Raw genomic sequence first — 117,926 nt, 5'->3', positions numbered from 1 at the left:
AGCCCGACTCACCTAAACATTATATCAAAAATTTTATCAATATATATTCAAACAAAACTTCAAAGAGTCAAAGGACAAATCCTAAGTTTTGCTAAAAATCCCGCAGAGTTTCTCCTATACCTAGGACCTACCCAACCTGCAAAATGATCTAAACAATACTTCTAATACACAAATCCCACATCCACATCTCATCATTATCATATGTTCCCTCCTGGACCCTTCAAAACAGTCAATACCCATAATTTTGGAAAATTACATTTTTAGTCCCTATAATCATCATTTTATTATAAATCATTTAAACGAGCTCTAAAATTTTTAAAGTTCTGCCCCGCAGTCCTTAACAATATTATAAAATTAATACAAAAGGATTTATAATTTTTTAGTTACCCACGAATATTTTATAGATTTTAATTCTAAATTTGGCACTAGGTAATTGAAAAATCTTAGAGTTCGGGTTTACCTATGCCAATTCTGACACTTGGAACGTGTTTGGGGCATCTGAAAATGGTGGGGCAGGCTATAATTTTGGCTCGAATTGAAAGTTGTTTCAACAGCCTGTTTGTTTGGCTCTAAAATGCAACGATCGAATTTTCATGAAATGAAAGTACCTACGTGAAGCCCATAGCACTAGGGGTTAGAATAAAATTATTAGAAAATTAAATAAGCTCATTTGGAGCTCAAAAAAACACCCAAAAATTTTGTTGTCAGAAAATTTTGAAATTTATATGGTTGCGAAGCTCTTGTCGAGTAAAGCACGCCGGTACTCTCCGAATTTTTGTGGGATTTTCAGTTTTGGAGAAATTTAGCCAAAATGTCAAAATGGGCTAAAATTTTTTAGGCAAAAATTGGACAAACCACTCAATAGAATTGAGTGTTCTTGGTGTCTATAGAAAGCTCTCAAGGAGTAAAAGGGGTTTGAGATAAGACTCGATCTGATTGGTGGCCGGATTGGCCTAATTTTGGCCGGGAAAGTGAAGAGACACATCACACGAAGGAGGAAGTTTTGGAGCATTTTCCAGTGTCCTGTGGCAGCGGCCGGTGAGAGAAAGGGGTGGTGCACCAGCGATTGGGGAAGGGAGCGGAGGTGCTCAGCCGGCCAGGGGAGGAGGGAGGAGAGAGAATCGAAGGGGAGAAGAGAGGGTGTTGGGAGAGAGAAGAGGGAGGAACACAAACAAGAGAACCGGTGCGATTTAGAATACCTAAAATTGAATTTTTACTCTGCACTGGGATAAAAAACGAGGCCCAAAAATTTTGAAAAAATTTTAGAAAACTCGAAAAAATTTTTGGAGTCTAAATATATTTTTATTTTTGTCACGTAGTCTTTAAATTAATTTTTATAAATCAATGAATTTTATTAGTTTAAGAAAATCGAACTCGATTTTTAAAATTCAAAAAAATTACAAATAATTCCCTTAATTTTAATACAATAAATATTAATATTTACATATAAAATAATTATTTAATAATTAAGGGTGTTACATTCTTCATCCCTTATAGAAAATTCGTCCTCGAATTTTACACAAGATAGAATAAAATTACAAGGTTGCACATTGAACAAATACAGGTACTTATTGCGTATGTCCCGCTCTGACTTCCAAGTGCATTCTTCCACTGACTGGCTCCTCTACAAGACCTTAATCATAGGGATCTGCTTTGACCTTAACTATCTCATCTGATAGTCCACTATGGCTACTGGTTGCTCCTCGAAAGTCAAGTTTTCATTCAACTCCATTGTATCAGGTTGCAGCACATGAGAAGGATCAGGTATGTACTTTCTAAGCATGGAGATGTGGAACATTGGGTGGATATGTGAAAGGCTTGGGGGTAACTCCAGTCGATAGGCAACTGCTCCAACTCTATTAATAACCTCAAACAGCCCTATGTACTGAGGTGCTAGTTTGCCTTTCTTTCCGAATTTCATAACTTCTTTCATAGGAGAGACCTTCAGAAATACATAGTCACCTACTGCAAACTCTACATCCTTTCGCCTGGGATCTACATAACTTTTCTGCCTGCTAAAAACTATTTTCAGACATTCTTTGATCAAATGAATCATTTTTTAGGTATACTACACCAGATTTACATCATGTATCTTTGCTTCTCCAACTTCTGTCCAACACAGAGGGGACCTTTACTTCTTGCCATATAGCACCTCATAAGGTGCCATCCCAATGCTGGAGTGATAGTTGTTATTATAGGCAAACTCTACTAAAGGCAACTGATCATCCCATTGTCCCCCAAAGTCCAAGACACACATACGAAGCATATCTCTGAGTGTCTGAATTGTTCTCTCTGACTGTCCATCTGTCTGAGAATAGAAGGCTGTATTAAAGTTCAACTGTCTGCTAAGTGCCTCCTGCAGCTTTCTCCAAAACCAAGAAGTAAACTGGGGCCCCCTATGAGATATTATGGAAGCCAAAACTCTATGTAATCTGACTATCTCACAAATATAGAGCTTGGCATATTGAGCAACAGAGTAGGTGGTCCGTACATGTAAGAAATGAGCCGACTTGGTCAAACAATCCATTATCACCTATATTGAGTCATATCCATGTGTGGTACGAGGTAACCCAGTCATGAAATCTATAGTAATCATTTCCCACTTCCACTCTGGAATGGGGATCTCTTGCAACTTCCCTGATGGTCTTTGATATTCAAACTTTACTTTCTGATAAATCAAGCACTTGGAAATGAAATCTGCTATGTCTCTCTTTATGCCATTCCAGCAATACCTATCTTTCACATCATGGTATATCTTGGTGGAGCCCAGGTGGACATTATAGGGTGTGTAGTGTGCCTCTTGCATGATCTCAACTCTAAGGTTATTTACATCTGGCACACATATCCGGGAACCTTGCACAAGAGCACCATTTGCAGCAAATCCAAATTAACAATCTTCCCCTTGTTGTACCCTTTCTACAATTCTCATTAATTGCCGATCTCTATGCTAGGATACTCTGATTCTGTCCCACAAGTCTGGCTTCACTCTAAAGTGGGCTAGCAATGCACCTTCATCTGAAATATCCAAAATCAAACCTTAGTCCATTAACTCCTGTATCTCTCAAATCAATGGTCTCCTTTCCACTGATTATGGGCTAAACTGCCAGAAGACTTTTGGCTCAAGGCATCTGCCGCTACATTCACCTTTCCAAGATGGTACTGAATGGTGCAGTCATAATCCTTTAGAAGTTCCATCTATCTCCTCTGCCTTAGATTTAAGTCCCTCTGCTGAAAAATATACTTCAAGCTTTTATAGTCGGTGTATATCTCGCACACCTCACCATACAAATAGTGTCTCTAGATCTTTAATGCAAAGACCACAGCTGCCATCTCCAAATCATGGGTGGGGTAGTTCTGCTCGTGCCTCTTTAGCTGTCTTAAAGCATAGGTCACTACCTTTACATGCTGTATTAAGACACACCCCAGCCCAACCCTAAAAGCATCATAGTTGTGACACCCCTTACCCGTCTACAGTATATCCGAGTAAGCTATGTCACACGGTGTACCGAAACACTCCATTTTTATCTTAATTATTTTTATTCTTCCTTAATTAATTTTTATCATAGTTTTGAATATAACTTGTGAAATATAATTCATTTAAGTCATTTATTGAAATTATAATTTATTTGAGGTTCCGAAAATTTTATAGAAAATCCGGCAGAGTACCGGCTAAAAATGGAGAAAACAATTCTTCGGAACCTGTGAAAAACATTTCCAATAATCATATTCAATCATTCTCAAACTCCAATATCAAAATCTCAATATAATTTTTATTTTCAACAACATCTCAATTTCTCAATCATTCATTTCTCATGGTACTCATATATAAGCAATAAGTAAATACTCAAATTTTTCCATTCATAATCATAATTTTCATTATTTACATGAACATCAAAATGCATTACATAAGTTTCATTTACACAAAAGAAAATAAAAGTTAGTTACAAAATACCAAAATGAAACCTAGTGTCCTACCAATGCACTAAAGATGGTGAGGTGACATGGACACTATGCAGAGCTGCAGGAGGTCTCACCCAGTCTGTGGTCTACCGGGCTCTCGGTCAGGATCTTCAGAACCTACGCGTGGCAAAAGCAACGCGCTAAGCAATAATGCTTAGTGGTGCCAATAATATAATAAAAAGAAATAACAGAAAATAAATATGTAGTGAATGTATTAATGTCTCATTGTAACTAAATTTTCTTTGAGTATTTGTAGTCGTACTTATTTTGTACTGGTTATATTTGTTATTTCATTACATTTATCCACTTTCATTTTTTGTTGCCCAAGTAACCTATACTGGACAACTGGACTGGATAAATGGGTAAACTGGCACTGGGTATCAAGTACCTCGGGCCGTCACACCATCGGTCACATATGTATCTCCCGGTGTGCAACAGAACAGCTAATAAGCTGTAATAACATCAGCCACAAGGCCAAATCTCAATACAAGGTCAGAATGGCTAAAAGCCATGAAATCACAGAATGGCATAATACCATGTGCAGTACTGCTAACTGAACCCTATTGGCATGCCAAACTATCCAAACCAATCTTGTTAGGTATACTAGGGCATTTGATACTTTTGAATTTTACAATTTTTGAAATTCAAGTGTTGGTGTTACTATTCCCTTCATTAGTCAACAAAAATGTTGACTTTTGCATAGAAAATAGGTACATTGGTTTTAACACTCCCAACATACCACATTTTGCATTTAAAATTTGTTGGTATTGGTTAACAATACCATTTCTAAGCTTAAAATTTATGGAGCAGAATTTTCAGTTTTTATACCCAATTTTTACTGTTCTATTATTTGCTGTTGCAGTGGGAATTTGGGAAAATGACAAACATGAAAGTTGTTCCTTATTTTGTCTAGTTGAATTTCTTTTTTTGAATCACTCCATTTGGAGTTTTGTAGCTCAAGTTATGGTCTAAAAACCACAACTGGCCAGATTGAAAATTTTCAAAACTGACCATATCTACAGTGCAGTAAATAGTAACTTCCACTCTCTTGTTGGATAGGTTCTGGTCATAATTTGGGGTAGGTTCCTTCATGAAAGTTGTTGGTCTATATCTCAGCTTGTTGCTGGTAAAATTTCAGGTCAATTGGACCATTCTACACTGAGTTATGACCAAATGAACAATCACTGTTCATTTGGTCATTCTGCAGAAACTGGTTGCAGGACACCCGGGTTGAGGCAAGTTTTTGGTCTACTTGGTTTGGTCTTTTGGGTAGGGTTTCTTCACCAAAGTTGTGCCATTATGTGTCTAGTTTCATGTTCAATTGGCCAAATACCAATTGAATCTACACAGCCCAAGTTGTGGCTGTCCAAACAGGCTGGACTTACATCCAAACCTGCTGCTCTCACTAGGCAGCATACCAAATCAGTTTTCTAATGCTATAATTCACTCCAAGTTATGGTCAATTTCCCTCAAATGGTCACTATTTGACTATTAGAATGTTCATTCAACATTACATAAACAAAGTCCAACTTTCTCTCCAAAACCCTAATTCCCCATTCCAATTCACACAACATGCATTAGTTAAACACACTAAATCATTATCAATATGTATATACACTTCAACCACCATCTCTAATCCATTCTAAGCCCATCAAAACAATCAAACCCCCACTCCCAATAGGCTGCCGAAATTTACCTCTACCCTAGCATGCATAATTCCCTTCAAATCCCACAATTTCTTAGCCTAATTTAGTGCCTTAACATAATTATCCAAAGAAAGAAAAAGAAAGATGGCACTAACCTTGTTGGAGCTAACTTCCAAGCTTGCAAAAACTTTCTTTTCCTTCTTCTTTTTGCTGGTTAGAGAGAGTTTAAGGTGCAAGGAAGAATTTTTGTGAAGTAATTAAGTGGGTTTATAGTGAAACTTAGTGGGATGTGAAGCTTGATGAAGTTTTAATGGAGGTTTGGGTTAAGGGCAAGAATTCGGTTGGTTTGAGGGAGAAGAAGGCAGATGGTGTTTTGATTTTTTTTTTGTCTCAATTCTCTCTTTTTATTAGTTAATTAAGTGGTTGTTTAAATGTAATTGGTGGGAATTTTTAAATGACATCATAATGATGTCATAATTTACAATATATTTCATTTTCTTTTCTTTTCTTTTCTACTAACTTCAAATTGATTTTTCATCAACATTACTTCATATTTTATGTCATATAATTTATGTACTTAATTGGACAAGTTGGTCAAAAATTACCTCTGAAGGCGAAATGACCAAAATGCCCTCCGTTTGGCTTAACGGGCTAAAATTGTCTGTACCGATTGAAAAATTTTTCTATGTATTTTCTTGGCATTCTAATGCCATAGGAACCTCAATGACCCTTCTCTGGAGTCCCAAAAATTATTTTATGATTTTTCCCCTGGGTCTAGGGCTCCTAGTTGCGAGAACCGCAACTTCTCGTTAGGTTACCCATCGCTAGGGCACCGGCTCATTTAACTTGGTTGTATTTTATTTCTAAAATTTTTTCTAAGTTTTTCTTATTAATATTTGAGTTAATTTTAGTTTCTCACTTTAGTTTAAATATTTTTTTCCGGACGTTCTAGCTGTCCGGACCGACACTAGTCACCGGAACAGTAGAATGTACGGAGTTGCTACCGGGAGGGTGTTACAATAGTACACCGTATATCCTTCATCATTTATCGGCAATGTCAACATAGAGGCTGTAGATAGACATTCCTTAAGTTTCTGAAAGCTTTTCTCACACTCATCTGACAAAAAGAATGGGATATTCTTTCGAGTTAACTTAGTTAGGGGAGCTGCTATCCTAAAGAAATTCTACATGAAGCGCTGGTAATAGCCTACCAAGCCTAGAAAACTCCACACTTTAGTGATTGTTATAGGTTTAAGCCAATCAGTTACTGCCTCAATCTTCTTGGGATCCACTTGAATACCTTCCCAAGAATGAGATGTTCTCCAGCCAAAATTCACATTTTGAAAATTTAGCATACAACTAGTGCTCCCTTAATGTCTGTAACACCATCCTCAGATGCCAAACATGCTCTTCTTCGATGCGGAAATATACTAAAATGTCATCTATAAATACAATGATAAAGCGATCCAGGAACAACCTAAACTCCCTGTTCATTAAGTCTATGAAGGCCGCTGGTGCATTAGTGAGTCCAAAAAACATCACCAGGAACTCGTAATGATCATATCTTGTCCTGAATACTATCTTTGGTACATCCTCACTTCGAATGCTCAGCTGGTGATAACCCGATCGCAAGTCTATTTTTGAAAAATACCTTGCTCCTTGTAGCTGGTCAAATAAGTCATCAATTCAAGGGAGTGGATACTTGTTCTTAATTGTCATCTTCTTTAACTGCCTGTAATCTATGCACAATCTTAAGGATCCATCATTCTTCCTTACAAATAGAACAGGCGCACCCTAGGGTGAAGTAATTAGACGAATGAAACCCTTGTCCAAAAGCTCTTGTAATTACTCCTTCAGTTCCTTCAACTCTGCTAGTGCCATCCTGTAAGGTGGCATAGAGATGGGGTTGGCACCTGGCATAATGTCTATATAGAACTCTATTTCCCTCTCTAGTAGTAACCCTAGAAGCTCCTAAGGAAATACATCTATGAATTCTCTGACAACAGGAATATTTTCCATATTTATACCTTCAGCAGACATGTCCCTTACTAGTGCTAAATATTCTTGACATTTGTGCCTCTACATCTTCCTAGCATTGATAGCTGACACTAGGTTGTACGGTGCCACACTTCTGTCACCATTGAAGCTGAACTCTTCTATTCCAGGCATATGGAAATACACCTTTTTATTTCTGCAATCTAGGGTGGAATAATAAGTTGACAGCCAATCCATTTCCAAGATTACACCAAAGTCCATCACTGGCAAAGAAACCAAGTCTGTCGAAAGGATCTTTTCATCTACTACCACTGGGCTACCCGGAAAAAGCATATCTATATTTATGTTATCACTAAGAGCGGTAGCTACAGACAAGGGACACTCTAGAGCTGTAGGATTCCTACCCAACTTTAGGGCAAAATAGGAGAAATAAACGTAGCACCTGAGTCTATTAAAACACATGCCTCATAGGAACATATTAGAACAATACCTACCACTACGATATTTAAAGCTTGGGCATCCTAATGAGTCAAAATGAAAACTTGGGCTTGACCCTTACCTTGAGCTGTAGAGCCCTGAAGTTAACTTCTACCCCCTGATCTGTCTCCAAATCCACATCCTCCAAGTCCATGGCCCTGCTGGCCACTGTACTGGCTACCTGCCATACTAGAAGTGCTCAGATGCATCTAACGAGGCATATTACCCATATAACCTTGTGAACCCATCATCTGTTCGTTGAACATGAGACATTCCCTGGCAAAAACATCTGTTGGCCACATCTGAAGCATCCACCAGAGCTCACCAAATAAGGCCCTGAATAAATTCTGCCACATTGTGTGCATGGCGCCAAGGAGATCCCTGAATCAGAACTCGAACTACTATAGCCTGAACTTTGACCACTGCTAGAACCATATCCTGACCTGAATCCTCTGGCTCTATGTCTAAGGGCTGCTTTCTTATTGCCTCTGACCTTTCCACGGTGGTGGCTTTGGCTGCCACCCATAATGCTCATCTGTGGCATACTAGATGACCCTTCAGCTTAGTTTTTCTTTGCTCTGCTTCCCTCATCTCCCATATAGCTAATTTCAATCTGTCTGGCTCTATCCACCACTATATCAAAGGGTTGATCTGACAACATAGCCAGGCTTGCATACTTCTTGTCTAGCCCCTTTAGAAATCTCTTTACTTTCATGCTTTCTGTAGCCACTGCTGTAGGGGCATACCTACTCAACTCCAAGAAATTCTGAAGTATACTCATCTATAGATCTGCCATTCTGTCTTAAAGCCTTAAAGGTCCATTGGTTTTAGTCTCTAACACTTTTTGGCAATAGTTCCACAAACTGCATCCATGATAACCCTTTAATACGAGGTAGTAAGTAGTCTATCATCCACTGTCTTAGCACGGGCTGTAATACATACTGCACACACTCTATTAATCTTTTGTCAGTTAACTATAGCTCCATCTCTGCCTATTTGAGGGAGTCCAAAAAATGACAGGCATCATCTGAAGTGTCATAAATGCCTGGCACTAACTTCTTAAAATTGATTATCTGTTTGTGGGGTTCTACTCTCTTTGCTGTGGGCTGCTCCTGTTGTGGAGGGCAGATCATATACTATGCTATCATGTCAATGGTCCTCTGTAGACAAGCTAGGGTAGCTACCATGGGATCCATAGGACCCTGAGTAATGAAAGACTGCTCTTACATTGGTGGCTGCTGCTTTTCCTCTTGAGTAGCTCTACGTCTCTTGCCCCGCCTTCTTGGGGCAAATGTCTCATCCTATGCCGACACTTCGTCTAGCACTTCCTATTCTGGCGTTGTGGCAACTCTTCTACTCCTAGGCATTTTCCTGAGATTCAACAGCATTAGCCCATAAAAATCCAAAATAGTATGCTACACGGCTCTACAAACTCATTATCACACATAGGTATATAAGGCAGAAACTAGATGCAAGGATGACAGTGCAAAGATGAATATGGACCCTATACTTCACATGTGACCTATCAACAAGACTCTCTCTAAAGTCGTAGACACATACTACCTAAGAATCTAGAGCTTAAGCTCTGATACCAATATTGTCATGACCCGATCCCACGGGCCAGACTGGCACTAGGACTCAAGTCAGTATAAGGCCCTCAAAGCCCGTAGTAAGCCCAATTAATCTATAACCCATCTATGCAGCCCATATTTGAGACCAATTCCAAGAAATCAACTAGACTGAGTTCAGCCATAACATGAACCATTCAACGAGGAGTTCTCAACTCACCCAACCTGTAATCTCAAAATAAAACTATTTAGGGAGCTCAGCTCACCCTTACAATCATCCACAGATCAATATAAAATCAAATGGGAGTACAACTCCCTCATTTAATAAGTCATCCATCCACACATTTACACATTCATAGATTTATAAGTTTAAAACCCAAAATAATTAATTTTACAGTCCAAGCTAAATAAAATGGATCTACACATGCAGAAATCTAGAATTCAAATTTAACATTACAAAATACGAGAACAACAGCTAGTAGACCTGAAAGGTAGGAAGCAGGTTAGATACACAAAAATAAGCTCTCCTATAACCTAGAAAAATGGGTGAACAGGAGTGAGCGTTTGACTCATAGAGTAAGATATTGATTTTAAAAATAATTTCTATAACTATCTGGTTCTAATGCATCCCTAAGGATAAAATGCAACACCAATCAACAATTTCATCAGTTTCAAGCAATATCTGCACAAAGAATAATTTGGAGCACTCACACACACTAATACATCACAACGGATATAAATATATGGGAGTTGATCCCCTATATAGCTCTCTCAATCCAAGGCCTGCCAGCGAGATCAACTCGAGCCGGATTTTCTCTTAATAATCTAAATGTGGGGGTCAACAAGATCAACTCAAAGCTGTACTCACTCTGACTTTCTCAAAAAGGATCGGGTCCCAAGTGAGACTAGCTTAAGCCGATTTGCCCGTCCTACCCATATCCATTACATTACACCACACGCACGCCAACACACGCACACAGCTCCAAATTACCCTAAGGTGACATCCACATCCATTTTCAAATAAGAAAATGCAACATAGAGTGTGCCTAGTACTTAACTACATACATATATTTATATGTGATATATGAGTATGCTTTGAAAATAAAATAATATTGAAATTATAAGTAAAATCAATATCCACTCACAAATTAACCGTTGATCACTGAAGCAGCTGGGCGGAGGAGGAAGGTTGGCCCGACTCACCTAAATATTATATCAAAAATTTTATCAATATATATTCAAACAAAACTTCAAAGAGTCAAAGGACAAATCATAAGTTTTGCCGAAAATTCGGCAGAGTTTTCCATATACCTAGGACCAACTCAATCTGCAAAATAATCTAAATAACACTTCTAATACACAAATCTCACATCCACATCTCATCATCATCATATGGCCCCTCCTGGGCCCTCCAAAACAGTCAATACCCATAATCTTGGAAAATTATATTTTTAGTCCCTATAACTATCATTTTATTATAAATCATTTAAACGAGCTCTAAAATTTCTAAAGTTCTGCCCCGGAGTCCTTAACAATATTATAGAGCTAATACAAAAGGATTTATAATTTTTTAGCTACCCACGAATATTTTATAGATTTTTATTCTAAATTTAGCATTAGGTAATTAGAGAATCTTAGGGTTCGGGTTTATCTATGTCAATTCTGATACTTGGAATGCGTCCGGAGCTTCTAAAAATGGTGGGATAAACTATAACTTTGATCCGAATTGAAAGTCGTTTTGGCAGCCTGTCTGTCCGGTCCGAAAATATAGACCCAAGCAACGGTCAAATTTCCTCGAAACAAAAGTACCTACGCGAAGTCCATAGTACTACGGGTTAGAATAAATTTGTTAGAAAATTAAATGAGCTCATTTGGAGCTTGGAAAAACACTACAAAATTTGAGGGACCCACTAAAATTTTGATGTCGAAAAATTTTGAAATTTATATGGTTGCGAAGCTCTCGTCGAGTAGAGCATGCCGGTACTCTCGAAAATTTTGTGGGGTTTCTGATTTGAGAGAAATTTAGCCCAAAAATCAAAATGGGTTAAAAATTTCCAGACAAAAATTGGACAAACCACTCAATGAAATTGGGTGTTCTTGGTGTCTATGGAAAGCTCTTGAAGAGTAGAAGGGGTTTGGGACAAGATCCAGTCTGATTAGTGGCCGGATCAATAGGATTTTGGCCAGGAAAATGAAGAGACGCATTGCGCGAAGGAGGAAGTTTGAGGGCATTTTCCGACGTCCTGGGGCTGCTGCCGGTGAGGGGAAGGCGTGGAGGTGGTGCGCTGATGACTGGGGAAAGGAGGAGAGGTGGTCGGCCAGCCGAAGGAGGAGGGAGGAGAGAGAATCGAAGGTGAGAAGAGAGGGTGTCGGGAGAGAGAAGAGGGAGGAAGAAAAAGAAGAGAACCGGTCTGATTCGATTCAGTCGGTCCGATTCAGAATACCAAAAATTAAATTTTTACTCTTCCTTGAGATAAAAAATGAGGCCTAAACATTTCAAAAAAATTTCAGAAAACTCGAAAAAATTTTTGAAGTCCAAATATATTTTTATTTTTGCCATTTGATCTTTAAATTAATTTTTATAAATCAATGAAATTTATTAGTTTAAGAAAATCAATTCTGATTTTTAAAATTCAGAAAAATTCTAAATGATTTTCATAATTTTAATATAATAAAATATTAATATTTACATATAAAATAATTATTTAAAAATTAAGGGTGTTATAATAAAAGTTCCATTTTTGAGCTTCTTTTCGTGGCTTAGCAGGCAAGTTCCCTTGATATTGGCAACGGCACCTTTGGATCTTTGTGTCGGCTTAGACTTTCGGCGTCAGATCTATCAATTATACAAGATTGAGAAGCTGTAGAGCCATCCCCCTTCCTCATTTGGCCTGGATTGACCTTCAAAGGTTCCTTTCCATGGTTGTTGGCTCTTACTTTTGATTAGGTCTCTTGCTTGATTGTATCTCAATGGTTTCACATGAAAATTTCTAGTTATGGCCGAGGATGGGCGCTCTAAGCCTGCATGCTTGTCATTGAGTTATTGTCGCTATTAGGCGTAGAAGGTGAAAGGCGGCTGCTGTTGAAGATTTGTTGATACCCAACCTAACCTAGGGTTCCTTGTTTGGGTTCTGGGCTTATATAGTTAGGATGATTTGGAATGTTTGTAAGGTATCTTTTTAATGGGTCATGGTATGGAACTATTATTTCATGTATTTAGTTTTACCCTGTGGGTCTTGTAATGCAAAAGCTTGCAATTCAAAAAAGAAAAAAAAAAAAATCTCCATGTAGCAATAAATTACACACATAGCGAATTAAAACTATCTTAGCCTTTATTTCTATATATCTGTGAGAGATCTTCAGCATAAACCGCCTTGAGACAATCTCTGATTTTTCATTAAAAGCCATCATATATACTACAGAAAACCTACAGTTGGTATTCGGTTGAGCAGGCCCTAACGGCTGTACAACACCGGCCAGCAACTAATTTTATTGAATTTAGACAGAGAACTACAAATTGTTGGAGACAGAAGTCAGCCTAACATAACTATGTGATATCAGTTTCTTCAGAGCTAAACAATTCCTTTTCATCGATGTGAATTCTCATCGATTCTGTATACAACAAAAAGGTTGATATATTTTTCAGCTGTTCTGCAATGTTCAAGTATACATCCATGAGACATCTATTTAACAGCAGAAACTCATCTGATGCTGTGCAGAATACCATTTGATGTCTCTGTTACCAAAAACCCAAGCTCCTGCAGCGATTTCAGAATATGAAAAGAAATAAGGGATAAAATATAGTAGGCTAGTAGCAACCAAGTTGAGTTCCATTGGCATACCTAATGCTCAATTGGTTTCCAACTTCACCGCATTGAGGTTGCTTTCCACCAAAAATTGGTGGCTTTCCTCTCGCTGAATGTGCTATCTACAAAAAATGACATTGAATTCCAGCCTTACAAGTGAATTTAAAAGCTAATAGAAAAAAGGAAACTAAAAGGAAACTACAAAGAACTCCTGAAAGGTGCCATGCTTACCTTATGTTCTGTTTGCAAATGATTCAGCCTATTTTCTTTTGGGCCCTTGATATCAATGAAACAATTATGAATATTGAGCAAATGAAAATTGAAATCAACGATATATCTTCTGTGAACTAAGATTAAGAAATTAGGAGCAAGGAGAAGTGGAGAACCTTCATGGATATACAACTTGGTCGAGGCAATTGCAGTCGAGATCCATTATTTGGCTGGAGCTCAGATGTCAGAGATAGCTTCATTCAACAAGAAGAAAAATATGAGAATGTAGGAATATATAAGCAAAAGCTAAAAACAAAGAAGAAGAAGAAGAAGAAGAAGAAGAAAACAAGGCCTGATGAAATAACTGCATAATGCAAATAATACATCCGTATACAAAAATCTCATGAATGTTTTTTAACATAGATTTTATCAAAATTTTCAGAATCCAGGTTACCTTACTAAAAAGCTCTATAGGTGGATTATGCTGAATCCTCTTCTCCGTATGGAAATTAAATTCCTGCAGAAGTTAAAATATTTTATTGGCTCAGATAATTATGCAAACAATTAAATAACTAGTACACAGCAATTGGACAATCAATGAATTACCATTGGCACTGTGGTTTCTCGCTTGCTATTTCGAAAAACACCAATATCTCCTTTGCTTGCAAATATCTGCAGTCAGACATGAGGTAGGTGCACATATGATAATTGTAAAAACAAGCGTTTGAGCATGGGATTCACAAAAAATTGTCTATTACCTTCTTATTCAGAGGACGAGCTGTAAATATATGTGCTGTATTACATTCGTCCAGCTTTTGAGAGTCCATGGTTCTTGGTCTGGGCAAAAACAGGAGTAATTGAAGTAAGCACCTTCCTCTTTCTCCTTTCTCTATATTCTAATGGTCAAAGCATTTTTCTCTATTTATAACATCATTAAATGCAAATTCAGTATTTCCTTTTCCTAATTCAGGATTAGACAACACTATTACCTTCTGGATTCTCTCGTTCCATTTTCTGCAACTGTAGTTGTACCAGGTTTGTCCAACCCCTGCAATGAGATCACTTCAGTGTCCCTACCTTTAATTAGAGTAATCACTGCCAGAGGCAATTGATGCATCATGATAATAATGCAGTGCACCAGTAAGAACAGTTCAAATCATACTCTTTTTTTTTTTTTTTTTTTAAGTAAACTAAGTGTGTGCAAATGAGAGTTGAACAGAAGACCAGCCAATATTCAGGATTTGAACCAGCAATAACAGTGTTTTGAGTAAGAATATAATAATGCCAGCATTCAAAGATTTTTTAGCAACCTTTTCAGGATCACTGTGCTGAAGCAAGGAAGATGAAACTGTAGATGTATGCTGCATTGCCCTCTCTAATGTCTTCAGGTGAAATTCCTGAGAAGCAGTGCAGTAAGAATCTCTGAATTCAAACAATGAACAAAATGACTTGGAAGTTTTTTTTAACTTTTCCTTGCTTCTTTAAAGCAGGAATAGAAACCATATCTGCTGAATTATGGAACATAAAAGTATTATACCAAAAATAAGCAGGAAACAAGTTCAAGCACTTACTTGAAACTCTGGCAACTTAGGAGTGCTCTTCTTCGGGAGAGGTAATGAAGGAGCCTCAAGAATCTGCAAAATGAGAACATAGATTTTATGAAGCACAATAAATGGAATCTCTACACAAAACCCTGCACTGGCAATTTTAGGTACCAACTTTTCTGTTCAATGGACGTGCTCTGAATCTTCGTACAGCCATCTTCACATTTTCGACTTCTGTGCTATTTTTAGGCCTGGATTATTAGAAAATTTTCAGTGTATCTGCATGAAATTAAGGAAAACACCAGTTCCTCAGGGCATTAGAACAGAAGCAACAAACCTAATCCTTTGTGCCCTATGTGCTGTTTCAAGGTCAGGCTCTCTTGGAATAGTAAGCCTGAGCTTTGAATGAGCAGAGCTTTTATCGACAGTTCCATCCTGCAAGACCACATAGAACTATTTGGTATGCCATATTATGGACAAAATATAACTCATCCTTTGCATTTTGTGACCTTTTACCTGTCCCTTCTAGCATAAGACGACAGCTGAGCCAAAAACACTCTTTTCCCCAAAACTTAAAAATTATCCTTTCATGCAAAAAGGTTTTTATTAAAAAAAAAGAAGTTAGTTCCAAGGGTATAATTGTCCAGAAGTTGCAAGTTTTGAAAGTTTAACTTCTGGGTTCAAGACATTACTATAACATATGGTTGATGACAACATAAATTAGGCCAGGTCTTCTAAAAACATTGGTTTTAATAGCATAGAGTAGTAAAAGAAGAAAAAAAATTTATCAAATATACAATGGAAATCAAATTGTACCTTGAGGAGAAAACTCAAGCATCAAGCACATACCTTTTTAGGTGCCTTGTGGATGAAATAAGTTTGCTGCTTTGCATCACCAACCTATTATACAAAATGGGTAAATCAACATGGAAAAGCATGTTTAAAAAGGTGAAAAAAGAAAAGAAAAATTAAATAACAATATAAAGCACAGTGTAGAAAACTAGCTTAAGTTTTGCGCTCAGTTTGGCAGATGAGTCATAATTCAGCCATTTGCACTGAACCCATACCCTTTGTAGTTTAAATCATCTTTTAATTTGCCAACAGGATATGTGCACGCACCAAAATATCATAAGACCAAAATGCATTTAACATGTATTCATATAGTAATTACTGCTCTTCCTCCAAGTACTACAACCAGCACATCCATCAGATAAGGGTTTCTTTTTATAAGCAAAAGAACAAAAATATATATTAACATGACCTGTGTACCTTATGGGAGTGACCTCCCTCTAGCTTCTGCCTCTTTGCAGCTTGACTTTCCACCGCAGAAGAATTATGTAAGCTTTTCTCCTTTTGAACCAGTAACATCTGAAATCTAATGAACAGGAAATGTACTATTAACAAGCCACGCCAATAAATCACACAAAAGGCTTTAGCCCCCCATATATTAGTATATGGGGCACTGCCACCTTAAGCACATACTATGTCATATTAATTATAGTAGGTAAACAAACAAATAAACTTTCCAGGGAAAATTGTGCTTTTTAAGGAAATAATTCACCTATCAAAATTTACGGGACATATAAACCATTGTGCATAAGAAAATACCAAAAACAAGTAGCTGATTTACCAAAGGTGTGAAAGTTTCACAATGTAAAAGAGAAGGACCATCACATGTTCCAAAGTTATATTCATTCTATAAATGGAGTCCAAAACATTATCCATAATCATTACAAAGATAGTAAATTTTAATGGCCCCAAAATAAATAAGAAAGAAGAAAATGCTTTTCAAGAATCACCTGGAACCATCAATTTGAGGGGGCTGATTTTGCTTTGCCAACATGCTTGCCGTAGGTTTCATCAAAGTTGAAATCCTAGGAAGATTTGGCTTTGCATTAGACTTAACCTTTGCTCTTGATTTATAAGAAGATGTATGATTATAATAAGCCAATCCTGCAGGCACAAAAGCAGCAACATAAGATGCATTGGAATTAGAAACATAATATATTGGTCAAATTATGGCAAAGGAACCCGTCACTATCTAAAAAGGTTATTAATTTCAGCTGAAGTGAATGTGATGGATAGAGCAAGATAACTGCATGCTTTGGATGGTATACTGGCATAAACTTGAAACAACCAAGAAATTGAAGTGCGAGTAAAACTCAAAAATATAAATCATGAAGGACATCCAAATTAACAATCATCATCTGAAACAAACTATCAAGCGACACATTCACAGTCATCAATAGAAAACTGATAACCTGTCCCCATTTCCAGTGGTCTATGTGAAAGTTTTTGAAGATTGCCACTTTGCAAGTTGGCGAAGATCCCCCTATACATTCCTTCCCGTTCTGGATAAAGAATATGAAAGTATTACGTCAAATCAATTAGGGAGCTAAGAATTAAAAAATTTTACACCCAATCATGCTAATATTTATATGTTTACAGAATCTGCAACACATTAACTTTTCAGCAACTTGGAACACAACTTCAGACAAGCTTGTCTAATGCTCAAATAAGCTTAAGTTCTTAGCCTCTTACAACTACGTCCCAAGCACTGTATAATTGCTTACAAAATACACCAGCTCAAATATAAGCAAAGATAACTATTTTTAATTAAGTCAAGTGCCCAATAAATAAATAAAAAAAAGACAAGAACAAGAAGAAGAATATCAACGTTGAGGTTGATTTAGAGAGGTCTATTTCCAGACTAAGTGTGAGCAAAGTTAAAGAAAAGATTAGGGGTATATACATTGTTTCTAAATGCGCTCAATCATTACCTTTGTTGTCAACCTCTATTGCGGGAACTTCTGGGCCCAGACCATCACTGCATTCATCACTGAGCAAAGTGGTTGTATCGTCCACATCTTTAGATTTCGGAGAGGTACCAACGTCCTCCAGCAAACTGTCCTCTCTCAACACCAACTTTGCCACAAAAGCTGGAAAAAAAAAAAAAGGAGAACGACATACAATAATTAAACAAGATAAACTCTTAATTGATAAAGAAATCGCAGATGATCAATAAAAAAGGAGATATTTTTCAAGTAATGTAAGCTATCTAAAGCTCAAATCAGATAAACGACAAAGCAAAGTAACTATAGAATTAATAAATAATGCTCTGCAAATCAGCAGTTGAGAGCTCACATTTCCGCAATCAATTAAAAACTTGAATAAGGGAGAGAGAGAATCGACATTAGCGATGATGAACTTACGGGACGGAGGATAGCTCTTCGCCGCCTCGAACCACCGTTCAGCCTCACGCGCCTCCGCGGGAGACTCCTCACGAGTGAAATCAAAGAACATTGCAGCATCAAACTCGTAATCAAGATCAATTTCTCGTGCCTCGAACACCAACTCCCCATCCCCATTCACATCCACATCCACATCCACGTCCACATCCATTTCCATTTCCATCTCCAAAACCTCTCCTTCAATAGGTTCACACGATGCACTAAAACTCAACACCATAGAACCATGTATCTATATCTATTATGTAATATGTATCTTATCTGATTTGACTGGCTAAAAACCCTAGTCTGGAAATGCGAGCTGCAAGTTTTCTAGCAGCAGAGAAGAGAAACCGCACTGTAGCATCCAAGGAAATAAATAGTGCGATTTTTATTAATTTACTTTCCAAAATTAAAAATAAAACTTGTACAACATAATAAAGCGTAATGTACAAGTAGATTGTTTTACTTTTTTGGATTTATTTAGGTCTTGACCTTCGTTTTGTAACGATCCGAAATTTGAATATGTAGAACCGAAACTATTAACTTAATTCCTCGGACATCGTGGGTTAAATTAGTAAGACGGTTTTGCCCCTTGATATTTGGGAGAACGGTGGAGGTTGGGGCTTCATTAGATTGTGAAATTTGAATGGAGAGGGAGGGGCAATATTGTCAGTGAGAGATATATTTTGAGAATTTTGATTTTTGTCTTTGAATACAGGGGCAAAGGATTTATTGGGGTTTGAGGATGGTATCGGGCAGGGAGAAACTGTCGAGGGAGTCTGAAATTTCGGCGGGAGGTGAATTTGCCCTTGAGGTTTGGAATGAATTGCGAAATTGCCACTAACGGTTTTGTTCCTTTGTCAGGTAATGGGAGTGGGAAGTGTGGGGTCCCGCTATTGCAAATTCAAAAATGAGAGGGAGACTATGGAAGGATAAATGTGGAATTAAAATAAAGACAACGGTCTGATCTTCGATGTACCGATCTAACCAATTTCCGACGATAATGCTTGAGTGTATGCAAATTTTTTTTAGAAGATTTGATTAAATTGAGGTAAAAATTATTATAAATTAAAAAAAATTAAAAAATATAGAAATGAAATATCAATATTTTTTAAAACACATAAGATTATAGATTAATTTTTATTAATTTGATATTAATATTTTTATTTATTTATAAATATGATATAAATTATTAATTATTATAAAATAATATTAATGTAATAAATATATAATATTGACATAGTAATACATTAATGCTCGTACTTGATATATATGATAATTTTTTATGTTAATCACGTTAATATTATTTAATGATAATTAATGATTTAAATTATATTTATTAATTAATGAAAATAAGATAATAATTTAATAAAAATTAAATTATAATAGTTTATATATTAAAGTGTAAAAATACATGTATTCTTTTGCATTTTTTTTTTTTTTTACAGCGTGTTGCATTTGCATGGGAATTGCCTAACTGGACACGTACCAAGTTGAAACATCAAACATGATCAGTGGGTAGATGAAGATTTTAAGTGTGTCAAGTCGACTGCAGTTGTACAAACAGATCCTCATTGGATACAAATTCTCTTTTTTTTTTTTTTTAGTGAAAATAAATCAGTTGATATCTATTTTAATTCAATGAGATAACAGATCCACATTGGATACCTTCATCGATCTCTGCTTGTTAATAATATCAGTGCAGAGTGCCAGTTATGAATTGACCCAACCAAAAAAATGTGCCACCTATTAGATCATTTAAGCATTTTTTTCCTTTTCATTTTATTATTTTTTTAATTGCAAAGGTTGCATCACAAAACCTAGAGGTATAAGTATATCAAATCTTGAAGATAATAAAGAAATATTAAGTATTTTTAATAGTTATTTTTAATATTAACAGTAATAACTAGTGATTAGATGTTGATTATTAATAATTAATTATTTATATAATAATTTAAAATAAAAATATTATTAAATTAATTATTAAATATAAAAATAAATATAACATCTTTTTAACTTTAATAAAAATATCCTTTTAATTTTTAAAAATTATAAGGAGAAACATTTTATAGATTATTATTTTAAATTTTAAATATTAATATTAAATAATATATTATAAAATAATATAAATAAAAGAAATAATATATGCAATGAGCCTTCCATATAGACATTGACCACCACTCTTTGGCAATTGACTCAACTTGAGCATAAAATCAAAGCAAAGCCATAACATAGGTCTATAAAAGTTACCCTCTCTAGTTTTTCTAAACCTACAAAAAATAAATACAATTCAAAATCTATTCACAAGGCTAACCAGCAGGTCATAAAAAAAAAAAATCAAACGTCTAATTAGTAAAGAAAATGATAAATTTGTGAGAAAATTCTCTCTCCATAAAAGAGAGAGAGATTTTATGGAGAGAGATTTTCAATACTTGTATATATTGAAAAAATAACATTGATATATGTTTTTTATTTATGTTCATTATTGAAATGATTTATCATAGTTCTTGATTATTATATTTTTAACTTGAGATTCACAATATATTAAAAAAAAAAACATGGAATGGTGAGTGGGTAATTTAGGACATTTTGTTGAGCGACTAGTCCATCATAGGCCCAATAACGAAATAGAAAAAGCTCTCCTTCGTGAGTGGGTGGCCAAGCTACTGGGTTGTAATTATGTATTGGTCCAATTGGTTTCTTAGATTTATTAAATATGGGCACAAAGCCCTACTACAACAAGTGCAAACGTTCGTGTCAAGAGAAGAGAAAAACAGGAATACAATAACATGCAACCCGAGGAGTCTCGCGAGACGACAAAAATGAAGCAGACAAGTGTAACTAATGTTAGCTGGAATTTTCTAACGTTAGAGCCAATCAGGTAGCCATCAATCTCCAGCCATCGCACCTCAAGTTATCAAAACTTAGACGCAAGTGCTTCGTTTGGCAGCTGATTTTCTCTGCGCAGCCAACCCTTTGCATCCCTATCTAATTTGCGTATATATTTGCAACTCATACGTATACTATTTTGTTTGCTGCAAATCATTCATTGTATATGTCTTCTGCCCACTAACAAACACCAATTCCAATCTTTTGTGGTCTCTATTTTAGCAGTATATATTAAAGATATAAAATCTTGGTCCTAAAAGGGAGCTAAGCAGCCTTCTCCACACCAGCCTTCCATATAGATTTAGTTTAAATTTTATAAAAAAAAATAAATGAAATAAATTATACTATAAGTATAAAAAATAATGATGATCCTATTATTAAGCAAACTTTTCTCGAGATTTAAAAGAAAAAACAAAAAGGCTTATAACCCAATCAGAGCTCAATGATGTGAAGAAACAGTAATGTGTTGTCTGAAATTGGATCACTAACTGATGCACATAAAATAAGCAAATCTTGTGGCCCATGTAAACAAATGTACCTTTAGGTGACATATGGACCCTATAGTTCTAACCTAAAAGAGATTGAAAATTGACCATGCATGGATAAATTTCATGAATCCGCTAAAGTTTCTGGGCTGATACTTGTATGAAATTCAGGCCATGGCCATGGGTTTGCTAGGCCATGCCTTTCTGGAGTTATAGGTTTTGTTGTAGTTGTGTTGGACAGAATAAAGGACGAATCTTGGGGGTTTTGTCTTCAAGCGGCGAGGGTGAGTGACTTCTGAAGCCAATTGTGGACAGATTCTGCTCTTCTATCTATCTTCTGCTTGTGGGTGGAGAATCCTATGGATCTCAAATGAACAAGATTAAAACAAAGTCATTTTGTAAAATTTATACGGTATAATTAATGTGGTTAAAATTACAATAAAACCACATCCAACAATGAAAAATGTATAGATAACTCCACCCACCCACAAATAAGAATAGTCAAATGCATTAGGACGCTGTCTCTCTCATGTTCATTTTGCTTGAAATTATTATTATTATTAATCAAATATTAATATTTGCATGTAAGCTAAAGTGAATATTAATATTTCCACTTATAAGTTTGAGTATTTATATTAAATATTATTTATACTAAAATTAATGGGCTTGTACATAAACACCTTCAATATTATAATTAGGTTCATAAATCAAATTTAAAAAATTGTTAGATAATTAATATGATTTTTAAACAATAATTAATTAATTAATATGATTTTAATGACATATACGCACAAGAAAAACAGGGAAAGATAAGAAGAGTGTGACATTTAGGTAAGTAGCCATTTATAATTGCCTTTTTTTTCTCTACCAAATTTTGACCAACGAAATTTAAGAAAATAAAAGGTGTTTGTCTATTGTTTTAAGAAATAAAAAGTGTATGGATTTTAATTTAAATATTTATATTTAAATTTATATAAAATTAATTAAATTATACACATAATTAAAATAATAAATTAAAAACAAATCCCTGGACCCTGTTTATTTAGGTAGGAATAAAAATTAAAAAAAAATGTTCGTAGATTCTGATTGGCGCCAAGTTGTCAAAAATGAAGGCGTAATAATTAAATGAAGAAAGGGTAATTTAGTAAAAGCGAACATACCCAAGCTCTCAAAAAATCGCAACGACAAGATCCAAGGCCAATCCCTCCCTCAAGCAAGGAACGGCGTACAATATCACACTTCAAAAAATACAAAAATAATAAATTTATAAAACATAAATATTCCCAAAATTAAAAAAAAAAAAAAAATCTCAACGCCAAGAGCTTCACGCTAGCTCTTTCCCCTCCTCCGCCACCATCGCCGAGAGCTTCTTTAACCCATAAAGTAGCCAACTGCATGTCCATGACTCTTATGTTTCAGAAATGACCCGAACCCGGTTCTTTCGGAGCCGGACCGCCGAACCCGACGAGGACACTATACCAACCACTAATCGCAGTGGTGGAGGAGGAACCGCCATGAGAATTATAGTACCGCTACAAGGCGTGGTTCAAGGCAGAGGTGGCCTTTTCTTAGGCTCAGTGATACCTTGTGCTCTTTTCTACTTCTTTCAGCTTTATTTAAAACGCAACCGTAATGACCAGGCTGACTCAGATGATTCGAATTCCCAGAATCAGGCGCCACCATCTCGGTCGGGATCAGAGGGGCAGTTGAACGAACTTTCTGTGTTTACTCGGTCTACTTCTCGGAATCTCGTCTCACCAAGAGGTCCTAGTGGAAGGGCTTATGTGTCGAGTAGGGCCAATGGGATAGTGAAGAGTGGCGATTCGCCTTACTTCGTTGGATTGAGGAAGGTTATCGAGGACCCTTATGACGAGTCGGGTAACCCGAATGGGGTTATTCAACTTGGTCTGGCCGAGAACAAGGTGTTTTTAGCTTATCTTTTGGCCTTGAGTGTGTGTTGTTTTATTCGTTTTGTTTGTGTTTTGATGGTGGGTTTATGCCCTTTTTCTTTACTTTCTTTGGTGGGTTTATGCCCCTTTTCTTTACTTTCTTTCGGGATGCGTGTAGTTAACATTGGATTTGGTGGAGGAGTGGCTTGTTGAGAATGCAAAGCCAGCAATACTGGGTGGTGGAGGGGAGGAGTTGAATATCAGTGGGATTGCTACTTACCAGCCTGTTGATGGATTAATTGAGTTAAAAGTGGTAATTACTATTTCATTTCACAATTTTTTTTATTAACGGTAATGTGTTTTTAGGATTGTCTGTTTCAGTTGATTTATAACAGGATGAATTTTCCTGTGAAAAATGTTCCATGTATATTCACCGGAATTTAGTATAGAATTGTTTTTCTTTAGTTGATATATACTTTGTCAGGAGGGAATTTGATAGGTGTTGGAAATTGGAATGCATTGAATTGTTTCAGAGTCATATTTAGCTTGCAACTGATCTTGTAGAAGATCAATTGAAGATTTAACTGTTTACATAGTTTCTCTTTGTATTTTCTTAATAACTATAGTTTGTGATACTTTTTATGCCTTCATAGTTAATCAAATTGTTTATGGTGGTATGGCACAATAGGACGCTAAATCCTAACCAGTTATCCTGTCCTGTGCAAGCTCTCTATCTGTAAACATCATTCTTCAGTTATGACAATTGGGATGAATCTTTGCATAAATGGTTAATGGCACTACATGGAGCAATGAGAAGTCGACAATTGAAGGCCATATGAAACTTAAAGGAATTCTGCATTCAAAATTCATGAACAATGGAAACCACCCATTGTTTATGACTTGGGTAACTTGCTGCACGTTGTTAAAAAGATGAATCTTTGCTGAATGAAATGTGATTTCGGGGGTAAATCTGTCCAGAAGAATAATGCTCTCCATAATTTAGTTGACCATTTAGCCCAAGATGAATTATCCATTGAATTGGATATATGTGTTAAGCTTACCTTCTTGTAGACTACTCGTGTAACTTGACTTCTAAATATTCATTGCTTTATTTATTGCTAATAATTTGCTTTGTTTACAGTTTATGTGAAATTGGATGTTTCTCCCTCTCTCTCTCTTGTGCATCTACTGGATCACACAAACTGTGCAGTCAAACTACAAGTCTTGTGACTTCTAGTCTGCTACAGTTGGGATCGTTGCTTTAATATCAATTATAAGTGTTGGTTGGGCATTAATCAAATGATTTAGGCATTTATGTATAGATAAAGCATTAAGTTTTTAAATTATGGTTCTTTCACTTTAATGGGCTTGGAATGTTGCTTTCTTGCATATGATCAGCATCTGTTTGTAGTCTTTTCTAATTGCTCTTGCCCTGCAGGCTGTGGCAGGATTTATGTCTCAAATCATGGAAAATGCAGTTTCCTTCAATCCCTCACAGATAGTGTTGACAGCAGGTGCAACTCCTGCAATTGAGACGCTTATCTTCTGTTTAGCAGATGCTGGAAATGCATTTCTTGTTCCAACACCATATTACCCAGGGTAATTATTAATTTATCTATTTCTAAAGTATGTTCAAGTAGCCTGCTATCTTGTGAGAGAATTGAACTTCAAACACAATATGCAGGTTTGATAGGGATGTAAAATGGCGAACCGGTGTGGAGATAGTTCCTGTTCCCTGTCGTAGTGCTGACAACTTCAGTTTAAGTATAACAGCACTTGATCGAGCATTCAACCAAGCAAAGAAACGTGGTCTTAAAGTTCGTGGGGTAATAATTTCAAACCCCTCAAATCCTGTGGGCAATCTGCTTGACCGGGAAACACTCTATAGCCTTCTGGACTTTGCCAGGGAGAAGAACATCCATATAGTGTGTAATGAAATATTTGCTGGGTCCACTCATGGAAGTGAAGAGTTTGTTAGCATGGCAGAACTCATTGATTTAGAAGATTCAGACAGGGACAGAGTGCATATAGTATATGGTCTATCAAATGATCTGTCTCTGCCAGGTTTCAGGGTGGGCGTTTTGTACTCCTCCAATGAGAATGTTCTGGCTGCTGCTAAGAAGTTGACAAGGTTCTCATCCATTTCAGCTCCAACCCAGCGTCTACTTATCTCCATGCTTTCAGATACGAAATTTGTTCAAATTTTCATTCGGATTAATAGGGAGAGGCTGCAAAAAATGTATGTTAAATTTGCATTGGGATTTAAGCAACTGGGCATAAAGTGCACGAAAGGCAGTGGAGGTTTCTACTGTTGGGCTGATATGAGTGAGTTAATCAGCTCTTACAGTGAGAAGGGGGAGCTTGAGCTATGGGAAAAATTGTTGAATACAGCTAAGCTCAATTCAACTCCTGGATCTTCCTGTCATTGTATTGAACCTGGATGGTTCAGATTCTGTTTTACCACATTAACTGAAAGAGACATTCCTGTAGTTATGGACAGAATTCAGAAAATTGCTGAAACCTGTAAATCTTGCAGCTGAAACGTTCAGTTATTTGACAGTTAAATTGCATATAGATTTTTTGGATGTAGATAAATTTGGTGCAGTAGCTTGTTTAATAATGGCAGTGGACAATGTTAGTATATAGAAGATTCCTTAACAACGACATAGAGTGGTATTGCTTTTGCAAATGATTGATGCTGAAAATATGAGCAATGTTCATATTTCTTTCTCCTCTTAATTTTGAATGATTCTTTCAATGTGTCATATAAAATATTTGCAAATATCAGACAAATATTTATGAATTCTTTTAGTATTCCTGTCCCCAAGTATTTTTGGATTGGAGGCTCTAGCTTAACATTGACTGGAGAAAATGTTCTGTAAGACGTATATTAGAAAGATTGTTGAATACTAATATTGGGATGCAGATCCCTTGATGTTGCATCAAGCTTTCTCCAAAGGATCCTGCTAACTGCTAAGAACAAACTAACAGTAGTCAGAATGAACGAGGCCGGAGGTGGTTTAGTGGAAAGCACCTGCCTCTCTCTAAGAGAACTCTTCTCCTATTTATACTCTCCTCGAAGCTTTAGGTAAGCTGGCTTACCATTTCCGGCAGGGTAACTTTTTTACCATTTTTGGGAGGAAATGTGGAAGGATGGAAAAGAGCGGAGGAACCTTCCTTTTTTCTTTTTTTTTTCCCCTTTTGGCAAAGATAAACCTGTATTGCTGCCCTATAAGGGCAATTCAGAAGACACAAAACGTGACTGCATCAAGGGATCACAATAAAAGGAGGCATCCCTGATGGTTTTCTTTGCAAGGCTATGTGCAGCCTGATTGCATATTCTCTTTACAAAAGAAAAAAATATCTCTGTGAAGCTCTCTGCCAGCCTGTTGATGTCATGAACTACCTCTGAAATCTCTATTGGGCTTGTACAGTGCCACTATTGATGGCGGAGACTGTAAGTTTGGTTGGATGGAAACAGTGGAGGGAAATAATGTTTAATCCTTTCCTCTTAGCCCTCAAAGCTCTATTTGACTTTATTCTGTCAACTTCCTTTTCCCTTTAACATATCTCCGTTGCTGCGCCACCAGCCACCTTACCAGAACCCTTTCACCATCTACATTATCTGCCTTGATGTGTTCATTATCGGCTCTAATTTTATATATCCAACAAACGCAGCACGTTGATGCCTCATCCCTGGCAGCAGGTCCCATATCGCAGCAGCCAACGTTCACGGCAACAAAAATCTAATGGTACTTGCTTGGTTACTCAAATCTTCAAGGGAATGCCTAATTCATTACACAGTTTATCAACAAAATCCCCTGCATATACTTCTTTGAAACTATTTAAGTCTGAAAATGGAACATACTCCATAGTTACTAGCAGAGAAAGCAATTAATGGAGGCAAATGTGAAAGCTCTCATCAGATTGTTACTTTTGGCTGTGTGTTGAATTGAACCCAACTATCTTTATTCTGTAGAGAATTTGAAGAACGTCTCCTCTTTAATCTGCGTATTGCAATGAAATCGCTTAATCTTAAGTTCAAAAGAGGGGCAAAAATAAATAAATAAATAAAAACAGAAAGAAAAAGAGAATCCTGTGTCATATGCCAACTTCATTAATGACAATCACAAGTGGAATATGTGCCAATGCCGGTAGAAGGGTGCAGCGGCATGTTGACTCCATACGCGTCTACTCTTTCTCTTCATATATTCTTGATAAGCTAACAATACCACTAGCATTGGATTTGAGGATAGGAAAGGAGATGTTCAGCTAGGCCTTTTCTTTCTCTTTAAAAGGAGTTTGAGCAGAGTACTCATCATTGGTCAAATGGAGTCACTGCAGTTCCTTAAACCTTCCACTAATAGCTGTTCATGCTATCCAAATTTAGCTACCCTATAGATTTCACCTTATATTAGATGAAGAAACTACAAAAACTTCAGTTAATTTAGTTATTTTGTACTAGTCAGCATGTGAAATACATTAAATGAATGATTTTATTGAAAAATGTTACAAATGTCATGACCAATTTAATAATATTAATTCCAAAAAATGAATAGAAAAGAATGATTTTCTATTTTTCCCCCTAATATGCAACAACATTGTCTCTGCACAGCTAACTCACACAACCTTCCCACTAGGCTAATTTGACATGGTTAATTGAACCCCAAGATGGCCCAAGAAAACCCTCAAAAGCACTTTGATGCTGACTATGATGATTCCACTCCGGATCTTATGGACTCAAGGACTTGAACAGCCTCAGCCATGCTTGGTCTTCTTGAAGGAACCTCAGATGTACAAATCAATCCTAATTTCATAACCTGAATCAACTCATTCTCTGAAAAACCTCGTAAATTTCTATCAAAGCAATCTGAAGCTGAGCCAGTCCCCAACAAACTACGAACATATTCACACAAAACAACTACCTCATTTGCTGATGGACTCTCTACTGGTTTCCTCCCAGTAACCAGCTCCAAAAGAATAACTCCAAAGCTGTACACGTCACATTTCTCACTCAATCTTAGACTTTGAGCTAACTCTGGTGCAACATACCCTACAGCATTATGGAATTTGGTTAAACCATAGTTGTCCAAAATGGGTAGCAGCTTCCCCAACCCATAATCAGACAACTTGGCTTCATAATTTTCATCTAAGAGTATGTTAGTAGATTTGATGTTGAGATGGAGTATTGGAGGCCTACAATCATGGTGAAGGAAAGAAAGCGCTCTGGCTGTTCCAAGAGCAATCTGAAACCTCCTAGACCAGTACAATTCCCTATTACCAACACCAGTACTGGTGCCTGGATAATCAAGTCCATGTAGATTATCATATAGGTTACCATTTGGAAAAAATTCATATAAAATTAGCTGCATTGTTGAAGACCAGTAATAACCTTGAAAAGCAACCAAATTCGGATGTGGAAGGTTACCTAATCGTCCAATCTCTTGCTCAAATTCATCCTGGCTTCTGATTCTACCTAGAGTCTCAAGCTTCTTCACTGCAATTGAGATCCCACCTTCAAAGTTAGTTCTATAGACTGTTCCAATTGACCCACTACCAATCAAGCATTCCTTGTCAAGCAAAGCTTTGGTACCAGCTTCCCAATCTTCATATTTCGAGGGTAAAGTCTTGCTGAACAGAACTAACTTCCCAATTATAACAGTGGAATCTGTCGAACCCATTGGTGTGCTCTCAACAACCATTGTTTCATCCTCCGTTTTCCTACCTCGTGCTCTAATGTTCATGATTGATACCACACAGACACCAGTAAGGATCAATGCAGCAGCAACAATTGCCACAATTACAGAGTTGCTAAGCACATTTTTTTTCTTGGATGTTGGATTTGTGCCATTGCCGAGGCAAGAAATGTCCAAAGGGGGACCACAAAGCCCAGAATTATTAAGGAATGCAGATGGACCAAACGCCTGGATCTTTGGTATCGAAGGAATGGGACCAGAAAGGCTGTTGGAGGACAGATTAAAATTTGTTAAGTTTGTCAAATTTTCAAGGGAAGATGGGATTGACCCAGAAAAGTTATTTTGTGAGAGGTCAAGAGCTAGGAGGTTTGACAGGTTTCCTACAGTCTCAGGTATGCTACCATTGAGTTGGTTACGATGCAGGTCAAGAACTTCCAAGAAAGTCATATTGTAAAGTGTATTGGGAATTTCTCCATCTAAATCATTACCAGATAGATCCCTGCATCAACACAGCATAAATATAAGTTTGGATCAAAAGAATGCTGATAAAATCTGAAACATAACGAGATGGTTACTAGACTCACAGCTCACGAAGATACTTGCAATTGCTTATATCTCTAGGAATTTCGCCTGTAAGGTGAAGATTGTGCAAATCCAAGACCAGAAGCAGCTCAATGCCTCCAAAACCTGCAGGGATTGTTCCATCAATCGAATTATTGCCCAAATTAAGCACCCAAAGCATCTTCAGATCAGCAATCCCAACTGGAATAGTCCCATTTAGCCTGTTAAATCCCAAGTTGAGAACTTTAAGGATTTTGCATTTCGAAATACTCAATGGGATCTCTCCATCCAAATGATTACCCGAAGCATCGAAGATTTCCAGTCTTTCGCTACAGGTTCCAATCTCAGGAATCTCTCCATGAAATCCATTATTCGATACATTGAAATAACTCATGTTTTGGAATCCAAGAACCCCAAATGGCGTCAATCCGGCAAACATATTGCTGCTAAGATCCAAAAAACTCAATCCCTGGCATCTTGAAATCTCCTCCTGCACACTCCCTGTTAACATATTGCTACTCAAAGACACATATTTCAACACAGGAATATCACAAATTTGAGAAGGCAATTCACCACTGAGACTGTTGAAAGAGAAATCAAACCCTTCAAGCTTAGTACAATTCACGATCGAAACCGGAATTGGACCAGAAAGACTGTTATGAGAAAGAGAAACAAACTTGGTCTTGTAACAAAACTTGAACAAAGCCGGTGGAATCTCTCCACTATAACCATTCCTTGACAAATCAAGAAACCTAATACTTGGCAAATCACCGATGAATTCTGGGATTGACCCAGACAAGGCATTAGAACTCAAATTTATCTTCCACAATGTGCTTAACTCAGCATATTCTTGTGGGATATCACCCGTAAATCGATTGCCAAACAATGTCAAAATTCTCAAAGATCTCAAACCTGATAATGAAGGTGACAAAGTCCCAGATAGGTTGGTCTTCCATAAAACAATTCTCTCTACAAATCCCAGCGAATTGCAGAACACACCACTGTAGTCGCAAGGATTGCCATTTGGAACCCATGTAGCCAAGCTATTGTAGGGGTCAATGGTGATGTTTGCCTTGAATTGCAGCAAGATCTCCCCCTCCGTAGCCGGTGCAACAGTATAAATTAATCCAAGAAAGCAAGAAATCAAGAGCAAAAGAGCATGAGAGACACAAAGTTGATAAAATCTTCTCATGCTCACTGTACAAAATGTTGATTAATGGATCTATCCGTTTGGCATTATCGATGCTAGATCGAATTGAAAGAGACTTTAGGCGGCCGCCTTGCTGCTTTACTAGAACCGATTCTTGGAATTTTCATGGTAAGAAACACAAAATCACAATCATCACCAAGAAGCAGCATTTTTCAACTGGCTTCAGGTATCACTGAATTTGAAGAAAGGTCGTCAATTGTGAAAACATTAGCACACAAAAACATGGAAAAATAAAAGTAAAACCCTTTAGTTTAGGTGATGGCGGAGGTGGGGGTTTTACTTTTCTGGGGCTGAGTAAAGAAATGAAATTTAGGAGAGCAGGGAGAGAAGCATGGGAAGTGATGCAATGAGAATGGTGATGGTGGAGGTGGAGGAGGAATTGAAGTGGTGACAGACAGTACGTTGGCTGGAAAGGAAGCAGGTGAGCCAATTTAATAACCTGCTTTAAAAGGTCCCTCTATATATGTAAGGATGGACGCCAAGAAGGCCAACAGAAGATAAGCCACGTGCACGTCCATGTCTCTCTCTGGCTCTCTGCATAAAAAAACCGATGTTAATGCAGTCATTATGAAATAAGAAAGCAAACCTCTAATCTGTCATGTTCACTGACCAGCATGAGCCTGTGTGTACAGTAGTATATTTATTCCCTCTCACCAACCTGGCCACATTGGTCTCCACCTCAGCATAATTGAGAGAGAGAAAAAGGGTGAGAGTAAAGAGAAAGAAGGAGAAGAGGTCTTTTGTGGGCTGGTTTTTGTCTCTCTTGTTGACGGGTTCTTGAGGTCCTTTTTGTTTGAAGTTGCTTTGCATCCATTCTGGGAAGGACTTTGAGAGGACATCCGTTGTTTTCTTTATTAATAATAATAATAATAATATTATTATTATTATTATTATTATGATTATTAGTCGAATGGGACTTCAAGTCTATTATCCCTTTTTTTTTGTTTTTATTAAAAAAAAAGGAAAAAAAGTCATAAATTTCTAACAAAAATGGAGTGGTTCCATACACAGTGATTCCAGCTGGAGATGGGAATGCTCCCCACTTCGGAAAAGAAGACCACTCTCTCAGTTCATGCCATTTGGATATGTCTTCTCTTGTGGAAGAGTAGAACAAATGCTCCCCTGAGTCAGAAATAAGAGAGTGAATCACTAATAAAATTATCACAATTTTAGTAAAATTTTTATTTATATATATATATAATTTTATAATTAATGTGAGGTCTGAAGAATCAATCCACTAGACACACTATACATGAAACCTCAATCATAGGCCTATTCTTGTATAATAAAATTTTAAAATTTAATAAAATTTAATTATGTATATTTTTAATTTCTATCAGTTGTACCAAATGGACTTAAATAGAAAGCAAGTGGTCCTACACAAAGCATTAATGGCCGTTCATCATTGAATAATTACTGGTGAGCTTGATTATTGAATCTTGACCTTCTACGGCGGTCCCACTTGTTCCTTGTGTATGCCGTGTTTGATCGGGTCCATAAATAAAGAAACGAAAACTCTTTAATTTGTGCAGGTGGCAAAGGATGTTAGTGGTCCCTACAAAAATCCAATCACAACCTTCTGTTTCTTTCCCTTTTTTTTTTTTGGTTTCTTTTCCTTTAATTTGCTATATCAACGATATTGCTGCTGCTGCAGCACACATAATTTTGGCTACAGAGACAGCCCATTTCTCAACCGAGCTTAATGAGCGCGTAATTAACCAAATCTGATGGGTGAATGCGCGTGTAGCTTACGGGAATGGATGTGCGAGTGGATTACGAGTTAAAGCAATTTTAATTTTTTTAAAATGACAGATTTAATTAATTGACTGGCCAGCACCTCACCCAATGAATTTTGAGCCTTCCCTTTTCTCAAGATTTGCTCATGCACATATCCTTTCACTAGTATCTCCTCATATTCTGAGATCTTGAAATCAAGCTGCTTATGTTTTAGCGATAGAGATAATAAATGTGAATCTATTTTTATGTATTACTCACTTGAGTCTCGTTGGCTCACAATGGCTTATTTTATAGAAAGTTTACTTTCTAAAAAATATGATTTAAATATATTTTATTGGCATTTGATGCTTACTAAACTATAGAGAAAAATAAAAAGAGTGAAGTTGGAAGAAAGAGAATTTGATGCTTACTAACTTAAAATTCCTTAGATTAAACAGAGTAATTTACTTGCTAAACTTTAAGGAAACGGAACCCACCAAGTTTCTGAAAGTTAAACAATTATAATAATCAAGTTAACGCAAACTCTCCACCCAATTTTGTCCCATTCCCCCTGCCTATGTAACCAAATAGGGACTACCATTAAAAAAATGAAAAAGAGCGTTAAAACTTAAAAGTACATGGTTGGTTAACCTTTTAACACTCCGCCAAACCTATCCTAAATTGACATTTTTGCTTTTGTGTTACCTGACTAATGCTATGCATGCTTTGGATTTTAAAAGCTTCATTTTAGTCAAGATGTCAGGAGGAGGAAAAAAAAAAAAAAAAGCTTTTCCAATGATCAATTCCATGTATTTCTTGCATGAGAATACCATTGCAATTAATTTCTATCATTATTTTTACAAACATCAAAGGCAACAATGATTTATTCCATGTATCTCTTGCACGAGGATATCATTGCAATAATAATAATTGAATTATTTTTGATATTTGTGGAAAAGCGAATGAAGAAGCACAGACACGTTCACTCCGTGTTAATATTTGAAAATAAACACACAAAATGGTGACTTATCATGTAAGTTCGGGGTCTCAGCAGTTACACGTCGGGTGTCAGCCAAGGTCTAGAAAAGGTTTGACAATGGCAAGAGTACAAGAGGAATGATGATCATATTATGATTACCATATTTCAACGATTGCAACAGTGCAGGGCAGTCATGATACAGCAGAGATTTGCCTTTACTAATTGCATACGTGAGAATAACAAGACATGTTTCACTACACAAGTCAACAACAACACTATATATAGTTCATTTACAAGCGACAACTTCACCCAAGTCCAATTTAACCTTTTCAAGGCAGATACTTCAATCATATACAGATAACAATTGAAAGAAATGGAGACCTAAAGAAGTGAAAGTTGATAAATGTGAACCCAAAATAGAAAAAAGAATAAGCAAGATGGCTCTACAGTCTATACGATGTTAGACGTTTGTCCTCTTCCACGACGTCTGTATAGCACCACTGAAATTGTCATGCAATAACTCCTTCGATGGATGAAGTTGTTCAATAAAATAAAACCTCATCCGCCCTAATCATGCTTAAATACGCAATCCTGAAAAGTCCAGGGTAGCAGATAGCTTTCCCTTGACTCTTAACTATATTTCAGAACCTATGCCAGAAGTGGTTCGTCTTGCAATACTTTGAGCTGCCTCTTTGCAAATACTGTAAAGATAATAGTAGTGGCTACTGTTGCACAGAAACCAATGACATTGAAAACAATTTGTGGAGCTGAAAGGGAATGCCCGTCATTTGAAGCATCTGCCAAGGTCTCTATAAGGATTCCACTGCAATAAATCAAAAGTATGAGTTCAGGAACAAGTATCATATGCATACGTTTTGTTTAAGAACCATATTTAACAACCAATGTCAGGAGAAAAATGGACTGCCAACCAGTGATTGACACAAGAAGAAAAGAAAGAGGCAAGCAAACATGGCCTAGCTGCTTTTGAATAACTTTATGCATTCAGAAGAAGATGAGAGAGAATCTGACAATTGAAATGTTCCATGTGTCACCCAAACCTTGCTCTCAAAAATATTGTTAAAAACATTGTTACCATTGGAAGTGCCTGTGATTACCAAGCCTAAGTTATCTGGGCTAAAGGGGCATTACACGCAAATGGAATTGAAGCAAATAATCTCAGTGAAGAAAAAGTTAAAGAGAGTGGCAAGAAACATACTGAGAGCCGTGATCTAGTTGAATCTGCTAGAATGAGGCAATTGTTCCTTGTATGGATGATTCTACATGTTAAAGCCTAGAACAAGCTTAAAGTCAGCCACAGACCCCACAAATTGGTTTGTGGTCACCAGATGAAAACCTATGACATGATGACTACAGGGCAAGAACCTCACACCTATAAGAAGTCGATTAATGAAGAGCACTCATCAGCTGAGGAAGATTAGAATGGCATGCAAAGCTCCAAAGCATAAACTCAAACGTCAGCACATACCTCCTTATACTATCCATTGAGCACTCTCAAGCATAGTTGTATCCTACATCAACAAGTACCAAGCTCATCTAAAATTCACCAGGTTTAGCCCCAAGCTGACTACTCCCAAAGTTTAACACCCTGCTAGCGCTCTAGTCATCTTTTGAGCTCAATGCTATGCAATGCTGGTATCTGCTATGATCAAGACATCTGATTGGTGGGCAACAAAAAGATTGTTTCAGGAGAGAGAGATATGCAGCATGAAGCTTAAGAAACAACTCACACTCTCACACACACAAGAGAAAATTGAGAGAAATTCTCTGCAGGATTTTTTTTATTAACTGAAATACATGTAAATAAAGGGTATTTACAGAGCTTTTAGACTCCCAAACCTAATAGGAATATGAAACTATTAATTAGGAAGTTTAGCTAAAGCTAAATACAATAAGACGATATAAATAAAATAGGAATTAAACTAATCCTAGATAGAATAGGAAAACATAAATAAATCCCAAATAGAGTTGGAATGCCCCTAAATTAATTCTAAGCTAATTTCCACTGCTGTTGCTTGATAAAATAAGAAGTCCAAGGTGAATTAGGACTGCTGGAAACAAGTTTTGGACATAAAGAACACTGCTGCTGCCCTTGGACAGAAGGCCACATGCCCTAGGCGCCTGTTTGGGAGCTTGGCATGTACTGTTCTGTGCCAAAATGCCCTTCTGCAGGAACATGCCAAAATGCCCCGCATCAAAAAAACTCTAGAAGGAAGCCATTCATTGTTTTTCTAGAGATATATAATTTAACCCAAAACAACTAAGCTTCATTCTCAAACTAGTTGGATTTAGCTATATGGATTAATTTTCACCATAAATGTTGAGCCCAAAATCAGGTCACTTCAGGAATTGGTGAGTGAGAGTCCAGTGTGATTTATGTTTTATTTTTGATGGTGGGCTAGAGAACATTTGGTAATCAAGCAAGAGAGAGGAAGCAAGGAGTGCATGCTACTTTCTAACAAAATTTTTTGGTCAAGGATCAGATGCCTACAATGTCATAGCATCTTATTCAAAGGTTTTCAAGAGTGTTATTAAAGATGCCAGGCGAGGTGTGCCCCAATCCCAAGAGGCGAGCACCCCTGTCACCTAGGTGCTGAGGCGCTAGGCCAGGCCAAGTGAGGCGTGCCTCTTTTAAAGTAACTTTTTTAAAAAAAAATTTTTATGTTTTAGGGTTTCTCTTCTTCTATTCTCTCCTTCTCTTCTCTCCTCCTCCTCTCCTCTTCTCTTCTCTCCTCTCCTATTCCCCAAACCCTAATAAAGTGGAGTTAATTAATCTTTTTTTAAATTTCATTTCCTTTCTATAACCTTATTATTTTCGGCTTTCTAGTTCTCTTATATTACATGTAGTGCAAATAATATGTTCTTTTTTTTCTCTTTTCAATATGCTTTTTTACTTATTAAACTAGTTAAAAGTATGATATTTTTATGTTAAAAGCGCGCGCACGCGCGCGTGTGTGTGTGTGTGTGTATGAGCTATGGTGCCTCACTTCAAAAAGTCCCTTGCCTCGCTTATTGCCTAAAGCCATAGGGTACTTTGTTGCCTTAGTGTCACCTCTCGCCTTAATAACACTGGTTTTCAAGTGATATTAGGGTATATACCTCTGAAGTCTCTACCTGAAGTTACCCAATTGTTGAGAGGTTAAAATTTCAGATCTAGTCTTGGCAACTAACTAACTATCTATAAAGTCATTTTCCTATGGTGTTTTAATTAGGTGATGGCAGAGGGTTACGCCAAACAAGATAATATACAACAAAATTTCAATAGGCATTTAAATGAATTCATATGACAAGGAAAACCTATCTCACACAACACATGCTCTTTTATGCAAAAATAATATAGTTGTTAAAATCATTAATGCGTCCCCAATGAGTGATTCTCAACCCAAACTCAGGCAATGTAACTGGAAGTTTAAGTAAATCATAACCACCCAAAAATATACCCATCCACTCCTCCCCATCTCCCAAAAGGAACTTACAATTTTTTTTTTCAAAAAAAAAGTGACAGTCAATAAATGTAACAACACACCTAGAAAGTTAACATGCAACATATTGAAGAGCTACAGACATATTATGGTAGAATCCTATGTTTTGAGGCATACATAGAAACACATGCATATAAGTTTCTTCAGCAAAAAGGTATTCGATAGAGTCAGAGTTCTTACGTGTAAATTGCAACAAAGATCTCTGGCACCATTCCTACCAATGATCCTAAGATGTAAGGACCATACCTAACATTTGTGGCAACAGCACAATAGTTATATAAAATATATGGAAATGGAGATATCCTGATTAATGTTACTGCTCGAAACTGATGAAACCAGTTTCCTTCACCAGCTGCTCTCAAAACGGCAGCTTTCTTTGGATATTTTTCCAACCAGCCCTGCATCAAGAATTGTGGAAATACATTAGGCACGGAAAATTTAGAAAGGTGTAAATAATTAAACATGAAAGTTTAGTTCAAGATTCAAACTTGAATTTTATGAAGGAACAGAGAGCCAATGAAATATGGAAGTGATACACCCACAGCTGCTGCAGATATGATTAATAGAAATCCAAAGCCATAACCAAATGTCATCCCAGCTACCCACATAGAAGGTGTAGATGGTAAAAGTAGGGCGGGGAACAATGCCACAGAAGCAAAGAGCAGAACTGCCAGAACTGGAGTGCTAAATGTTGTTGTCTCCCAATTAATGATGGGTATGAGCTCCTGAAAATTTATTAATAAAAAATCAATCAGATTTAAATATGCATGAATATCCCACAAATGATGTGAAGCTTCTAGCATTTTTAGCTGGTTTTAGATTAATGCACACATGCTAGCCAATATAATCATACCCCTAATGTTCTATGCATCTATGTTGGATCATCAAGGGCACAAAGAAATGAAGCACCAGAAAAATGCCTAAGATCATAAATTCAGAAAAGACGTACTGGAGGAATATTGAAACAATTAAAAATCCTTAGGCCACACTTCTAAGAGGTAACTACAAATATCCAGTAATACAACATAGATCAAAATAACAACTATTAAAAGCAATTTTCAAAACAAAAGTCTGCGCGAATTTTAATAATCTTAATTACACATTACAACGCCCTTAGGTAATAAACAAATAGAAACTCTAACAAAGATAAAAATAAAGATTTTTCTTTAAATGAAAAAAAATAACCCCATCAAAAACCACCAGTCAACAAAACCCAGAACTGAGAATGTCCTAACTGAACCCTGAGCATACACGTAAATCAACCATGTTGCCAACTTTATCCATAAAGACTTCAATCTATTTGAGAGAACACTAACCAGCATCAGAAAGTATACTATAGAGGCAAACAATACAAATGAAAGCCACGGCACATACTTAGAATGTATAACTATAAACATAAAAGCACACTCAACTCAACTAAACCTTTATCCGAAAAATTTGGGATCGGCCACATAGATTCTCTCTCTCCACTCTAAATGATTTTGGGTTAAATCCTCGAAAATGTGTAATACTTCTAGGTCATGTTGTACTACTCTCCTCCAAGTCAGTTTAGGTCTAAACCTTCTTTTCTTTCTATCCTCTAACCTAATGTGCTCTACTTGTCTAACTGGAGTTTCCGTATATCTGCGCTTTACATGACCAAACCAATTCAATCTCCCTTCTCTCAACTTATCCTCAATTGGTACCACTTCTACCTTTTCTCTAATACTCTCATTACGGACTTTATCTAATCTAGTATGGCCACTCATCTACCTTAACATTCTCATCTCCGCAACTCTCATCTTAGACACTCTTTCAGTGGCCAACACTCACTACCATATAACATGGCCGGTCATATAACTCCCGTGGTAAAATTTTTCTTTCAATTTATTGGGATTCTTGCGATCACATGAAACTCCCGTGGCATGTCTCCACTTCAACCATCCGGCTTTAATACTATGACTAACATTCTCCTCACATCCCCCATCTACTTGAAAAATTGAGCCGAAATATTTAAAGTGATTACTTTGGTACAACACCACTCCATCCAAACTAACTCCTTCCCTATCACCAGTTCGGCTTTCACTGAACTTGCAATACATGTAGTCTATCTTCATTCTACTTAACTTAAAATCCTTTAACTCTAAAGTAATTCTCCAAAACTCTAACTTTCTATTGACTTCTTCTAGCGTCTCATCTATCAAAACTATATCATCCGCAAACCTCATGCACCAAGGGATGCTCTCTTGCTCTCTTGTATATGTTTCGTATAAGCATAAAAGCATAAAAAAAAATTCATAACTAGGAAATTTAAGGAAAAAAAATTAACATATGACATTTACAATTATAGAACAACTCAACGGAACCCATAACAAATGGCATACAAGCTCAAATCTTATAAGACCGGCATAATACAATTACATAGAAAAGAACCAAGTTCATTGATAACTAGCCTTGTTTGACAATTTAATGGGAACAAACGATCACCAGCAATAATCTCCAACATAACGAACTGCAATAAGATTGGCTAAATTAACTAATGAGTTAGCTCAGTACCACTGGAGTCGTCTCCAGGGCTTTGAGTAACCTAAACAAAAAAGAGAAAGTGAGAGAGATAAGCTAAATTAAAAGGCAAACCCACCCCATTCATGAAAAACACCAATATCAGCCCTAGAAACATGCCACTAAAAGCATTATGAAAATCACAATCAATAAACCCTAAATGTTACCGAGATCATGAAATTCATAAAATAAAATAATCTTATCCTTGAGAAAGTCCCCAGCCAATTTCCAGAAAAGCACCGACTAGCATATGACAACTCAACAAAATACCAAATGAAAAGAAAAATCAACGAACTCATGAAAGGCAGGCATCGTTTCCACCAAAAAGCATAAAAATTAATAATTGAAACTAACCTTGTCCATGAAAAATGGACCAACCCATTTGAGGAAAACAGCAGCCAATAAGCCTAAACAAGTAAACAACAAAGCCAACTTGATCCAATACCATACCACAGACCCTCTCCATCTCCAGAGACAGAAACTAGACCCTTCTGTTGTCGCAATAGGCCCACATTCCTCCACCTCACAATCTCTCAATTTCTCAAACTCCCCTTTGCTATCATCCTCATCATCACTACGAGCTTCCGCTCTCATCCTCAGCTGTGGCACCACTTCGTCATCCTCGTAATAAGTCATCTTTAGCAAAACAAAAACCCTAATAAAATAGAAGATAAAGAAAGTTTGTCTGTTTGGTTCCTGAGAAAACCAGACAGGTACAATCTCAATGCGTGGTCATTGTGGGAAAGAAATAGAATGAACGGAGCGAAGACTGGTAGATGAAAAACAGACGATCAATGAACCATTTAGAAGCCAAACGCGAGAAAAGCAGAGATTCATGCGTCGCGAAATTCTTATATAATTAGCTAATTCTCATTATAATATTCCTTATTCTTATTTACGATTCTGCCACACAAACGGCGACGTGTCGGTGCCTTTGCAGCGTTTGTAGTTAGTTCTTGCAACCAGACGGCGTCGTTTGCAAGGCCCGTTATAAAGCGTGGCGCGACGGGAGCGTATGTGGTGGTGACGTGGAGTCTGGGTGTTATTGTTGTCGTAACTTCCCCGTCACGGGAGGTATTTAAGTCACTGAGTCAGTTTACCGTATACTGAGTTGATCACTGCTTGACTCGGTTGTTATCATTGCCTTTAACGTTTTACTTAGCATTAGGAATAACATTTCAAATCGAATAAAATTTTTAATTAATTAAATTATTAATAAAAACTGAAATTAAGATAAAAGTGAAATGAGTTAAAACCAAAAGTATACATTTAATTATTAGTTATGACTGAATTATTTGAAAAATAATATATATATTATATATTAATTAATTATTAATAAAAAATATATTTATAATCTTTTTTATTTAAAAAAATAATAAATATAATTTAATATTAATAAAATTATAAAAATAATAACTATATATTAATAAAATTTGATTATTAAATTAAAAATAATTAAATCAATAATTAAAAATTAAATTTTATAATTATTAATTAAAAATTAGATTAAATTTACTCTTAATAGAATAAAATTTGATTATTAAATTAAAAATAATTAAATCAATAATTAAAAATTAAAATTTTTATAATTATTAATTAAAAATTAAATTAAATTTACTCTTAATAGAATAATTAAATTTTATTTATTTGATTTGATTATTCAATTATGTTCAACTAATGCACAATCTAACTTCACAATTAAATATAGATGTTGAAAGTTTAAAAAATATTTTTACAAAATATTATTTTAGATGTTATTTAAAATTGAAATTAATTTTAATATATTTTATTATTATATTTTAAAAAATTATATTTTTCACAATCAAAGCTGCAAAAGTAAGAGCAGACAGACACGGCATGTTGCAGATTTGCTTTAAGAAATCGGTCTTGCTTAACGCGTGGTTCGAGGATAGCGAGGACAATGCAATCAAAATATGACACGTACAGTGAATAATAAAGCTGGCATCCATGGGACAACATGTATTATGAAACGGTGATGTTAGCTTTCACGGCTCGTTACGGGAAATTCATTTTATTTAGTTTTTATTTTTTTTATTTCCACTCCTTTCTTTTATTTTAGTTAACTTTTTTAATTTAACAATATTTATTTAATGGAAGGGCCAATTCACTCAAAACAATATTTTGTAAGGCTTGTTTGTGGCCATGTTTAGTGATACGTACCGCAAACGGATTGGCTAATTTACTGTCCTGCTCACTACATGGGATGTGATTTCTAATTTAATAATTTCTACCCAATTGGCTATAGAAATGGGATAAATAAGCTTTTAAGATATTTTTAAGGCATATATGTCATTTTTCTTAATTAATTATTTGGGTCGGTAAGCCAGAGAATGTCCAATAAATTAAGCAATAAGATAACCAACATTTTCTTACTTACTGCCCAATCGCGCCTTATGCTTTATCTCACATGACAGTGAAATATATTTGTTTTTTGGTTACAGCAATTTCACTGGAAGGATGACCTTCACACACGCAGCCAGAATTTTAATTAAGGGCAAAATTTTTTTTAATATAAAAATTAAAAAAATTTATAAAATAAAAAATAATGAAATAATTAATTAATATTAAATATTTTTTATATAATTAAATCTGATTGAAGCTTTATAGGGAAGAAAGAAAAACCAGTCTCGAAGCGCATATTGTTTGCCGAGAAAAGCTACATGTCGTTTGCGGATGGCCGTGGTCGCTTGATGAAGGACTTGTTTTTTTTTTTTTTGAAATTTATAGTAATTGTTGAACGGCAAGTCGTGTATGGTCTTTGAGAAAAAACTGGTGAACATGACGAAATAATCTTAACCGCTCAGCGTATTCGTTTAATGATCTCAGCCGTCCAATTTCCTTCTTTGATAAAGCACCATCGTCGTCCATATGTCGCACGACCAACCATAATTTTAACTATCTTTGGTCATTAACTGAAAAAGGCGCAAAATTTTGCCCGCTCCCATATCAACAATGGCAACAGCAACGGCCGCCTTTTCTTTGTTCTCTGCGAACTCTATTTTCTCTAACAAACAGACCCCTTTTTTTCCTCTCTCTCGTCCACCTAAACGCACTCTCACTGCTTCTCAAAACCGCCCCGTTGCACGAAAATCTTCCGGTAATGGTACCGTTGCAGGTATAATTGGCGTGGGTTTGGCCTCCTTAGCGGGACCCGCCTCAGCTTCGGGTTTACCGTTGCTGGGTCAGCTCAGTGAACCCGCCAACGCATTATCTTTGCCCACTTGGGCTATTCATGTTTCCAGTGTTGTTGAGTGGTGAGTTCCCCGCTCCTTCCGTCTCGTAACGCTTCAGTTCATTTCGGGTCATTTTGTGGCGATTATTATCCTTACTTTGAGATGTTTATAGTGGGTTTCATTCGGTGTGGTCTAATCTTGGACTTTTTATTGATTTGGTTTAAATTAAGTTAGCGTAATACAGATCAACTCCTAATCTTACTGAAAAATGAACAATTGTACTCAATTTAGCTAACGTGCTGATTTTTGTTTCCATTTGGTTAATGAAAAAATAGTGACCAAATATGACACTTGTTTCAATAGTTAAACTTTCAGAAATGTGCCATGGACAATGCTTTCAACTAGCTACCTTTTTTGGGTGATTTAGGCCCGAATCATTTCTTATCATGGTATCATAGCCTGCTCTGGTTTCCATCGGCTACCTGCAAATGTTCAGTCCTGCAAGCTTCCTTCAGGGCGTGAGGTTGTCCTGCGTAAGGGCGCTTTATAGCCTTGGGCACTCTTTCCTTTGAGTTAGGTTTGGTCTATTTTCCCGCATTGGTTAGGTATGTGTTAACGTGGCCTTTATAAAGATTTTGGGCAATCGTCCTTTGAGCTAGCTTTGGGTGAGTTAGGCCTGGTCATTTTCTTATCACCTTTCCCCTATGCTTTCTCAACAACAGTACAGGATGCTTCTTCACACTTTGTTTCATTGTCTTTGTACCCTTATTTTAAATGTTTTAATGGCGAAGTGTTTGCTAACAGGATTACAGCAATGGCTTTGGTGTGGCATTATGGAGAGAAATCTGGGTTTGAAACTTGGAAGGGACTCTCTTGGGGTATGGTGAGTTACTCTGCTGAGTATTGCAAATTTGATGTCATTGTTTAGAAAATTGGATGATTGAAATCATCTTTTGATTAAATTTTACACCGTGGTGATGATTCCTAGTAGATTTATTCAGAATCAGAAGCTGTTTGCTTCATCAAAACATTCACTGCTGATAAAACGATATGTGCTTATGTATTGCGAGACTGAGAATGGCATAAAATTGCTATGGTAAGCAAAAAAAAAATGATGCAATTCAACTGGCATGCAAATCAGAATTGGTGCTTTAATTCCATTAGGTGTTTCTTCTGTAACTTCTGTTAATGTTTTTATGTATACTGATTTGTTGAGCTGCATACTTTTGAGTGCTTGCAACTCTATGTTTGTTATTTTTTATGCTATACCTTGGGTTCTTTGGGTCTCAAAACTGATGACTGAATTTGATTGTCTTCTTGATTTCTTGCCTGTTTCTCTGATTCACTTGGGTGTTGAGACAAGTAAAGAATCTGGAGTTTGAACATTTAAGAAGAATTTCCTTCTTTAGTTTTGGTATTACTGTGTCTGCCATACTTGAACTTAATATGGTGTACTCAGTTTGTTCATTTGGGGTTTTGATTTAACTACATGCCTAACATATCCTTGTCTAGGTCTGTAATTTTTGCAGTATTGTTGTAATTAAAATCTATCTGATTCTCATTTTATTTTTTTTCTAATATAATTAACAAATTTAGGTACCTCTGCTTGGTGGAGCATTTTGTGCATGTACATGGCATTTCTTTTATAATTCTGAATCTCTAGAGGTAAGAATGGTTCTTTCTTTCTACTGTGAAAAAAAAGATTTGTGTTTATAGTGACACATATTAGAAATTAATCAAATTGATTGGAATACAAGAAATGACTGACACATGAACTAATTAAATGAAAGTTTAGTCTCAGTGGTGATGCATGAGTTTGTTGTGGATAACTTTATCATACTGGGAACATGAAATTTGAGTTTTGGAAAATTCTGGTTGTCCTTGTACAGTCTGAGAACTGAACCTGAATTTTCTAGATAGTTATAAAAAATTACACTATTATTGTGTAATTTATTATTAAAACAACCTTAACATTCTGTGTAATTATTGCGCAATAAGTAGTATGTGACCTTATGTAATTGGAACAGTTGTTTCCTGGGTGGTTGACAACAAAACTAATTTCAGTCCCAATACTTAACATTGGCCATAGTACAAGCTCAATTGATGTCAATTTTTGGGCCCAGGGAACTATTGCTATGCCAGGCTGTTTTTAGACTAATAAAACCTCTTTGGTTGCTTGCTTAATATTTCTTTATGACCAACCTAACCAAACTTATCTATAAATGGCTTGAGTGCACTCTGCAGAATGGATCAGAAATAAGCATCCTTTGTATAACCACAGTGCTTTTCATGGTGTAGAAAAGGAGTTCATACTGTCATAACTCATAATACTTTTAGGGCATCTCGTATCTCATTTAGTTTATATTAAAGGTACTTATTGAATTGCATAATTTATCTATGCATGAAAGACTGCGGTTACAAGTTTGCTAGGCCCCGTTGTACTCTTTAGACCCTTCCCCAAATTTCAATCTAATCATCTCCCACAGTTGAACTAAATTTAGAGTGTTGATTTTGGTGAGTTGTAGGTGTTGGTGGCTCTTCAAGCAGCATTGACAGTGATAGGTAATGCCACAATGTGCATTGCTGCATTCCGAATATACAAATCAACAGAGGAACGTCCCAAGAATCTCTGAGAGGTTGCGGGTCAGTACGCCACACTGTGTCTGAAAATGTTGTTTCCTGTATCTGTTGTTTACTTGCAAGGTAAGGCTACCTCAGTAGAGCTCTAACAAAAAATTGAACTGATGATATTACATGAACAAACACACGCATATATATATATATATGCGTACATACATGTACATGTATAGCTGTGTATGTGTGGTGCAGTTACAGATATATACAAAACATTTTACTTGCTTGCTTTCAGATGGGATATACCATGCAGGAAACTTCACAATTCAGGACAAAAGTGGGTTCTGTGAGTTAGCTAGAACTTACAAGTAAAATGTAGTTGTCTTATTATTATTATTATTCTTTAAAATATAACTATGGGAAGGTGTAATTCTGTCCTGTGCTTGCTGGAGAATGGTTGGGAGGAGCCTCACAGTCAAAATGCCAGTTTATTTTGAGTTGTATCTATAGTATTTGATATCAACCATGATGCTAGGTGATTTTGTCAATCAAGTGGGATTGACTTGAGCCTTTGTACATGATTATTTTACATTTTCTTTGCAACTGTTTGGATTAACTAATGGAGGATTGCCGCAACTGCAGACTTTATAGTTTCTAACAGCTGTGTTTTTCTTTAAAAAAAATAATTATTGTCCTAAAATGATTCCAATTTTAAATATAATTGCTTTTTGACTGATATGCTAGCCACTGATGCATCTTATCAGACCAAAAAAAAAGCCTGAAACTTCCTTGAACTTCGCCTACGAGGATGGCGGTGCCGGTTTCCAAGTTGCCATTATGAGCTTTTGACATGATAACAGAGAAGAAGATATGGGATTATTTCTTTTAACTAATATATAAACTTGGGAGGGCTGAAGTGCAAAGCCTTTCATGGGTATTGAAAAAGAGAGTAACAATAATAATTGAGGATAACATAACTCATCAGGCGTGCTTGATCTTTGAAACTCTCTCGTTTGGACAGAATTTTGGCTAACCTTGTTCTCTCTGGTGTTTTAGTTGCCATGTACCATCGATCTGTCGTAAAATATTAGCTATAACTATGGAATTGGATTATGCTCTCAAGGTGAAGGATGATCATCTTAACTTAATGCTCAAACAAACTGGCTATTGGATTTTCCTAGCGCAAGTTTTCATTAAAATTGCACCATTAGGGATATACTGTAGACTCACTTCCTAGTTGCTGAGATATATTGATAATTTGGAATATTAAAAGAAGCAAATTATAGTATAAAATAAAGATATTAAATAATTCAAAAAATAAGTATTCAACTTTAACAAGCTCTTATAAATTTTCTATATTAATAGTAATATTTTCTGTATAGTTTAAAATCTAATCAAAATTAATACCCACCATTTGTTAATGGAAAAAACTCAATTTTTATATTGCCTCAGCTTCCACTGTATATTCCTTAATGCAAACGATAAGAAGGAAAAGCACAAGAACCTTTATATGGTGTATATTAAAGCACATGCTTAATTTGTAGAAATTAATTAATTTTTTACTACAGGCCTACGATTATAATATCAGTGAATATATACATAAATAATTAATTAGATTGCTACTGCAACAAAAAGGGGGAAAAAAAAAGCATGTCCCTTTTTTCATTCATTCGCAGGCTTCACTACTAAGGAAATACCAGAATCATTAAAGCTTTCAGTTGATACATCAACTTCCAAAATAAAAATAGAGAGAGAATCATTAATTGAAGTTTAGTTGGCATACAATATTTCATCATCATTTACCATGATAATAATAATAGCAACTTCTACTTCTAGACAAGCCCATTACATCTTATTAACATACTTGAGAAGAAGAAAATATCAGAAAAGAAATTAAAGAGTGAAGAAAGGCTCTCTTTTCTGTTTTTTTTTCTTCTCTCTCTTTCATAAATATTAGTATTCATTATTTAAAAGGACAAAGGGTAGTGGAGAAGCGATCCAAATGAGGGAATTTCTTTTGAAATTCGGACATTAAAGCCAAGTTTTCTTGGTGCAGAAGATTAGCTATCTTCCTCAACTTCTCGTTCTCTTCAACGATACTTTGGTTCTCCAAATACAGCTTCAAGTTCTTCAGCTCCATATCTCTGCCTTCCTCTTCTTGGCAACTTCTCCTGCTCATATATATATATATATATATATATAAAACAATATCAAAACATCTCTCTACCAGCATATAAAATGAACTAAAATCTTGTTTATAAGGAGCTATACCTGGCGAGTCCGAGAACTTGAATCTTAGGCTTCTTTGATCGTTGCTTTCCCTTTGCAGAGTAGGAAGGAGAAGATGGGAACTTGTCTACTCTGTTTATACACATTCTCTTCAGGGTTTCACTCGTTGTTCAACAAGAATTAGGACAAAAGAACAAGTGAGAATTGGGAGGAGAGTGGGATATGAAAGTTGCTATAAATATAGGTGTGTTATTATCCATGTGGTGGGCTGGTGGGTATGTGCTACGAGAGAGAGAGGGATTTCTCCTGTATGGTAATGATGGCAGTTGGACTCATGATTGCCAAGGGAAGCAACCCCCATATTGATCGATGAGCTAGCTCAAAAAAAAAATAAAGGAATAAGCCTAAGCGGAGATGCATATATTTATGCTCAATTCCCCCTTGTCTCTCTTCTGCTGCATATTGACTCAAACATTCAAAATAAACCAATGAAGAAATGAATCATATAGTGCTACTCATCTTCATCCCATCCCTTGGAACTGTTTTTATTAGGTAATTAAAGGAAGTTAATTAATAATTAATTGTATTATAATCATGTGGATCATCATATATAATCTTGAATCGTACATATAGCCGTTTTCTTTATGAGAGGGGATCTTTAGTGGGTGATAATGATTATGAAAACCAAGTATCTGAAAAAGTTTATTGGTAGGTTGGCCTACCTAATTTCTCAGTGATTATTTTAAGCAAGTTAAAAGATATCTCTATGTATAAATTTAATATTCAATATTAATAATTCCTAAATTTTGTGCGAGTTGTTTTCTGTCATACAGTAACCATTCAAAGCAGACTCACATAGTTGTTAAGAGATAAATGGTGGGTTTTGAGATGGCTGTCCAATGGTGAGTGTAGCATATATCTATATCCATGGATGGATAGGCTGATTACAAGTGGCTTCTCTTGGCATCACCTTGTCTTTGGGGACCCAATGAAGACATGGTAATAGGTTATCCCCTCTCTGACTTTTTAGCGTGGTGGACCATTAGAAGAAGAAGAAGTAGAAGAGTTGCATTGGCACCTTCATTCATATCCTACTCTTTCCTCACTCCACTTTTATTTACCTCATTATACTTAGTTTGAATACAAATTTTTAAGAGTCAAATGTTACATTGAGGGCCTGGAAAACCCATCAACTCCTTATTATTCTTTCCCTCTGATGACAAATGATGCTTGGACAAAAATAAATGAAAAAATGAAATATTTATTTGTTTTCCATCATGATGATGATGGTGTGTTCATCTATATGTACAATGTACTCATGAGTGATTTTATTTTAAGGGTTAATTGAAAAAAAAAATTTAATTTATCAATTTTTATAATTAGACCTTAAAGTTTACATAATTACTAATTAAATCATATGTTTGATTGATATCTCAAATTGATTCGATCATTAATATATCGTTAATATACTTAATGAGAATTTCACGTTAGTTGTCATATTATCATTAGAGAATCCATATCAAAAACTCCAAATTATTGTTAATTGCCAAAAAAAATAATGAAATTTGCTAATTTTTGCAATTAAATCATAAAATTTTTATAATTACTAATTAAACCCTCACATTTAATTGATATTTCAAATTGACCCGACCTTTAATAAACAGTTAGTATGTGATACTAAGGAGATAATTGTAATGATTTTTGTTTTAACTATTTTGGTTGGTGCTACACTTTACAAGTTTATTGATAGCAAATATTAATGGGCAATTGATTAGGGAAATGACTATTCTTTCTCCGGTGGTTTGATCCACCTTACAATGGCCGGGAGAAGGGGCTACTGACACATTTGGTTTGGCAAAGAAATACTCTTAAGGAGAAAATTACAAAGTTGGATAAGATTAACAATAAATCATTGAGAAATAGATACAGTTGAATGAAAAGTGTGATTAAAATGATACACTAATTACTAATTTGCAGAACAGAGTTAAATGTTGACAAAGACAAAAAAAAAAATTTAAAGAATGAAATAGTTTATTTAAACAAAAAAAAGTTTATTGTGCAGAGGAGGAAAATTTTGATTTTATTGTATTTTGCTCTGTTTCTAAAGTTGTATTATGTTGTTATACATATGTATAATAATAGTGAACAAATTTTGTTAATATTGGTTGGAATGTGCACAATCTTAATTTGAGATTTCTGATGTGACTTTTTCAGTAATGATATAACAGCTGATGTGAAATTTCTATTTAATATACTAACGATTTTTTTACAAATGGATTAATTAAATATACTAATGATTTTTTTTATGAACGGATTAATTATCAATCAAACATGAGGTTTTAATTGACAATTATGCAAACTTCAAGAAAAAAAAAATCAAAATTTTGGGGTTTCTTTTTTTAAAAAATTAACCCTTATTTTATTTTTTTTTCTTTTTTTCAAAGGATAATTAATGAGAGGGTTTCATATGAAAAATTAAAAATTTAAACTTTGACATGTAATAATATTTTTTAAATAACTTTTAAAATACTAAAATATGAAACAATATGAATATAAAAATATGATTATTCAATATTTTTATATGGTTAAAATAGAACTTTATTGTATTAGAAAGTTTTCATATAACCTATATGCAGTTAGCATATACTTATTTCTAGAACTGGTCCTAATTACTTTCATTAATTCCTTTTGACTTCCTATGCATGATGATCAATAATTAGCTAGTTAATGAATATGATTAATCATCCAATATACTTAACTATTATTACATGTGCAGTTGTAACAACTTCTGCAAAATCACCAAGACCCACTAATCAAATTATCATCTCACCTATAAACTCATGATACATATTGTAGAAATTAAAATCCATGATCCATAATTGATTTGTTTGGTATAACATGATTCCCGTGCTAATTTTGGCATTCTATTTTCAGAATAAATTGGGAAACAAGTTTTATCTTCAACAAACACTTTCCAATATAAGCTTACGTTAGAAATTTTTTTTTTTTATTAAGAGGATTAGGATAATGGAAGGATGTCATAATAATAAAATATTGTATATGCATATATAATTAAATACCCATATATATTTCATAAAATTCATGAGTGTATATACACACTGAAACCCTAATAATGATGGGATTTTTGAAAGGGGGGAAGAAGAGCCATAATCGAAGAGGACTAGAAGCACTCACGAGAGCTTCACTTATTTCTTCTTTTACTACCTCTACTACATAAAACAATATATGAGGCTGCATATGTGCAATAGTCAACACAGAAATGAAATTCTTCTCTTCTATCTTCTCCTCCATCTTCAAGTGCCCTAAAAAAAAAATTCTACACCATTTTGCCGTAGGTCTCACATGCATCAATTATGATGGGTGCTGTGTATAATCCCACGGATAGGTCCATCTCATCTCCACAAACCCACATAGACTGTCTCATTTAAATGTCTAATCCGATATGTGCAATGCAATTGATTGCTTTTCTTATATTGGTGTACACATTCATCATCGATCATCCTCTTTCATTCCCACCATATATCTCTTTGAATCATGCCAATTTTGATATCTATTTACCATTTTTCAACTTGTACATTATGATCATCATATATTGTATAGATAATTTTTATATGGTATACAATATTATGAGATCATAGAGGTGGATTAAGGCAGGAAGAAAACAAGCATGCGCTACAGAGAGTTTTGTTGATTGTATAGTTAAACCATATATGGCAACCAAAACAAAGTTTTATTTTAATATTTTGTGATGAGCTGAGGTCATTGATAGCCACTCATGCAAACCTCCAATATTTGCCGGCCTTCCTTGTAACACCCCTCACCTGTTTACAGTGTAACCGAGCAAGGTGTGCTACATTCGGTGCCGGAGTACCCTATCCTATCTTGTCGTGTACAATATTAATTTAATATCTTTTTAATTATATTATATCACATGTAAAATTTTTTTTTATTCCATTTCATCACATCATTTCTCATGTCAATTATTCATATACCATACCATACCATTACTCATATCTGTTTTCAAATAAAATAAACTTACATTTCATTCATATAACATTACTTATAATAATGTACAATTATATATATAATCCAAAATTTAGTTACATATCTCAATCTGATTTATTATATACAATAACCAAAATACAAAATCTAACTATACATGAGCCCTACCAAAATGACCTAGTGAGGTGACAATTTACACTATAGCAGATCTGCTCAAATCCTGTCTAGGCTCTACTGCTGCTGCTGTGGGTCTCCTGTACCTACGCGATGAAAAAATCAACGCGCTAAGCATAATACTTAGTGGTGCATAAATAAGGAAAAATAACTAAACAATTTAAAATAATTATTTCATGTATAACCTTATAAATAAATATTAATTTTCATGTATTTAAAATCTTTTACATGTTTCCTAGAACTTTGGAAGTAAATAAGCTAATAGGGATTTTTTCTGTGCATATATCTTATCTTCAGTCTTATAAAATTTATATTAATGATTTTCTCGTGTACTTATTTATATTTGAGGCTTATTGCTTTTATCTGTGCCCAAGTAACCTATGACAGACAATAAAGACTGGATACAAGGGAGTATACTAGTCAGACATCCGTATGTCTACCCAGTATACAACAGTCATATCAGGCACTAGGCCAGTGGGCAGACATAAGCCAATAATAATAAAAATTGGCACTATGGCCATCGGGCAGGCATAAAGCCAGTATAATAATCATCTTAGACATATGTTGTCTGTCAATGATTATCCCTATGGGCAGTACTGCAATATGTAGTTCCTAATTGGTATACCAATCGATCCATGCTATATAAACGAGTCTAGGCATATTTTGGGCAGAATGGTATTATTAAATATTTATAATTTCATTAATTCATGTTATTTTTATGCTTAACAATTTATTCTAATTCATTTAATCTCATATGCCTAGTTATTTTATGGACCTTTCTTTAGGTCCAGATTTGGTGCACTGCTTTTACATGGCAAATTGACTAGGATGTGGCCACTGTTTGGCCACACTCCCTTCATAGAATTTGTTCATCTATGTCTTGTCTTTGTTTTCCTTTTTGAATTATATTAATTGGAGTTTTAGAACTCAAGTTATGGTTAAATAACCATAATTTGCTTACTATCTCTTTCTGGGTCCAGAATTAGACAGATTCTGGAGTCTGTCTTTATCTAATTAATTGGACATGTCACAGTCATTTTTAGGCCTAATATTTTTCATAAAAGTTATTATCCTATGTCTTATGGTCCCTCATAAATTTTAATTACAATTTTTCAAATTTTGTAGAATTAGTTATGGCCAAATCATTAGCCTGGACTCAGGTAACCTATGTCCTCAGGGTCTAGGTTCAGGTCAGTAACTTTGACCTCTATTTTAGGGTTCTTATATTCATAGTTTGAAGACCATGTCTAAAACAAAGTTGGAACCCTATTTATTAGGGTTCTAGATCATTATGGCTCATCCCAATTAGAGTTTTCTAGTGGGAGATATGACTTAAAGTCTGTTCTGGGGTCAAGTGTAATTTGGTCAAACTCCAGGTTTTGATGTGCTAACTTTTTCTAACCATTTGACCTAGTTTCTTTGGGTTCTGGGTTTTGGTCAAAAAGACCAACATTGTAGACCTATGTCTTATAAAAATTTTGCTATTTGTTTCATCACATTTGGATTTTTATAGACCAAATTATGGCCATTTTGCCAAAACTGATCGGTTGGTCTATGTCCAAAAAATTCTGGGCAGAATTGATTATGGTCAGTTTAGTGACCTAACTTGAGTCAGTAATTTCATTTGGTTAGAGGCATTTCTGGGCTTGGTGTTTTCAATAAAAGTTGTAGTCCTATGTCTAATATTTCCAATGATATAAAATTTAGGTCATTTGGACCTGTCTAGAGGAGTTATGGCCAAATGAGCACGTTGGTCATTTTTCTGGGTTCAGTGTTTGGATATCCGGATTGGGACAGTAAATTGACCAAGATTTTGACAAAAATTGGGCAGGGTTTCTTCATGAAAAATGGTGCATTTTGAGTCTAGTTTTACCTCCAATTAGCCTCACACCAATTGGAGTCACACAACTTTAGTTATAACTCAAACAACACACTGGACTCATAAGTCTGAATTTCCTGCATAAGAGAAGCACTCCCAATATTCCATCCTCCTTACTCCCAACTATAATTTATCATTCATAACACTTCAAAATGATTAACAAACAGTCTCAACAAGATCAATCTCAAGCTGTAACACCAAGATACCAAAATTAATTAAAATCCTAACTCAAAATTTCTCAACTCATCTCTAATTCATGCATATCACATGAACTATCATCTCCAATCCATTCATACATCCCAAATACCATCATCAAACCAATTTAATTCAATTTAAACCATCAACATCATCACTTCCTTAGGGCTGTCGAATTCCATGGTGTTCATACCCATAGGTTTTATTTCAATTTGCTTACAATTTCTTACTCAATTAAAGTCCCTAACATGGAAATAAAGAGAGAGATGCATAAATAAGCACTAACCTTGTGTGAGCAGAATTTTTTCTTGGCTAATCTTCAATTTTCCTTCACCTTCTTTCTTTTTCTAGGCTGCTAAACACTTCTCCAAGAGGTGGGTTCAAGTTTTTGTGAAGGTAGCTAGGGCTTTTGGTATGAGAGAATGGAGAATTTCAAGCTAGCAAGCTTGAAAATTTTTATGGAATGGTCACCTATGGAAGTCGGCTGTTTGAGCAAGGAGAAGAGCAGATTGTTTTTCTTATTTTTGTCTTAATTTAATGACATTTATCCTCTTTTAAATTGCTTGACAATTTCCCATTGGTTAGGATTTTAATTTTATTCATTTATGACATCATGCTTATGTCATAAATGTGATTTTTATTTCATTTCCTTTCTTTTCTTTTCTACTCATTTTTAATTTAATTTTCATCACTTTTTATTCATATTTTATGTCATATAATTTATTTACTCAATTGGACAAGTTGGTTAAAAACCATCTCTGAAGACGAAATGACCAAAATATCCTCCATTTGGCTTAAGGAGCAAAAACTGTCTGTACCAATCTTAAAAATTCTCATAACCTTTTCTTGACATTCTAATGCTACCTAGGGCGCCATAACTCTTCTCTGGCATCCCAGAAATTATTTCACGGTATTCCCCTTGGGTTTAGGGCTACTAGCTGTCTTCACCGCTACTTCCCGTTAGATCACCCATCGCTAGGGCACCGGCTCATTTAACTTCATTGTATTTCATTTCTTTTATTTTTTCTTAATTTTTCTTAGTCTTTATTCAGTCAATTTATGCCTCCTCACTCTAGTTTGAGTATAGTTCCAGTCATACTGGCTGTTTGGATAGACGTTAGTTGTCAAAATAATATAATGTATGGACTACCTAAAGTGAGGGCGTTATATTCCTGCTCAAGCATCAAGAGCTATGGAGTTCCAAAAATAATAGATGACAATTAAAAAAAAAAAAAAAAATATATATATATATATATATATATATATATGTATGTATATTAGTCTGCTTCTTGAATTGGAAAACTTGCTCAATGGTCTATGGCAAGTTGGTGTTTAAAGAAAGCATCCAAAGCCCGAGTGAAATATATCCCCACTATAGACCATAAGCTGGGTTTGTCTTTGTCGGCCCATTCTCATCCTCATGGCCTAATATAAACTAGTGTCATGGTTTTTTGAATTTTATTTTGTTGACTGTGTTTTATGAGAATATGTGGTAAAAGAAAATTGAATTTTGTTTTTACTGCAAATTATGTTTTCAGTAATATAGGTTTGGTGAATTTTTATTTTATTTTTTTATTATTAAAATATATGTTGAATAAATTACAAAATTATCTTACAGTTAGTTTTATTTTTTATTTGTCGAATTTGCAATTTTTTTTTTAAATTAAAACTCTCATTGTGCTTTAATTTGTTAGAATCAAATGCTTTTTCTTTTATAATAGTGGACAACTAATGTTTGATTATTGATGGTAAAAGTACGCATTTTGATAGTAATTATAAAATTGAAAAGTACTCATGTTTTGATATTAATTATAAAATTAAGAAAAGATTGAATAGCCTTATTTTTATATAAAAAAATATTAATAATCGACTAAAATACTTTTGTTACTCTCTTGGAATACAGAAAGATGATTTAATAGATGAATGTATTGGGAATAATAATAGATAATGTTAAATTTTAAAAAATAATTAATTATTGTTTAATTTTCTAAAATAATTAAAATAAAAAAATCATAAAACATCACTCGAAATGAACAAAAGGAGCATGATTTATTAAATAGTTAATCATTATTAATTGTTATTTATAAAGATTCATTAAATACTTGTTAAGATGTAAATTAATAATAATAATCGTATTTAATGAATAAAATGTGACACTTGTTAATGATGAAATCTACACATAAGATAGTATAATGATTTGCGCTTGTTGTCCTTGCTGTAAAATTTATATTTAGTGAAGCTGATATACATATAATGATTATAATCATTAGTATGATAAAATAAAGACAAAAGATTATTTTAGCACTTAAATTATTAGTTATAAGTTAAATAAGTTCTTAAATTGATGTTGATCCAAAAAAGGTCATAAACTATTTAAAATGACACACACATATATATATATAACTTGACAGATATCAACTTATTTTAAATCAGATATTAATCACATGGTCACTAGACAACTAATAGACATTTTCCTCTTACAAAATTTGTCATCTTTTCAATTCAATGGATCCATTAGACCCATTAGGGTTTCCTTAGCTTAATTCACTACCTCCATCTCTTAGTTCCATTGGGTGAGCATGATTGAAGGGGAAATGGCCAACTCTTAAACTCTGTTCCATTGATTTGAGAAAGCAAATTTCAAGAAAGAAGAGGAGAAAGAAGGACTCTACAATTGGTTTGTTTGTGTTTCCAATGCAGTCAAGAGTTATTGAGGCCAAGTATTTCTATAATGGATGGCGTTGGCTCAACAAAATAATTAGCATGTCCTGCTTGATGCCAGGTCATTGGGTTCAAAAAATATGGATTTGCCTGGGTTGTCCTTGTTTCAGCTTGATTTCATTATTACTTCATTTTAGAGAGTATTGAAAGGTTTTGAAGGGTTCCTTTCTTCATCTAAGAACATTGCACTATATGAAATGATTATTTAAATATTTCCTTTGTTTGCCCTACTTGATGAGAATTAATTTTTATTTGTCTCTATCTGTCAAATTATTTGAGTGATTCTATTGATGGTTTGACATTGAAGATGGTGAAATTGCTGAGAATACTGAAACTACCATAGAAACTTGCCCAGAATCACAGTTGCCGTCCTTTTCTAGTGCATTCATGTATGCTCAAGTGAAGGATGTATTTAAGACAAAGATGGAACAGGATAACACTTTTGAGAAAGACAGGACGAGCATCATATTTAAAGAAATAGAAAGTATTTTAGTCGGTGAAGTAAATTCGGTGTAATTCTGTTGACATTAGAGTTAATATTACCATTTTAAATAGTTAGAGAGCTTCTTTAGATAATAAAAAATTAAAAATTTATTTAACTTTTAATGGATAATTTAAAGGTGAAAATAGCTTTTTTGCCTAAAAATAAATGTACATACATCATTTTGATATTATAATGTTTCATGGGGATGGGTGACCCAACATTGCCGGCCTATTAAGCCATTGGCTGCAAGACGAAGAATAAAGATCAATGCTATGCAAATAAAGTAACATAAAATTTGTTTGATATTATTATTTTAACATATATTAAAAAAAATTCTCTCAAAACGTTTATTAAAAATTTTTAAAGTTAATTTTATATATTTTAATTATAAAATTTTAAAAATAATATTTAAAAATAAAATTTTTAATAATATTTTAAAAAAAGATGCGTTAAAAAAAAAAAAAAACTCTGCTATTTAGAAAGCACTTTTATATATTTTTTTTTAAAAAAAAAAGAAATTTTAATAATCATACTGCAAGCGGTCCAGAATTACACAGGTACACCCAATCGTTGCCTACAAGGCTCAAATGCTATTTCTTCTACCATACAATTCGGAAAAAAATTCTAACCGCTTGACGTCACGATGAGATGATCGGACAGCTAACATTTGCAGTTTATGAAAAACGAGCGTATAAAATTTATTTCCCACACGAAACCGTGGGCTAGCCTTGAAAACAAAACATAAAAACAGGAGAAGAGTATGTCCTCTGTCCTCTTTCAAAGTTAATAATCGCGTCCAAAATTAGGGTTTTTCTTCCTTTCAAGTTTCAACATCAAAATCTCAGTTCTCCTTCACAGCCTTCCTCCCCTCATATTTCTACACTTTTAGAATTGTTCCTTCTCCCCGTGAATCGGAATTTGTAATTTCCGAATTGGAGCAATCGAAGGAAGAGATAAGAGAGAGTAGGCTCGAATATTTTCAGGTAACTCTTCTTAACTTTTTTTAATTTTGGGTTTTCCATCAACAGATCGCGTCTTTGTATAACTGAGTCGAATTTTGGATGCGATTCTTTTGGATTTCTTCTTCGCGTTGGGTAATGAAATTCGATGGAAATCGAATGAAATTGTTTTTTTTTTAAGTGATAGCTTTCTTGGTGTGTGAATTTTATTGGCCGTTCGATCTTTAATCATGAAGCTTGGACAGTCCAAGTCGGTTAGTCATATCGAAGTAGTTGCCAAAATCGATGAACATTTAGAATCAGATGATAAATTCTATTAGCTGGAACCAACGATAAATTTTGGATTCTTCGAGGGGCTGGAATTTGTCTACCTGGAATTTGTAGGGTCAATTTTGCCATTATGAATATGCGTGCTGAAAGAGGAGTATGTGGGGGACATTTCAGTAATTAGAAATTAAGTATACACGTGTACTCGTTGTCTTTCCTTCTAAACTTGTATTTCCAAAAACTTCTACGATTTACAACTCACAAAAGTTTACGGAGTATGGTTTTATTGACAATAATACCCTGGAAAAAAGTTGAAAACTCCATTGGTGGACCTCATACTTTCTGAGGTCATCTGTTTCTTGAGCATGCAGTCAGAGGGTAAAATCGACGATTCGTAAAATTATTAATGTGAATATTTTACCGATCTATTAATGCTAAGTACATAAATAGTATGTATTATGTGTCATCTAAATCACAGCGCATTACGCAATCTCTGCAGCGGCTCATCGGATTTATTTCAACGAAAACTAGAAAATTTCGAAACCCTAACCCTCGTTTTCGTGTGTAGAAACAAGAGATTGAAGATGGGTTCTGAGCAGAACGAGGGCACGAGCTTTCCTCCCTCTGAGCCAATTCTCTGCGCTAATGGATGTGGATTTTTTGGGACGGCGGCCAACATGAACCTTTGTTCCAAGTGCTACCGCGACCTTCGCGCCGAGGAAGAGCAGGCTGCCTCAGCCAAGGCGGCGATGGAGAAGACTCTTAGTATCAAATCCAAAAAAGAGGATGTTATCGCTGATACCCATGATGTGGCGATGCCAGTGGTGGTTCCTAATCTTTCTGAGCCTGTGGCGGTCTCTGAATTATCTTCTTCATCATCTGAGCCTTCGGTGGCTGGTGGTGATCAGGCTCAGCCCAAAGCGGCGAATAGGTGCTTTAGCTGCAATAAGAAGGTTGGCTTGGCTGGATTTAAGTGCAAGTGCGGGAGCACCTTCTGTGGGTCTCATCGGTACCCAGAGAATCATGACTGCTCATTTGATTTCAAGGGCGCTGGCCGAAATGCGATCGCAAAGGCGAACCCTGTTGTTAAAGCTGATAAGGTGGAGAGGATCTGATCCTCTGTGGATCGTAATTTGAATTTCTTCATGGGGTCTGGATTTTCTTGTTTAGTTGTTTTTTTTTTTTTAAATTATAGATTATTAGTGTTAGTGGGTCAAAGGGTTGGTTTTAATGCTGGTTTGGTTAGTGTTTATGGATAGTGGAATTAGGAGGAGAAGCACTGGCTGGATTGGATGATTGCATTGGGGAGAGTTGGGGAGGTTGATTCCATAATAAAATGGGTCACTTGGATTGTTTGCTTTTAAATTGCTTTTTAGCTTTCCTCTTTCGGTGCTGATACCACTTCTCTGTGTATCCATTTCTCTGTTTATTCATGTGCTTGCGCTCTGTTTGTATATATGACTAAAATGTCTTTTTGTACTATTATATTGGCATCTCCCTGCATATCCTCTTAATCCTGCTCCAATTGAATATTTTTAGTGTATAATAATTGATATGTGTATGCTATCTTAGAGTACTCGAAAAGAGGAGTTCACGTCATCAACATTGTTGCTTCTTGTTCCTTTTGCTGTCGCCATTCAAATGAGCTAATGCAAATGCAGATTCATCTCGTCCCATGTCTGTATGGTTTGTACTACCATGCATTATAATACTACCCTTTTATGCCTTATCCTAGTTCCATTAGGCTCGATAGACAGCACCTTACAATACCCTCCACTGTAGTTGCAGCCTTGTTCCTTTGTTAATATGAAGACCATACAATCACCATAGTGAGTTCCGATTTGCTTTCGTAACTTGTCTGTTCTGTGTTCTTCAACTTAGCTCCTTAACTTTAGTGTATACATTCCCAAACCTTTAGGTGGAAAGGAATGATAGAATGTGGATTTTAATTGGTGAATAAATGTGGATGGATTACTAGTATTATCTGCTGGGAAAATTCTTGTCTATATCTGATTGTGGATTCAAGACGCATGTATGTTGAGTTTCACATGTAGGATTTATGTGTTTGTATTTTGAGTATGATTAAGTAGATCTAGACAAGTTGTATCAAGGGAGTTCCTTAGCGAGTTGGGATTTCCGGATTTGGAAGCTAAAAAAGGCAAAGAGGCAATCAAGCTTCATAGTGTTTAGAAAAAGGTGTTTCCTCTTATTTGGTCGTTCTTTTTTGGTGTGTTGTAAAAATACTAAAATACTCTTCATTTGTGCTGCGTTGACAAAAAGACTTGGATCGTTTATAATGGTTGGGATTTTATATGAGATGAACAAAGTTGGATTGCCCAGGATTGAAAATTGCCTCGAATTCAAATGGTAGAGGCAGCTATTTAATAGCCATTTTATGTTAACATACCGTTTTAGTTATAGAGAGAATCTCTCATTTGGTTTCTAGCTTCCGAGGAGAAAGTCGTCGAAGTGACTATTCCGCTCATTTGGGTAGGGGAAGGCTTTTCTCCTCTTGCTCGAAAGTGTGTTTGTCCTTCCCATATCCTTTGGGCGGTGTGTATATAAATTTTGGTTGGTCCTATCGATTGCAGAGTGGCTGTCCGCCTCTTAGCTTCAACCTTTAACCCAGCGAACTGAATCTACAGTGTGTGATTGGAGATCTATGTTCCCTGGTGTATGGGTTGCTTTGCCTGGGTTGTCCCTTAGGATTGATGGGTTGAACGTGGATTGGTAACTTAATTATGTCCTCCGTTTGACACTCAATCTCTTAAATAGCCATAGCGTCTAAATGAGCTTAGCCTACCGTCTAAAAGTCCTGTTTCAGCAGTGTAATTTGGCCTGGTAAATGGTTGTTTGCGAAGGGATGGTCTCTTTTGGACGTAAACTTTTTCTTCCCGATGCTTTGGCCTCCTATGCTTTTTTTTTTTTTTTTCCGGCCTTCTGGCTTGATGTTGTCAGTGGCAATGCTTCTTTTCCGTCGGACCGGTGACTACAGGTTGAAGCCTCCTAGTTGTGGTTTCTTTTTGGTTGGGACCATTGGAGTTGGGTGGCTTTAGGACATGACTTTTTCTTTGATCCATTGTAACTAGGCCTTGGGTCATGCTTTGTAATTTTCTTTCCAACCCATGCATTAATTGTTTTTGGGAAAAAAAAAAGAGAAATTATTAATATTCCAAAAAGAAGTGGTTATTAAAAATTTAAAATAAAGTTGTTTAACGTAAATTAAATTAATTATATTTCGACTTGAACTGGGCTATCAACATGCATGTCAGCCTTAATTGAATTCTATTTAAGGAAACTTAAAAAGCCCGCAAAACTAGACTTGCTATGAGCCCAAAACGTCAACAAACATCAATTCAATGGGCATGAACCATGAAAGCGAATTTGAGGGCTGCGAGGAGGGCGAAAGTGTTATACCCGGTTAACCCTTGTTTTCAACAGTGGTAGCTACATATAATTGATCATGAACGTTGCAGTGGAAGTGCACTGTGCAGCCTTTGTTTATGTCAATTTTTTGGACTTGTGGCCTAAATTCGATGGTACTGCCTCTCACTGTGTGCACACCAATGCATACAGGTCAGGAAAGGTTGTAGGCATTAGCCAACTTTTTTTTCATATTTCTTTTGAGAGGATTATAAGGGTCCTGAGGGATGGCAAACTGTGTTTCTAATGGGGCAAACTGTGTTAATGTATGCCATTCTATAATTTTGCTTCATCATCGGGTCTGGGGCTTTTCTGTTATTTTAATCAACTGCCAACAGGAAAATCTCAATCTCATGGTTAGAATAAAGAACTACTGCCAGATCTGCATAGCAATTTCCGCGAACATGTTGCAAGTTCTTGGCTAAAATGGACTGACTTGCACTTCCTGTGATTTACATAGGACAGAATCTAAATGAATGTGACCCCTACGAGACCTTATGAAAAAGTGCTATTTTAAAGGCCCTTCGAGGACCACAATCTCTGGAAAGAAAAACGGACAAGTCTTAATCAAAAACAAAGTGAAATTGGGGGAATTAAAAGCTACCCATAAGGCCAGAGGCATGGACAAAGCCAACCCATAAGGTCTGCCGTGGTGGAGCAGACTAACCCTTTTTTTTTTTCTTTGTTGCTTGTGGGGGGGGAGGGGGGAGACAGGGGTGCGTGAGTTAAAATATCATTCATTAGAATTATATAAAATGCATAATTTAATGTCCAGCAAAGATTGTGAAGTCACAATAGTTTCACTCAAGTACCATCTCCTTAGACAGCATTTCCTAGACATGCACTTCATACAATTCTAATAGAATCAAACTACTGGTAAGTACCGTCTTTCCATAACACTATTACGGTACTAAGGATTTATGACACGAAGGCATAGATAGACAGGAGTCACCACCCGGGTAATAACCGGGACATATTTAGTGTTTCTTCCGAGGGTCGTGGATGGCAACTTACTCCTTGCAGAGTTTCCACAATCGTCATTACCATAGCCCAATGTCTAAGTTCGGAACAGTGGATACGGAAGGGGAAGATGTTAGGCACCACTTACGTCTGGTCTAACCTCATTGATTCGAGTGCCAGTCCCCTACTAATGTTTCTAGAAGTCTTATTTATTATTCCTTTATTAAACTTTATCCTAAAAAATACAATTTTAATCCTACACATGCAAGTAATTCACAAAACGATTGTTGTTTACACACAATTTTCATGCACAAATAATTCTTATCTATGGGGTTGCTAATTATTTAAATGATATTTACCAATATGATGAAAATTAATTTATTATTGAGAATTTAATTTACAAATAAATTCAATTTCAAATAACCATACGTTTCTATTTAACATAATTAATTAATTCTCACCAAGTTAACCCTAAGGATAATTGAACTAAGTTAATTATGTACATGTGTAATTTATTCTAATATCACATAAGGCCCAAACAATCACAACCTAATAAAGATTTCTATCATGCAAATTTATTTTATAATTATCAAGTGTTAAATTAAATTTATTTTACATGTCAATGTTAGTTTAATTTACAAATAAGATTAATTTTAATTTACAAAGTGTTTATTTAAATTAATTACATATAAAAGTCAGCTAAATTAAAAATAAAGTTAATTTTAATTTACCAAATAAAAATTCTATTATTACTATAATTTCATGCTAATGGTTATTCGAGGAGTTTAGAGCTACTTACCTATTGGTAAATGCAGTTGCCATTGGGGCAAGTTACCCTTAAAAAAAGATATGCTCTTCTAGTATGGCAATAATATCCCTGGCTTACTCTCGTTTAGATCCACATAAGCTTCACGCAAATGCCCTCTTTGGTACTTACCTTAGGGTTATTTGCCAATTTTGTTTGTAATAAAAAATAAAGAAACTAAATAAAATAAAAGAAATAAAGAAAATATTAATAATAATTTACATTGGATTCTAACTCTAGTCTCCTAAAGGGTTAAGATTCCTAATTAGTTACAATTACCTAATGGTCTAAGTCTTCTAACATGATCCAAACACTTCATAACACTTCTTGAATTAAAAGAATACAGAAAATAGATCAAATATCAATTAAAACCCAAGAAAATACAAGAACATGCATAAATATACAATTTTCAAATTCTGACAGATTAACGGTTGTAAGAAATCCGATTTTTTAAAAATAGTTAGAGATGCCTAAAAATCATAAAAAAAAATTACAGAAGACAGCCTACATATCATACAAGATCATAAAATTTATAAATCAAATAAAACCTTAGCCAAATAGTCTACATAAATCGTAACTTTTCTAAGTGATAAAATCATACTACTTTTTTGTAAAATTCATAGCTCATTAACCATAATAGATATGAACGCAAAACCAATTGAAAAAGATTCATAAGATTTTGAAATTAATTTTAGACACTAGATTTATACAAAAATATTAAGAAACAAGGGAGATATGGGCTCCACAAGTCGGGTATCTTGCAAATCGGATTTTACAGGAATCCTAACTTCAAACAGCCATAACTTACAAAATATTAAAGCTTTTTTAGTGATTCTTGAGTCTAAAATTAATAGAATTTCGTGTAGAATGTGAATATAATTTTTGCAAATTTTTTACAGATTCAGAAAATAACGAAAAATAATAAAAATATGAGAGATAGAAATTAAACATGTGCAGAGTTGTGTATCCCCTCAAATTAAACATGATTACATGATCTATATGAACATATAAAATAAATTAAAAACAAGGAACATATAATTAAACATTACATGGCATAGATCTTGAAAAGAAAATAAAAGAACTAACCTTTAATAAATATCGCCAGAAAAAAAAAGAACTTAAAGAATTTTGACTATTCCTCTCTTTAATTTTTTTTTTATCTTCTCCTCCACTTTTTTTTTCTCCTCTCTTTCTCCTCCTTTTTTTTTTTTAATTTTTTATCAGTAGGGTATTTATAGTGTTTTGGGAGAGAGGTGTGATAGGGTTTGGAGTCATAGGGTGATAAAGTTTAGATAACTTAAACAACTAGGATTGCAGAATTTGGGTGAGACTAAGATGTGGATGAGGTGTTTCAACTAATAGGAAGAGAGGGGAAGGGGAAGGGGAAGGGGAAGGGGAAGACACTAATAGAAAGTGAGGAAGATGTGTAGTAGGGTTTGAAATCCTAGTGTGATAAGGTTCATATAACTTAAACAATTAGGATTGAGGAATTTGGGTGAGACTAGGATATGGGTGAGGTGTTCCAACCAATAGGAAGAGAGGGATAGAGAAAAATATATTTTTTTATTTTAATTTTTGAAAAATAAATTAAATAGGTCTTATTTAAAATTTCTAACTAGACTTTTTTAGGCTCATGAGACCCAATTAAACTCAATTAACTCTTTTTAAGAACTACCCATATCAAATTTAAACAAAACAAAATTTTATTTAAATTAAATTAATTTCTCAAAAAGCGTATTATTATTTTTTTTTTCAAGATTATGCCACGAAATTAATAATTTAGTTCTATGCCTTCAATTATGTGTTATAGTCATACAATTTTTCATCATTGGGTTTCCCACGGCCTCAATGCATATACTCATCACAAGATAAGGGTCTACAGTTTGCCCCTCACTTTGGCAAAAGTTAAAATCAATGCGAAAACATTGCTCAAGTTTCGTCAAAGTGAAACTCAAATTTCTAATAACTATGAAACATTGGCTATGGAGATCAAGTATATCTTGCTTAGTCGACATACTCTATGTTATGAGACTGGCTACGGTCTCATAACAGTGATAACTGTGTCTTGTGAAAAATGAGTGTATCTTGCTTTATCGATACACTTTGCGTCATGAGACTAGCTACGGTCTCATAACAGTGATAACTGTGTCATGTGAAAATTGAGTGCATCTTGCTCTGTCGATACACTCTGTGTCATGAGACTAGCTACGGTCTCATGACAATAGCAACTGTGTGATTTGAAATGTTGTGGATTCGTATTTAGGACCGTAGTTCTAAACTACCTACGTATCCCCCTCGCTATCCTGAGGAAGAATCAGACCCACTCATAGTTCGACACTTGAAACTGTGGTGATGCATGTTCTTCTATACCTTACACACCTACAAGTGACATGTTGATGCGTGTTCTTCTACGCCTTACACAACTATGCCATGTGCCCTAAATAACGTCTAAGGACTTACCAAAAAACATCTGTCATGAAATGTTGTGGGTTCGTATTTAGGACCATGATCATAAACTGCCTACTTATCCCCCTCGCTATCCTGAGGAAGAATCAGACCCCCTCGTAGTTCGACACTTGAAACTGTGGTGATGTATGTTCTTCTACGCCTTACATACCTACAGGTGACATGTTGATGCGTGTTCTTCTACGCCTTACACAACTATGTCATATACCCTAAACAATGTTTAAGGACTTACCAAAAAATATATGTCTTAGGACTGCAGTCCTAAACTACCTACGTATCTCCCTCGCTATCTTGAGGAAGAATCAGACCCCCTCGTTGTAACACCCCTATTTGTATAGCCTGGTATATTTCACTATTCTGGTGACCGGTGTCGGTCCGGATAATTAAGGGGATTAGAACCACACTTAAGACAACTAGATAAATAACAAACACAAATAATTAGTAATGTCCAATTAGTTAAGTATAAACAAGAAAAACAGAACATAAGAAGTTAAACGAGCCGAGAGTCACAGCGTTGGGTGACCTTCTCAGGAATGACTGCGAAGTCATTTTAAACTAAATTTCGAACCGTAAAATGTGACGTCGCGATCCTTAGGACCCTTATAAACACAGTGGAAAAGAGAAAATCACGAAAAAGAACTGTTAAGCCAATCAAATAATTAGGTCAGGGAGCCGGAAGAAATATATAATTAATTGCAAACCGGGATAAACCGGCGAGGGGCAATTTGGTCAATTGACCCCGAGAGTTGACTCTTGACCTAACTGTCAAATAAAATCGGAGAAAAGAAAACTTCTGAATCGAGAATTAAATTAAAGAACTAATAGAAATAAATAAATTAAAAAAAAAAGGAAATGAAAAAGTAAAAAGGTGATGACATCATGCATGATGCCATAAAAACAATACTTAATATATTTATTTAATTGGGATTTTTTGGTCTTCCATAAGTGAATAAAAGAAAAGAAAAGAAAAACAAAAAATTATTGTCTTCCTTACCCAAACTTGCCGCCTCATCCTCTCTCTCTCCCTCACCATTGCAAACTCCATTAAAAGCTTGTCTTTAAGCTTTGAAACTCTTACCAAATCCCAACTTCTTTCATAATCACTCCATAAAACCTTATTCCCTTTCCTTGAGAAAGAAATTTAACCAGAAAGAAAGAAGAAAAGAGGAGAAAAATTGAAGATTGGATATCAAAGTTGAGGTAAGCACATCAATTTGAAAGTTTGAGATTATTTGTTGTGTTTTTAGCTTGAATGACTTGTAAATAAACTTAAAATAGAAAGAAAATTTGTTTGAGGGACCAAATTGAAATTCGACCAGTATGAAGGGGGGAGGGTGATTTGCATGATTTGAATAGTTTGAATGGGTATATAAATCTTATTTAGTTGAATGACTATGGTTAAAGGCATGGAATCAAGTAAATGCAACAAATTAGTGTGGATTAGGGTTTGGACATTAGGGTTTAGGGACCAAAAATGTGAAGAAGTGCTAAATGATGTCTTTGACATAGTTTAAGGAAAGAAATGGCCATTTGTGACCTAATTAAGTGTGTTAGAAGTGTTTGAATCAAAGTCAAATTCGGATTGGGTATGCACCATGACCAAAAGTCAACTTTGAAGGACCAAAAATAGAATTTTACAAATCCAATGGATATGGGACTAATTGGGGATGAAAATAGGTACTAAATGACACAATTTTTATTTACGAAGCATGCCCAAAAAGTGACTGAAACCTAGTGAACAAATTGACTAAAGTTGAAAAATTGCAGGCTGCCCTGCACAAACTGACCAAATGAACAGTATTTGTTCATTTAGTCATAACTCGAGCTAGGCAGGTCAAAATGACCTGAAATTTTACCAGTGGTTAGATGAGATATAGATCTAAAACTTTCATGATGAACACAAACCCAAATTATGCCATTAACCCAATCAAATCACTGAGCAAAGTTGGATCACTGAACCTGCAAAACTGCAGATTTACCATATGAACAGTAAAGTTTCAATGGCTATAACTCTCTCTAGAAAACTCTGATTTATGTGATTCTTAAACCGATGGAAACCTAAGGCATAGTAGAACATTTCATATGAAGAAAATTAGACCAAATTATGGACCTAACTTGATCAAATTGCTGAACAAAATTGGAATCAATAATCTGCCAAAACAAAATTCTGCAGCATGAACAGTAAACGTAATTTGCATATAACTTAAGCTACAAAACTCCAATTGGAGTGATTCAAAAAGGAGAATAAACTTAAGACAATAAGAAACATTTTCTATGAAGGAAGTTTTGTCAAATTCTAACAGTAAAGTGACCAATGGAACAGTGCAAACTTAGATACCAAAACTGAAAATTCGGCAATTTTGCCTAAAAGACCTAAGTTTTGAGAAAATGACCAAAACTAACAAGTTTGGTGACCAAAATGTGGTATGTGGGTGAAGTTGAAATTCCCATACCTATTAAGCCTTAGAAAGTCAATAATTTGACTTGAATAGTGTAGTGAATAGTAACCCGAAACATAAAAAATTTCAAGAACGTCGAGTTTAGCACATTAGAGCTAGGTAAAAGTGAAGTTAAATTTATTTTTGAATTTATGCTAAGTTATGGTATTGAAACACTGTGAACTATGTGTTTCAGCTGAAAAAGACTTGGAAGCTCGAAGATACTGAGTCAAGGCCCAGAGGCGACTCACGTCAGGTTTGTGCACAATAAACCTTATTTGAACCTTTTGTCATTGAAAAATTGATTTAGTGTGATTTATGAAAATTTAAAGTTAATTATGAATTGTGTTGCTATCTTGTGAATGAAATTATGACTTTGGAAATTTATTGGATTTTTCACGAATCATTTGAATAAAATGTTTGAAATTGATTTTTGATTCACACTTAGCATGACAGTGCCTTATTATCATTCCTCCATTTATGTGGTGAGATCGATTATTTTCCTCCCTCTCTTGCTTACCAGTTAAATGTCACGGGGGCCTCACGTGAGTAGATATTGTCCGCTTTGGGCCTTGGCCTGCACGATTTTATTCCTGGGCCGAGCCTCTGCCCAACCCAAAATGCGTCTACCCAAGCAAGGCCACCCCCTTCATATTAGCCCAGTTACTCCCCCATACTTGGCCGATGTGGGATTGAGTCACCTCTGTGACATCTCCCCCACCCGATCCTGCAACGACCTCGTTGCAGTCCGGCCACTCTGCTTACACCTCTGTGCGCTTGGCGTGAGTTGACCAAGATGGGTCGGCTCTGATACCAAATGTCATGGGGGCCTCACGTGGGTAGATATTGTCCGCTTTGGGCCTCGGCCCGCACGGTTTTGTTCCTGTGACATCGGATGAGTACTCATTAGCTAGCTAGCCACCTCCCTCATTGATTTCGATTAGTGGGGTTGTAGATTGCTTTATCGTAGTGTACAACGCGGCATTGATCGAAAATTTTGTGTCATGGCTTAAGTTGTGTATGATTTGGCAACACTGTGTTTATTGAACTATTTCACCAAATTGTGTTATTAGGAATTTTAGTAACCTGTGAAATGTGATTGAGAAATATTTAAATTGTGATTTGATAATGAATGATTTATGTATTATATTTTAAATTTTTATTGTGCACCACTGAATATTTTTATACTCAGCGATAGCTTAGTTTGCTGTCGCAGATAAGAGCAAAGAGAAAGCAGCAGAGTGAGCTGCGAGATTGACAACAACTCTTGATCAATTTTGTACGGGTATTGTTTTATACTCTTGTAATTATTTTGATGTAAATACTGTAATGTCATAAGTATCAATGTAAAGTGAGCAGTTGTATAATAAATTGTAATAATATTATTTTTGGAACTTCTTTTTGTAAATTAACATTTGTAGTTTGTGAATTTCATACCTTATGCAATGTGAATGAAGTTATTAAATATTTTGAGATGATAAACTTTGATTGGATTGTGGAATTATTTTTGAAGTGGATTAAATTGAGTTGACTCTTAAATTATGTAGTGGTTGGGAGTTGTGTAAATATATTGAAAGTGTTTTTCACAGGTATTTGAAGAACTGTTTTCTCAAAATACAGACAGAACTTTGTCAAAATTTTTATAAAATTTGCGGTAAAATTTAAAATGGACAAAAATTCTTACTAGTTTATAAGCTTTGAATAAATGATTTTAATTCCTACCAAAATGCTCACTACTTCCAAAATGCAAGAAAATAGTTTTAAAATCCCTTGTAGTGTACTTAATGAATTATCGGTAGGCGAAGTTCGGTAGTTCATTAGGTATTCTACGGGATTATGTTATGCCTTACAAAGGGGTAAGGTGTGACACTCGTAGTTTGACACTTGAAATTGTGGTGATGCATGTTATTCTATGCCTTACACACCTACAGGTGACATGTTGATGCATGTTTTTTTATGCCTTACACAACTATGTTGTGGGCCCTAAACAATGTCTAAGGACTTACTAAAATATATCTAATTCATGATTTGGAAAAATTGGGATGACTGGGTCTCAAAATTCACTTTGATTTTTATACTTTCTATATGCTACTTCCTATCACTGGCACGCTGATTTTACTAGAGATTCTAAAAAAACTTAGTCCTCTGGGGGGCCTCTTTTTGTAAAAACTTTCTTATAACCTCAAATTTTTTAAGAATTGTTCACTAAAAAAAGACTTTCTTAAGGTCACAATATAATTTCCCTCTTATTTTTCTTTTTCTTCTCTCCTCCAATGGTTTCTGCCTTGACTCATTTCTCTTCCATGAACTCTATTCTTTATGCCCTAACTTTTGCCTGAAATGCTCTTTCGAGTTTTCATTTCAGCGGGCTTGCTCTAACTTTTGCCTAAGCAGCCCTTTTGGGTTTTCCACTTAGCAAGCTCTCTTTTTTTCTTCTCTTTTTATTTTTCTTTTCTTTTTATTTTTCTTTTTCTTTTTTTTTTTGAAATTAGACAATTACCAGGGCATTCATATCAAGCACCTATTCTATCATACTCACAATACATAGATTAAATCAAAATAATGATGTTCAATTATCTAATCATTTGATGTATCCCTTAAGACACAAATATTCACAATCATAATTAAATAAAAATTATTCTTGGTTAATGCAATAAAACCTTCTTTATCTATTCAGGTACACCATTACTCCCTCTTACATTTAGTTTTACCAAATTTTCAACCTTCCAAAGTTAGAAATAAGCTTTATAACCTGCTGAATATCCTTTTTAGGTTTTCCATCCATATCTTCTCTCATCTCTTCTTTTGCCTATACCACATTTTGCAAATTTTCAATCTAGTATTTTTTTGCTTTTCTTCTTTTTTTTTTTTTTTTCTTTAACCCTTACTTTTGCCTAGACCGCCTTTGTAGGTTTTCAGCCTAGCAGACCTATCTCACACAAAGTACCATTTGAGCTTATCTAAATTGACTGATTTTTGAAATTCATTCTCATCCAGGTCTGATATTCTTACTGTGGCAAGATCTTATTGACTATGTATAGACCATCCTAGCTTGGGTAAACTTTCCTCTTAAATCAAAAGGGATGGGCCGAGCTTGTTTTAAAACCATGTCTCCCTCTTTGATCTTTCTTGGCTTCACCTTCTTATTAAAGGCTCTGCTATCTTCCTCTGATAAGCCTGCACACGATACAAGGCTCACATCCTCTTTTTATCAATCAAAGCTAGTTCCTCATATCTCTTTTAGGCCCACTCATTTTCTAGGATCTTAGCTTCTAACACTCTTAAGGATTTGACCTCTTGCTTAATGGATAGTACTACTTTAGTCCCATACACTAAAGAGAATAGGGTTGCCCTTGTGGATGTCCTTGTAGTACTATGATAATCTTAAAGAATATAAAGGAGTTTTTCAGGCCAATCTTTATATGTTTCAAATATTTTTTTTCCCAACTAGAACATTTCCATTTATATGGGGATCACACATTTCTGCATGTACTTCTTTTATTATTTGCTCAGCTTATTTTTCTATCACACATAAGAGTTTGTAGAGTTGCCCCCCAGCTAAAGTAAGTTGAGTGGCTAATCTATGAATTATTGCTCTATATCTTTTGTAGACTTATTGCGAGTATTCTCTCACTTCCAGAGACCTCCTTATGTCTTCATATCATTTTCGTTCTCCCTCTAGGTCCACATGTGCTACTATTAATCCTTCATAGCATAAAATTTTACTCCTCATTAGGATAACTAGATAAGTCAACTTTTGATCATTCTTTTCCTATGGGGACACTAGCTTGGCTTGGGAATCAGCCATCCAATTTTAAGCTTAAGGCATGTGCTTATTGGTACTTTGTTAAAAAGGCTATAAATTTATCTCTTTCTTTTTGGGTTAAATCTTCAGCTAACTTAATGTCTTTAGGATTATTTGGTGTACCCAAATTAATAGAGGTTGATTTTGATGCATTAATAGAAATAAATTCTAAATGATTATCAATGCCATGCATACGCCTATTAGAATAAACATCAAATAAGTAAGCAAAATGTATGTCATGTTATTGATCTTTGCCTCAAAATCTTTATCAAGTACATCAGAATTAAAAACATTGGTATCACTACTATGAGCATTACAAAAGACATACTTAAACTTAGGGGTGTAGCCTTAGGTGTTTGGCTTTCCATGCAGTCCTTAGATTAATGGTACTGATTTTCTGCTTTAGCTCTTTCACATGTGATAACCCTTAATCATATGTTCAGGTAATTGCCCCTCTCTTTCAAGAACTTAGGAGGTTTTGACTCTTTTTCCTCTTTAGTTGGCTCATAGCCCAAATCATACCTTGTGATCTACCCCTTCATCTCAAGAAAAGTCACCAGACCATCTATACTTTCTCCTAGGCATGTGTTAAGAAAAAACTTCATCCCTTTCTTCATAGTAGCCACTTTTAGATCCATCTAGTTTTTATAGATCCCAACAACTTGAAAATCTGACACTATTGGAACTGAACCATCTAGTTGTAATGCAACTACCTCCTCATCAAAATTGGTCAAAACATCTAAAGGACCCTCATCATAGCTAGAATTATCACAAATGTCAACAACCATTATAGATTGAGGTTCATTGGGCTTTTGGATGGGTTGGATAAAGTCAATAATTCTGTTAGGGTTATTTGGGGTGATGGAGATCATGTAGAGACCTGATGTAGATAGAAATTTTAGCTAGGCATGGGGCTTTTGGGTTGATTTTCTGGGTCAATTATCCTTTTGGCATCAATTAGGTCTTAGATATCATGCTTAAGTTGAAAGCATCAGTCGGTGTCATAACCGTGGGCTTGGTAGAACAGGCAACATTGGTTGATATCATAGCTAGGTGAGAGTGGATTTGGTAGTGGTCTGGGTGCTAAGAGCTATAGGAGGTCTTGAACTTTGAGACGCTCCAAAACTTCGGATAAGGGTTGGTTGAATTGGAAAAAATCTCCTTGGGGTGTGAGACACAATTTGAACCTCAATAACTTTAATGCCACTTAATTGGCCTACCCCGAGGCCTCTTTCTAAAGTTGACCACAATTGTCTCTTCTAGCTCAAATATCTTAGCGTTCAATATTTCATCAAGTACGGCCATAGTTTCTTCCATCTTAAGTAGTGCAGGTGAAATTCTTACTAGTATCTTCCCTTCCCTAACCCAAGTGACCTGATTGGAAGTCTCTTTGGTGTATTTTGAGGCTATGTTTGCTCAAAAAAAATAGGATTTAAGGATTAACCTAAGCATGCTATGTACATGAATGCAATGCATGAATGAACCATTTTTTTCTTTTTTTTCTTTTTTTTTTTTTGCCTTTACTTTTACAAAACCAAAACTGAACCATACCAATAGAACCAAAACTAAACCAAAACTAGACCATATAAACTGAACTAAAATCGGATCAAAAACTGAATTAAAAAAAAAATCTCAAGAATTGAATCTTCGCCTCCTTATACCTTCAACTCTCACATGCAGGATAAGAAAAAATTCTATCATAGGCTACGGTACACTAGACACACCAACAGGGGGTGGTGCAGGACGATCTTCCCCTTACAAACAAATGATTTATATCCTTAAAGTTTAACCATAAGTAAGCATCCTCTTGCTTAACATGGGTTTTGAAATGGACTTGGGCCTATACACACATTGGGCCTATGCATAGGCCTAGGTTCATCTCAACTACCACTAGAACTTATGGTTTAAACAGTAAGGTTGTAAATCCAGCATAACAAAAATCTATGAGGTGCATAAGCTTGAAATCTATGGCTCATGGGCTTCATTGGGTAGGAAAAGGGTCACCCATGCGAGAGCTTATCCATTAAGCATGACGGCTGGAGCTGTGGCTCTTTTACATACTTGAAGGTACAGGCGTAGGGTGCTAGCATTCACCAATTTGTCATAGCTCGAGTGAAACTATGGTCTCCTTGGCAAGTACTAGTGGGGCTAAAAATGGGTAAGAGTGATCCATGTGATAGTATAGTGCAATGCAAAAAGTTTAACAAATGAATAATATTAGACTAATAGAAACATGTTAAAGTAACTATCCATTTAATCCCCAGTGGAGTCGCCAAACTGTGGGAGGGGGAGGGGGAGGGGGAGGGCGTGAGACAAAATATCATCCATTAGAATTATATAAAATGCACCAGGTAATGCCTAGGAAAGATGGTGGAGTCACAATAGTCTCACTTAAGTACCACCTCCTTAGACAGCATTTCCTAGACATGTACTTCATACAATCCTAATAGAATCAAACCACTAGTAAGTACCGTCTTCCCATAACATTACCACGATACTAAGGATTTATGTCACGAAGGCATAGATAAATAGGAGTCGCCACCCGGGTAATAACCGGGACATATTCAGTGTTTCTTCCGAGGGTCATGGATGGCAACTTACTCCTTGCAGAGTTTCCATAACCATCATTACTATAGCCCAATGTCTAGGTTCGGGATAGTGGGTACGGAAGGGGAAGGTGTTAGGCACCCCTTATGCCCGATCTAACCTCATTGATTCAAGTGCCAGTCCTCTACTAATATTTCTAGCAGACTTATTTATTATTCCTTTATTAAACTTTATCCTAAAAAATGCAATTCTAATCCTACACACGCAAGTAATTCACAAAAGGGTTATTGTTTACACACAATTTTCATGCACAAGTAATTCTTATCTATGGAGTTGCTAATTATTTAAATGATATTTACCAAATGGCTAACATTAATTTATTATTGAGAATTTAATTTACAAACAAATTCAATTTCAAATAACCCTACGTTTTTATTTAGCCTAATTAATTAATTCTCACCAAGTTACCCTAAGGATAATTGAACTAAGTTAATGATGTACATGTATAATTTATTCTAATATCATACAAGGCCCAAACAATCACAACCTAATACAGATTTCTATCATGCAAATTTATTTTAAATTACCAAGTGTTAAATTAAATTTATTTTACATGCCAATGTTAGTTTAATTTACAAACAAGATTAATTTTAATTTATAAAGTATTTATTTAAATTAATTACATGCAAAAGTCAGCTAAATTAAAAACAAAGTTAATTTTAATTTACCAAATAAAAATTTTATTATTACTACAATTTCATGCCAATAGTTATTCGAGGAGTTTAGAGCTACTTACCTGTTAATAAATGCAGTTACCATTGGGGCAAGCTACCCTTAAAAAAGGGTCTTCTCTTCTAGTATAGCAATAATATCCCTGGCTTACTCTCGTTTAGATCCACATAAGCTCCACATAAATACTCTCTTTGGTACTTACTTTAGGGCTACTTACCAATTTTATTTGTAATAAAAAATAAAGAAACTAAAGAAAATAAAAGAAATAAAGAAAATATTAATAACAATTTACATTTGATTTTAACTCTAGTCTCCTAAAGGGTTAAGATTCCTAATTAGTTACAACTACCTAATGGTCTAAATCTTCTAACATGATTCAAACACTTCATAACACTTCTTGAATTAAAAGAAAACAGAAAAATAGATCAAATACCAATTAAAACCCAAGAAAATACAAGAACATGCATAAATATACAATTTTCAAATTCTGACAGATTAACGGTAGCAACAAATTTGATTTTTTAAAAATAGTTAGACATGCCTAAAAATCATAAAAAAAATTACAGAAGACAGCCTGCATATCATACAAGATCATAAAATTTATAAATCAAACAAAACCTTAGCCAAATGGTCTACATAAATCGTAACTTTTCTAAGTGACAAAATCATATTACTTTTTTGTAAAATTTATAACTCATTAACCACAATGGATATGAATACAAAACCAATTGGAAAAGATTCATAAGATTCTGAAATTAATTTTAGACACTAGATTTACACAAAAATATTAAGAAACAGGGGAGATATAGGCTCCACAAGTCGGGTATCCTGTAAATCGATTTTACATGAATCCTAACTTCAAACAGCCATAACTTACAAAATATTAAAGCATTTTTAGTGATTCTTGAGCCTAAAATTAATAGAATTTTGTGTAGAATATGAATATAATTTTTATAAATTTTTTACAGATTCATAAAATAACAAAAAATAATAAAAATATGAGAGACAGAAACTAAACACATGCAGAGTTGTGTATCCCTTCAAATTAATCATGATTACATGATCTATATGAACATATAAAATAAATTAAAAACAAGAAACATAGAATTAAACATTACATGGCATAGATCTTGAAAAGACAATAAAAGAACTAACCTTTAAAAAAAATCACCAAAAAAAAAAGAACTGAAAGAATTTTGGCTATTCATCTCTTTAATTTTTTTTTTGTCTTCTCCTCCACTTTTTTCTTTCTCCTCTCTTTCTCCTCTTTTTTTTTTTTTTTTTTATCAGCGGGGGTATTTATAGGGTTTTGGGAGAGATGTGTGATAGGGTTTGGAGTCGTAGGGTGATAAAGTTTAGATAACTTAAACAACTAGGATTGCAGAATTTGGGTGAGACTGAGATATGGATGAGGTGTTTCAACCAATAGTAAGAGAGGGGAAGGGGAAGGCACCAATAGAAAGTGAGGAAGAGATGTGGTAGGGTTTGAAATCCTAGTGTGATAAGCTTCAGATAACTTAAACAACTGAGATTGAGGAATTTGGGTGAGACTGAGATATGGGTGAGGTATTCCAACCAATAGGTCTTATTTAAAATTCTTAACTAGGCTTTTTTAGACTCATGGGCCCAATTAAACTCAATTAAGTCCATTTAAGAACTACCCATATCAAATTTAAACAAAACAAAATTTTATTTAAATTAAATTAATTTCCCAAAAAGCATATTATTATTTTTTTTCAAGATCATGCCACGAAATTAATAATTCAGTTCCATACCTTCAATTATATCTTATAGTTATACAATTTTTCATCATCGGGTTTCCCACGACCTCAATGCACATACTCATCACAAAATAAGGGTTTACAGTGTGTAATGATTTACATTACAGTGTGATTGAAAGCTGTATGGCTGTATCAAGCTAAGCATTTCACATCCTCTTTTTGCTCAGCTCAGGCTTAAGAATTAATTGACTTTAGGCAAATAATCGAAGAAGCTCCTCATGAAAGAAAAAATGAAAAATCCCATTGTTCAATTAGTAACCATATATGGACCACGGCTCTGGTGTTCCTCTTGGACAATTTGATGATGTTCATGTCCTCAACCATTGTCACTTGCATATGTGCCCCATGAATGCATAATGATTTTTCACGTCGATTCTTTCTAATCTTTTAAATTTAAAAATGAAATAAAAGAATAAGAAATGATCATTCTCCGGTGAAAAGGATTATTGATTGAATTTTTTGGTCATGTTGAGTTCAAGTGTTAAATCACAAGCATTCTTTACCATTACATTAACTTAATTTGGTTAGGTGACATGTTGATGGAACCTCCTTACCACTTAATTAAAAATTTGCTATCTTCTCAGAGAGTTTGATTTAGCCTTCCCATCTTCATCATCACTCACGCTCAAACCATATGTATACAATAACTAATGAATTAGCAATTCAATAGATTGTTGAATGAGAATTATCCCAACCTAACGACAAACGAAACATAAAATCAAATCCATCACCCATTTCATGGTTGGTGTGGCCATGACTTAAAAGCACAACTTTCTTCTCTTGTTTTTCTTTTTCCAGAATGAAACCCTTGAGTGGGATTATATCATTGTGCTTTCATTTTCTTCTAAAGTTTCTTTCACTGGTCCTCAACGCCCAATAAGCAAAGCCAATCTTATGATTTGAAAGGACATTCCACTTGGCATATAAGGCCTGTGTTAAGATTGGTTAAAGTTATATATATGACTTTGCTTTAAGGTAATAAGCTTGCTCTTGAAAACTATATATCACATTTCCTTTTTGGAACGTTTGAATTTGAATGTTTTATTATGTGTTAGAACTCACAAATAATAATAATAATAATAATAATAATAGATTTCAAAATTTCTTATCCATTGTTGCTTTGTTCTTTTCCTTGCAAAAGCTCTTTCCCATGATCTGTTTCTTTGTGCCAAATCTATTTCAAATTTCTTCTGCCTATGTGACCCACATATGTCAATAATATATATATATATATTTTTATATTAATAAAGAGTTTTCTTTTTATGATATTCAAATAATTTTTAAAACTTTAAAATTACTGAATTTTAATGCTGCAAATGATAGCACAACCATTATTATTATATTCTTATGTCCCACAGTGTATTGGGGTGATTTGGCCAAAATCAAATTTAAGAATCAATCATGTTGCTAGTATTATATTCTCAGAACTTAATTAGCCAGCTAGAGTTTTCTTTATACTGTTATATTAATAACTTATTTTCGAGTGCATTATGTTGTATACGAATTAAAAATGAGAGATTATTTAAATTAATAAAGAGTCCTAATAGAAATTGACAAAAGGAAGATTTGGATATGTCCTTTTTGACTAAAGCTTATTTATTATATTATAAAAAATTAATTAATAAAGTGAAAACTACTACAAACATCGTTACCATCCTAATCAACCATATGTTATTAGTTTTTATATTATCCCCTTAATTTTTTTTTTTCATATTTTGACAATCACCTGCTGTGAAGCGATCAACTGCAAAACGGTTGGTGAATTACGGCCTCAGTTCGAAAACCGTTAGAAGGCCAATTCAGTAATTTAATTCATTCACCGCCGTATTACATGTTATATTTAAACGTACCGCAGCATAAATTATGAGTACAAAACCAAAAATATCACAATGTCCGGCAATCAGGGGGGTGTTTCCGCAACTTTATCTTTATAAAAAGGAGGGAGGAAGGGAGGAGTTATGAATGCGGGACCCACAGAAGCCGTGACCATTCTACTACAACACCACACTTCCACGCCTCCACCTTCACCCCCTTCTTCGCTCAACTTCGAACTTAAAACCGCCCCTTTTCCGGTTTTATCCGTGCACATCTCTCATGACCCTTATTTCCTCTTCCTTTCACTGACTTGGTTTTCAACAACACTTAACATTTATTTCCTCGGGAACCAAACAGAAGAAACAAGCAGCTATTCTGCTTGCATTGACCTTATGATAGCTTCGCTCCCTTTGCACTATGGCCGCTGCAGGTTATGGTAATTACAGAAATGGCACTCACAGCAGCAGGAACTCTCTCAATAGCACCAACAAAGTCGACAGGCCTCTCTCTTTTAACTCAAATGCTAAGAATTCTTCTCTTAAATCCAAGTCCTTGAATAGTTCCGGCCTCCGTAAAAGTGCTCCTGCTTCTCTCGGCGCTGCCACCGAAGCCGCCAAGGACGATGCTGGAGGTTTGTTACTGCTATTTCGTTAAATGATTGAGATCTTTTGTTATTTTTGTTCTTTTTTATGTTTGTGTTTTGGACATAGTTCTGTTTATGAGTTTTTCAAATCAGAAATGGCAATTGAGGGAGTTTGAATGCTACGTAATTGCAAAGATAGAACATTGCATTATTGAAATTTTGAACGCTTGCTTAGTTTTAACCACTTCTTTTTAATTGCTTTGAACTGAAAATTCGATTTCTGCTGCTTTTTTTTTTTGTGTTTTTTCCCTTCTTGGAGTTATGAAACTTAGGTTGCCAAAAACCGCTTCGTTCTCATATAAATGTAGATCACTAGAAATTTTCTAATGATGAGCTTTTGTTGTCGCTAGAGAGTGATGAATTGTATTTTGATGTTGGTTGCTTGTAGTTCCTGGAAGAGTTAGGGTAGCTGTGAGATTGCGGCCACGAAATGCAGAGGAAATGGTGGCAGATGCTGATTTTGCTGATTGTGTAGAATTACAGCCTGAGGTAGCTTGACAGAGTTTTAACTGAATAACATCTTCGTTTGATAAATTTTGGCTTACTAAATTCCACATCACTTCTACTTGCTTTTAGCTTAAGAGGTTGAAACTTCGGAAAAACAACTGGGACTCAGATACCTATGAGTTTGATGAAGTGCTTACTGAGTTTGCATCCCAAAAACGTGTTTACGAGGTTGTAGCAAAGCCCGTTGTAGAGGTAAATCTCGATGCTGTTTGTATTTCAATTTTTTTGATTTCCTACATGAATTTTGAAAATTCTTAGTGAACCTTTTATTTGTTTGTGTTCAATTATTGGATTTGCTAGCACACAGGTGGTGTTTTCACTGGTTAGAAATCTAGGTTTTTGTCTCTCGATTGTGTCATTGACAGAGTGATGTCAGTGGTATCCAATTCTATGTCATTGATCAAAAGCAACAATTGTCGTGTACCTTATTGGTTGCATTACTTCTTTCATTCGAAGGCCTGGTATAGATATACCTAGGTTCATTTTGACCTTTGCTTTCATATATAATAAGGCATGAATGGTGTCAAAGGACATATGCTTTTTGAGCAAATAAATAAGAGTTCCCCAGAAAAGCAAATTCATTCAAGGCAATAGATCGAAGAGTTGTTCAACATTAGAGCAATGACTCTGAGCAAATAGGTTAATGTTCTAAAACTTTTGTGATAATAGATTTATATATCTAATTTTGTTTTTATTTTGATCACCATGAACCTAATAAAGGTACTATAATTTCGGAATGAAATAAGGGCACTATAATTCTCCTCCCACCTTCCTCTAGAATTTATTTCTCTTATTTTCAATAAGTTGTTTGTTTCCATTATCTAGAGATATTAAAGCGGTCCTCTGTCCTTAATAGTAATCAAGTAAGGCTCGATTTATTTATCATCTCTTCAATTAGGTTAAACTGAAAGTGATATTGTTTTTCAAACAAATCCTGCTTTCATCAGCTCAAACTTGCTATACCAAGTTTAAAGCCAAATGGAAATTGGCACCCAAGTTTTCTTCCTGTTAACACTGCACTCATGAAGTGGAGTTGATTTACTCTGTAAAAGAGAATTGAGTAGTACATAACAAGTGTACTTGACAGTCCAGGGCAGAAATCTAGAGTGCCAACTTATGTTTTAGTCTGTGTGATTGCAAGCAAGTCATACTTGGTCTACAGGGAGAGTAACTGTAACAACTTTGCTGTGGCCAAACATGCTAAGCATCTGAAGTTATCAGATTAACTGAATCTCCATTGTGCTATCATTCCTAAATAATATATCTTGTTTGTGTCTCCTTCATCCACTTCCCCCTCTTGACTTCAACCACCTTAGATTATTCATTTATGATAATTATGAATGTATTCTGGAAACAAATGCTTATTTTAAATGCTATCATGTAAATTCATTAATGATTTTCACCTTCCCTTTGTCTCATAACTTGGAAATATAAAGGAAGTATGCATTGTATGCATGTGAGAGTTTGAAAGTGACTCTTCTTTCTCCCAATCCTCCTGAGACTCCAACTGATATACCTACTTGTAAATTGTGTCTGCAGAGTGTTTTGGATGGATATAACGGGACAGTCATGGCATATGGGCAGACTGGTACTGGTAAGACATATACTCTTGGACGACTTGGGGAGGAAGATACAGCTGCTCGTGGAATAATGGTCCGTGCTATGGAGGATATTTTAGCAGATGTTTCTCAGGAGACAGATTCTGTCTCAGTCTCCTATTTGCAGGTTGATGGTCATTAACACAAATCTTTGTCTTATGTTTCTGATATTGTAATTTTTTTTTGTTAGTATCTTGCTAAATTTATGGATTTTTACTAGTTAATAATTTTTTTGCAAATGCTTAGAATGGTCAAATCTGTCTAATATTTTCATTTTTTTTTAAATGTGCAGTTATATATGGAGACTATACAGGACCTCCTTGATCCTACAAATGATAACATTTCTATTGTGGAAGACCCAAAAACTGGAGATGTTTCACTGCCAGGAGCTAGCCTAATTGAAATTAGGGATCAGCGGAGTTTTGTGGAACTATTACGGTCAGGAGAAGTGCACCGCTTTGCTGCAAATACGAAATTGAATACCAAATCTTCTCGTAGTCATGCTATTCTGATGGTGAATTAGATTATATTTCCTTACTTTACGGTTCTTTTGAACAAGCCAAAAACCTAAATAGAAAATTTTTGAGCTTTTGCATGTGAGCATGTCTATTTAAGTAAAACATTAATAGAAGCCTTAAATACTATAGGTGCACGTGAAGAGGTCTGTTAAGGGAAGAGACTCTGCTCTTTCAAGCAACAATGGTGACAACTCCCACAAGGTTAAAAGTCTGAAGCCTCCTGTTGTTCGGAAAGCCAAGCTTGTTGTGGTAGATCTTGCTGGTTCAGAGCGTATTGATAAGTCTGGTATGTTGGAAGATGGGGTTGTGAACCGTACCCATTCCTACCCTTTTTTTTTATATTTTCTTATTATTTTTTTCTTCTTGTTTGACAGGGTTATTTCTGAAATATAATTACTAATTTATTTATTGTCTGGAAATGGATAAATAATTGAGTCACAAGTATGTTCAACTCTAGAGAATAACTGGGTTTTAAGCAGAACTGTTGCTCAGAGTGCTTTAATAACACCATTCCTATACAAAAATCAAAATAAAAAAAAATCTGAAAAACAAGGAATAACTGTCTCCCTTCCCCCTGGCAATTTTGTTTGTGTGATCCGGATGAAGTATGCAAGTACATCTGTCGTTTTTGTTTTTTAATTTTCACTTGTATTACTGCAATTTAAAAAAATATATATATTGTAAAAGCCATCAAGCTTGCCTTCACATTTTGGGTTTGTTTTACTCATTCACTATTTGGCAGGAAGTGAGGGGCATACTCTAGAGGAGGCCAAATCTATTAATCTCTCCTTGAGTGCACTAGGGAAGTGCATTAATGCACTGGCAGAAAATAGTCCACATGTCCCAGTTCGTGATTCGAAGCTTACTAGATTGCTTCGAGATTCATTTGGAGGTAATATAAATACATACAAAGAATTACTTTTTCCTTTTGTATTTGGGCGTTTGCTGGATCACGTATGAAACATTTTGTTTGTTCATCTATCTATATTCTATAATATATATAAAAGCATAAATAAGGGGTGAAACCTATTTTTCATTTTTTAAACTTTCAATAATGTTTTATTTAAAAAAATTCATTTTTGAATTTTTTGTTACTTTTTAATTTTTTAAATAATTTTTATTTTTGATAAAATTATAAAATTTTTATTTTAATAAAATTATAAAATTTTTATTTTAATAAAATTATAAAATTTTGATTTTTTAATAAAATAGAAAAAGATTTTATATTCAAGAATATTTTTAATAATAAATTAAAAATAATTTTTTAAAGATTATTAATAAAATGTATTAGTATTTCATTTCAATTTTGATCAATTTAAGTAAATTGGATAACATTAGCACTCACTAAACCTTTTTTTTATAAGTTAGACCTATTTTTAATTAAAAATTAAACAACATATTAGTATTTAATTTATAAAATGTACTAAAATATCAAAAAATATTATTCATGGAATTCATATATATAGTTATGGTAATATATTTATACATAATATAAATCACATGTTCGTTATAAGTTATATAAAATTGTGTTGCTCATGCATGCCACAAAAACTAGTATAATTAAATGTAGCTAACTATTGTAAACTATGTGTTCTTTTACATTTTTTAAATGACTTGAATCTTGTGATTGGAATATAAAAGTAGAATTACAAAGAGTTCACCAATTTGAAAAGTTTTCATGCTAGCCAATTTTTAGCTGTCATCTACAAAATGTCTGTCATCTGGCTATGTTATTATGAACTAGCATCTGAGCAAACACTTAAAAAGTGGTTGGTATTTTGTAATATTGAGTTTATTAGGTGCCTGACTTCATGAAATTCTAACAGGGTCAGCAAGAACTTCTCTGGTTATTACAATTGGTCCTTCCCCACGCCATCGAGGAGAGACAGCAAGCACTATAATGTTTGGTCAAAGGGTGGGGACTGAAATCACTTTGTTTTGTTTTACTTTTATTTGTTGTTATCGTTTGTTAATTTAAAATTTTTTTTTTTGCAATCTCCTTATCATAGGCAATGAAGGTGCAGAATATGTTGAAATTAAAGGAAGAATTTGATTACAAAAGTTTGGCTAGAGTGCTAGATATACAATTGGACAAACTCATTGCAGAACATGAAAGGCAGCAGAAAGCATTTGAGGAGGAAATTGAAAGAATAGCTATAGAAGCACAAAATCAGATTTCTGAAGTTGAAAGAAACTACGAAGATGCATTAGAGGTATGTTTTCTATCTATTAATGAAGTATTGGTTTTTGTGTGCATGGATGGGTTGGTTGTCAAGGTAGAAATAGAGAGGCAGAGACTTGTCATTTCAACTTCTATTAAAGTTGTGATTGTTGGTTTGTATTGTACATATAATGCCATAATACCTTTAACCATTATTGACATTAAAGTGTTTCCTGAAATGCCTGTCGTTTAACTGCACCTTGGAATTCATTTTGCTAATCCTCATGGCTCATACTTGGTATGGTGCTCAGTCTTTGATCTGTTCCATGTGAAAGCTAATTAGGCGTGTATTTGAATTTTTATTCCTTTTTGTAGAAGGAAAGAGTAAAATATCAGAAAGCGTGTATGGATTCAATAAAGAAACTAGAAGAGAAATGGATGCTGAACAAGCAAAAGCATGTTAGCGATGACAACAAGGTTGGACTCAAAGATGATAGTTCTGATGTGACATCTAAGGAAGAGGTGATTTCATAATGTTGTGTAACTTTTGAGATTTTGTGGTCTGTAATATTGGTATATTGATGTTAATATAACTAACTGGGTTTTGAAACGCTTTTCTAATGAGTAGCTGCTAGAAATTTTCACCTCTTTGATTGTTGAATAGACGATTTTTGGTTTCATCCTCTCACTTGTGGCACACAGGGTTCCCAGGTAGCTGCTATGGAGGAAGTTGCTGAGCTAAAAAAATTGCTTCAGAAAGAGGCACACTTAAGGAAGGCTGCTAAAGAGGAAGTTGATAATCTTAAAAGTCAGCTAGCTCAATCAAAGAAGTTGGAGGTATATTTTGGTCTCTCTCAGCAATTTGCCCCTTTTATCTCTTTGGAATCTTTGGTCTTCATTGGTATCAGGTAGAACATTGACTTTGGTGTTCTAGGCAACAGGAAATTCTGAGGTTTTAAAGCTTCTTAAGATGCTGGAAGATGAGGCATGCCAGAAAGAAAAACTTGAAGGGGAAATAGCAATACTACAAAGTCAGCTGTTACAAGTAAGTTTTGAGGCTGATGAGGTATGCGTCATTGAAATTATTAGTATGTGAAAATGTTTAGTTACTTCTAAGAGAGATCCTCCATATGGGAATTATATTAATTATTAGTATGCTTCATTGAAATTGTGTACAAAGGGTGCTGGAACTCTATTGGACTCTGATGTAGACAGCAAGAGAACTTCATATGGGAATTATATTAATTATTTACTGTGGTATCAGCAGTAGAGTTTATAAGCATGCTCTTGATTCCTAAGGAATTCTAATGTGAAGCTTAGAATCTTTTTTTTTTTTTTTGTCCTCTTTTCACAGAAAAACCAGGTTTGAAATCCTCTAAATAATTGCAGATTTCAGCCACTCAAATCCTGTCTCTCTTCCAGATTTCCTTAGTTCTACAATTTTCAAATTTGATCTTTGTTTATTAAAACTCCTCTTAGCTGTCCTGCATCAGACTCATTCTTTAGATGTCAATTAGATTGGAAATCATAACTTTTAATGGAATAGATTGCTGTTGAGTGATCTTACAATTCTTTCACATTCAAGATGTTGAATTCTCCATGAGTAATCTATGTTGAGAACCCTGCAATACAAATACTGCAGCAGTGAGCAACCTTTTCTAAACTAAATTAAGAAATCAGTGATCAATGATAGATGTTGCCTGTTATGATATGTTAGGGTTGAAAATTTTAGGCATTCTTATTATTAGCAAGTGAGTGATCACCTATAATGTTATGTGCATAACATGTAAAATGTGACCGCTTGATATCTAAAATCTGAAGTCTGATTATTGAGTATCTTTTAGACAAGAAGAAGACTTGATAAGGGCGGGTCTGAGAAAATTCTTGGGGGTCGAGATTCTCAAATGTCTCAACTTCAACATCCACAGCTAAATGATACAGCAAATGGGGAGAAGGCTTCAATAGCTAAACTCTTTGAACAAGGTAGTAGTTGGTTCTTGACTCTGGCACTTTATTTATTTGTTTATTTTTAATTTGGCACTATAACTAAAGTTGATGGATCTCTGATCTCCTTTCTAATTTCCCCCCCTTAATATGATCCAATGTTTTTCAGTTGGATTGCATAAGATCCTGTCATTGCTTGAAGCGGAAGATGCTGATGTGCGAATTCATGCTGTGAAAGTTGTAGCAAATCTAGCAGCTGAAGGTATCTTTCTAACTTCTGCTGCAATGAGTTTCTCTTAACCTCTATCCCAGTTTACTAAGAATTGTGCTAGTATTTATCGTATGTAATTGTTGGTTTAGGGCCTTAAGAACTTGCAGTCCTTGTCTATCTGGCTGTATTGATGTGAAAATTCCTGTTTTATACAGAAACAAATCAAGAGAAGATTGTAGAAGCTGGTGGTCTTACGTCTCTGTTGACACTGCTAAGAAGCTCTGAGGATGAGACCGTACATAGAATAGCAGCTGGTGCAATTGCCAATCTTGCAATGAATGGTAAGTATTGAATCCATTACTTGATTCATTATGTCCAATGTGAAGATCGTGCTGAATTATTGCTACTTTTCTCAATGGGGACTTTTGCATTTGATTTCCATCTTTCATGTATGACTTATTTCTATATCAAATCAGAAACCAACCAAGAGCTCATAATGGCTCAAGGGGGCATCCGTTTATTATCCATGACAGCAGCCAATGCTGAGGATCCTCAAACACTTCGAATGGTTGCTGGAGCCATAGCCAATCTTTGTGGAAATGGTAAACTAACTTTTTGTTAATTTTCAATGTTTATTCTGCCAACTTTTAAGTCCTCTTGCTTCCAGAATTTCAAAATTTAAAGTTTCATTTGAATTTGATGACTTTGGTCCGGTCCAAAAAAATTAGTTGTAAAAAAATGTTATATTAATTATGTTTCCAGTAAATATTAAGGTTGTAATAGCATGTTGAGTTAGAGAATTTCTCTCAAAATTTTCTCTCCAATTTGCTCGTATCTGTTGTTGAAAGATAACTGTTAAGCTGTTGATAGTTAACCGAGATATGAGGCTCAAAACTAATGGGCTCTTCTTCTTCTCTTCCTCTTTGTGTCTCTTTCCCAGTCTTAGGTTTAGCAGCACAGATTGCGGTTGTATTGATATTACCAATTATGGTAGCTAGTCTTTTAATTGCATATACCTGTGATCTGTAAATAATTACTATGAAGTTGCATCATTCAGATAAATTGCAAATGAAGCTAAGAGGTGAAGGTGGCATCAAGGCTTTGCTAGGAATGGTTAAGTACAGGCATCCTGATGTTCTTGCACAAGTTGCTCGTGGAATAGCAAATTTTGCAAAATGCGAGTCGAGAGCATCAACTCAAGGTATTAATTTACAAAAGAGGCTTCACTGAAGTTTGTCAGTGCTGCTGTTTGTAATCTATAGAGTTGTTTCTCTGCTTGTCACGCAATTAACTGTTAAACTAACAACATTTTTTGATCAAGTTTGCATCTAATCTTGGTTTGTGCCATATTGAATTCCAAATATGAATCTCTAGTTAAATATGATGCTTATGGGATGCATAATATGGAACTAGTATCAAATGGTGCAGGATCTAAGAATCGAAAGTCTCTTCTGATTGAGGATGGTGCACTTCCATGGATTGTGCAGAATGCTAACAATGAAACCTCACAAATCAGGCGCCATATAGAACTTGCACTCTGCCACTTAGCACAACATGGTAAGTTTGCTTCTTCGTATATAATATAGTACAAGTTGCCCTCCCATTGAAGGTTATCTGAGACCCAAGAGGGCTTGAATTTACTACACCGCAGAAGTAAATGCCAAAGACATGATTAGTGGAGGTGCACTTTTGGAACTGGTTCGCATCTCGCGAGACTGTTCAAGGGAAGATATAAAGACTCTTGCAAATCGAACCTTAACCTCAAGCTCTACTTTTCAAGCTGAATTGAGGCGACTACGTATAGATTATTGATGAATTTGTGGAGATTTAGAAACGAGCACATCTTATCCAAAAAAAAGCGGCACATTAGCTTAAATTATTTGTTTATTATTTTTGGACTGAAGGTTGAATTAATTTCATCTGGAATTATTGATCTCTCCTACTTTCAAGAGCAAGCACGAAGACTTTCTGCTGTGTTCCTGTTGAAATTTTGTTATTAAGAAGGGTTTGCTTGGATTTGAGTACCCTATATTGGTTAGGTACATATAAAGCCTTAGATTTGTTGGGTGTATATTAACCCTAGTGATTCCATTCCAGTGTAGCTTGGAGTTGTTGCACAAATTTCTTTGTATATGAATTGAATAGGGAACACTAACATTCTAGCATTTCTTGTAAAGATAAAAAAATTAGATTGATGTGAGTTTTCTACGTCATTCAGGATTTCAGTAATATTTGCTTTATTATTATTATTATTATTATTGTTATTATTATTATTTTGCTTAAAATTTACAGGCTGATATTCGCTGGGACTCTTTTTTTTTTGGGAAGTTACAGTAACATCCAGAAATAGGCATTGCACGTGATCTTTGGAGTAATGAACAGCTCATCTCAAGATAGTCCTAAATCATGGGTCTCCATATTCTATTGGATGATATGAGTCGACTCCATTCAAAAGCCTTAAGTTCTCGCCAATATAATGGCATTTCTAGAATAAGGGGTGAGTAGCATGAAAAGCCAAGTTTCCGTCCAATTAACAGCATATTGAACAATTTTTTTTCAGCACTGGTTATTTTTCTTCGAGTGAGATAATTCATTCGAAGTTTGCGTAGCATATAGGATTTCCATAGAAATGGAAACAGGCATTACCAAGAAACACTGGGTAATGTATCTACAGTTGGTCAATATTTGAAGTAAAAAAAAAAAAAATATTAGGTTCATGAAATTCAAAATTTCGTTCATCCCTTCCTACGTCCTAAAATTTATTTATTATTGTACTAAAGAGTGTGGGCAATTTCCTGCGGGTACTTACTATCAAGTGTTATCCTAAGAAGATTCCAGTTGATTTTAGTAAGGCTTAATGGGCTGCATTTGGGTTGGAGAGAGACAAAAGCATGGGCCACGGGAGACCACCTCTCTCACTGCGCCACGCTTTTGTGTTCTAAAAACGCAGTGCATCACACTCATCAGTTATTGCTTCTATTCAATTTCAGCCTAGCCAACAAGACGATGAAACAAACAAGTTCAAGCTTTCAGCTTTGAAAGTAATCAGACTTGTTCATTTTCAGAGAGAGATGATAACAAGAAAAGGTAGCTTCCTATTTTAGTTACAGGCCTTTTTTTATTATTAATTTTTCATCCTAAATGTCACTATTTACATTTCATACAATGATATTCGCACTGCTTAATGCCTTATTTATTCCTTCAGAAATGAAAATGTAAATAATTGTTTCTGTACCAATTTAACTAATTTATATTATCTAATTAGATAAAAAAAATGGCTCCTTTTAAATAAATTTGGTCATTGGATCTCATAATAAAATCTTGAATAATTAGAAACATGCTTCATGTTCTATATCAAATTATCCTAATAAAAGATGAAAATATCAAGTTTTAAATCATGAAAAAAAGGGAAAAACACACTTATATACAGGAAGTTTAATTTAAATCTTGTGAATTAAATTGACACAATGTTGCAAAGAGTGATATGAACCTTCATGTTAATTCGATGGCTATGAAATAATATTGATTATAATGTAAAACATTATATTGGATTTCTTTCTTTTTTATTTTATTAATTACTTTTTAGAAATAAATAAAGCATTATATGTCAAAAGATTTTTGAGATACAAAGTTTATTGAAATATCGCTATTATAATGTGTAAAACATTCATTGTTGGTTTTGCTAGCAGACTGAGGGCTTTCATGTAAGGGTTATTTTGTAGATTTGCCTTTTCTTATGTAGTTATATGCATGTTTGGTTCTATTATTGTGCTTTGTTCTACAAGCTCTTAGAAGGAGTATGGTTTTTGGATGTTGGTAACTCTAGGGTCTCTAGCGGCTTTGCCTCTCATGGCTGATCCCAAAGGCTACTTCTGTCGTCTCGAGCTCTGCCTCATCACCCTCTACAAGCAAAGTTGTCTTGCCTGCGATACACAATTTTTTGGCTTAGGTGCTTTTGTGTCCGCTTCTTCTTTCGGGTTGCATGATCTTGGTATTTGGAGTAGAAGACTGGACGAGCACTCTACTAGGACATGTTCAAGAATGATATATAGCTGTTCTTGTCCACCGAATGGTAGAGCTCGTCCCTGTGCTTCCCTTTGTCCTCCATTCTTCTCCAGCGACGCTCCAATAAAGTTTGAAAATCCATACGCATATTCTTTCAGGTGACCCGAGTTTTGATTTATGGGTTGTGGGTTTATTGATTTGATTTTATTTATTTATTTTTTTGTTGTTGTATTTAGGCTTCTTGATATGGGTCTAGAGTTATATACATCATACAAAATTATAATTGTTAAATAATTATTATTTTTTAAATTTAGATTTCATTTATTTTGTAGAAAATAACTTATATATAAAAAATAATTTTCATGATTAATTTTTTTAAATACCTTAAATGTCAAAAAATATGAAAATATTTTATAAAAGAATATTTTTTATGAAATAAATGTAACCTTAATAACGGTAACTATGTACATATCTGTTGGCTTATCATTTCACATAAATGTTTTATACATCCATGAATTTTTTCCCAATAGAATTTGTTTGAAAGAAGAATATCAATATTTTCCTTTTCCTTATTTCTTTGAAATCGAAGATGTATACCAAAGTGGCTTACGATTTCCGAAAAAATTCCTTCAACATCTATAAATGAACGCTGATTTTATCAAGAACAGTATGCAAGAAAAATCTTTATTAATATCTGTTCATTTACTTATATCTATTAATTTATTATGAAATGATACGGTATAAAATGCCAAGGCATCTGTCTTGTTTAATTTGTCAGTCTTGAAGACATATGGGCAAGATTTAGGATTAAGCGGATTAAAACTGAGGAAGTGGCTAAATCATGAAATTATCTATTTCTTTCATAAATATGGTTTGACATATATATAGGCTGCTGACAAATGAATATTCATCTTATATTCAAGACCACTATACGTAGAAATGAGATGAATTGCTTAAATTCTTCTATAGAATTTGTGCATAAATTAAGGAACAACGAGATTTGGAGAAAATACGAAAGAAGAAGAAGAAATTGTCAAATTTTAGTGGAAGAACAAATGTAATACTTCTTATCGCTATCTCCACACGCGTACACATGCAGGATTAATGAGTGGTCAACACACACAACCTCACGAGGCAAGCAGCCAGAGGCAGTCCCATCCAAATTGGGAAGCTTCCCAACTCTTTCAAAACTAGTAATTAGAGAAGCAAATTAATGATTGGTATGACACCTGCCATAATTAATGCGCATAATTCATAGAGAAGATGGCAGTTGGCTTCAGGTTCTAAGAACCTATCTTTGATTGTGAAATAGGTGGACCAAGAAAAGGAAGATAGAAGGTGAAGGAAACCCATGGCCACGGTGACGAGACTGTATAACGTGATTCCATATTAGCATTTGATATAAAATAGTAAACTAATAATGTAAAAATAATTAAGTATAAAAAAATAATTATTTTTAATATATGAATAAAATTATATTTTATAGAATTCATTTTAACTTAATTATTATCTAATTATTAATTTGTCATTCCATATAAAATTATTTATATAGAATAATCGATTCATTATAATTTCTCCATGGTGATCATGGTGTGCAGGATTGAGCTAGCAAAGCGAATTAAAGTAGAAGGTAGAGCTGCATAATCAAAGATAAAATGGATATGCCTATTAAGCTTTGATCTTACTTTATAATTAGCAAAAAAGCACCGAGTATATGTGACATGGAGGGCTGGCTATCTAGCGCGGAGAATCTGAGCTTGTTTTTGCCTGTTCTTTCAACAGTTGCCCAATCACATACTCCTTAAATCTATCAACAAGAGAGCAAGAAAGAGAATGTAATGCCTTTTAATGGTAGTGTAATGCCTTTGCCTCGAAAAGGAGCTAGTTCAGAGCAGTGCCCGTGCAAACCAGTACCCCAAATTTTTTCATGTCTCCATACCTAAAACCCTAGCGACTTAGTAACAAGAAAGATGGACACGGAAACTCTAAGCCCATACCTCTGCGCTTCTCGTAAATAGTTTAACACCTTCTTGTCTCCCCTTGAAACTGCCACTGCCCAGCTTTAATTGAACCTCCTTTGACTCCATAACCTTGTCAACAGAACCTACTGTGTTCACATAATACTAGTACTATATCTTTCAGTATATACTATTATACAAGCATTATAGCGACATTGACAAAACATATATACGTCCCTTTTGCTGGCAGGGACCTGCACAAAATCAATAGGAATTATGGGTTCATTGGGAAAAAGATTAATGCAGGCGGTATCTCTAGATGGAATAGAAAGAAACTATGGATATGAGAGAGAGGGGATGCAGCTAATTAATTTCTTTCCTAAACAAGAATGTGCTAACGTCGTTAAGGTAAGTTTCATGATAAAATTGAGACCTAATTCTCTAGAGGCAGAATGATGAAAACTTTATGGTAAGGGGGTGTTCTAAAGCTGGAACAAACACATTATTTGATGGGAAAGATCCATTCCCATTGTTTTTGCTGTTGTTTTCTTCTTCTACTTCTTCAATTGGGGCAATTTTGCAGCAATTATTAACATGAAATCAAACCCACATGGGACCCTTGAATTTACAGTCCTTAATTCAATCAACAATCAGGCATATAAGCTAATGATAATCAAATGCAAAACAGTAACTCGGGAAAATAAAAGAAAAACGAAACCGGAAAATGCTCAACAACCCAAATTCTCTAGCTAGCTACAATGTCTGTCACCTCTTGATGATAACTAACCTGAAGATGATGGGAAACTGAACTAATACAGCCTTGAGAATCAGTCATTTTCTTAGAAGGGAGGTCGCCCACTGGCCCAGTATGCCTCCGTTGGTAACTGAATAGAATTGAGGAGATTAGGCTGCAATCCATGAAAGAGCTGCACGTTTGCCTCTCCCAAAACCTGCTGCTGCTGTTGCTGCTGAACAACCGCTCCTGGCGACCCAATTGCACCCCCTTGCATAGGTAGCTGTGGATCCTCCTCTTCTAATGGAAGCCTCTCATAAGCAGCGTTACTAAATGAAGCAGCCATAATCACAACAGGACCTGCAGCAGTAAGTGTACCGACAACACTCCCACCCACCACTTGCCCTTGTCCTCCAGCTAAATATATGGTCAAGCCCGTAGCAGCAGGCGGAGCAGGCGGTGGCAGGAAGGACCCAGATAGTGATAATATCTCGAATCTACCATGTAAGGTCACAACTGCACCTGGCGAAGCTGGTTGTCTCAGAGTTACATTGGTTACTGTTCCAGTTCCACTCATAATGGAAATCCCTCTTTGCCTCCTCCTAGCAAATGTGGCTACACTTTCAACAATATCACAACCATCGGTAACCTCCATCAGGTGAGTGCGCAGAGCGTTGGCGCTATCGCGGGCGATGATGATTGGGGGCTTAGCCTTGTTCTTGGATCCGGCGGGTCTGCCTCTGGGTCTTCTATTGATCTCTCCTCCACCTGGGCCAGCAGGGATCAGTTCTCTGCCTTCGCTGTTGTTATTGCTAGTTTCATCGCGTTCTCGTTTCTGGGACTTGTTAAGGCCGGCGCCGCTACTACTGCCGCTTTGTTCATCTTCTGAGTTGTGCTGCTGATGATGGGGAAATTGGTGCTGGTGTAACTGGAAATCTCTGGTGTGGAATGGAGGAGGAAGAGAATGGCCATGAGCCGTTATTGGATCCATATTCTTGCCTTTTTGTTTTCCTTTGACTTTAATTACCTCTTTCTTTAAGTACCTAAAAACAGCCCTATTCACTTATACAAGACCTAAGCGGGTAGAGAGACGACCCAAGAACTAATGGAAACACAAAAAGTAGCACTAAACGTTAACGTTTATGGAGGTGATTCTAAAGGAAACGGGTATAGTGGGAGCAGAGAGAAAAAAAAGAAACAAAGAAGAAGAAGAAGAAGACTTGTTAAATTTTCTTTGGGTAATGAAGTTGGGGTAATAGCTAGCGAGGCCTCAACAAGAAAGGAAACATGGGTGGATTTTTGGTGTCAGCCACCAAATTGTGAGCAGAATTCAGCATAAGCAGTGGCGTTGTGTTGGTTAAGTATTAGGAGAGATGAAGAGAGAAGATGGGTCTCAAGTCTCGACCTTTGTTGTTTGCAAGGGGGTAATATTTGGGTTCGGGTTAAGGTAGATCGAGTTGAAAATAGATCAGAGATGGGCTTGGTTTTGGTAAGACTGCGTGCGTATGGGCGGTGGATCTGTCCCCACCATTCTCTCTCTCTCTCTCTCTCTCTCTCTCTCTCTCTCTCTTTCTCTGTGTCCCTCCAGCACTCCGCGTTCTCTCTCTCTTGTTTATATAGACAAGTTAATTTATTAACATATTTTTTTCTTACTTCTTCTTAGTCCTCATCTCCAAATCGTTCAACGTCTTCCTTCTCTCTTTTTTAGTCATTCATCTTAGGATCGTTATCGGCTTAATCTATTGCAGCCGAACCCTTGTTGTTCATCATATATATGAAACAAGGAACTCCTAGCTAGTCGGTTACAACTTAATTAGAAGGAGTACTCTAAGTTTTCTTCATTAACCTAATTGTAATCAACCTACCAAAAACAAGTAATCAAGCAAGCAATACCAATCATCTTCCAGTCGGTTTCATAGTAATCAGGGCAAAATTATTATCAGCTGGCGGACAGAGATTGATTTTTTCGGGGGATGACCACACGCAGCATATAAGATTGAAATTTTCCATCTATTCCTCTCTGTGTTAACGTTACGGTCCAAATGCTTCATAAGCATGACACGTGTCTCTTCCCCCGGTGTTTCCGGGTCTATTCTATGGATCTTCCACAATACTTGTTGTGGCTGTATTTATGACAGGTTTATCATCCCCCTGCTGTCTATGCGAAAATGCCATGTCTCCTCACAGAATTCACAGAAATGAATTATGGTCACATCCCAAACCAACGTCCTCTCTTCCCTGCCACTATCAAATTAATTTATATCTAATGGAAAATCAGCATCAAAGCGACTTTCAACCAAAAAAAAAAAAAAAAAAAAAAACTTTAATTTCCATCATAAAATGAAAAGAAAGAAAGGCATTGCCTTTTGCAGGTGGCAGTGACGAGTTATTGAAAAAACCACGCATTTCCTCATGACCAATAAGAAAGACTTTGATGAGTGTAAGGATTGATTCCTGTCTCCTGCTCTAAATGTTCAAAAATATTTCTTTTATTTATTTATGTATTTCCAGTGGCATCAGAAATTTTAAGTTGCTACTTTCTATTCTACATAGACTTCCTGCATTTTGTGCACCTTGATCTTCTAAAATGATAATTGTTTAAGCTAGCAGATTATATAAAATGATTGGTAATGGGCTAATGATTTGAACTAATAATTAAAGAATCGCCATCCAATAATTAATCTTGTTAGAAAATAAAATTATAACAATTTGTTGCATTAAATTATCAAAATCAATAAATTTATTGCACATATAATTTATTCTTGTGTTTATTACTGACACAATATGTAATCCTTTATCTCCATTCATTAAGATCTTAATTAATATTGATTAAAATCTTCTAATGTTATTTAATTATATCTTTAATTTTCATAAATTATACTTCATCCGTTTATTTTTATTTGGCACATTTTTAATAGTTATTTTATTCATAATTATCTTAAAAAGTATTATTATTTTTTTTTAATTTTATCCTTAGCTCTACTAAACACAATATTTATGTACAATTTTCTAAAATCCGTCTTAATACCTCATCCTCTTTCTCTTAATTAAGTGAGATAATGAATAATTTAGTCAAATATTTTATTATAATTTAAGTGATTTAATTATTTCTTTAATTACTATATAAAAACCCTGATCGATAATTAAAAGTGAACGCAAGAATATACTAAAGCATGTGTTTTTCATTCATAGAAATGTAAAATTTACTTCTAATAATTTATAAAAAGACTATATTTAAATGAGCATAAAGAATATTAAAAATTTTAATTTTCTAAATACACTCAATAATTTTTCAATAATTTTATTGTTGCTTCCTTTATATTGATCTCTATTGCAACTAATCCTATGTGAATAATGTCTACTAACATGATAAAGAAACACTGAAAACAATATATTTCATCAATGGCCGATAAGAAATTGGAAAAAAAAAATGGAAAAAAGAAAACAATTTTATGAAGTATATATAGTACACATGGTCTGTAAACTGCTCAAACTAGCAATCGTGAAAGACTTGCTATTGTTAATACCAGATTAAATAAAAAGGAAAAAAGAAAACCAACTCATGGAGTTTGAAGACGAGAAGTAGGGAGAGAAAGGGCAGAGAAGAAAGAATGATAAGACACACAAGGACAGGGTGTAAGAGTAAGGAAGTAGGTGGTGGTGGGGAGATTATGAGCATTATCCAGAGGAGGAGTAGCAGAGGAAGAAAAGATGGGAGAGGGGGGGGGGGTGTGTTGGGGGGTGGGTGTGTTGCGGCGTGGGAAGACGCGTGGGAGGCGCTGACACGAAAACAAAAAACAGAAAGAGCCACGCTGCACGAGCGCCGGAGAATTTGGTGCTTGGCGATTGAAAGAAAGGCACTCTTTCGCATCTCACGACCTGCTCTACGCATACCCATATTCTTTCTTTTTTATCAAAAGATGCTCTTTGTCGGCTTCATCTCTTCCTTGTGGCCCCCTACTTGGTTCTTTGTTTTTCATGCTTTCTTCATCCATGGATCCTACACCTCCTTCAATCCTCCCCCAACCTTTCTCTCTCTGTTTCTTCTAAGGCCATTCCTGTTGGAAGGTGAGACTTTTGTGTTAGAATGTATATGTTGTCTTCTTATTTCTCTCCATGTTCCTAGTATCATTTCACACTCGTTAGTTAAATTCTAATGTGTTTTCCTTTTTTTTTAATATATATATATATATATATATATATATATATATATATATATATATATATTATTTAAAAAAAAACTCACATTTGGTTGATATATTCATTTATTTAATTTTTTTTTTAAAAAAATTATTTATTATAAAATAGCTATTCAATTGTTAGATTAATAATTCAAAATTTTAATTAACTTTATTTTTTTCCTTTACTTAACGTACAGGATAATAACAACAAAACCCTAATTTTATTTTAATTTTGGGCCGGTGGAGCTGGGAGGCGGCAAGGATAGGGTTTAAATTATGAAGGACGGAAAGGAATCAATTTCATTTTGGAAGGTAGAACAAATCATCACAACAATTTTCTTAATTAGAAATACAATTTCCAAAGCCTTTCAACGTGGAATTAATTTTTGTCTGATTTCAATTTTATTTGATCTAATGAATTGATATTTGACCTAATGATAAGAGAGTGGCCAAATTTATTGCTTCCTTGTAAAATTAAATCTGAAGAATTATCAATTAAAAAAAAAAACCCTAATCTTACATTAGATTCATCATATAAGCCAAAAAATGTAAAACAATATCGTAGTTTTATTTCTTGTGATTTGGTTTTCTTTTTATGTGATGTTGACTTCCTCACTCAATTTCAGGGATGATAAGATATAAGAGACAATTAATTAGTCAATCCCATCTAAATTGACTTCTAATACAAAATTTAGGGCATGGATAATGAGGTGCTAACCATTGTTGTATCTTATGTAATTCATTAGGAGGACATGTGGGTCACATTTCACCTTACTAATTAATCATATATATATGATCAAAATCAATCCATTTGCTCGTTATTATTATGCTTATTAATTAAATTTCTTTCATAACTACGAAGGAAGATTAAAATTGCAATCATAACATATGCTTTTAAAATTAATATGCTGTTTTATAAAAGGGAATGTAAAGGGCCACAGGCGCAGTCAACATTACATGGCCACATCTTTTGTCTTTCTCGGTGGATCTGGCCGGCCTTAATTTTCTTGGAAAACAAACAAATACAAAAACAGAATCTATATTATTGAACTTACAACAACACAACCATGTTCAAGTCCAGTCAACGGAGTACTCACCGGATCACCACCTTTTTTTTTTAATCCAGTTAGCGTCTTATATATAATGGGTCTGCACTGAATTTTTCAAACAATCAGAGAAACAAACAAATTAACAGCCAAATGCCTTTAAATATTAAAAAAAGTTTTATGTTCTGTGATGAAATTGTTCATACACGAGATGTTGCATAAAGTGGGTTAATTATGGAATGGTCAAAAACTCCCTTTTCTTATATTAATTATGAAGAGACTGTTTCCATATTTGACCGTAGCATCCAAATCACAGTGGCTAGGAATAACTTTACTATTTTACTGTTGCACCAAAACTCCCTTGTCTGCTTGCTAGGCTACCTACCCAGCTTAATTGCTGCAAAATCCAATCCATGACCCATTTAACCTTTGTGAATTACGATATGCACATGTTCCCACTTTCTATGTGCTTGCTAATTGGATATGATTCTGCATCAAATAATTAATAATGTTCACATTCCTCCTGGGAATTCATCTCTATACTATTATACCAACCTAAGAGAAATAAGTTCCATGTGCAATTTATCTCCACTATATAGAGAAATTGACCTGTCGAGCAGGTAACTTATTCAACCTAAAAGCCACTCCATACCCTCATGTTAAGAACCTAAACTTACTTCAACATCACATGATTCCACTATCATTGGCCTGTCTTCTGCATTTGGTGCTGGCTGCTAGCATTTAATCCTGAATTTAATTAACAGATCATCTTCAAATTGCATCTTAATTTTAGTGATAATTAATACTCCAGTTGGATTCCCTATGACAAGACTACCAAGTTCACAAGAATTGATATGATTTGTCCTTTATCAATACAATCAGAAGTCTTCCTCCATGCCTAAAGTCGTACTACACAACCACAATAAATTCACGGGCTATGATCAGCAAGACTAATTGCAGATCTTGCAATTCTAATTAAATTAAATTAAAACCAGTTAAAGATTTTAAATCTAATTATGGGTTTTTTTTTTTTTTTTAAAAAGCACATGAAATGAAATGAAATGAAATGTAGGTAGCTAGTCAACTGTAATTCTGGGTATGCAACTAATAACCAAGGAAGTCATCTATACAGAAAATGACAAAAATTGCAGTGTATATGCATAAGGTTGAAGGACAAAGTTAGGTGGGGTCTTCAAGAAAGGCAGGCTCTTACCTTGAGAAAGAAGTTGTGGAAAAAGATGGATGCTTAGAAACAAACAAAGCTTTAAATCTAGTGGCTGAATATAATATATTATAAGCAAAATACCTTAATCAAAGTCCATTTCATTAAAGAAAGAAATGAACCCATTACGCTTATTAAACAATCATATCTTAAGCAAGTTCATTTTGCCTTAAACAAATCAAACCCATGTGAAAGGCACCTCTTGCCTCGAATCTATAATAGTGTTGCACGTTTCATTCAAGCTTTCTCATAAAGTCCTCTCTTCGGAGCTCAAAGCCTGTTGTTCTCATTTGGCCTTAATCTCCAGGAAGGACCGCTAACCCTCTCACCTTTCACATGTGGGTTGCTTAATTAATTGATTATAGACCTTAGATAGACTATTAGGACTTGCATTAGAGACTAAGCTAACGACAAATGAGGCAAATTGCCCATCCATGTGGAATCTTGTTCACCTTCTTGATCCAATGTTTAATCTTGTTTGACACCATGAACCACACATGTATTTGTGTTCACACATACTTTTCTTTCTAATCTTTGCAAAACAACTTGACTTTTTATCTTATTATCAATTTTAATATGAACTCATGTATAGACCTGGGCATTTGGAATTCCAAATTCAATATTATTAATTACTTTACACATTAAGTGGTTAAACTTAATCTTTGGTCATATTTTTATTTATATCAATTCAATTTTCTTATTTTTCATAATTTTATATATTTTTTTATTTGTAGATGTGTAGCACCAAATCAAGTAACACACAGTGACATGAAAAATTGACAAACAATAATTAATGATCTTTTTCACATTATAAACAGTGACTTGCAGTCTTAAAGGGTAGGAATTATGTATTTTCATGTTGATTGAAATGAAAAGTATGAAGTCAAGTCTGCTATAAGGCCTTCAGAAGGGTTTGAAACCACTAATTATCCAATGAAAATTTCAAATACCTGCTACTCAGAGGGGGGAAAAAACATGTTTTGATAAGAAGATGAAATTTCCACAAGAAAAAGTAATGGGAACCTATTAATTGACCATTCAAAGTGCTATTTAAGTCATACACCAAATTGCAAGTGAAATTATATATATATATATATATTAAATAAAATAATAATATGGACATACGTAAACTATATATTTTAGATTGGAGCCTAGCTGCTTTAAGTGAACACAACAGGATAATAAAATTAATCGGTATGCATCCCAACAAATACATGGCTAAACAGGTACAGGATTGCTACCCAAAAGCGAAACTTTACTTGCAACATTTAAAAAAAAAAAAGGGAAAAAAACCTTGAATTCAGTTCCAAGATTATGGACTAGAAGGGGCAGATTACCCATACATATGTACCCATAAAGCTTCTCCCATGTAGACAACATTTGATGCAGTAAGGACTATGCTATATGATTTTTATACAACCTACTTGGAAAATGAGCTTGTTAATTGCTAATTCGGAGAAATTAATTAATTAACTATAAAATTGTCAAAAAAGATTGCAACACTAAAGTATGCTCAAGTTATGGGAAATTAAATTAGAAATATAAGCATCATTGTACGGCAAGATAAGATAATATTGAGACAAGACTGGTAACTTTGAGACAACAAAAAATATGCACATATAATTTCTTGACTTTGTGCTAGTTATGCCTTCTCACAAAGCCAAAAGTGGTTTTATTTTAAATTTTACAGCATATTAATAAACCAATAATTAAACAAGCCTAAAAGATGATGATGATGATTATATATATATATATATATATATATATATATATATATATATATATATATATTTTTTAAATAGAGAGAAAGAAATCAACAGGAAAAACTAAAAAGTAATCTATTTAAAAATTAGATATACTATCACTGGATGATGCTTAACCCTATATATATATTTCTTTGTTTTTTGTGCATGAAGCAAGAATATATAACATTTTCTAGTGTTACATATGTGTTATTTACTTAGACATCAATTCCTCCAATGTTTGAGGAGTAGAGTTATCTGAAGAGGATAAATTCCCATAAAATAATGTTCATTTATTTAAAAAACAAAAACTACATGGTTCTATATAGCTATTAATATGTAATGCCTAGGGATTTAATTATTTTGTGGCCACCAGAATTAGCTACAAGAGGTTAAAGAATGTTTGCACTATCAATCTTTTTATTTTAAATTTTGTTGGGTAATGTTTACTTAAATTAGTCACTTATAAGGTCTACATGTTAAATAATTATCAATCTGGAAATAATTTTGGGTAAAGGGTATAGATTTTAGGTATAATCTTCTCTCTCTAACCTTTTTCTAAGAGGGCGTATGCTATAGAGCAATCAATTAAGCTTAATTGTTGCTTTGATTTGATCGGCAAATAATCTTGGTTCCTAGGCCCGGAGGCATTTATAAAACAACACACGATAGAATTTTCATGAGCCAATCCGGCCCGAAACCATGACCCATTTGATAGGTAATGCTTATTAATTATGTGAAGAAAGTGATAAGGGCTCGCAACTTTTTAAGAATTATTTAAGACGTTTGGGACAATTCCTACCCAATGTCTTGACTATTGATTATGGTAATGATTAATTTGTATTGAACTCAAACTTATAGCAATTATTGGGGTTTTAGTGGGAGTGTGGGGCTTGAAAATGAAACCCCTGAATCTATAAGCAAATCCATCTTTCTTTGGGTGCTTTATTTCTTCTTTAAATGTCGTGTTAAAATATATTTGCGCTTCTCAATCTCTCATTTCCTGCTTTGACTCGAATTCAACTCAATGCAATACCACCAAGAACCAACCGACTAGGACAACTAAAGAGGTACACCTACAAAAAACCTGACAAAACCATGATTGATACTATTCTTATTTATTTCTGCACTATGATATGGTTCCCAAAAAGGTAAGTTCTTATAACTTGAAGGCGTAAGTGGGTGCTGTTAGTACCTGGTCTAGCTCCTTAATTATCTGATATAAATTCGTTCTTATCATAACCAAATGTAAGATTAAGTATCATTGGATTGACTGCTGTGTCCAGCACTTGCATGAACATTTTTCAGCAGTTGTAATCGTTAGAGATCATAATACCACTCGCTTAAAATTCAAGTCAAATAGTCAAAACTCAAGATAAATATTCAACGTATCAATTAGAAATGTCAATTACTGTCTTATATGATCCAAGACCGAGCAAGTCAAACAAAGCATAATCAAACTAAAATCAGATCGAATAAAAGTACTTTCACTCGCTCAACAAGTCAAGCGAAAAGTTATACCGAGTAATAATTACGCTAGTTATGAAGCAAGCCGGATTTCGTGAAGACAATCTCGATATATTAATTGAGATTATCTCCATAAATGAAGTAATTACTATTTTTTTAAAAGCTTGTAAATACCAAACAGATAACCAGGAATGAGGTATGCATATTATTTTTTCTGAATCACATTACAATTTTTCTTCATTCTTTCTCATCCAACTTGCTGACTTGAGTGTCGGAGTAGTTTGTTAAAAAGCCACTCACTCCATCTCTTCTTTGCTGTAAATTTACGTGGCACTGGGACTAGACCCTGTAGCTGACGACGGCATTAGTTGGAAAGCAGGATATGTTCTCAAATCAATGAGAATTGAAGCAAGACTGCAAATTTGGAACTTGAAAGGACAAACAATCTCCAAATATGTTGTGTCATGAAATTTTCTTGCTGGGACTGAACTAGTCCTGTGCATGGAGATCTCAGTAATGGATGAAAAATGTTGATTAGTAAAGGCCAACTTATCCATAAAAAGTAACCAAGATATGTGGTTAATATTTACATGTCCAAATATGGTAAAGCAACAAGTCTGTTTCAGAGAACTTTAGCAAAGACACTTGTTTGTAAAACGTGGCCTGAAATTAACAAGACCGATTCATCATTGATTATTCATACAAGGGAAGGGCCTCAGCCAGTTGATAATAAAAAGCTTAAAGCAACCTCTCCTATGTTTGGACAGATCCCACATCTAATCTTATATCAGTGAGTGGCAGTGGCCATTTCAAAGATTGGTGCTTCTACTTTTTTTTTTTTTTTTGGAAAATAGAAAGCAAATCACAAGGTCTCCTCTTCCTTTTTCAGGAAAATGATTGATATGCACATATCCTTACTGCGATGCAGTGCAGTGTGACAGATCAAGATTGCATTTGTCAATTACTCACAGATTCCATTGCTCTGACCTTTGGAAATAGGAATATATAACATATATTTCCCTCACTTAACCCTCCATGCAAAACATATCAGGAATTATATTCCGATATTCATCAAATTTTATAATAAAATCTCTCTTTATCCCCTTCATCAGGCTAATTGGAGGCAAAGAAAAGCTGTGTAGCAATCCATCAATTTTTTTTTTTTTATTTGAAAAGGAATTTGTAAAGCAAAGTACTTTGCATTATCTTTCCATTAAAGTAGCACTCAATTTCTTAGATTCCTGGTTTATATTTTATTACGATTTCAAGTGCATTCTTGCTCGATACTAGTGGCATTTTAAAATCACTAAAACTGCATAGGGATGATAATAGATAGGTATTACAAAATCAGAACTTATATTCTCAAAATTTGAATTCATCCTAAATATGATTAAAATTTATTCTAAATTACATGTTTAATTTTATATATTTTAATTAATAATCTAATAAAAAATTATTATGATTAATAATTTATATTTTAAAATTTTAATAATTTCATAAATATTTAAATTTCATTTTATATAAAATAAAATATATAAAAATTTAAAAATATTTTTATAAAAAATATATATTTTATATTTAATTAAATATTTACATAAACGACTTCGGGTAATGAATAATATGTAAAATTCAAACCCATTATAGGTATTATTTTTTAAATTCGGACTCGTTTCGAACTTTATTATATATTATTCAAATCTATTTTATTAAAGTTCGATCGAATCGAGTATTAACAAAAATCCGACCCATGACATCCCTACATTACACCATCCATATAAAAACTAATTTTTTGTTCCTAATATTACAAATGGAATTTTATTAATTTGATACTAATTTTCATTTCGCACCCTTGGAAGGAAGATGCCCACTCAGCATGGGGTGATTAAGCAGGTAGGTGTCGAAAATCAATGTCAACGTTGATTGGGAAGATATACTTCTTACTTTACCCAAAACTCAACGATAGAGAGGTTAAAAAATGGACAAGAGCAGCAGTAGAATTAAGGCAGATATAAATGGGGAATAAGTGGAAAGCAAAGTGGCGGATTGGATGGAATGTTCATTAATCTTTATGATTAAAGAATAAAAGGATTTAATGATACGTCATTTCTACTATTTTCGTACTATTCATCTAAAACAATAACTCTCCCTCTTACCCAATGCCCATTGTAGAGTGGATATGTTTATTTTTTTCAATCGAATGTAGTAAATTTCATTAATAAGAGATTGATGGCCTTAAATTAAAAAGTATAAGCCAAACCTAATATCAACCCACAAAACATAACCCATAAGAGAAACCCTAGCTGAACCGAATGGATGAATTTGAAAACAGAACCCAATGGAAAAGGTTGTGGTGCCGTCAAAGAAAGCACCCAGAACCAAACCTCTCCTTCATCAAACCTCTATTATCGAGGAAAAAGAAAAAACAACTGAAGCACCAAACTAGAGCCATGTATGACTAAAGTGCTTGATCTACAAGGCTCTAGCTCAACAGAACCCCAAGTTTTCAATTCCCAACAAGGCTCAACCAAATAGGGGAAGCTCATGACCCAACCAATAGAAACGCACAAGGAAGAAGTAAAAAAGAAAGGAAGTGAGAGCGAGCCTTTGAGCCTTCTCAATCTCTTTTACCTAGAGGGGAAGGGGGAGACGATTGTCCAAGGACATAGCCAACACTTATACCATCGAGATCTCTCTTTCTGAGACCTATCTAATGAAGCTCCATTCCTTAGAGTTCACAAGGCAACCAAAACCATTTGTAAAAAAACCCAAGGTTAGACATGCAATTTCAATCATAGTAGATCAACAAAAGCTCTCAACATTAGGCACCATCTACCATAAAAAAAAACCATAACTTTTATTTATAAACACCACCGCTTGAAGGGGGGGAGAGCAAAATCCACTACCGAGACAGAGTTAAAATCTGTCTCGTAAAAAAGAAGAAAAAAAAAAAATAGTGAATAGATGAAATCTGCAACGCAAGCATTTAATATGGAAATCATATTATAGTATTTTCATATTACTTTCATTGAAAAAAAAAAAAGAATATTTTTCTGTTATAAATTAAAATTAAGATACTTTTATTTATATGTCTTTAAGTTTAGATACATGGATGTAATTTACCCAATTTTTAAGGAGGCAACTAGAGATTAATTCCAAACAAATTAACACATAATTGGGCATAGGTATATGCTCCATTACTAGCTATCAACTTGGGCAATATGAAATATTTTAGCTAGGATTTTGAAGAACTTTCATTTTTTTCTATATAAAATAAAAAGATATGAATATAAAACACCCATAATTATTGCCAACCCCTTTTAAAAGTTAAAATCAAATGGCCCTTAATAATTATCTGGATTAACACTATGAAACTTTACATGGCAAGTGGCAAAGCAAAGCCATGGTTTAAGGCTCCCCTCACATTATACACGCCCTCTTCTATTTTTAGAAGAAAAAGCAGCTTGCTAACCAAACCCACCAGGAATTCCAAGCTATTTTTGTCATATGAGTAGCCATGGATTCTTATCTTCACAAATTTCTTTTCATTAATAAAATTCAATTTAATAATTTTTATATTGAATTTATTTAAATTATAAAATTTGAATTATTTACGGAAAAAAAATATATTTATTTTTTATTATATATTATTAAGAAAAAAATAAAGAACACAAAATTTAAAGTGATTTGATGTAAGCCTATTTCATAAATAAATATTCTATTATGAGAAAAATAATTACAAATACTAAATATTTTTTTCTCTAACAGATTACTCAAACCTTTAAACTCAATTACACCCAAAATCTCACAACAAAAATTCTCTCTAATTTTTCTCTCTCAAGATTGGGCTACACTACACTATCAAGAACTGGGTTCCACAAATTGAAGAAATGATCTCCTATATATATATATATATAGCATGCAAAAGTCTGCAATAATGGGTCCAAGAGTTGCTGCTTCATGTGCAATTTCACAAGTTGCATTTCCTTTTTTATTATTTTATTATTTCCTTAGTAGATAAGTCTTTGATAATTAAAGACAACTTCTCCAGCTATCATCCACAAGCCTAAAATAAATTATTTATCGTTAAGCATTCTTAACTGCTAAGAATCAAGTCACTGTGTAACATATGTATTATCATTTACAAAGACTAGTTTGTTAATTAGTTGGTTGCCCATGTCAAAAAGTTATTTTCTGGTACTCCATCCTGGAATTCAAGCGACTGACGTACGGATTTATAACAAAAACATGAACTGCATGAAGATAAATTTTAGGGAAGCACGATGATTTCATGTGTACATTTGATATGAATAATTTTTATTCGGAAAGCTTCCCTCCATTTAGTAATTTCCTTCTCTCTCTCTGTCTCTCTCTTTTTCTCCTCAATTTCCCACTAGACAAACACTCTGTCTCTTATGCTTGCTAATACTTAGGAAATGACGTCCAAGATTCACTAAACACGAGTCCAATTAAACTACTGCAGAATCATACATGACTAATTTCCATTTTTTCAAAAAGATATATATGAGAATAGATTAAATAGAATTTAGTTAAATTGAAATTATCAATTTGTGCGATCTATGAGATGCAAAGCATTGGAATTTTCACAGGTTGGAACATATTCTAATGACAAAAAATTTTGAGATAGTTATAAGTCCAGTTGAAATGAAGTTGGCTCATTAAAAGAACATTAGCATATGCAGCAGATTTCGGTGGCTGCCTCGGGTGGAAAAAATAAAATCTTTATATGCTTGTTGCCGTGGGAGCAAATATTCTTCAAGCCGACGAGAATAATAGTTCACTGTTCAGTAGTCAAGGACCAGCTGAAATTTTTCCAGAAAAGTAGGAGTTGAAGTGCAATCTTCTCAAAAATAAACTGAGGAATGAAGATCAAACTTAAAAGGTTATCTTAATATCTAAAAGTAACAATGGTAGCATGATATTTAGAGAGAGAGAGGCAAGGCCATTGCATCCTCAGCTCGCACTATATAAATCCACTACCAGCACCCTCTTCTGCAATTGGCCATCTCTATTTGCTCACGAAACCCATGCGCTCGGAATTAATCTATCTTATGTAAGAGCCTAAAAAAATTCTTCTTACGTTTCATCTGTCACCTCCAATATATACATTTGACATCAACCCGCCAACCCATTTTGCTCTGCCACAGTGTCCACCACCGCAACGTCAAAATTGGAAGAAAACCCTGTTGTTATGGAATCTCTGCCTTCTCCGACACCACCTCCACCACTTACACAAAAATGGCATACAAACCTTATGCAAGTGCTACTTTTGGAGTTAAAAATACAAAGTCGGATAATCCTTCCCTTATTAGCCATGAATTTGACATGGTTTGCCAAGTTAGCTATCACAACAGCTTTCCTAGGCCGGCTTGGAGGGCTCCCGCTAGCTGGTGGCGCTCTTGGGTTCACTTACGCTAATGTCACTGGCTTCTCTGTTTTGAATGGTCTTTGTGCTGCCATGGAACCTGTTTGTGGTCAAGCTTATGGAGCTAAAAATTTTAGGCTACTCCATAAGACCCTTCTTATGACAATTTTGTTGTTGCTACTAACAACCGTGCCTGTATCTTTCTTGTGGCTTAATGTTGAGAAAATTCTCATCAATTTTGGCCAACAAGAAGATATTTCTGTTATTGCAAAAACCTATCTTTTCTACCTTCTTCCGGACTTGGTTATCACTTCCTTGCTTTGTCCTCTCAAAGCCTACTTGAGCTCGCAAGGTATAACAGCTCCTATAATGTTTAGCTCAGCTTTAGCTCTAGCTTTACACACGCCCATCAACATCTTTCTTGTAAAAGCCAAGGGTCTTGAGGGCGTGTCCATGGCTATATGGATAACCGATCTTATAATTGTTATTTTACTAGCTTCATACGTGTTGCTGAAGGAAAATGGTAAGGGAGGGAAGTGGAATGAGGGAGGATGGCTAGACCAAGGCGTTTATGACTGGCTCAGGTTGCTAAAGCTGTCTGGACCATGTTGCCTTACCACCTGCCTTGAGTGGTGGTGCTGGGAGATCTTGGTCTTGCTAACAGGGCGGCTGCCGAATGCCAAGCAAGCAGTGGGAGTGTTGGCCATTGTGCTCAACTTCGACTACTTGCTCTTCTCTGTGATGCTTTCGCTAGCAACTTGTGCTTCAATTCGTGTGTCCAATGAGCTTGGGGCCAATCAAGCACGCCCTGCTTACCAGTCGGCATATGTTTCTCTGGCCATGAGTTTGGTCTCAGGTTGCATTGGAGCCTTGGTGATGTTAGGAGCTAGAGGTATCTGGGGACCTCTGTTTAGCCATGACAAGGGCATTATAAGAGGTGTAAAGAAGATGATGTTGCTAATGGCTTTGGTTGAAGTGGTAAATTTCCCTCTAGCAGTTTGTGGAGGTATTGTCCGGGGGACTGCTAGGCCATGGTTGGGTATTTATGCCAATCTTGGAGGGTTCTACTTTATGGCCTTGCCAGTAGCTGTGCTTTTAGCTTTTAAAGCAGGACTCGGGCTTGGCGGGTTGCTGCTGGGTTTCTTTGTTGGAATCACTGCTTGCATGACGTTATTAGTGGTGTTTGTCATAAGGATTAACTGGGAAGTAGAAGCAAAAAAGGCACAAAAACTAGCAAGCGACGTGCAAGAGACCATTCAAGGAAGAGAAGATCACGGAACAAGTGCAACAGTCAATGATTCTAACACATGAGAATGACTTGCCAACATTTGTTTTGCTTGTATTTATAGCATCTGTCGCCATCATGAATAATGCTAGACCTGGCATGACTATGAAAGTATGATTAATATGGTAAAATTACTGATCCCAAGAAGGACGCTGTGTAAAGCTATATTTCTTCCGTGAAAACTCCAAACGGAACTCCTCAACATTGAGCACTCTGTCCATTTCCGCTCCTCTGGTGGCGTCAGGATTTACTTTCAATGATTCACTGTAAATTGAACTCCCAATATCATCTGTAGTTATATGGTTAGCCAATTATGTGTCGGATAGTTTCATTTACAGGTATGAAAAAGCAGCTAAAGCAAGACCTAACAGAGTAGCATTTTCGCAGATGATCCAGCAAGAAAATCAGCTCCGAATCGAGTCCTGAACCAATTTCAAGAAATTATCTACAAAGAAAACAACTTACACAGTCTATCGGGAATCCAAATACCAACTTGTGCTAATTCCTTGAAAAATGAAAAGATTATTATGATTTTATCCGTACAAGAATGACAAGATTTGCCACTTAGTCAAACACTCCGACTGCCATTCTTGATCCTAAGATTTTAAAGAATTACGTTACTGCTCATAAAGAACCATGTAAGGTATCATCCATCTACAAAACCAGGTCCAGAACTTGAAGACTCCAGCTCTTTGGCTTTCTTATCACTTAAGACAAGTGTAGCTAATATCTTGTGACCTGGGGATACCACTTCTGACCAAATGCCAAGAAGTAGATCACTTGTAACCTCCCCACCATCCCCGTTGATTGAGAGATTCATTAGTGAAAAGCGAGTGTTTTAACTTCTGCACGGTACAAACAATTAATTTATCATTTTCTCCCCCACCCCACTTTCCCCTTTTTTAGGTTAGTCATCATGGCAACGTTCAATTCAGGAAAACGAAGAAATGAAATTTGAACAAATTAAGAAAAAATTATAATTATGCAAATAAATAATGTATGAATATTGCCCAAAATGATAATTATACAAAATAGGAAAGAACAACAGCACTAATAAAGCAGGGAAGAATATTCTAAATTACAATAAAAACAGCAAGGAAATCAAACCATTTGAATATTTGATCTTCACACATATTTTATATATTCAATTATTTTTCATTTTTCTGTTATAATATATACCCATGTAATTATCTTTTTTATGCTACATAATTCTCATTCAAGTCTTCGAGGAAAGCACTAAAAAACTTTGCTCAGTGACTAACAGCGCTGTTTAATAGAAAACGTTTTCCTATAATTATATTGTCAACCAAGACGTTTCTTCTAGAATTCATAACTCCGATCTAAAAAATGGCATTCTCAACAGAGAGATGTCACAGAAACTTTAGCATTCAGCAATGACAGCATAGACTACCAAATGAACTCAATATTATAACTTCACAATTCAAAAAAGCCAGGGTAAAATGATCAGATGACAAGAGTGAACTTCTGTGCATGTGAATACGATTTTAAGAACTAATAAACACACTCTAGTGAGGTAACCCAGAATTTTAAGATGCAAAAGAATTGGCTGGTTTAGAATTGGATAAACAATAACTTTGAAACTTCAAGATCCCACAACACAAGCAGCATCCACTTGCCCATTTCATAAGTCCAATAGCAGTTGTTAAACCATAAATCTTACAACCTAGTCCTTACAAATTGCAGATATATTATTCATCTGTGTTCTAATAACTTCCTATAAAATCTGTAACTTATGCTTATAGGACACTCAACGCCCAACATTCAACAAAGAAAATTTAGCAAGGCAATTAAAACTAACTAAAAGAAAAATGAGCAATTTAGCAGGACTTACCCAATTTTAGTTTATGGCCAACTGACCATTCCAGGCTCTCTTAACTGATTCAGTCAAAGAAGGTTGCCCAGAAGGAAAAAATATAAGTTAGCTTTTCCAAGTAACTTGATAGTCTCTTCACACACTTTGAAAAGAGTAATACCATTTGTCCATAAATATTTGGCAGCTAGACTAGTCCCTACAGTCCAAAGGAGAAGAATTTTTATATAATGATAAACCACTGAGAATCACTTCATAATGATCCTTCCAAAAGAGCTGTGACATCTAACTTTCTACATATCCCAAAAGATGTAATATAAAAGGAGGCAGTCAAACAAACACAAGGCTTTAACGAAAAACAGTTCGCGATATGAGAAGAATTGGAGGCTTTCCTTTCAGTTATGTGATTGTGAACTTTTTAAATTATAACAAGTAGGATAATGCTGTAAAAAAAAAAAAAGAGTAGGATAATGGAATTGTTTGTAAGTCCATTAGTTGTACTACTTTCACACGGAAATTACTTGCAACTTTCTCTCACTGCTAGCAATAGCATGACGAGAAAAAGAAAGCAAAGGATTACAATATAGCATTGAACTGGACTAGAAATCAAATATTTCTATGTCTAAGCGAATATAAACAACAAAGCCAATGTTAACATCTAAATAATACAAGTTCAAAGGGCTTATAAGGATGAAAGTTCAAAACTAATCGGTTAGTTCTAACTCCAAGTAGGATAAAATCAAATACTAATATACAGATTATAATTAGAAATGCATAGTAATTCCCAAAATCTGGTATAAAAAAAGTAAAAGCTCTCACAATTTCTTTTTATCTTACATAATTACCAACAAACTCAATTCAGCATATTAAGAATACAACAAGTTCAATTTGCGCCATAATCCAAGTATACTCATCTCGCACATCTCACATCTCACTTTCACTTGGCTGCTCAGTCCCCTCCACCCACTCTGGGCCTATTTGATATTGTTGTTAAATATGGAGTATTAAAAAAATTTTAAAACAAATTTATAAGTTTTAGTAACAAAACAGATTTTGCACCCGGACAACTCAATTAGGTGATTACGTGCAACTGGAATGTAAATAACTAATAAAAAACATAACTTCCCATAGAAAATGAAAAGCTTAACATAGGCAAAATTGGTCACTACCTTCAATCAAGACACCCATAAGAAGAGCCTCCGTCCCTGCATTTGCATATTTGAGCTTTCTAGCTTCTAGTTCAGCCATAGCAAATGCCTTAATTGCCCTACATAACAAAACCTCAAATTTACCCGAAAACCAAACCCAGGAATATGCCACTGTCTTGGGAAAATTGCAACAGAAAGGAAAAAAACAGATAGATGGGAGATAGGGAAAATACGCAGTGGGATGGATGGAGAGGACCGTAGCAGAGATGGGGTGGCAGGCAGGCAAGTGGGGTCTAGGATTTGAGGATTGTTATGAGAGATTGGTCATGTAAGTGGTGGCGCTGCCTAGTTATGATGTGTTCTGCGATGTGTAGGGTTTAAGAAAGAGAGATAGAGAGAGATATGGGTTTTGTTCCGTGAAGATTGGATTGAGTGACTGATTGGGTCGTCCAATGGAAGATTGGCCAAGGACTGAGCAGCCATTTCTTGCGAATCTCTTGACAATGCGTTAGACTTCTGTTAGCAATGAGCGACCTTAGACCGTGATTTGGACTTGCGACTTGCGAAAGCTATGGTACGACAACGTATTAGATCTGATTAGTAATAATGTTAGAAATTGTCGTTGAGAAATTTTTTTAACAGATGAATAAAAAAAATTAATTTTCAATTAAATTTAATATATTTCAATTAAAATATTTAAATCATTAAATAAATTTTTAATTATTTTTAAAATAATTTTTTTAATTAAGTTGAAATCATAATTTTAAAAGAAATTATTATATATTCTTAAAATATGTGCTCCTTTTAGATAAAATTATAAATTTCATTAATATAAAAAACAATAAAAATATATATCTAAAGAAAAACTAAAATTTAATGTTTTGAGTCCGATACACTGATATTTTGTTATCGTAAGAGAGGCTAAGAGATTAGGCTTGAAAATATTATTGGGCTTCAAATATGTATATCCATTGTTTTCTTTTGCTCGATTAATTATATAAAATAAAAATTATATATTAAACCAATTAGTTTAATTTATCTTTTATTTTATATTAAATGAAAATAAAATTTTGGAGAAATTTTTTTTTAAGATTGACATTTAAAAAAATCTAATAATTATATAAAGACAAAAATTACATTGTAAGATCAATGTAGTCCTCTTTATTATATTTTACTTACTATAAAAATAAAAATTTCTGCCACGTGAAGCCGGAGAAGTTTTAATTCATTGTGCTCTGAATCACGACCCTCTATGGTTAGCCCCCAATACATGGTTGGCAAGTGGGAAATTGAATGGAACTTAAAACTCAGATAGGAAAATCCAAATTTATAAAAGATCTGAACCTCAAATCCAATTTGGAATTTGCAAGTGGCATAGGTTTTCGTAGGCCATTAGGGCTTAAACCCATGAAGGAATCCTTCAAATGGCCCAGGCTTGCAAGCACCAAACAGAGAAAGCTTGAGCCTTTCCACACTAGCAAAATCGTCAAGACCAAATTTCATCAAATGCATAACGCCATCGTCCCTGGCCTAACAAACAGGCTCATCTTCAAAATAGGCATTGGCCCATATTTCTTCCATGAGGAAGCTGTCCCCTTCTCCACTCTTGTTCAAAAAAGCCAGACAAAGCGTGACGCTACACCGTCTCTACATACTGACATTATCATCTAAATATAGCAAACACTGATTCTTGTTACTAACACCAGCTTCAGAAACAGGTCCAACAACATTTGATAATCGATATTATCGTTTGCCTTCAACTCACAACTATCCTCCTCCTCTAAATTTATGGTTGCCAACAAGACACAACCCATTTATTGCCATGTGATCAGGCAGCAGCATATGGGACTTCGATCACCTCAATCAAAGCTCAATTTTTCAAGACAAACCCCCTTCTTCTTTTTTTATTTTATCATGATTTTGTCAATCTGTTCTCCACAACTACAAAGTGCAAATTCCCTGTGGGGTCTCACTTGCCCTGTTGGATGCATGAGAAAAAGGTCTTCTAAGCCCCAACAGATGATGACCCACATGGATTGGGCTGACATCTTTGACAGATTGCAATCTAGTCCGTCTGATTTCCTGCATTAGATTGAGGAGGCTAACATAGAATGGGAAGACTGCATGGTCAAAGTAGAAGTTTACAGAGTTTTGCACTAGAAAACAAGAAGAAGAATACATAAAGAGACAGGTAAAATCTGTGTGCATGTGCAGGTACAGCACCCACCGGATCTGGTGTATGGGAATGGGACCGTTTCCAGCTTTGAATGTACTGTACGTATGTACATTGTAACTCAAATTTCCTTATGCTTTTGACTTCTTTCACCTTCCATTTTCGGCTGGGTTTGGGCTGGAATTTAGGATTCATTTCAAAAGCATCGCAACAACAGACTTCTTTTTTATCCTTTTACATTTATTCCCATGATTAATTCCCTCTTCTGGAACATGCTCCCAAGAAAAACAATATTTTAAGCTACCAACAAGTTGATTGAATAATGAGTAATTAAGGAATTTTCTCAAGCACGTAGATGGGGTGTTTAAATCTGCAATCCTTTTCCATTATTTTTCATAAGTGCATATGCATTTGTCACTTTCATAAGTAATTAATCCTTCTACCTAGCTATTAACCCCACTTTGTTGTATCTACCCACCTAAATTCTACCGTAACGTTGAAAATAAACACTGCAATTAGAATCTGATTATACATTACTTAAGCAACATCATCATTATTATTATTATTATTATTATTATTATTATTATTAAGATTTAGGGCTCAATAATCTTCACCGACTTGTGATAAAAAGTTTACCATTTTTTTCTTTTGCCAACCAAATTTCAACTGCTTTAACCTGCAAAATTATATTTTTCCTGCTATGTTACCGAGCTCTGTCAACTAATTAGGATGCAAGAAAATTTTTTAGGTTCCTGAAATGTGACAGTTACATTAACATTATTGGATGCTGTTCTTTATAATTAGTTAAATATGTAAGGTCAAAGCATGTGCAATGATGAGTGTTTCTTTTTTTTTTTTTTGTTCTTGTGTTGACAGATTAATTCTAAATTGTAACAAAAGCATGACTATATATATATATTATACTGAAAAAAGAAAAAAAAAAAAAAAGGAAAGGACAACATGAGTTATGGTTTTGATATTAATTTGCTTAAATCTTACTCACAACGTGATCTAAATAATGCTATTCGCTGAAACAGCAGCCATTTTCAAACGCCACCAGGGATCATGACTTCCCCAAGAACAACCTAACTGCTGCAATCCTTTTCCACTTTTCTTTCATTTGTCACTTTCCCAACTATAATGGGTTTTTGGTTTTTTCTTTTTTTTTTTTTTTTAAATAAATAATAATACGTATTGGACTTGCTAAAAAGTTTCAAATTTAATGATTAAGTATATATATATATGTTTTTTTTTTTTTGAAAAAAGAAGAATATATGGAAATTTTTTATATTTGCTAAATTAGTGTGGGAGGTTAGAGATCGGCATTGGCCCAGTGAGATATGATGTCTTGTGAGAAGGAAGCTAAAAGGTCCCCTGATGCTCATATCATAATTTAAAAATCTCAATGCTGAAATGTCAAAAAAAGAGAGCATGAAGGTCATTTTCTTCATATCACTTCAAATTACAGCATTTTTCATTTGGTTTTGAGTAGTTTTTTTTTTTCTTCCCTTTTTGTCACAGCAGATTAACTAATTACTTTCCTTCAACTACCATTTCTCCAGCTGGCTGCCTCATCTGTCTTGACATAACAACTGCCTTCATCTTCCAATCAACAACTACATTTCTCAAATCATTTACTTAACAGCCAAAATTTTATCATAATTTGATAATTGAGATTCACCTTTTTTATAATTTTAAATAAAATAAAATTTAAATACGACATACGAAAATACACAGAACAATATATTTAGTCAGAGTTTGAGTTTTAGGACTTTCGGCATGATATTTATTTAATTGATTAATTTGATGACTTATCAAATTGAAAATTCTAACATATGATGAAAATAAATATTAATATATCAAAGATTGATTTTATTTTAAAACGTAAGAAGACTAAAAATTTCAAAATTTGAGTTTAACAGACAAATATTCAAAGAGCTGCAATTAATTAAGGAGTGGGTGAGTGATGGGTCAAATCCAATATTAGATTGTTAAAAACAGAGCAGTTAGAAACCAGACTTGCAAGGCAAGCCATATTTGGCCTTTGCCTTTGCTTATTGCTTACTTTTTCCTCTATGATCAAACTGCGGTTCTTCTCAGTTGCTAATTATACCCACCCGATTGATATCAAACGCAGCGTCGCGTCTCAATGTAATTGGCCAGACGCGAAGTTCCTTAGTTTGCCAGCATCTTTATGGCGGTGGGAATTAATCATTTTAAAATCACACGATCAGCAATGATATCGTGTTCCTAATTTCCTATCCATTATTATTTTTTCAATAATCGTAATACATTTTTATTTTTAAATAATTTTCTTAAACTCTTTCAATATTTATAAAAAAAAAAATGTATAAATAATTGTAATAAATTTTTATCTAATAATTTTAAAAAGCAGGCACCCACTACTTTGACCTACTTTGCTTCAATTCTTAAATTCTGTTTATCTAATTTGACGGCCAAGATCTTCTGAACCAGTAAATCTCGGGATTCTTGTATGGGACCCTTACAGAAACGGAGGAGAAAATATGCAGTGCAGTCCACTCAAACAGAACCACTTTAATTAACGTATATATTCGGAAACAAGTCTAAATTCACAGCAAAAAATATCAAACTCTGTCACGTTGTTTAATTAATTAATCAGCTCAAGCATGTTCATTCACGTTGGATGAAAACATGCCTCCAGTGTCTCACGGAGAGATATGCGGCGCCGCTGTATATAAACCCAACCCCAAGACATTGCCGCGCCTGGTTTCCAAATACGAATGCGGTTTTCGAATTTGGCGCCAAAAGTCTGTAA

The 117,926-nt window shown here is 34.8% G+C and overlaps 9 protein-coding genes, 2 long non-coding RNA genes and 1 pseudogene across 19 annotated transcripts; 6 read left to right on the top strand and 6 right to left on the bottom strand.

Annotated features, from left to right (window-relative positions):
* Positions 1–12,953: 12,953 nt before the first annotated feature.
* Positions 12,954–18,885, bottom strand: LOC110631830 (protein TPX2). Its single transcript, XM_058138515.1, has 18 exons — positions 18,419–18,885; positions 17,987–18,145; positions 17,468–17,557; positions 17,006–17,159; positions 16,476–16,581; positions 16,056–16,106; positions 15,544–15,641; positions 15,382–15,457; positions 15,234–15,296; positions 14,973–15,059; positions 14,652–14,710; positions 14,421–14,499; positions 14,269–14,334; positions 14,117–14,179; positions 13,839–13,916; positions 13,684–13,728; positions 13,489–13,574; positions 12,954–13,404 (listed from the first exon to the last, which is right to left on the bottom strand). Exons 1-18 carry the CDS (start codon positions 18,672–18,674, stop codon positions 13,386–13,388), a joined length of 1,635 nt encoding a protein of 544 aa, XP_057994498.1. The 5' UTR covers positions 18,675–18,885; the 3' UTR covers positions 12,954–13,385.
* Positions 18,886–23,021: 4,136 nt separating this feature from the next.
* Positions 23,022–26,438, top strand: LOC110631812 (probable aminotransferase ACS10). Its single transcript, XM_021779780.2, has 4 exons — positions 23,022–23,732; positions 23,878–24,012; positions 25,138–25,298; positions 25,384–26,438. Exons 1-4 carry the CDS (start codon positions 23,232–23,234, stop codon positions 26,237–26,239), a joined length of 1,653 nt encoding a protein of 550 aa, XP_021635472.2. The 5' UTR covers positions 23,022–23,231; the 3' UTR covers positions 26,240–26,438.
* Positions 26,439–28,161: 1,723 nt separating this feature from the next.
* Positions 28,162–31,791, bottom strand: LOC110631865 (probable LRR receptor-like serine/threonine-protein kinase At1g12460). Its single transcript, XM_021779858.2, has 2 exons — positions 29,980–31,791; positions 28,162–29,894 (listed from the first exon to the last, which is right to left on the bottom strand). Exons 1-2 carry the CDS (start codon positions 31,146–31,148, stop codon positions 28,409–28,411), a joined length of 2,655 nt encoding a protein of 884 aa, XP_021635550.2. The 5' UTR covers positions 31,149–31,791; the 3' UTR covers positions 28,162–28,408.
* A 2,297-nt stretch (positions 31,792–34,088) lies between these two features.
* Positions 34,089–40,746, bottom strand: LOC110631847 (uncharacterized). 4 transcript variants are annotated; one of them, XR_002490578.2, is made up of 6 exons: positions 40,257–40,746; positions 37,850–38,086; positions 37,542–37,759; positions 35,348–35,536; positions 35,078–35,251; positions 34,538–34,684 (listed from the first exon to the last, which is right to left on the bottom strand). XR_002490578.2 is itself a non-coding variant. In XM_058137927.1 (4 exons), the coding sequence occupies exons 1-4, from the start codon at positions 40,536–40,538 to the stop codon at positions 35,479–35,481; spliced, it is 795 nt and encodes a 264-aa protein (XP_057993910.1). In that variant the 5' UTR covers positions 40,539–40,746; the 3' UTR covers positions 34,089–35,478. The 4 variants fall into 4 exon arrangements, 2 of the variants coding, with proteins under 2 accessions (XP_057993910.1, XP_021635535.2); XR_002490579.2 differs by lacking the exon at positions 35,078–35,251 and having other exon boundaries at positions 34,559–34,684; XM_058137927.1 differs by having other exon boundaries at positions 34,089–35,536.
* Positions 40,747–42,791: 2,045 nt separating this feature from the next.
* On the top strand, positions 42,792–46,328 carry LOC110631861 (uncharacterized). Of its 3 annotated transcripts, none has more exons than XR_002490587.2 (5): positions 42,792–43,177; positions 43,901–43,979; positions 44,088–44,192; positions 44,693–44,761; positions 45,622–45,673. XR_002490587.2 is itself a non-coding variant. In XM_021779853.2 (4 exons), exons 1-4 carry the CDS (start codon positions 42,876–42,878, stop codon positions 45,727–45,729), a joined length of 558 nt encoding a protein of 185 aa, XP_021635545.2. In that variant the 5' UTR covers positions 42,800–42,875; the 3' UTR covers positions 45,730–46,328. The 3 variants fall into 3 exon arrangements, 1 of the variants encoding a protein (XP_021635545.2); XR_002490586.2 differs by lacking the exon at positions 44,088–44,192 and adding an exon at positions 45,966–46,328 and having other exon boundaries at positions 42,799–43,177; positions 45,622–45,799; XM_021779853.2 differs by lacking the exon at positions 44,088–44,192 and having other exon boundaries at positions 42,800–43,177; positions 45,622–46,328.
* Positions 46,329–47,401: 1,073 nt separating this feature from the next.
* On the bottom strand, positions 47,402–48,644 carry LOC110631850 (uncharacterized). The gene is made up of 2 exons (XR_002490580.2): positions 47,942–48,644; positions 47,402–47,841 (listed from the first exon to the last, which is right to left on the bottom strand). It is a non-coding gene; the product is annotated as an uncharacterized LOC110631850 (long non-coding RNA).
* A 9,389-nt stretch (positions 48,645–58,033) lies between these two features.
* On the top strand, positions 58,034–60,115 carry LOC110631839 (zinc finger A20 and AN1 domain-containing stress-associated protein 1). Its single transcript, XM_021779810.2, has 2 exons — positions 58,034–58,358; positions 59,170–60,115. The coding sequence occupies exon 2, from the start codon at positions 59,186–59,188 to the stop codon at positions 59,714–59,716; it is 531 nt and encodes a 176-aa protein (XP_021635502.1). The 5' UTR covers positions 58,034–58,358; positions 59,170–59,185; the 3' UTR covers positions 59,717–60,115.
* A 2,666-nt stretch (positions 60,116–62,781) lies between these two features.
* On the top strand, positions 62,782–70,175 carry LOC131174451 (uncharacterized). The gene is made up of 2 exons (XR_009144749.1): positions 62,782–68,949; positions 69,910–70,175. It is a non-coding gene; the product is annotated as an uncharacterized LOC131174451 (long non-coding RNA).
* A 9,296-nt stretch (positions 70,176–79,471) lies between these two features.
* Positions 79,472–89,207, top strand: LOC110631782 (kinesin-like protein KIN-UA). Of its 4 annotated transcripts, none has more exons than XM_058138243.1 (19): positions 79,472–80,004; positions 80,405–80,505; positions 80,593–80,715; positions 82,063–82,248; positions 82,414–82,635; positions 82,769–82,925; positions 83,382–83,531; positions 84,466–84,554; positions 84,649–84,852; positions 85,176–85,322; positions 85,503–85,637; positions 85,735–85,845; positions 86,645–86,783; positions 86,914–87,006; positions 87,171–87,296; positions 87,432–87,557; positions 88,013–88,156; positions 88,369–88,512; positions 88,607–89,207. In XM_058138243.1, the coding sequence occupies exons 1-19, from the start codon at positions 79,791–79,793 to the stop codon at positions 88,765–88,767; spliced, it is 2,772 nt and encodes a 923-aa protein (XP_057994226.1). In that variant the 5' UTR covers positions 79,472–79,790; the 3' UTR covers positions 88,768–89,207. The 4 variants fall into 4 exon arrangements, with proteins under 4 accessions (XP_057994226.1, XP_057994224.1, XP_057994227.1 ...); XM_058138241.1 differs by having other exon boundaries at positions 85,735–85,866; XM_058138244.1 differs by having other exon boundaries at positions 79,473–80,004; positions 88,384–88,512.
* Positions 89,208–93,515: 4,308 nt separating this feature from the next.
* On the bottom strand, positions 93,516–95,234 carry LOC110631801 (AT-hook motif nuclear-localized protein 24-like). Its single transcript, XM_021779767.2, has one exon. The coding sequence runs from the start codon at positions 94,640–94,642 to the stop codon at positions 93,758–93,760; it is 885 nt and encodes a 294-aa protein (XP_021635459.2). The 5' UTR covers positions 94,643–95,234; the 3' UTR covers positions 93,516–93,757.
* Positions 95,235–107,895: 12,661 nt separating this feature from the next.
* Positions 107,896–110,288, top strand: LOC110631856 (protein DETOXIFICATION 56). The gene has a single exon (XM_021779850.2). It carries the CDS (start codon positions 108,519–108,521, stop codon positions 110,001–110,003), a length of 1,485 nt encoding a protein of 494 aa, XP_021635542.2. The 5' UTR covers positions 107,896–108,518; the 3' UTR covers positions 110,004–110,288.
* On the bottom strand, positions 110,109–113,439 carry LOC110631857 (ATP-dependent Clp protease ATP-binding subunit CLPT2, chloroplastic-like; annotated as a pseudogene).
* Positions 113,440–117,926: the final 4,487 nt, after the last annotated feature.

The sequence above is a fragment of the Hevea brasiliensis genome, chromosome 16 (genome assembly GCF_030052815.1).
Source record: "Hevea brasiliensis isolate MT/VB/25A 57/8 chromosome 16, ASM3005281v1, whole genome shotgun sequence".
NCBI classification, from domain to species: domain Eukaryota; kingdom Viridiplantae; phylum Streptophyta; class Magnoliopsida; order Malpighiales; family Euphorbiaceae; genus Hevea; species Hevea brasiliensis.
This window is presented reverse-complemented; position numbering and strand designations above follow the sequence as displayed.

Coding starts and splice junctions, on each gene's coding strand:
- LOC110631839 (XM_021779810.2), top strand. CDS start 59,186: ATGGGTTCTGAGCAGAACGAGGGCACGAGCTTTCCTCCCTCTGAGCCA.
- LOC110631861 (XM_021779853.2), top strand. CDS start 42,876: ATGGCAACAGCAACGGCCGCCTTTTCTTTGTTCTCTGCGAACTCTATT. Junction 43,178..43,900: donor GTTTCCAGTGTTGTTGAGTG/GTGAGTTCCCCG, acceptor GTTTGCTAACAG/GATTACAGCAATGGCTTTGG. Junction 44,762..45,621: donor ATAATTCTGAATCTCTAGAG/GTAAGAATGGTT, acceptor GGTGAGTTGTAG/GTGTTGGTGGCTCTTCAAGC.
- LOC110631830 (XM_058138515.1), bottom strand. CDS start 18,674: ATGGTGTTGAGTTTTAGTGCATCGTGTGAACCTATTGAAGGAGAGGTT. Junction 15,458..15,543: donor CATAGGGCACAAAGGATTAG/GTTTGTTGCTTC, acceptor CTAATAATCCAG/GCCTAAAAATAGCACAGAAG. Junction 13,729..13,838: donor CAAGTTGTATATCCATGAAG/GTTCTCCACTTC, acceptor ATTGATATCAAG/GGCCCAAAAGAAAATAGGCT.
- LOC110631865 (XM_021779858.2), bottom strand. CDS start 31,148: ATGAGAAGATTTTATCAACTTTGTGTCTCTCATGCTCTTTTGCTCTTG. Junction 29,895..29,979: donor TGCAAGTATCTTCGTGAGCT/GTGAGTCTAGTA, acceptor GTGTTGATGCAG/GGATCTATCTGGTAATGATT.
- LOC110631812 (XM_021779780.2), top strand. CDS start 23,232: ATGACCCGAACCCGGTTCTTTCGGAGCCGGACCGCCGAACCCGACGAG. Junction 24,013..25,137: donor GATTAATTGAGTTAAAAGTG/GTAATTACTATT, acceptor CTTGCCCTGCAG/GCTGTGGCAGGATTTATGTC. Junction 25,299..25,383: donor CCAACACCATATTACCCAGG/GTAATTATTAAT, acceptor CACAATATGCAG/GTTTGATAGGGATGTAAAAT.
- LOC110631782 (XM_058138241.1), top strand. CDS start 79,791: ATGGCCGCTGCAGGTTATGGTAATTACAGAAATGGCACTCACAGCAGC. Junction 80,005..80,404: donor CGCCAAGGACGATGCTGGAG/GTTTGTTACTGC, acceptor GGTTGCTTGTAG/TTCCTGGAAGAGTTAGGGTA. Junction 87,007..87,170: donor AGCAAATCTAGCAGCTGAAG/GTATCTTTCTAA, acceptor TGTTTTATACAG/AAACAAATCAAGAGAAGATT.
- LOC110631847 (XM_021779843.2), bottom strand. CDS start 40,538: ATGACTTATTACGAGGATGACGAAGTGGTGCCACAGCTGAGGATGAGA. Junction 37,760..37,849: donor TGTTCCTTCATAAAATTCAA/GTTTGAATCTTG, acceptor TTCTTGATGCAG/GGCTGGTTGGAAAAATATCC. Junction 34,685..37,541: donor ATCTTTGTTGCAATTTACAC/GTAAGAACTCTG, acceptor GATTTATTGCAG/TGGAATCCTTATAGAGACCT.
- LOC110631856 (XM_021779850.2), top strand. CDS start 108,519: ATGGAATCTCTGCCTTCTCCGACACCACCTCCACCACTTACACAAAAA.
- LOC110631801 (XM_021779767.2), bottom strand. CDS start 94,642: ATGGATCCAATAACGGCTCATGGCCATTCTCTTCCTCCTCCATTCCAC.